At 37.2% G+C, this 144,179-nt stretch overlaps 2 protein-coding genes across 6 annotated transcripts in view; both read right to left on the bottom strand.

Annotated features, from left to right (window-relative positions):
* Nucleotides 1-68,111: 68,111 nt before the first annotated feature.
* Nucleotides 68,112-131,570, bottom strand: LOC128018817 (ski oncogene). The gene is made up of 7 exons (XM_052604604.1): nt 130,239-131,570; nt 77,019-77,138; nt 76,344-76,459; nt 75,300-75,577; nt 73,942-74,270; nt 72,724-72,954; nt 68,112-72,208 (listed from the first exon to the last, which is right to left on the bottom strand). Exons 1-7 carry the CDS (start codon nt 131,148-131,150, stop codon nt 72,014-72,016), a joined length of 2,181 nt encoding a protein of 726 aa, XP_052460564.1. The 5' UTR covers nt 131,151-131,570; the 3' UTR covers nt 68,112-72,013.
* Nucleotides 131,571-142,392: 10,822 nt separating this feature from the next.
* LOC128018815 (protein kinase C zeta type) overlaps nt 142,393-144,179 on the bottom strand; it is a 101,942-nt gene continuing 100,155 nt past the window's right edge. For all 5 annotated transcript variants that reach the window (XM_052604594.1, XM_052604598.1, XM_052604595.1 and 2 more), the window contains one exon: nt 142,393-144,179. This exon is cut by the window's right edge and continues 2,037 nt beyond it. The gene's annotated coding sequence lies outside the window, so the exon portion shown is untranslated.

Below are 144,179 nucleotides of genomic sequence, written 5' to 3'. Positions count from 1 at the left end.
ATACATAATAGCTTGGCGAATATAAACGAAAACAGCCACATGGACATAAACTGGATCCACTGGATTTGAATATTAAAGTGACCACATTTACCACTTGCTTCTGTCTTCAATTTTAATCTATATAAAAAAGGAAACTCATTCGACTTGGCTGCTTTTTTAATGTGTGCGTATTTATTTATTTACCTTTTTATACATTTTGTATAATTTCATAGTTTGTGTATTACAATTATAAAAACAAAAATAAATTTAGCCACTCACATAGAAATAGCTTAGGCCTTAACCTTTTTCTGACAGTTTTATGGATTTTTAAAAATCCTAAAAAAAACTTATTTGTGCTGCAAATAATAATTTCAAACTCATTTGATACTGACCTATGACATCCTGTGACATTATATTTATTTTAACTTACATAATCTCATGGATGTAACAGTAAATCTGTTCAGCTCACAGATCAATACTAAGCTGTAATGCAAGCAGAACTTTCACAAATGCTTATGAGTCATTTAAGGATTTGATAACACTGTAAAATAATGTCTAATTTGTTAACATTAGCAAATGCATTGATAACACTTTATAATAACTGCACTCATTAGTAAATAGTCAGTTCATGCTTTATAAAGCCTTGTCCCAATATCAATAGTCAGTAGTAAGCAGTTTATAAATACAGCTATAAATAGCTTGTCCTTGGTTTATAAGCACATTTATTAAAAAGGAGAGTAAGTTATCTTCCTATGAAAAATAAAAGATAAAAATAAACAAACAACAACACAGATTGATACAGAACTCAGAAATTTTATTGTGGATTTATGATAAAATCAGCCTGTAAATGAATTCATACTCCTCCTCATACTACTCCATACTCCTTTTTCAACATTATGCCAAAATACTGAGATGTTAAATTGTGAATGGGTTTAGGATAGCTTAAATGGTGTTGCCACAGAGATTTATTAAAGTAACATAAAAAAATACAATAGTTATTTTACTATATCTTTACAATTTTTCATTCTAACTCTTCATAATTTTTTATATAAGTAGAAGTCCTCATTTGAAGGAAGCACAGTAAGTTTCATAGCTTTATCATTTTCAAGAGCCAGCATAAAATTTAAACTATCATAACTTATACATCAAGCTTGCAATTCTTAGTACCTATAATGGCCACCTGAGGGAGCTATAGGATTACTTTTAAATAATTATTGGAGAAACGAGTATGATTTAAATAATTTATAGAAATCTTTCAAATAAAATAATATGTATTTTATGTATTTTACTGATAAAATGACCCTCACTTAATTAGAATAACAAGCTGAAGTATTGTGAACTGTATATTAAGAATAATTCTTTATAGGCTTTATGGACAGATACGTTTTGAGTGACTCTTGAAGGTTCAGCCCCACATCCTCTTTTACCACTGTTTAAAGAATGAATCTTACAGAACAGGTGTGAATGAATTTTGGATAGCTTGAAGGGTTTTGTCGTGGTGATTTTTTTAAATAATAGTAAAAAAGGAACCAGTAAATGTATTTTTATTTTTTTAAAGTGCAGCTTCTAAACACTTAAAAAAAAAATGTACACATAAAAGACAAGTCATTCTGAGGCATATTTCCTCAGAATGACTGGTCTCATGACAATAGTTTCATGACTATACAACACTATATGGATGATAGAAAATTAAAAAACTATCATACATCTGATGTCACTCAGTCCCACTGTCACTGTGGGTAATGTGTGTGTGTGTTTGTGTGTGTGTTAAGTGAATTAGGTGTGAAACTATCAGGGAGCATTTAGTCTCCAGCGCCAACATTTTACAGAACTGCCACTTTCCTGGAGTCTCCAGAATTACTCGGTGTCAGGCTCTGAGAGATCTAAGATTCCAAAAAATGATTTAATTAGAATACCATGAAGTATTGTGAAATACTATATATAAAGACTTTATATATAGGCTTTATGAACAGATTAGAGTGACTCGTGAAGGACCAGCACCACCTCCTCTTGTTCGATGGTTTGAGGAGTATATCTTCCAGAATCTGGGATTAAGATTTAGGAGCTCATTTTTATTCCACCTCCTTTCCTGAAAGTCTGTCTTGCAGAATTGACTAAAAATTAATCTTCACATTATTTCCTAATTATTTTGCAATTCTTTTTGTCAGTTCTTCTTGACCTGTTTTTCTCTTCCAGCTTTCCTGGACTATTGTATAGCACTCATAAATGATTAAATAAAAAAATAATGGTAGTTATTAAGATTGATATGGTTAGGAATTGGTAAAATGTGCTTGGAAAAAAATCACAATAAAACAATGTTTTAATGTTTAAGTTTGGAATATTAACTGACGTGAATGAATGCTATATAAATATTGTTCATGTTAACATAATGTTTATGAATGGAATCTTATTGTAAAGTGTTACTAAAGTTATACATATATATTGTTCTGTGAATGTGATTTTAAAGTCTAGATGATTCGGATTAACCCTTTAACTGCCATATCCTTTAAAACCTCACTGCCAGAGGGATATTGTGAATGCATGTGCCCGCTGGGCACAGTTTACCTGATGCCACCGGGGTGGCGATGGCATTGGTGGCTTGAGCCCGACATCGCTGCTCGCAGCTATATTTATTATTATTTTTTTTATTTTTTATTAAACCTTCCGGGAGTTTTTGGGGGCCTTAACATGCTCAAAAACTCTTGAAAATTGGCACGCACATTGGAATCTGCGGCCATCAGGACGCCACCGAGACTGGCACCCGGGTGTGGCACAGGGGCTCTACAGCGCCCCCTGGAACACAGTCAGAAATCTTGAACCATAGCTCACACACACTTGCATATATTTATATGAAACTCAGTACACTTGTAGATCTCATTGAGCTGAACAACTTTCGCGCTCTATGTCAAAGGCTCCGCCCAACAGGAAGTCTGCTATTCATGGCTGTTTAAAAAAAGCATGCTCTGGAATTTGATATACTTGTCATAGGTTTTTTACTTGTTTGCCACCAAACTCGGTGAACATGATCTCAAGACATTGGGGATGAAAAATTGCGAGGGGATTTTTGATATCTCGAACGGTTTGCTCGTGGCGAGGCATTGAAATTAGGGCAAAAAGTGAGAAACAGGAAATGCCTAATAACATCCACATACATTGCCTGAGTTTGATCAAACTTCATCGGTTTGTTCGATGTATGATACCGATCGTATATATGTGACTATTAAGAGTCAACGTTATAGCGCCACCAACTGGCAGCAGGAAGTGAGTCATTTTCAAAATGCTTTGAATTCAGCATCTTATTTTTACTCGATTTGCTTCAAACTTCATCAGAATAATGTCAAAACATGGCCGATGTAAATCTGTTGTGGGGATATTGATATCTTATATATTGTTGCCATGGCAACGTGTCAAACTTGAATATTCTGTTATGGTGATTTTGAGGCAGATAACAACCTCAGATTTACATGAAACTCAAAACACATATCAGTATTCTTGATAGCTAGACAATGGAAAAAGCTTTTAAAAGGGCGTGGAAGAGGCACTCTATAGCGCCACCTTTTGTCAAAAGTGGGGGGGTTAGTTTTAGCTACAGACACCAAACTCGGTACAAAAATTGTTCTTATCAAGACGGACAACTTTCTAATTCACAGTCATCAGCTACGATCAACAGGAAGTCAGCTATTTTGATTTGAATGTGGATTTTTTTTTACATTTAGCTGTGAATTAATGCATACTGCTCAGAGGAGAGTAACACTATACACACCAAACTTTGTCTACATGATGCCAAAACATTTTAAACAACTTAAATTGCCAATGGATTTTGGATAGCTTGAACGGTTTTGTCGTGGTGATTTTTTTAAATGACAGTAAAAATGGAATTATTAATTGTCCTGCATTTTTAAATTCCAAACACTTCAAAACCTTTTTTCATACAGAAAAAAAGTCATTCTGAGTAAATATGGATAGTTTCACGACTTTACAACACTGTATGGATAACAGAAAATCAAAAAACTGCCAGACATCTCATCTCACTCTGTCCCTCTGTTTGAGTATATGTGCTTCAGACTTCCATTGTCTGAGAGAAATAGCGCCCCTACAGGTTCAATTCCCGGACTTTTACTTTCACTTTTAAATTGGTTAAAATACAAATAAATACTTAGATTTAATTCACACTGACAAGCTAAACCAACATATCTGATTATTACCGGGTCAGGGCTCATTAATAATTGATGTGTGGTCAGTGATACGTGAGAAACACGAGAGATGAATCACCGCTCTGAGCATGAGCGTGTGGAATGACGAGCTCAGAAAAAACGAGTTTATTCTTGTTTTATAGCTTCTACAAATAAAATATTGCAGCGATATCACACAATTCACCAATTAAAACACAACAAGAGCTAAATGCAGGTGTTTGTGACCAGTTTAAGTGTGCAAGACTATTTGAAAGCGCGACTGGCAGAATAACATATCTCTTGAGCTGCAGGTTTCTGCCTTTCGTCGTACGAACGAACACATAACGGACAAGATTATTTCAAAATAGCTTGGCGAATATAAACGAAAACAGCCACGTGAACATAAACTGTTGAGAAATAAATCTGAAGTGGATCTACTGGATTTGAATATTAAAGTGACCACATTTACCACTTGCTTCTGTCTTCAATTTTAATCTATATAAAAAAGGAAACTCATTCGACTTGGCTGCTTTTTTAATGTGTGCATATTTATTTATTTACCTTTTTATACATTTTGTAAAATTTCATAGTTTGTGTATTACAATTATAAAAACAAAAATAAATTTAGCCACTCACATAGAAATAGCTTAGGCCTTATCTTTTTTCTGACAGTTTTAGGGATTTTTTAAAATCCTAAAAAACAACTTATTTGTGCTGCAAATAATAATTTCAAACTCATTTGATACTGACCTATGACATCCTCTGACATTATATTTATTTGAATTTACATAATCTCATGGATGTAACAGTAAATCTGTTCAGCTCACAGATCAATACTAAGCTGTAATGCAAGCAGAACTTTCACAAATGCTTATGAGTCATTTAAGGATTTGATAACACTGTAAAATAATGTCTAATTTGTTAACATTAGCAAATGCATTGATAACACTTAATAATAACTAAACTCATTAGTAAATAGTTAGTTCATGCTTTATAAAGCCTTGTCCCAATATTAATAGTCAGGAGTAAGCAGTTTATAAATACAGCTATAAATAGCTTGTCCTTGGTTTATAAGCACATTTATTAAAAAGGAGAGTAAAGGGTCAGTTATCTTCCTATGAAAAATAAAAGATAAAAATAAACAAACAACAACACAGATTGATACAGAACTCAGAAATTTTATTGTGGATTTATGATAAAATCAGCCTGTTAATGAATTCATACTCCTCCTCATACTACTCCATACTCCTTTTTCAACATGATGCCAATATACTGAGATGTTAAATTGTGAATGGGTTTAGGATAGCTTAAATGGTGTTGCCATAGAGATTTATTAAAGTAACATAAAAAAATACAATAGTTATTTTACTATATCTTTAAAATGTTTCATTCTAACTCTTCATAATTGTTTATATAAGTAGAAGCCATCATTTGAAGGAAGCACAGTAAGTTTCATAGCTTTATCATTTTCAAGAGCCAGCATAAAATTAAAACTATCATAACTTATAAATGAAGCTTGCAATTCTTAGTACCAATAATGGCCACCAGAGGGAGCTATAGGATTACTTTTAAATAATTATTGTAGAAACGAGTATGATTTAAATCATTTATAGAAATCTTTCAAAAAAAAAAAAATATGAATTGTATGTATTTTACTGATAAAATGACCCTCACTTAATTAGAATAACAAGCTGAAGTATTGTGAACTGTATATTAAGAATAATTATTTATAGGCTTTATGGACAGATAAGTTTTGAGTGACTCTTGAAGGATCAGCAGCACATCCTCTTTTACCACTGTTTAAAGAATTAATCTTACAGAACAGGTGTGAATGAATTTTGGATAGCTTGAATGATTTTGTCGTGGTGATTTTTTGAAATAATAGTAAAAAAGGAACCAGTAAATGTCTTTTTATTTTTTTAAAGTGCAGCTTCTAAACACTTCAAAAAAATGTACACATAGAAGACCAGTCATTCTGAGGCATATTTCCTCAGAATGACTGGTCTCATGACCATAGTTTCATGACTATACAACACTATATGGATGATAGAAAATTAAAAAACTATCATACATCTGATGTCACTCAGTCCCACTGTCACTGTGGTTAATGTGTGTGTGTGTGTTTGTGTGTGTGTTAAGTGAATTAGGTGTGAAACTATCAGGGTGCATTTAGTCTCCAGCGCCAACATTTTACAGAACTGCCACTTTCCTGGAGTCTCCAGAATTACAATGTGTCAGGTTCTGAGAGATCTATGATTACAAAAAATGATTTAATTAGAATACCATGAAGTATTGTGAAATACTATATATTAAGTCTTTATATATAGGCTTTATGAACAGATTAGAGTGACTCGTGAAGGACCAGCACCACCTCCTCTTGTCCGATGGTTTGAGGAATATATCTTCCAGAATCCAGGATTAAGATTTAGGAGCTCATTTTTATTCCACCTCCTTTCCTGAAAGTCTGTCTTGCAGAATTGACTAAAAATTTATCTTCACATTAATTATTGTATAGCACTCATAAATGATTAAATAAAAAATAATGGTAGTTATTAAGATTGATATGGTTTGGAATTGGTAAAATGTGCTTGGAAAAAAATCACAATAAAACAATGTTTTAATGTTTAAGTTTGGAATATTAACTGACATGAATGAATGCAATATAAATATTGTTCATGTTAACAATGTTTATAAATGAAATCTTATTGTACAGTGTTACTAAAGTTATATATATATATTGTTCTGTGAATGTGATTTTAAAGTCTAGATGATTCGGATTAACCCTTTAACTGCCATATCCTTTAAAACCTCACTGCCAGAGGGATATTGTGAATGCATGTGCCCGCTGGGCACAGTTTACCTGATGCCACCGGGTGGCGATGGCATTGGTGGCTTGAGCCCGCCATCGCTGCTTGCAGCTATATTTAGGGCTCAAGCCCGAAGGGGCGAAGAGCCCTATTGTTCTTCTAAGGATTATTCTTCTTCTTATTATTATTTTTTTTATTTTTTATTAAACCTTCCGGGGGTTTTTGGAGGCCTTAACATGCTCAAAAACTCTTGAAAATTGGCACACACATTGGAATCTGCGGCCATCAGGACGCCACAGAGACTGGGACCCGGGCGTGGCACAGGGGCTCTACAGCGCCCCCTGGAACACAGTCAGAAATCTTGAACCATAGCTCACACACACTTTCATGTATTTATATGAAACTCAGTACACTTATAGATCTCATTGAGCCGAACAACTTTCGCACTCTATGTCATAGGCTCCGCCCAACAGGAAGTCAGCTATTTAGGGCTGTTTATAAAAAGCATGCTCTGGAATTTGATATACTTGTCATAGGTCTTTTACTTGATTGCCACCAAACTCGGTGAACATGATCTCAAGACATTGGGGATGAAAAATTGCGAGGGGATTTTTGATATCTCGAACGGTTTGCCCGTGGCGAGGCGTTGAAATTATGGCGAGAAATGAGAAACAGGAAATGTCTAATAACATCCACATACATTTCCTGAATTTGATCAAACTTCATTGGTTTGTTCGTTGTATGATACTGATCGTATATATGTGACTATTAAGAGTCAACATTATAGCGCCACCAACTGGCAGCAGGAAGTGTGTCATTTTCCAAATGCTTGGAATTCAGCATCTTATTTTTACTCTATTTACTTAAAACTTCATCAGAATAATGACAAAACACGGCCGATGTAAATCTGTTGTGGGGATATTGATATCTGATATAGTGTTGCCATGGCAACGTGTCAAACTTGAATGTTCTGTTATGGTGAGTTTGAGGCAGACAACAAGCTCAGATTTACATGAAACTCAAAACACATATCAGTATTAGTGATAGCTAGACAATGGCAAAAGCTTTTAAAAGGGCGTGAAGGAGGCACTCTATAGCGCCACCTTTTGTCAAAAGTGGGGGGGTTAGTTTTAGCTACAGACACCAAACTTGGTACATAAATTGTTCTTTTCAAGACGGACAACTTTCTAATTCACAGTCATCAGCTACGACCAACAGGAAGTCGGCTATTTTGATTTGAATATTTAAATTGAGCTCTGATTTAATGCATACTCCTCACAGGAAATGTTCACTATACTCACCAAACTTTGTCTACATGTTGAAAAAACATTGAGGAACTTAAATTGCGAACGGATTTTGGTTAGCTTGAACGGTTTTGTCGTGGTGATTTTTTGAAATGACAGTAAAAAGGGAATCATTAATTGTCTTGTATTTTTAAATTGCAGCTTCCAAACACTTAAAAAAAAAAAACATACAGAGATCAAATCATTCTGAGGACATATGCATAGTTTCATGACTTTACAACACTGTATGACTAAAAGAAAATAAAAAAAACTGTCAGACATCTCAACTCACTCTGTCCCTCTGTTTGAGGAATGTATGTGTGCTGACTGAGTGTGTGTGTGTGTGTCTGTGAGTGGGGGATGGGCATGAGCTGAGTGGCAGACACAATGAGAGAGAGAAAGAGAGAGAGAGAGAGAGAGACTTAATCATCTCTTTAATCACCAGAAAAAAATGTATTTTAAATTGTTATTTTTTGTTGCTTTTGCTAACATTGCTGTTTTCATTACAGCTTAAGAAATCTCTTAGGCCTTATCCTTTTCTGACAGTTTCAGGAATTAAAAACAAAATTCTTAAAATACTTATTTGTGCTGCAAATAATAATTTTAATCTCATTTGATACTGACCTATTCCATCCTGTGACATGACATTTATCTTAATTTACATAATCTCATGGATGTAACAGTAAAACTGTTCAGTTCACAGATCAAGACTAAGCTGTAATGCAAGCAGAACTTTAACAAATGCTTATAAGTCATTAAAAGATTTTATAACACTGTAAAATAATGTCTAATTTGTTAACATTAGTAAATGCATTGGTAACACTTTATAATAACTGCACTCATTAGTAAATAGTCAGTTCATGCTTTATAAAGTCTTGTCCCAACTTAAATAGTCATTAATAAGCAGCTTATAAATACAGCTATAAATAGCTTGATCTTGGTTTATAAGCACATTTATTAAAAAGGAGAGTAAAGGGTCAGTTATCTTCCTATGAAAAATAAAAAAATGAAAATAAACAAACAACAACACAGATTGATACAGAACTCAGAAATTTTATTGTGGATTTATGATCAAATCAGCCTGTAAATGAATCATACTCCTCCAAGAAGACAAAAGTAGTTCACACCAAACTTTTTCAACATGATGCCAATATACTGAAGATGTTAAATTGCGAATGGGTTTAGGATACCTTAAATGGTATGGCCATACCGATTTATTAAAGTAACATAAAAAAATACAATAGTTATTTTACTATATCTTTAACATTCTTCATTCCAACTCTTCATAATTTTTTATATACGTAGAAGTCATCATTTGAAAGAAGCACAGCAAGTTTCATAGCTTTATCATTTTCAAGAGCCAGCTTAAAATTAAAACTATCATAACATATAAATCAAGCTTGCAATTCTTAGTACCAATAATGGCCACCAGATGGCGCTATATGATTACTTTTAAATAATTATTGTAGAAACAAGTATGATTTAAATCATTTATAGAAATCTTTCAAAGAAAAATAATATGTATTTTAGTGATAAAATGACCCTCACTTAATTAGAATAATATGCTGAAGTATTGTGAAATACTGTATATTAAGAATAATTCTTTATAGGCTTTATGGACAGATAAGTTTGGAGTGACTCTTGAAGGATCAGCACCACATCCTCTTTTACCACTGTTTAAAGAATTTATCTTACAGAACAGGTGCGAATTAATTTTGGATAGCTTGAATGGTTTTGTCATGGTGATTTTTTGAAATAATAGTAAAAAAGGAACCAGTAAATGTCTTTTATTTTTTTAAGTGCAAGTTCTAAACAATTCAACAAAATGTACACATAGAAGACAAGTCATGCTGACGAAATATGCATAGTTTCATGACTATACAACACTATATGGATGATAGAAAATTAAAAAACTACCATACATCTGATGTCACTCTGTCCCTCTGGGTAATGTGTATGTGTGTGTGTGTGTGTGTTTGTGTGTTAAGTGTGTGTGTGTTAAGTGTGTGTGCTGAGTTTGTGTGAATGTGTGGGATAGGGGATGGGCTTGGTGTCAGAGAGAGAGAGAGAGAGAGAGAGAGAGAGGGAGACTTAATCATCTCTTTAATCACCAGCAGAAAAAAAAGCAATTTTGTGTTGTTGTTGTTTTTTCATCATTACAGCTTAAAAAATATCTTAGGCCTCAACATCAACTGTTGCTAGCCTACTCCCAAAATTAATAGTCATTAGTAAGCATTTTATAAATACAGCTATAATTAAATTGTTCATGGTTTATATGCACATTTATTTTGAGGAGATTAAAGGCTGTAATCTTCCTAAAAATTTTTAAAAAAAATAAAAATAAAAAAATAAACAAACACAGAACTCAGAAACATTTATTTCAAGATGCAATAAAAGAAAACTGTACACTATATATATATATATATATATATATATATATATATATATATATATATATATATACAATTGCATAAGTTTATATTTAATTTTTTTTATCAAGTGTACAGCTAATAATAATAATAATAATAATAATAATGCATTTTATTTAAGGCGCCTTTCAAACCACTCAAGGTCACCGTACAACAAGTAACAACAGTAACAATATTAAAACAAAAAATAACAGCAAATAACAATGTCAGTAAAAAAAACACAATAATATTAGAATAGCACAACATATTGTGGAATACTATATTAAGACTTTATATATAGGCTTTATGAACAGATAGGTTTTGAGAGATTCTTGAAGTACTAGCATCACCTCCTCTTGTATGATGGTTTGAGGAATATATTTTCCAGATAGTACCGCCGCTCCCTATATGCAGAATACGCAGTCTTCGTAGGGCACCAACTCCCAGAGGGGGCACCATCCCAGTAGCTCAAAAAAAATAAAACATGCGCCATTCTCCCATCCACGCTCGCGACCGCTCTGACATTTGCGGATGAATGTTCGTAATTGATGGATGGACATCTATGCCCGGGTAAAAGACATCAGCAATCCGGCACAGAGAAAAGAAAAATAAAGTAAAAAAACAAAACAAAAACAGGCATAACCGGATTAACCCTTTAACTGCCATATCCCTTAAAATTTGATTGCCAGAGGGTTACTGTAAATGCTCATGCCCGCTGGGCACAGTTTTCCCGATGCCACCGGGGTGGTGTTGCACTGACGGCTTGAGCCCGCCATCGCTGCTTGCAGCTATATTTATTATTATTATTATTATTTTTTTTATTTTTTTTTAAACCTTCCGGGCATTTTTGGGGACCTTAACATGCTCAAAAACTCTTGAAAATTGGCACACACATTGGAATCTGCGGCCATCAGGACGCTGCAGAGGCTGGGACCCGGGCGTGGCACAGGGGCTCTACAGCGCCCCCTGGAACACCTTCAGAAATCTTGAACCATAGCTCACACACACTTGCATGTATTTATATGAAACTCGGTACACTTATAGATCTCATTGAGCCGAACAACTTTCACACTTTATGTCATAGGCTCCGCCCAACAGGAAGTCAGCTATTCAGGGCTGTTTAAAAAAAGCATGCTCTGGAATTTGAAATACTCCTCTGAGGTTTTCATCCCATTCGCCAAGAAACTCAGTGAACATGATCTCAAGACATTGAGTATGAAAAATTGCGAGGGGATTTTTGATATCTCGAACGGTTTGCCCGTGGCGAGGTGTGGAAATTATGGCGAGAAATGAGAAACAGGAAATGTCTAATAACATCCACATACATTTCCTGAATTTGATCAAACTTCATTTGTTTGTTTGATGTATGATACCGATCGTATATATGTGACTATTAAGAGTCAACGTTATAGCGCCACCAACTGGCAGCAGGAAGTGTGTCATTTTCCAAATGCTTTGAATTCAGCATCTTATTTTTACTCGATTTGCTTCAAACTTCATCAGAATAATGACAAAACACGGCCGATGTAAATCTGCTGTGGGGATATTGATATCTGATATAGTGTTGCCATGGCAACGTGTCAAACTTGAATGTTCTGTTATGGTGAGTTTGAGGCAGATAACAACCTCAGATTTACATGAAACTCAAAACACATATCAGTATTAGTGATAGCTAGACAATGGCAAAAGTTCATAAGAGGGCGTGGAAGAGGCACTCTATAGCGCCACCTTTTGTCAAAAGTGGGGGGGTTAGTTTTAGTTACAGACACCAAACTCAGTACAAAAATTGTTCTTATCAAGACGGACAACTTTCTAATTCACAGTCATCAGCTACGATCAACAGGAAGTCGGCTATTTTGATTTGAATGTGGATTGTTTTTTACATTTAGCTGTGAATTAATGCATACTGCTCAGAGGAGAGTAACACTATACACACCAAACTTTGTCTACATGTTGGAAAAACATTGAGGAACTTAAATTGTGAATGGGTTTTGGATAGCTTGGATGGTTTTGTCGTGGTGATTTTTTTAAATGACAGTAAAGATGGAATTATTAATTTTCCTGCATTTTTAAATTCCAAACACTTCAAAACCTTTTTTCATACAGAAAAAAAAAGTTATTCTGAATAAATATGCATAGTTTCATGACTTTACAACACTGTATGGATAACAGAAAATTAAAAAACTGTCAGACATCTCATCTCACTCTGTCCCTCTGCTTGAGTGTGTGTGCTTAGACTTCCATTGTCTGAGAGAAAATGCGCCCCTACAGGTTCAATTCCCGGACTAAAAAAGGGAGGAGACTCTCTTTTGGTTTCACTTTTAAATCGGTTAAAATACAAATAAATACTTGGATTTAATTCACACTGACAAGCTAAACCAACATATATGATTATTATCAGGTCAGGGCTCATTAATAATTGAATAATTGAATAATTGGTCAGTGATACGTGAGAAACACGAGAGATGAATCACCGCTCTGAGCAGGAGCGTGTGGAATGACAAGCTCAGAAAAAACGAGTTTATTCTTGTTTTATAGCTATTTAAAATAAAGTATTGCAGCGATATCACACAATTCACCAATTAGAGCACACCAAGAGCTAAATTAAGATGTTTTTGAACTGTTTGTGTGAAAATGAAATATTCGCGGCTGCCTATCTGAAATCACTACCTCCGATCAGCGCGCACAGTGTCACAAGTTCAAAACAAACGAATTTATTCTTAAGAGCTTTTTAAAATAAATTATTGCCATAAATGCACACAATACATCCATTATAACACACCAAGAGCTAAATGCAGGTGTTTGTGACCCGTTTATGTGCGCAAGACTATTTGAAAGCGCGACTGGCAGAATAACATATCTCTCGAGCTGCAGGATTCCGCCTTTCGTCGTACGAACGAACACATCACGGACAAGATTATTTCAAAATACATAATAGCTTGGCTAATATAAACGAAAACAGCCACGTGAACATAAACTGTTGAGAAATAAATCTGAAGTGGATCTACTGGATTTTAATATTAAGTAACCGCATATATCAGCTGCTTCGGTCTTCAATTTTAATCTATATAAAAAATTAAACTCATTCATCTTGGCTGCTTTTTTAATGTGTGTACGTATTTATTTATTATTTTGCTCTAACAAGACTTAATCTATATTTAATTAAATCAATTACATTTTATTTTACATTTGATTTGTCCATTTCTGCATCTAAACGCCTAAAAACCTAAAACATGCTCTATTATACTATTGTTAGCAATTTCTTTATCGTCCAATTTATCTGGTGTACATACTTTTATTTTCATAATAAACTTGTTTGTTAGATTATACACAGTTACAGTGGTCTATAATAAATATTGACAGGTTTTATTCAAGCTGTTTAGAATGATTGCCATAGTCTAATTTTTAAAAATGTAAATCCAAAAAAAAAAAATAAATAAATAAATAAATAAATAAATAAATAAATAAAAAACATTGGAAAAGAATAACTGTTGTACTTTTTTATACATTTTGTATAATTTCATAGTTTATGCATTATAGTTATAAAAACAAATAAATTTAGAAATCTTAGGCCTTATCCTTTTCTGACAGTTTTAGGGATTTTTAAAAATCCTAAAAAACCTTATTTGTGCTGCAAATAATAATTTCAAACTAATTTGATACTGACCTCTGACATCCTGTGACATGATATTTATTTGAATTTACATAATCTCATGGATGTAACAGTAAATCTGTTCAGCTCACAGATCAAGACTAAGCTCTAATGCAAGCAGAACTTTCACAAATGCTTGTAGGTCAATAAAATCATTACAAAACACTTACAAATCATTTAAGGGATTTGATAACACTGTAAAATAATATCTAATTTGTTAACATTAGCAAATGCATTGATAACACTTTATAATAACTGCACTCATTAGTAAATAGTCAGTTCATGCTTCATAAAGCCTTGTCCCAATATTAATAGTCAGTAGTAAGCAGTTTATAAATACAGCTATAAATAGCTTGTTCTTGGTTTATAAGCACATTTATTAAAAAGGAGAGTAAAGGGTCAGTTATCTTCCTATGAAAAATAAAAAAATAAAAATAAACAAACAACAACACAGATTGATACAGAACTCAGAAATTTTATTGTGGATTTATGATAAACTCAGCCTGTAAATGAATTCATTCTCCTCCAAGAAAACACAAGTAGTTCACACCAAACTTTTTTTAACATGAAGCCAATATACTGAAGATGTTAAATTTCGAATGGGTTTAGGATACCTTAAATGGTGTGGCCATAGCAATTTATTAAAGTAACAAAAAAAAAAAATACAATAGTTATTTTACTATATCTTTAAAATTTTTAATTCCAACTCTTAATAATTTTGTATATACGTAGAAGTCATCATTTGAAGGAAGTACACTAAGTTTCATAGCTTTATCATTTTCAAGAGCCAGCATAAAATTAAAACTATCATAACATATAAATCAAGCTTGCAATTCTTAGTACCAATTATGGCCACCAGATGGAGCTATAGGATTACTTTTAAATAATGATTGTAGAAACAAGTATGATTTAAATCATTTATAGAAATCTTTCAAAGAAAAATAATATGAATTTTATGTATTTTACTGATAAAATGACCCTCACTTAATTAGAATAACAAGCTGAAGTATTGTGAACCGTATATTAAGAATAATTCTTTATAGGCTTTATGGACAGATACGTTTTGAGTGACTTGAAGGATCAGCACCACATCCTCTTTTACCACTGTTTAAAGAATGTATCTTACAGTACAGGTGCGGATGAATTTTGAATAGCTTGAATGGTTTTGTCGTGGTGATTTTTTTAAATAACAGTAAAAAAGTAACCAGTAAATGTCTTTTATTTTTTTAAGTGCAGCTTCTAAACACTTCAAAAAAATGTACACATAGAAGACAAGTCATTCTGAGGAAATATGCATAGTTTCATGACTATACAACACTATATGGATGATAGAAAATTAAAAAAACTATCATACATCTGATGTCACTCTGTCCCTCTGTCACTGTGGGTAATGTGTCTGTGTGTGTGTGTGTGTGTGTGTGTGTGTGTGTTAAGTGAATTAGGTGTGAAACTATCAGGGAGCATTTAGTCTCCAGTGCCAACATTTTACAGAACTGCCACTTTCCTGGAGTCTCAGAATTACAATGTGTCAGGTTCTGAGAGATCTAAGATTCCAAAAAATGATTTAATTAGAATACCATGAAGTATTGTGAAATACTATATATTAAGACTTTATATATAGGCTTTATGAACAGATTAGAGTGACTTGTGAAGGACCAGCACCACCTCCTCTTGTCCGATGGTTTGAGGAATATATCTTCCAGAATCCGGGATTAAGATTTAGGAGCTCATTTTTATTCCACCTCCTTTCCTGAAAGTCTGTCTTGCAGAATTGACTAAAATATATTTCTCATGGGTATTTCATAATTTTCGACTTTGAGTTAAAACAGTTTGAGTTAAAACTCTTTTTTAGCGCATTTCATCTGTAAAAGAAAACATGCCTAATAATTCTGCACACATGAATATAAGGAGTTTTTCCTCTTCTAGCTTTCCTGGACTATTGTATAGCACTCATAAATGATTAAATAAAAAATAATGGTAGTTATAAAGATTGATATGGTTTGGAATTGGTAAAATGTGCTTGGAAAAAAATCACAATAAAACAATGTTTTAATGTTTAAGTTTGGAATATTAACTGACATGAATGAATGCTATATAAATATTGTTCATGTTAACATAATGTTTATAAATGAAATCTTATTGTAAAGTGTTACTAAATATATATATATGTATATATCATACATATATATATATATATATATACATTGTTCTGTGAATGTGATTTTAAAGTCTAGATGATTCGGATTAACCCTTTAACCGCCATATCCTTTAAAACCTCACTGCCAGAGGGATATTGTGAATGCATGTGCCCGCTGGGCACAGTTTACCTGATGCCACCGGGGTGGCGATGGCATTGGTGGCTTGAGCCCGCCATCGCTGCTTGCAGCTATATTTTTATTTGATATTACACTTAAAAGTTACAGTGTGTTTGGCAATACACTTAAACAATAGACATCATTTTGAAACCCGCACAGCTCTTACCAGCTGGCCTCCATTACACTCACCCCCCTAAACCTCACTCCCATCCGGGTCACGGATCTCCAGCAGGGGTGCTCATATTCTTCTTCCAGAGATAGTCTGATTAACCTCCCGCTCTGTGGCCTGGTGTCTGGCAGTGGCCTGGTGTTTTAGCGACACATTCTTGGAGGATATGAATTTAGATTTACTCTAAATTGATGCATGAAGGGAGACTGTGACCATATTAAACTCAATAAATCAAACAGGAAATAAGATACTGATGTTTTCACAGTTCCCTTGGAGGGATTGACTATTGGTACGATGAAATCAGTGCAGTGTCTTGTGAACCTTGAACCTGTGAGTCACACAGACACAAACATCCTGATTGCTGTATTGTAGCTTACTCTACAAGGCCAGATATGCCATTGAACAGGTGGTGTCTTTGTCAAGGGTGTGTGCGTGTGTGTGTGTGTGAAATGATTCATGCTGACTCAAAGTTTGAGTTTGAGCAGCAGACAGAGCGGCTGGCATCTTGAGGAGGTTGATCACAGAGTGTTCTGTGTACCTACTGAATTAACCCTGAGTCACAAAGCAGGCTGGGATTGAGACAGAGCCATAAAAGAGCCATCTGATAAGCTTTAATGAAATCTGGACCACATGGACTCTTGAAAATTGCACCTCAAGACAAGACAGCGTTCTCCACACATACAGCTGAGCAGTGGCGGCACTAGGGCAGGGCTTGATGGGGCTATTAGACTCGTCAGAAACTTGCTTAGACTTAAAAACTCATGTCACATGACCATTCATGGTGGTACAACATCATGCATGATGTCGTTGTTTAGACGGTCGTAAAAGATACGCAGAGCGTATGTGGTTAACCATGCCATCATTTTCAAAAGTCTCAGTTTACGTCCATTTACACTGAAACGCAACCCCATCTGCAGCGTTTTTCAGAAGTCTGTTTTCGAGGGTCAAAAAATGCGAGAGTAGTGTAAACAACAGGCATAACCATTGTAACCACATTAGTGTAAATGTAACATCAGTCTGAAGTTCAGGATGGAGAGGAGTCTGTCGTCACAGAGTAGTAAGTCATGTGGAAATAGTTTTATGAATTGTCGCCACTTTATCTAATGTAAACATTTGTAAGAATTTACAGTGTTTTCTGGCCATTTGGCATTGAGAAAGTCTGACATTTGATGGTCAAAATATTTAGTAAGTAGATAAAAAAATGACATAAGAAAAAAATTCTATGTGTGTTCATAAATTGTATGAATTTGTAATTGGCATATTTAGCAATTGGCATTAGAAGTTAGAAGAATATTACTAATAAGTGGAATATGATAAGTTTAATAGGCTACCACAAAAAACAAATGAGCTGCTGTATATAAAAAATACAAGGTGGCAGAATTTGCATGCTTAGACATTCATTATTTTCCCTCACTTTAATAATTTTTTTAGCACCACCTCTGAACTGTTAAGCCCCCCTTTAGCACCCCCAACAAAAAAATCCTGGAGCCACTACTGCAGCAGAGAGAAGAGAATGAGAACCAGCTATGAACCAGTCACACTGAGCACTGGTCACCATGCATAAACACTTGGATCAATATTCATTTTGTGGATTTTCAACATTAATAATAATAAGAACAAAGTTGCAACAGTAAAAAAAAAATATATATATTTTAGTTTCGCAAACTTTCATCAGGGTGGAACAGGATTCTGATCTGTCATGCCTCAATTCCTGGGTATTTGCAAACATTAATGTTCAGACCACAACCACCGCAGTGTTTAAAGCATGATTCACTCACTGTGAATGAACACTTACACAACAACTTCTCTTTCATTCTCTTACAGTTTTGCAATCCCAAATAATATGACTTAATATTTCCATTATGCTGAGTGAAACCCATGTTTCTTTTCAACTTTTCCAAAATTCTTCAGACCGTACAGTTTTGCGCAACATAAATAAACAATTGTTCCGTGCCAGTGATTCCGAAACAAAGCATTGGACTTAAAAGTAGAAAAGGTCTGCCAAATCCAATACCTTATCATTCACCCACTCCTTAACTATAAAAGGAGGTTTGTTTTATTGTCTGATGATGTGAATTATCATGCATTATTCCTTTTTTTTTCTAAATAACCGTTCTCTTAAGCAATTTATTCCTCGTTATTATTTCCAATGGAAAACATGAGACCAAATATGAAATGTATCAAATATGTTTCCATTTCTCTCTCTTTGTCCTATGGATCCGTTTACTGCATAGAACATACTGTATAATACCTGTATAAAGGATGGCATAACCCGATGCATAACCATTTACTAGTTTGCAAAAAAAATAAAAATAAAGTACTGGAATGAACTAACCTTCCTGTCCAGCGTGTGTATATATCCTGACAGATATATTGCACAACCACTTTATGTTATGTATATAATGATTATTTTGTATATTTGATCAAAATATAACTTTTGCCATTGCGATCAATGAAATGATCAATGATTAATGAAATCAAGAAAAAGGTAAAAAAAAAAAAAAAAAAAAAAAAAATATTTCTTGAGGTTCATTAAACATGCTGGAAATTGTGGTATACACTGTACAATGTACTCTTTTGTATACAAATTTTGGCAAATGCACTATAGGTCATCCGGTTACTCAGTGTACACACAAAATTTGCATACTGTGTAAAGTACAAATAATATTTAGTGTAGAAATGGTACCACCAGTATGACAGTATGCTATTTTCTCTCTCTCTCTCGCGCGCGCACGCTTTCTTTTTTTCTCTCGCGGTGGATCTGTTTGGAGGCAGACGGTTGCCATGGTGCGGTTGCCATGTGGCTTGTGTCTGACTCAGACAGGCCCACACACTCTCAGTAGGAGGACAAGAGGTGAATCACTACGCTGGACGTGTGTGAGTGCGTGTGTGATGGAGGCCACCATGCTGTTCACAGCTCCATCTGTACAACACTCACACTGTTTTTGATCAATTCTGCCATGTTCTTATACCTATACTGCACCGTTGTTTAATATCTGTCCCCCATCAACATAACACCAAAGGTCTTGCAAGCCTATAAGTGGATTTTGGCAGAGGATTCATTTGCTGTACATATTTCTGATCACTTATTCTGACAAGTAGTGTGAAGTTTTACTGTGTGTTGTGAATCATTGTTAAGTTTTTATGGTAAAGCCATATAGTGCTGACAGAGTTGAGTTTCAGAGGTTAAGAGCTGTAAAGTTGACAGTTTCACGCTATGTGTTGTAACAGTAGAAACATAATATTCACCTTGCTCTGTAAAATACTTCTGGAAATAAATGCTGTGTGTGTTAAACACTGTAAAGTTAACTACTGTCAAGAATGCAGTATCATATCCGTGTCATATTCCATGGATACGGTGCACTTTGTCCTTTGACTATAAAAAAAGCATTAGAAACAAAAAATCCATACTTTTCATTAATGTTAAATTACAAATATAACAATTTTTTTTACTGTTATAATTTTAAAAGTTAGTCATTGTTATTATTATTATGACAAAAAAGTGTATAGTTAATTATATAATATAATATAATATAATATATAGCCTCAAACTATAATGAAAATTTAATTATAATAATCACAATGATCACTAATCATAATTTGTATTATCAAATGTAATTTCATAATGAAAATATTACATTTTATACAATTAAAAAAATATATAAGTATAGATATATAATAATATACAAAATATAAAAATAAAGTGTTAGAATTTAGATACAGTTCCACTGTATGTACTTTGATCTGTATAAAATTAAATTTGTTCAGTGTTTATGATATTTATTATTCATTTCAATATTTATCTCAAACACTATTTATAGAAAGTGCCGTTACACAATTTCAGCTCCTCCAAATATCCAAACCATTCAGGTCTTTTAGTGGAGATACTCGCACTATGGCCGTCTGTCTCTAAAGTTTGTCTGTGTGTTCGTGAGGGTACTGTAGGAATAAGTTGGCAGTCTAAATGTATGGCATGCTAAAATGTCGGAGGAGAGGCCATCTGTCTGCTCTGTTTATTTTGATTCTCCTTCATAATGTAACATTGAGTCAGGCTCACGTAGGACGGAAAGAGCGGAATGGAGGAGTGTCACTACTGAACCCATCGTAACTCACTGTGGAGGTGCACCTGCAGGGTCTGTGTGTAAAACTGTTGACTCATGGGTAAAACATCCAGTCTATGCTGGTTATGATGCATGAGCACTTCCACACTGACATACCAAAGAAAGGCGTCAATTTTGGAAGACCATCAGCTGTTGCTTTGGAATTTCTGCTGAAACCCACCCATTTGGCCCATGAAGTGATGTATTAAGTGCTCCAAATTCTTTCTCTGGCTGATTTGTCCAAAGATGAGTTCATGTGCTCTTGGATGAACGAGCAGATAGGCACTCACTGTCTTGTGCAGCACCAAAGTAGTGTGACCAGACATTGAAACAATTGATGTGAAGTTTTATGCTTTTGAAAGCATTATTCAATCAAAATTATGGTTAAAACAGTAATATTGTGAAATATTTTTGCAATTTAAAATAACTGTATTCTATTTTAATATATTTTAAAATGTAGGGCATCCTGTGATGGCAAAGGTAATATTAATGTAACGCTTAATTATTATCAGTTATTATTGGTGCTCAATTATTGCTAAAGGTTCTTGTTATTATTATCAGTGTTGAAAAACACATTTTTTAAAATATAATAAAATATACTTTGTTTCACAGCTGTAAAAAAAAATGTCATATTTGGACAGACGTGAGAGTAAATTATGAATTTTCATTTTTGGGTGAAGGCTGATAGCTGTCTGCCAAACTCCTATGTAAACAGATGCATAGTATTGGTTGGGATATTAAGGTTAAAAGAAAAGCCTCTGTAAACTACATGCGATTGAGAGCGGATGTGCAGTGGTTTGCCTGATTGATGGTCATCTCTTTAGGTGCTCTGGGATGTTAGCTTTTAGTGTTAGAAATTACGGTAAGTTATGAAAGCAGCACTGGCCAGATGTAGAGCAGACATAACAAGGTCTGGATGGGTGAAACTGTTTACATTCTCATTCCAGAAACAGGATGCACTGGTGTCCTCTGTCTCTCTCCATCTTCCTCTGAATCCCTTCCTCTGCACACTGAAAACTGCTCAGGAATTGCTAGTAAGTTTACAAAGAAATCCCAAGTAACACACTAAATTAAATGTAAAATTCTGAAGCAGAAACAGTTATATAGTACTTGTAAAGTGCAAAAACTGTATGTCAAGACTTAGTTGGTATATTATCTATTCAACTATTTAACATAAGTACTGTACCATATATGCAGTGGATAATATCAGCATTTAGGTTTTAAAATGACTACATATATAGGTGCTATAAGTGTAAATGCTATGGAAAAGCTGCAGAGAAAGCTGAAAACTCCATTCAGTAATGTTAGCATTTTCTTGCATTTTATGGAATAATTCATTCCTAGAGTGCCAGTTGACCAAAGAAGCACACACAAAGTCAACCTAAGAGGTTAACAGACGGACAAGGCTCCTTTCTATCTTACTACTGTATGTATGGATGGATCTCGACCTTCCTCTCTGCTCTGTTTATCCTAATATACATGCTTAGATATCCTTGTAAATTTTGTAATGCACTGTAGCTTATCACCCCTGTATTTCTGTATTTCTCTATTGCCTTTTCCTCTTATCTCAATCCCCAGTGCTCTCTTTCCACACTTTACTCCATCGCTTCACTTTCCCCCCTCCCCCTCTCTGCCTATCCCATCCTTTCTATTCCATCATCCAGTGTCTTCCCATAGCTCCAGTTACATTCATCCACGGTGACGTCCGTGTTCAGCAGGAGCCCCAGATGCCTGAGAGCTGCACTTGAGCTCTAGAGCTCTTCATTGGGCTCCAGTCTCTCCTCCTCCTGCCCCCCTCAAAACACATCCGGCCACAGGACACAAATAACTACATGCAGCTCTCAGTAATGATACATAGTGGCCCTGAAGCTGGAATTACAGCATGGGGAGAAATTGTGCTCTTTGCTCCCCTGCTGGGCCTATCGCTCCAAGTGAGGAGTAGCTTGGAAATCAGAGAAAGAGAGAAACGGGAAAAAAGACAAACGAACAGATACAAATGATCATCATCCCTATTCATCGTCCCTCTACATCTCCCCTACTAGATATTTCTTGGCCCACACAGGAGGTTTTGCACTCACAACAACATTCGCATGCAGTGTTGAGCAGTCAAGGCCAACCAACAAAAAGAAAATCCTCTGTGTTTTGCTCAGCTTTGAGTTTTGATCAGAATTATGACACTTCTAACACACATGGCCATCAAATGATTCAGATTCCCACTACTGTAGATTTGCATCACTAGCTACTGTTCAGAAAAATAATAAAATAAATTTGGTAAACATAAACATAATTTATGAAAAAAGTCTTAAAGTGTGTTTTAACACACAAAGTATAAAGTTGAAATATAAATTATACATTCAGAATTGTATATAATATTAAAGGGGGGGTGAAATGCTATTTCATGCATACTGAGTTTTTTACACTGTTAAAGAGTTGGATTCCCATGCTAAACATGGACAAAGTTTCAAAAATTAAGTTGTACATTTGAAGGAGTATTTCTGTTCCAAAAATACTTCTACCGGTTTGTCACAAGTTTCGGAAAGTTTTTTTCGAGTATGGCTCTGTGTGACGTTAGATGGAGCGGAATTTCCTTATATGGGTCCTACGGGCACGTCTGCCGGAAGAGCGCACGCTCCCGTATAGCAGAGCACTGAGAGCACAACATATGTTCACTGATCAGAGCGAGAGCGTCGCGAAATGTCACAAAAGGAGTGTGTTTTTGGTTGCCAGGGCAAGACAACCCTGCACAGATTACCAAAGAAAAAACAGCATTACGGGACCAGTGGATGGAGTTTATTTTTACAGAGCATCAACGGAGTTGTGCAAGTGTTTTTGTTTGTTCCCTGCATTTCGAAGATGCTTGTTCACAAGGCCCAGTTTGACGACGGATTTGCGTATCGTTTATTTCTTAAGGATGATGCAATCCCAACGAAAAAGGGTCACGATCGTGTGTTGGAACCGCAGGCGGTGAGTAAAACTGCTTCAAATATCTCTGCCTCCTTGTTAGTGCGTCCGCCTCCCATCGGAGACCCGGGTTCGAGCCCCGCTCGGAGCGAGTCGTTGCTGCTGCTGCTCTCGTTCAGTTTCAGCCTCGGGATCTGATTCTGTATCATAAATAAATGGCTGAATCTGACTGTTAGCCATGGTTTGTTTTGGATGATGGGTTTTCCCTCACGGTAATGTCACAGCTTCCACATCCTCTCAACGCAAAAGCCTACTGGCGCTCGTGATTCTTTAGCTCCGCCCACACGTCACGCCTCCAGTCGGTCGTGTTTTTCCGGGAAAAATCGGTACAGACTATCTTTCTCTTATGAATATAATAAAACTAAAGACTTTTTGGAGTTATGAACAGAGTTGGGTATAACGCGTTACAAAGTAACGCGTTACTGTATTCTAATTACTTTTCGTGATAACGCAGTAATGTAACTCATTACATTTAAAATAAATGTAATTTGATTACAGTTACTGATGTCAATAAAATTACGTTACTTGCGTTACAAATGTATTGGTAAGAAAAAATATTAAAGTAAATAAATTAAAATGCATTTCTATCACGTTTTGGGGCGGCTGCGTCAGTTATTGAGCATGCGCTTTAATGAATTACCGGAGAACTCGTGCTGTTAAAATGGACGGAGATTTTTGTTCAAGATCGGGAGGGAAGGTAACTTCTGGACAGGTGAAGAGAGCTGTAGCAGCGTGTGTGGTGGAGGAAATGCTGCGCTTGTCGACTGTGGAATCGCAGTCATTTAGAGACTTGATTACGATGATAGTGACGGACAGCTCTGTACCCTTGCAGGACCGAAAGACATTTGCAAGGTATCTAGATAAATGCTATGCGGATGGAGGGCTGTCACTTTTGTGTAAAAAGCTTTTTCGATTTTTAAGACATAAGTGTTCACTGAATTGATTGTAAAATCGATTTTCCATGTCTAAAAAAAAAGTTAGGCCCGACAGGACCGAGCTCGACAGGTTTCGGCCCGAGCCCGAGAAGTATTACATTTTGATTGACAGCTTTTTAAAAGCCCGAACCCGTTTGCAGCCCGACATTCAGATATGCGCATACACACACAGCTCTTTTGCCTTTTGTCAACAATGAGTCATTTATACATGTTTTAACATAATTTATTCATAACTAACTAGGCCATAACATAACTAGGCCACTTGGAAGTTGGAATAAAGAAATAAAATAAGTCCTCTGTAACATCGTAACATCTCAGCATTCTAAATAGACATAGACTCATTTAGCCTATAAATAAAAAAAAAACGCACCAATAAAAACGAGTCTTTTTTAACAGATTAAATTAAGATACATTTTTAATTAAGATGGGTATTTGGCAATAACGAAATTAAGATAAAGGCTCCGCCGGGTTTGCTTCTCCACATATCAGCTGACATTTAATAATAGAATAATGCCAACATTAGCGTAAATACTCAGTCCACATTATGCATTTAAGCCTTAATGAATATATAGTTATCATTTGAAAAACCTTTACACACAGAGATTAGGCTAGGTCTACATGTTTTTGTGAAGGAAAATGATTGAATCCACTGTAGATGTCTTCAATGTGTTCCATGCGCTCACTGATGGTGCGTCATTATTCACTCATTATTCTCATTATAAACATGGTCAAAACTTTTCCACACTTCAGAACTTTGCTTTAGTTGCTGGTGCAACCAAAACGTATTTTCGCCAGAGGCAAGCCTCCGTTGCATCTACTCCGCATCCATTTCACATCTTTCTCGCGCTAATCGAAACACATCACATGACCGCTCATTTACCTCACAAACCGGAGCGCAAGCCCGAGCCAGCGTAACATGATATAAAGTAAGCCATAACACAAGTTTTTTACATCTATATTTTTTTAATTGTTTAATTATTTTTAAATAAATCGATAATTATTTCAAAATCGATTCCCTATTTTCATTTTCGAAACTTTTTTTGGTTGGTCCGATCGTTTCGATCGTTTGGAATATGTCTCCACAACCGCAGACATCTGGACTTGTAATAATAGAAGCTTCCTTGGAATGACACCCATGTAGTTAAGACCTACTGTAGATACATTTAAAAAGACTACAGTTTTCATTGTTAGGCAAGTTTATGTTAAGAATGTTAAGTTATAGAAATGCATTGCATTTTTAATTCAAGCTGCTGTTTTCATATTTCTCTAATATTTTTCAGTCAATATTAAATTAGGGAAAGAACTGAGTTTCACTTTGTTTGTAGTTTTTTTCCTTGTATGTTTAATAGGTTTTCAAAGTAACTTGAAAGTAAAGTAATTAGTAATCTGATTACTTTTTACATGCAGTAATCAGTAATGTAATCAAATTACAATTTTAGAGCAGTAATTAGTAATTTGTAGTGGATTACTTTTTTTGAGTAACTTACCCAACACTGGTTATGAATGATGCAGTACTACTCTATAGGTACTCAAGATTAACAGGATGTTGAGTGAAAACGAGCATTTCACCCCCCCTTTAATGTATAATATCCTTGCTCAATTCGATCTGTTTTCTGGTTTAAAGGTTTACAGTACTTGCTTGTCCAGGCTAGTAGACCATCTTAGAGACTGGCCAACTGGCAAACCAGTTTAGGTTACATTCATTAATTTACTGTATTTTATCAAGCCAACAAGAAACTTTAGATCCAGCTGGTCACTAAACATTCTTTTTTTTTGGTTTGTTTGAGAGACCTCAGTGTTTTTACAGTCTAGTCACACAATATGTTTTTGTTGAAGGATCTTTACAACAGCTCAGTTGCAGTCTGGGCCTGTGGAAACCCGAGGACAGTATTTAAAAAGGACTGAATGTGTGAGAATGCTGGTTTTTAGTATGCTGCTGGGATTTTAATGACCGTTTTTATGCCATGTCTCGGGGTTCTCAGGTGGAGTTTAACCAGCCTTGTGTCACAGCAGAAAGGTTTTTGGGGACGGGTGGGGAGGGATGGAGGTGTGCTATCCCTGTTTTCTCTGAGAACAGAGACACCCTGTGTTTCAGCAGCATCTGGACAAAATCAAACTAGGCCATACAGGGAGAAAAACGAGGGTCTGAGAGAGGTCTCTACTTCCTTACGAATGGCCACCAATATGCTACGGCCACTGCAGGTAAAGCAAAGTTCAACAGGAAATTGAATTATGAGAAGCATAAATGATTGCACTGTGCCTAAATGTTCCACCATGTTTTGTCTGTGGAAGTATTAGAAGGCACGCCGGAACATGTTTTTGGACAGATTCTGAGAAATATCAGACCGACATGTTAGCTTTAATCTGAGGCAGACGTCAATCGTTTAATGATTTCCCAAACATGGTCTCACATAGCAGATTAATTGCGCTGATTTTTTGGCTCTGCGCTGTACCACATAAAGAGAAGGAGTCATTTTCCCACAGTCTTGTATAACACCGGCCTATACAAGTTACATGTGACAGCTACATGTGAGAGGCCTATCATTAAGTCGAGAACTATTATCTCTAAATGTCAGCATCTGCGGATTGTCAAGGAATTTCTTTTACAATGACAGCTGTCAAGTCTTTATGAATTAGAATGTCACGTTTAGCCTCCTGTTTGTCTGCTGCTGTTGTCATGGAGACTGAAATTCCACAAAGCATCTCATTCTTGATGAGGTTTGCTGAGCACATCATGTGAAAAATATGAAACATCAACACAGTGTTATGAATCTGCATAGTATCTACTGTTGTGAAACTCATCTACATAGCTTCATTATTTGAAAGTGGAGCTCTTATGATTTGATATCTACTCATTCAGGTGTAATAGAAGCTCTTTAAAATACCGCTTACCAATATTTAAACACCTCTGTAGCATTTTTTATTAGCTAAAATATCATGGTTAATAAATTTGGCCATCATCACCCTCATGTCATACCAGTGTTTTTTCTTCTGTGGAACACTAAAAGGATATTTTGAAGAATGTTTCAAAAGCAAAGCAAATCTGATTTTGCCTATGTTGTACAGTAAAAGTAACTGGGGTCCAAAACAACACTGGACCTGGGAAATTTTTCTAAATATTTTCTTTTGCATTTCACAGAAGTAAGTTTTACAGGTTTGGACTGACATGCGAGTGAAAAACCACTGAATATGTCTGCACTGTTCATTTCAGTTTCAAAAGAGCAAGGAAAACCCTCTTTCTAAAACTTTTGGGATAACGTGATGCATCTCTTAACAGGCAGACATTAGCGATTCTGAGAGTAGAAAGGGTTGTCCTATCCTTGACATGACTGTGTGATTCCTTGTCTCCACCCTTGTCCTGAATACTAAACGAGAATGGAGGCACATTTGCTTAATCAACAGAAATTAGCCGTGTTCATCCACAGCTACTGTGTTCTGCATGCAAAAGAGACCAGACTTGGTCTGCTCGCCTTCAAATCAAAGCAATGTAAGACACTTTTGTCTTTTGTACGTCTTTCAACCCTCTGGCTGGCTCGCTTAAATCTGATAACCTGATCAAGACCAGCCTCTCACTTTAATGGAAGACTTGGATCATCTCCCAGGGCACCCTGGGATTTGTAGTCAGCACTCCTTTGACATCGCCTTTGAAAGTTGCTGTTGTCCCCAGACTTCCTCCGCAAGGTAAAAGGAGGAGGTTAATGAATAGCAAAGTGAATTAGTCCCAGTGGATAAGGATTCCCAATAGGGTGGCTTCTCTCACTCTCTCTTTCTCACACACACACAAGCATAAACACACCTTCTCTTTTGTGCAACTCTGCTGTGCAGTAGATTGAGACACATAGTGGTCCCACAGAGGCTGATTACTCTAGCTGTAACCCAGGAGATTCCTCTGTCCTCAGCCAGGAAACCAGGATGGGAGAAGTGACAGGAAGTTGGGAAGGGACTGCTAGCTAATTAATTACAAGTGAGCTTGTGGGAATACAGAACCTAAATGCAAGTCATCTCCCAAGATGAGTGTGTGTATGTGTGAGAGAAGTGTGTGTAAATAACACACAGGTCCCTGTGAAGGGACGTAGTTAACAGTCGGAGCCCAGTGTACCTTGCAAACCAATGGCCGTGAGGGTTCTGGAGCAAGCGGAGCTCTGTAAATGATGCAGATGCCAGATGTAGCACAACTCTCTTCCTGTTTAACCTTATTCTCATGATGTCCTTTATGCTTTATAATCTACTGTCAGTTGTTAACCCTCTACTGGATTCTCAAACAGTGGTCTGTGGAAATAAAGCATATGATTTAAAAGACATAATTTATATAGTACTATTTATTTTGTGGTAGTTTTGTGAATATGGTACATTTCTGATGTGTTAAGTTGGCTATAATAGAAGTTGAATTTATCATAAAATGGGAATATCCCCCGGAATATTCCTGAATGGACAGAATCTAATAAAATGGAAGCCAGCATAATTCATTTAGAATCAACTTTTTTATATAAACTGTAGGGATGTAAGGATTACCCACGAGCCAGTCGAAAATTGATTCAAATATGTGATGATTGAGATGCCAAACAAATCGCGATACAATTGGAATAGGAGTTTATATGAATGTATCTCTGAGGGCAACTGACTATGTTTAGAAAAGTGTACGTGGTACTTTCTTTTCATCTTGCTTGGCCTGGGCCCATCCACCTGTCAGTCACCCACCCAGTCAGTTGCTTCAGAATGTAGCCTAATCATTGTGAATTCTGTTGCAATAATCACAATACTTTGTCTATGAAAATAAAAATTGTGTTGTTTTTTTCTTGTTTGCCATATAATGATGAATATATGTTTGCGAACAGCCCTTTAGCTGCAGCAGAGCTGGATGCCTTTGTCTATATTAGGGTTGTCCTGGCACGTCACGCTACTTCTATGAGTCTGTTCTATGTTTCTGTGCGAGATCGCCCTCCAGCTTTGAGTATGAATGAAACGTCCCCCACAAATTCTACACTCAAGGAAATGAACAGCTCTGCTAGTGCTAACATTAATTCACCCATTTAATTCACCCGGCAGCGCTCCATTGTCTAAAGGCTACCTTGCTTACACGCCAGTGTGCAGGTACACAAAGCTGCATTTTCCTAATGTTAGTTGCCTAGTCACTGTTGTTTATTTCATGTGGTTTATGTGGCTGCTGAGCAAGCCAACTATGACCAAGCATGGGATCTACATAATGTCCATTACTACTGTCCTGCTGATTTGATGATGGTGATGTGTTGCGTCTGTCAGATGTGTGTGTGTGTGGTTTTACTCATGCTCATGCTGTTCTTATCATTATTTTCTTAACACTGCTTATGATGACATTATGCTCTGATTAAACGGTGATGTAAATTCAAGCAGGCGTAACTATTAGTTGTGTTGGCCTACTTTGATAACAGATGTATTTTAAGATAGGCCCACCCAATTTATTCTGGGCCCACCCACATTGTAATTCCTGACTACGCTAGTGTTTCATTTGTTTTATCTAGTAGTTTCACAAAACTAATGTCAGACCATTCTGTTTTTGCTTCATATTTCGAAATTATACAGTCTAATTTAGATTTAAAAACTACTCATGCTGCATGTATGCTGCATCTTTGTTTGAATCATGATTAAATCCAGTGGTTGCCTCTAATTTTAAATGGAAAGAGTACAGACAAAGCCTTAGTTTGTTAATATTAAGACATGTCTTTTATCTGTGCAACTTGCTTGTTTGATTTGGGGTTTGCTTTAGTTTAGTTGTGTTATGTTATGTTTCTGTCAGCATTTATAACAAGGGAGACATTTTATTTTTAAGAAATTGCTGTTCGAAGGGAAATGAAAATTTTGGCATTAATCACTCACCCCTATATCGTTGCAAAGTCGTAAAAGCTTTGTTCTTCTTCAGAACACAATTTAAGATATTTTGGATGAAAACCGGGAGGCTTGTGATTGTCCCATAGACTGCCAAGTAAAATACACTGTCAAGATCTATAAAAGTATGAAAAGCATCTTCAGAATAGTCTATCTGCCATCGGTGGTTCAACCGTAACATTATCAAGCATCAAGAATACTTTTTGTACAAGAAAAAAAACAAAAATAACGGCTTTATTTTAACAATTTATCTCATCTGTGTCTCTCCGCATCACTGTAACACCATTTTGGAGAATATTAGCTGACAGATTTGAAATGTTCAGTCCATTTGCAATCTGAGTCAAAAATATATTATCATTTGTAAAAATTTTTAGAAAAATCTAAAAGGTGTACTGTATAGGGTTAATATGCGTTTAGTGAATACTAAACAAATGAAATTGGCTCTTGGTTTATTAGATTAACGTCTCTTCATTCACTTCACGGCAGCTTTCTAAAGCAAAATGGAGGCCTTCCATCCCTATTTCAGAAAATTGCAAAAAGAAAGGAAGTCCTTGGCACATAGTACAAATAAATACATGGGTACATGCGCACACAGATAGATTTTATACAAACAGTGACACTAGTCCTTGGCGCACAGTTCTAATACATGCATGCCCAAAGGCTTGTCGCTCTTCTTGTTGTGGTTGGTTTCTCAGAGCGTGCTTTGATCCTCTGATTCTCACACACACACCCTCTTCAAAACACCACTATACAGACCCCTACTGTGGCACCAAACTGTGTGTGTGTGTGTGTTTATGTGGTTTTATGCAGGTGTCTGGCGTCTGTATACAGGTGTTTTGTTTGTGATTAAAACTGCTTTCAAAAGTTTTAAGCCTCAAGGAAATCATAGTGCTTTTAACAAATAAGTTTAAAATGTACACTTAAGACAAATTAGTGGTCTAAAATACAAGAATATAATACAGTAGAAAAATAAAAAAACATGTTTTGTTTCACACAGGTCACATACACTACAGTTCAGTAGTTTTGGGAGTCAGTTAAAGGACACATAAAACTGATGAAAAGTGTCAATAAAGACATTTATAATATTCAATTCAAGTTTATTTGTATAGCGCTTTTTACAAAATAAATCGTTACAAAGCAACTTTACAGAAAATTATGTTTCTACAATATTTAGTAGTAGCTAGTAGTTTGTGCACATTTGACAGGATTTTAGAAAAAATAAAAATAATAATAATAATACAAGACGTAGTCAGCTAGACGATGAACTATCAATATTATTAATTAAGTTATTATATGATTCAGTCACACATTTAGCAATAATTGTTAGTTCTGTTTGTTGATTCAAGGTAGCATCATCTGGGGTCCTCTGAGGGTCAGCATCATCTCTTCTCAGGTGTTCTGAATCCAGACTGGAGCTTGTTTAAAATCCTAGTTACCACGGGATGTAAATCCCGTGGCGAAACATAGAAACAAAATACAGACATCATTAGCATAGCTGCTGATCCAACAAAGTAAAATTAGTTTAACCCAAGCTAATGAATAAAAATGCAACTTTGAACAGATGCAACTACACTCACAATTAAAAAGATACATTATTCGAATGCTTGGCGAAAGAGATGTGTTTTTAATCTAGATTTAAACAGAGAGAGTGTGTCTGAACCCCGAACATTATCAGGAAGGCTATTCCAGAGTTTGGGAGCCAAATGTGAGAAAGCTCTACCTCCTTTAGTGGACTTTGCTATCCTAGGAACGACCAAAAGTCCAGCGTTTTGTGACCTTAGGGTGCGTGATGGGTTGTAACGTGGTAGAAGGCTAGTTAGGTACGCTGGAGCTAAACCATTTAGGGCCTTATAGGTAAGTAATGATAATTTGTAACTGATACGGAACTTAATAGGTAGCCAGTGCAGAGACTGTAAAATTGGGGTAATATGATCATATTTTCTTGACCTCATAAGGACTCTAGCTGCTGCATTTTGGACTACCTGTAGCTTGTTTATTGAAGAAGCAGGACAACCACCTAGAAGTGCATTACAATAGTCCAGTCTAGAGGTCATGAATGCATGAACTAGCTTTTCTGCATCAGAAACAGATAACATGTTTCGTAGCTTGGCAATGTTTCTAAGATGGAAGAATGCAGTTTTTGTAACATTGGAAATATGATTTTCAAAAGACAAATTGCTGTCTAATATAACACCCAGATTTCTGACTGTAGAGGAAGTAACAGTACATCCGTCTAGTTGCAGATTGTAATCTACAAGATTCTGTGTAGTGTTTTTTGGTCCAATAATTAGTATCTCTGTCTTATCCGAATTTAATTGGAGAAAATTGTGTGTCATCCAATCTTTTACATTTTTAACACACTCTGTTAGCTTAGATAATTGGGAAGTTTCATCTGGTCTCGTTGAGATATATAGCTGAGTATCATCAGCATAACAGTGGAAGCTAATTCCGTATTTTCTAATAATATTACCAAGGGGCAACATATATATTGAAAATAGAAGGGGACCTAGGACGGATCCTTGTGGCACTCCATATTTTACTGATGATAAATGAGATGACTCCCCATTTAAGTAAACAAAATGGTAGCGATCAGACAGGTAGGATCTAAGCCATCTTAGAGCCTGCCCTTGAATACCTGTATAGTTTTGTAATCGATCTATGAGTATGTCATGATCTATGGTGTCGAACGCAGCACTAAGATCAAGTAAGACTAGAAATGAGATGCAGCCTTGGTCTGACGCAAGGAGCAGGTCATTTGTAATTTTAACAATAATAGAAAAACCTCAGTTTCAAATAAATCATATCCTTTCAAACTTACTATCAAAGAATTCGGGAAAAAAATGTATCATGTTTTCCACAAATATATTAAGCAGCACAACTGTTTTCAACACTGAGAAAATTTTTTTTTCTTGTGCACCAAATTGGCATATTAAAATGATTTCTGAAAATCATGTGACACTGAAGACTGGCGTAATGGCTGCTGAAAATTGAGCTTTGCCATCAAAGGAATAAATGACATTTTAAAATGTATTAAAATAGAAAACAGTTATTTTAAATAGCCCCTGCTAGCAGATGTTATAACTATGACATCTTGTTCTGGAAAGCATCTTTTCCCATCAATTGTTATTTATAATTTATTGTGCATTTTATGCAACATACAGTATTGTTCAAAATAATAGCAGTACAATGTGACTAACCAGAATAATCAAGGTTTTTCGTATATTTTTTTATTGCTACGTGGGAAACAAGTTACCAGTAGGTTCAGTAGATTCTCAGAAAACAAATGAGACCCAGCATTCATGATATGCACGCTCTTAAGGCTGTGCAATTGGGCAATTAGTTGAATTAGTTGAAAGGGATGTGTTCAAAAAAATAGCAGTGTGGCATTCAATCACTGAGGAAATCAATTTTGTGAAGAAACAGGTGTAAATCAGGTGGCCCCTATTTAAGGATGAAGCCAACACTTGTTGAACATGCATTTGAAAGCTGAGGAAAATGGGTCGTTCAAGACATTGTTCAGAAGAACAGCGTACTTTGATTAAAAAGTTGATTAGAGAGGGGAAAACCTATAAAGAGGTGCAAAAAATGATAGGCTGTTCAGCTAAAATGATCTCCAATGCCTTAAAATGGAGAGCAAAACCAGAGAGACGTGGAAGAAAACGGAAGACAACCATCAAAATGGATAGAAGAATAACCAGAATGGCAAAGGCTCAGCCAATGATCACCTCCAGGATGATCAAAGACAGTCTGGAGTTACCTGTAAGTACTGTGACAGTTAGAAGACGTCTGTGTGAAGCTAATCTATTTTCAAGAATCCCCCGCAAAGTCCCTCTGTTAAAAAAAAGGCATATGCAGAAGAGGTTACAATTTGCCAAAGAACACATCAACTGGCCTAAAGAGAAATGGAGGAACATTTTGTGGACTGATGAGAGTAAAATTGTTCTTTTTGGGTCCAAGGGCCACAGGCAGTTTGTGAGACGACCCCCAAACTCTGAATTCAAGCCACAGTACACAGTGAAGACAGTGAAGCATGGAGGTGCAAGCATCATGATATGGGCATGTTTCTCCTACTATGGTGTTGGGCCTATTTATCGCATACCAGGGATCATGGATCAGTTTGCATATGTTAAAATACTTGAAGAGGTCATGTTGCCCTATGCTGAAGAGGACATGCCCTTGAAATGGTTGTTTCAACAAGACAATGACCCAAAACACACTAGTAAACGGGCAAAGTCTTGGTTCCAAACCAACAAAATTAATGTTATGGAGTGGCCAGCCCAATCTCCAGACCTTAATCCAATTGAGAACTTGTGGGGTGATATCAAAAATGCTGTTTCTGAAGCAAAACCAAGAAATGTGAATGAATTGTGGAATGTTGTTAAAGAATCATGGAGTGGAATAACAGCTGAGAGGTGCCACAAGTTGGTTGACTCCATGCCACACAGATATCAAGCAGTTTTAAAAAACTGTGGTCATACAACTAAATATTAGTTTAGTGATTCACAGGATTGCTAAATCCCAGAAAAAAAAAATGTTTGTACAAAATAGTTTTGAGTTTGTACAGTCAAAGGTAGACACTGCTATTTTTTTGAACACACCCCTTTCAACTAATTGCCCAATTGCACAGCCTTAAGAGCGTGCATATCATGAATGCTGGGTCTTGTTTGTTTTCTGACAATCTACTGAACCTACTGGTAACTTGTTTGCCACGTAGCAATAAAAAATATACTAAAAACCTTGATTATTCTGGTTAGTCACATTGTACTGCTATTATTTTGAACAATACTGTATATATCATGAGTAATTGTTGATGTAACACTAAATCAACACATTAAATTGATTTCCCTAGTCTGTTGGAGGTAAAGCAAAAGGCTTTGAATCAAACAATAATTTCCCCCTCTTTAACTGCAATCACCAATTCCCTTCTTTAGACAGTTTGCTTCTTTTTCTCTGATGTATCTGCAGCGTCTGGCAATCACGTTCTGCCATGTGCATGTTGTTTACCACTGCTAACAATTCTAGTCCATAATAATGGCCTCCCTCTCTTGCTTTGTGTCTGTTTCTCATGAGGGACTCTTCTTCTACAACTAAGCAGATGGAAAGAAACAGAAAGACACAGAGAGATAGATCCATTTTCAGCTCTTCTTGGTTCCCTCTTTACAATAATTCCCCATATAAGACAGAGACCATTCTGAATGGCTGCCATTTCTCAGGGCAGAGTACACTTCAGGAGTGGCTAACTAGAGGCGGATCAGAAGATCGTTTGATGTGTGACGGGTTCAAACACTGCTATGTGTATTTGGAGACCTGGCTTAGAGGCAATAGCTTCATAAAAAGCCAAAGTGGACCCTCAGGACACAGATTCACACATACCCCCTCTTTCCTTCATCATCCCAGCTCTCATCGTATGAGTAAGGTTGAAATACCTCTCCAAACCTCTTGGATTTTGGTCTGTGGTTTAAGAAGCTCCTTCACCGCAACAGCTCATTCAATAAAGGGATATTTCACCCAAAAAGAAAATTCTGTCATAATTTACTCACCTTTATGTTTTTATAAATCTATATGACTAATTTTCTTCTGCTGAACACAAAATAAGATATTTTAAAGAATGTTGGTAACCAAAAAGTTTTGGTTTACATTGTATTTTTTTATATATTTTTTTCCCCAATGGGTACAGAAACTGTTTGGTTACCAACACTCTTCAAACATCTTATTTTATTTTACAAAAAAAATAAATATATATATATATTTTGGGGTGGACTATTTTTATCTTTACTTCCTGAAGAGATAACTGTCAGTCTTGTGGAGAAAAAAAACAAGTATTCTTCTGTTCCCATTGACCTCCATTGCATTTTTTGTCCAAAAAACTGTTTGGTTACCAACACTCCAAATAAAATACATTATTTTACATTCAATCATTTTCATTTTTGCACGGAGTATCCCTTTAAATTAGAAACTCCTCAGAGAGGGATCTGTCAGTCTTTAGAAAAATGCACAGTTACCATAATTAGCATGTCAATTGATTAAGCGTTCAGCCCTTCTACACTGTCATAATTCATGACAGCCAATATCTAATCGATTTCAAGATGAATGGGCGGCTCTGTTTCATAACTGAAATTAAATGAATGCTAAAGATGCTCTGTCTGTTCTTACAGGCGATAAATGTTGCAGTTTACTTTAAGGTCCTTTTGTGCCAACTGTCAGATGGATATATCATGCAGACAGACTTCCTAAGTGCTGTCCAATGACTGTAGAGCAATCTAGGACATTTTGTGCTCATCCGATGCTATATTTGTATGATAACATAGGTGTTTCCTCTTTGTAAATTGTGTGCACTGAAACAGACTTTTTACAGTACATGATATGAATGCAAACTGTCTTTTGTCTTTTCTAAGAGCTAGTGGTATTTTTTGCCAAGATGGAAGCTCTGGTGCTGGAGATGGACTCGTCCACAGCAATCATCTCTGCACTATGGGGCACCACAGATGGCTCTCATTTTCTCCTCTCATCCATTTAGCTCTGGGGAGGTAGAAGCCTTCATTTTGAGATGGACAAATAGCAAAAAAGAAAGCGAGAGAGAGAGAGATGAGAGAGAAAATGAGAATGATGTGTCCATCGTGTTCGTTTATGTCTTTTGAAAAAGAACAATGGGAAAGGAAGGTTCAGAGCAGAGGCACAGGGGACGGATGGCTGGGGTGCCATCTCAAGGTTTCTTTCTTGTTCTTTCTGTTGAAATGTTTGAAAGCCATCTCCTGTCATTTGTATAAAATGATGCCTTTTCTATATTGGTCAGGGCTTTGAAAGACAGCTTGAATCATTTTTGCTTGATTTCTGTTTTCCTGAGGGACACTGGGTGGCTTCAATAAACTTAAAAAAAAAGCAAACAAAACAGGATAATGAAATAAAACAAGCTGTTGTCACTCATCCCTGAGTCACCCTTCTGCATTCAGTCACTAAGCAGCACTAAAAAACTTTAAAATAAAAACCGAAATGTAAATAAAATGTTGGCCTTTTATAAAACTTATAATAAACAGTATTAATATATATTCTCAGAGTTTGAACAAATTCAATCAGAAAAAAAAGTCTGGGGTGTGGCCACTGCCTCTTTCTCATGAATATTTAATTAAGTAGGACCAGTCTCAAAATAAGCTCTCCTTTCAAAGACTATAAATATTTTTTGGGTACTTAATAGGGGTTATAATTGTGTCCCTCTTAACCAATGAATTTATAACCAAGTAAAATCTAATTACCATACTTGTAAAAACAAAAAGAATGTTCTAAGATGATTTGTCATTTTCAAAGTCCAACCAAAAAGTGGCACAAGACACAGCCTGCAGTCAGTTTAAACACAGTCTGTCCGCCCTTGCCATTCTTTAAAGGATGGATCAGCTTGTCAGATCACCATTATTCTCTCTGGAGCTGACCCAGGTCCCTTGCCTGATCACAGGAGGTTTGCCTGGGGCTACAGGCGGGTCAGAAGGCTCTAACTGACACTGGGAGGGATAACAGGCGTCCCCGGGGCCCAGGACAAGTCCGGGGAGGATCAGATCATAAGAGATCCTCACAGATGCCATCTTGTTCATGGAGGGGACTTAGACTACAACCACAATCCCCCGGCATGACCATAGGCATCTTGACGGGGCACCGAGCTGCTCCATCTGTCCCAGAGAATCAAGCCCCATGTTCAGAGCAGAGAATGGAGCTTAACTAACACGCCTTTTCTGAGACGCATCAGATTGCATCCCTCCGTCTTATATGGTAGAATGCCAGTTTAGCACCAGGCCTGACAGACAGACTGTGACCGAGGGCAATGCCCTATGCTTCTTGTTCACAGGAATCTGCTAACAAGTTCACAGAGCAGTGAGGATCTGTTTGCTATTGATAGTGCTTAATACATGTTTGTTAAAAAGCAAATGGGATAATGATGAAAAGCAATGCTTTATTAAGGACTTTTCATGCAAAAATGTAAAAACTATCATATTATGTATGTCTTTATACAACAGTTCACTTCCCCTCCGTGGCAGAGAGAAGTGGTTCCTATCAAAAGAGGCTTTTTAAAGACACTCTGTTGTTGTTTCTTATGTATTTACTCGTTTAATTGAACTCTAGTATAAAAGCAATATCATGCTCATAGCCTTGCTATTGTCACGATGCTGCTACTGTGTTGGAGCGAGGAGATGAAGAAGTGAGAAGACATAGGATCCTTTACAACTAAAGTCTTTATTTATCCAAGGAACACACACACACACACATATCAGGGGATAGATGAACAATATCAGAGGCAGGATTCAGGAAACACAGAGCTTAAATACAAATAGAACGTAATGCGACACACCTGAAATCGATGAACAATCAAAGCACAGGAGAAAATGGATAATGGGGAGCACATGTGAAGCGAAAAAAGACATGGAATATTGTTTTATATATATATACACAGACCATTGGCTAAACGTCTGATGCATATGGGACACAAAAGTGAAAACACTTCAGGAGTGTTGTAGCTGTCATCAAATTGGTTGAATTGGTCTGGAAACAAAAATGCTGTGGCGCCAAACCCCCTCACGAAAGAAGAACCCCGTCGAGTTTACAACTGTAGTCACAAGCACTTATTAGGATCATCGCAATGCTGGATATTCAAAATTATGTGAAATATTTAAAGTTTGCTGCATAGAATCTTTAAATTACGTCCGAGAGTTTTACACACCGGTCTGTTATTGTGGTGACATTTCCACAACCTGAAACGTGACGCTGAACGAAATAAACTGATTTGTTGTTTGGGCCTTGGCCAATGAAAGCTGCCATATATCCAGACCTTCAGCTGTCAGTCTGAAGGTCTGGCTATGCGATACTAACAAGTGTGCAACACCGTTTACCACCCACCAGTTTCTTTTTTCTTTTTTTCTTTTTTGATGTCACTCAAAAAAATGACCTCAGTTTTTAGGTAGCTTTGAATTAATATTTCCATAATAACTATGGGAACATTTGAGTGTTTTCTAAGTGATGTGGCCTTGACAATTTCCCAAAGAACAGATGATTAACTATCTCTGTTAATATATTGGCCAACTAGAGAAGAGTAAGGAAAAAAATTATCTCAGGGTCAGTTTAAGACCTGTTTCCAATTGAAATATCAGGTGGAGTTTTTTTACACACTCCCTACTGTATGTGAATAAAGTGAGGTGTGCTGATCTGTATAATTCTCTTAGTTTTGGTGTGGTTACAATTATTATTTTTGAAAGCCTTTCACCAAGGCTGCATTTATGTGATTCAAAATATAGTAAAACTGTTATATTGTGAACAATCATTACAATTTAAAATAACTGTTTAATTTTTTTATATATTATTTTTTTCCCATTTACAATTGTGTGCATATGCATGAGAGTTAGATAGTATTTGGACTAAATCATCAGGTGTTCATAGAAAAACCAACAAAATGCAGTCATTTTAATCATCTTGCTAACACAGAATATTAGGCCTCTCAATGCATGAGAGAGAGGAAATGAAAGGTGGGCTTTTTTTCCATCTTCTTTGACTGTACAACATATATATATACATATATATATACATATATATATATATATATATATATATATATATATATATATATATATATATATATATAAATGAATCACATATTCTATAGCACTAATGTACTCTTTGTCTGCAGAGACATCTGTGTGATTGTTTAGTCATAGTTCTATATGCTGCCGCGACTCGACTGTGGGCAAATGTAGCGCAGCGTTACATATCCCCGTCATGCCTGTGGGTGTAGTGCGACCTTTGCCCTCTTTCATCGGTGCTATGGCTGGCGAGCTCCTCGGGGACTCGCATGGAGTCACATTCATTATGCCTCAGTGCTTAATTAGCTGTTTAATGCAAGCCGAGTGGAGAGCAAGCTGTTACTACTCACCACAGGAGAAGATGTCTACCCTGACACGTCCATTAACACATGCTATTCTTTTCTTTGCTTTCCTCTTTTCTTTTTTTTTTCACACTATCTAGCCAGCAGTTTTTAACCCCAAAAAGCTCAATTTTTACTAAATTGTGTACAATTATAAATAATCTACTACATGCTTTCTGTCATCTGATTGATAGTTTAGACTGTTTTAACAAGTAAATGCTTCTTAACTATAATCGTAAAAATTTCCACCTTTTTGTCATGGTACACATGTCTTTCTGCTGTGAAATCTTTGCTGATTTTTATAAAGTAAACATTTTTAATTCAATTTAATGGTAATATTTTAAAATGAACATTTACTGGACTGAAACAACTTAGGTTTACTTGATTATCCACACATCATTTAAACAACAACTACAAAGGTTTGATAATAAATCAAAGCATTTAAATATAATTTTACTAAGACATATTATTGGGAGATATAGTGATATTTATATGCATTTTATGGAAGACTGCTTACTGTCATAAAGATCTCATTGACTTACATTACAAGCATTCAGGATTTCATCTTACTTATTCATGTAAATATCAGGAACTGCACATTTTTGCGCATTAAGTGTTTTTTCCTCCTAAATTATGAGCTTCATATTCTCATATATAATATTATATGAGCCATATAAGCCTGAGGTATCAAATATGTCACTCAACAAAAACACGTATGCAGTTCTTCTCTTTCTTTCTTTTAATTAAATGTTGTCTAAAGGTTGAATAAACTCTTCCGTTAAAAAAATAAACTCACTAAACTGATAATTACATTATTACTTTTAGAATTTCTAAAATTGAAAACTGTTTCTATGGTGCAGGTGTGTGCCTGTGTAGACCTGCAGCATTAATCCTGTCAGTTTCATCTGGTTTCGACTAGACAAACAGATACACTGTGGATGATTGATTTCCAATTGACAGTCTTTGTGCCAGCTTGTCATTGTTACAGCTGCAGATCAATCGCACATTTCACATACAAATCAGTCCAGCTGATGGCCCAGTTTGACACAAACAGCATAGGTCAACACAAGCCTGATAGCTTTATGCATATTGCTCAGTTTATGTATCTCAGTGATCAAATAACCTTTAGATTGAAAGTAGCTGATAACAGTAAGAAGGCTAGACTTTTGCTGATGTAAGACATAGAAAACTTAATTAAGAAGACATCTGTTGAAACTTTTGGATAGCTTTGCAAAAGAAAAACATCCGATTGACCTATTCAAGTATTAGCTGCAGTTAAAGGACCTTTGGCAGTGATTACAACCTAAGATCATTTGAATATGATACGACAAGCTTTACGCACATAGATTCAAACACCAAATGTGGAGGGAAAAAAAGAGAAAAGGTCTGAATACATTCTGAATCCACTGTGTATAAAAGAAAAAATAATTATAGTGCATACAGTATACTGTATAATAGATTTTGGATAAAATAATCAATCATATTGTCAAATGCAAAAAGGCCTTTGGACTACTTAAACTCAATAAGTAAGCTTTTTGTTACTGTAACCAAGGCATTTGTAAGGATAGTCTTCTTCACGTTTTATTAAGAACTATTTTACTGCTTAGAACTTTTTTTATATATATAAATAAATAAATAAATGCAAATGATCTCGTATTGCCACTCAGAGAAAGTGATCTTTATTGTAGAATTTCTGCACTGTTAACCTGTCAGTTCTGTAACGCTTTGGTAATAAAACAGATCACAGAACAGCCACCAGTTTGGAACACTCTAATGAAGTGCAAAGCACCTGCCTGAAGGGAATCTCATTTCTAGAGTTTGTTTCCAGGGAAACTATAGATTACAGGATGCTGGTATCATTGTTTGTTGGTTGAATAGAGTCTACTGAGCAACTCAGCAGAGTAAAGTGAAATGAGAGACAGAAATATGCAGTAGGCGGGAACACATTATCTATAATGAGACCATACAGGAGAAACTGGACCAGTCCTTACTTTCATACAAATTACATAAAAATTGATGATTTGTTTTTTACTTGAATCTGTTTATTTAAAAGTCAATATTTTAAGCTTTCTATAGATGTATTTCTCTTGTATTTGAGGCAAGTATTCGCTAAGACTCGGGTTGTTTCATTTAGGTGTCTGTGAAGAGAGGTGACAGAGACAGAGATGGCAGATAACGGACACTGTTTATTTTCTTTATTCTACAAAAGTTTAGCGTTTTGTTTTTATCATGAGTGTATACAAAAAAAGTAGACCCTTTACAGATTTTACTCTTATCTGTACGATCAAAACTGGAAGTGCAATTTAAGTGAGTTTGGGCGGGACTATCTGTTTGAGCAACCAATGGCAGATGGGAAGAGTGTGAACCTGTCATTTTGTTGCTGCGGAAGTTACACACTTAACCTTAATCACTCGTGTGGACCATAGACAGTAAAATAAGTTTTTAACTGCAGTCATAAAAATCCATCTAAACCCTTACCTGACCTGAAAAATCTGAAAGATCTGGGGACAAAGCAAGAAAATGGTGAAAAGTTCATAATCTCATTCAAGATCTCTGAGTGTAGTTGCAGAAATGTGAGAATTGATGTGTTGACGTTAAGTGCTGTCTCTTTGATATTCAAGTATGAAGAAGTTGCATGACTTAATAATGCCCAAACCTGGAGTAACTGTTTACTTTAATGACTTGGTTTCCAGTCAATGGGGTGGCAAAAGTGAAGAAGAAAGCAGATCTGTGTTTAGAGAGCTGAAGGCCTGTATATGACGACCTTGTGAGTACAAGATCGATCTCAACTTTTGTTTGCATATTTGTGCATATGCTGGAGGGGAATGTATGTGTCCCTCTGACCAAAACACTCCAAATCAATGCATTGTTGTGTGTGTTTTAAAGAAAGAAAAAAAAGGAGGATGAGGTTTAGGCACTGGGAGACCACCTGGCTGACCAGTGAAACTACTGTAGCTTAACACAAGGAGACTAACAGCTTACTAAACTGGTTTAAGTTGTTCTGCTGTCTGTTTTTGCAAGCTTTAGTTTTTGTGTTTCAGTTCTGAAAGTTCAACATCCAAACATAAAATAGATATTTAAAGTAGAGCCTGACCGATATATCGGCCGACCGATATTATCGGCCGATATGAGCTTATTGCATGTAAATCGGCATCTGCGTTTATAACGGCCGATGAAACATGAGAAACAGAGTCTCATGCTTCACTCATGTTATAAGTGTTGCATAGTTTGCCCACCAGAGGGAGCTCTGGAGCTCCAGAGTTGACAACAGTGCCAGAAATCCACTAGCGAAGAAAGCGATCAGCCAAGCCACGGAGATTTACTGTTTTGACGGTAAGTCAGTCGTTCGTCATTTGAAATGATTTAGTTCATACACTGTATATACAAACGGTGTGGTAGTTCTAGCTAACGGTCCTATCATTATCACTTCTAAATATTCTGCAACATCACTTACAGCCGCTAATGCATTGCTATATTAGATTAGCCACAAAGCTAAAACCATTTATCAGTGGAAGAGCGCGAACCTTAATAAGAGGTCAAACTATAACGTTAGCGTTTAACATATTCTAAATATATCTGCAGTGTATCCCACATAATGACCGTGTAACTGTGGCAGGGGGGCGCGTGTAGTCAATGACTAGAAGTTATGTACAGCATGCCTCGAAAAAACAGCAACTGTTATGTTATTGAATTAATTCACTAAAAATAGGTCATTGCACTTACATCAAATCACGATATGGACGAATATCTGTAAATATGTACCTATAAATGTACCTATCACTAAAAACTTTTTTTTTTAAGTTTTAATCACACAACATTTCTTCCATGATTTTTTTTTTATAGTAAATCCCCTTTGTTTACCAAAAAGTTAAGTAAATTTTCAATAATTAAAAGATAAATTAAATTAATGTTTTATGTGTTTAATGTGCATCTCAGAAAATGCTTTTTATTTAAAACCCCAACTGAATGGCACTTAATTCATCTGTCAACTTTATTGTCATTGTTCACAGTATAAGTACAGACAGAGAAACAATGGGTAATAATTAAATGTTTATTTTTCATGTATGCATTGCATTCTATGCATTTAAAAAATAAAAATAAAAACATTTTTCTAAAAAAGGAAACTTAGTTGTTCATTTTAAGAGGCCCAGGAGTCTTATTTTCTCTTGCATAATTATTATTGCACTTTAATTAAGCAAAAACACATTTTATCCGATTAGTCGATTAATCGATGGAATTTTTGGTAGAATACTCGATTACTAAAATATTCGATAGCTACAGCCCTATGTTATTCTAACCCTAATATAGCTTCCTTTTTAGCAGGCCCCTTAAATGCTTGCTATTAACTTGTTTGAAGGTGGTTCTTCTTAAAATTGACAGCGGTGTGTTTATGACACTAACGTTAACCATTCAACTTCGAGTAGGTGCGTCAGAAATGATTAACCAGAGGGGACATGTAAATAAATGTGAACTGAACAAGCGCTTTTTTAAATATTTTTTACAGATTGTTTCAAAGCAGCTTTACAGACATAACAGGAAAATGTTGTAATATTGTTAAATATAAGTAGGTAATAGGTAATACCTATTGCTTGACAAATAAAAAATGGTGAATCTTGTAGCAGCAAAGTGTGGGACTACTTCTGCAAATACTTTAACTTTAGTATTATAATTTATTTACAGTACACACACAGACTGTTAAAACCAGCTTCAACTGGAAGAAAGTAAAAGTGTTTTTTGATCATTAAAAAATATATACTTTTGATGTGCAATTGTTTAGTCTTGAGACTGTAATCTAAGCCTTTTTTTTAACATTATCTCTTCTGGAAAATGGTTTATAAAGCCCACATACATAGAACAGGCAGATATTTTGCTATTGAATGTTGTGTAAGTGCAGTTTATAGGAAATGGGTCTAATATCCAGTTTATTTTCAAAGTCAAAATATCGGCTTATAAATCGGCTCTTTTCGAGTTAATATCGGCATCGGCCCCCAAAAATCCATATCGGTCGGGCTCTAATTTAAAGTGGTATTTTTATTTAGTTATTTAGTTTTTATTTATTTATTTATTTGTGTGTGTGTGTGTGTGTGTGTGTGTTTGCTCAATTGCAAGCAAATTTGACATTTGAAAGTTATTTCTTTATGTGGACAAATGTCCCAGCCTAGCAACATGCTAAGACATATATGAACTACACTTACTAAGGGTGCGTGTCTTGACTTTTTTAATGAGGGATAATTGTATTTACACAAGAATCACGTACCTGATTGTAACATTTTTGATGGCCGCACCTGTGAGCTTCAGGGCAAAGCAAACCCACCGCTGCTCTGCGGCAACACCTGTATTCTTTTATTTTATCTGCTACAAATAACAAGCTAAACTGGATTGCACTAAGATTGACTGATTTTTGTTTTCCAGCAGTATTTTTATGTTTTTTTTTTATTTATTTAAATCTTGAGAAATAAAATGTTATTGCGTTCTATCACAGATAATTATGACACACTCAGCATCAGCATTCATCATGCAATTGCAATTTACAATACCTACAATGTATTTGTCAGCAATAACTTAAATGCATAGAAAAGTTAAATGTTATATACTTTTAAAAAAGTATACTGTATGCTTCAAAATGAATTATTAATGTACATTAAAGATATTATTTAAGGTAATCTGATTATGTAACATGCATTTCTTGTGGATATTCATGATTATGAATAATACAGAGTCCATAAGGGGACATGGTGTGAGATTGGAGGAATTTCTTGCAAAACTACTGCACTGAGAAACTTTGCCTTCATATGCAAAATATTTACGTTCTCTTACAAAACTACTGTGTTCCTCTGAAAAATATTTGTGTTCGCTTGTGAACACACTAATTATTTCCATCACGTAATCTTTTACATTTGTTCACAAAACATGTGCATTCTTTTGCGAAACTACTGCATTTCCCCAAAAAATGCATTGACTCGCAAAAGTATTGTGCTCCCCTGAGAAACTTTGTCGTTCATTAGCATAACGTGCATTCTCTCTCAATAATACTGTGTTCCTATCAGAAACTTCTTTGCTAAACTATTGCATTTCCCAAAGATATTTTTGAGTTTGTTTGGAGTTTTTCCACACGCTGTACATTATTTCCATCAAAAAAGTTTTGCGATTGAATCCAAAGTGACTTTAAGGAATGCAAAAACTTTACAAGAGAACGCAAAATACAATTTTCCCTATTTCTTTTTTTTATTATTATTATTTATCATCAACATGTCCCTTTAGGGGCTCCACAAAATATAGTATATACACCAGATTTTTTCATGTATAAAGCAGATGGTGTAGTCTTCCTAATCCTATTTTATAAAAGATGCTTTCTTGTAGGTATTATAACGTGCTTTTATTTACAATGCTTAAGATTACAGCACTCAGTGAAAGGGCATGAATACTGACACCCACAATGTTGTGATGGGAACAGTAAATCCCTCAGTGGTGCCTCACCCGAGAATCAAACAGGCAAGATGCCAGTTTCCCAACGGCGGGCACATGGGAACACATCTGAAGCCTGAATTGTTGACAGACGACCACACCTTCATTTGTGAAGGACATGGTCCTGAGAGAGCCATTAGCCTCGAGGAGGAGAAAGACAATGGCTGTGACCGCACACTGCTGGGATCCAAGAATTCAATAGTACTCTAATATGAGTTGAATGTGATTGTACAGTGTAGTGTGACAGATAGAGGCATGAAAAGGTAAACGAAGCCGAGTTATGCTGTCTCCAGTCATCAGACTGTCAGCAGAGCAGAAGAGAAGTGCATAACTGCTATTAAATCACTTTCTGTCATGCTGTGTGTGTGTGTGTGTATGTGTGTGTGGAGACAGCAAGATAGAGTCTCTATTTCCAGGTGTGACAGACATGAAGGTACACTAGCAGCTAATGGAGTGACATGTGTATGTGTGTGTGAATGAGCGTACAGGGTGACTAGCCGTTCTGATATAATCAGGAAAGTCCTGAGCTGCCATTCCTGAAAATTTGTCTTAACTTTAGTTTAATTGCTGTGAATATATGTATTAAACGGATGCCACTGTGATTCCTGATTTTTCTCTCATAAGAAACCAGCAGCAGTGTGATGTGGAGCCTTAAATAACAAGAGTGGGTGGGTTATGTAGTATTTTGACCCATTAATAGAATGGTAAGAGAAATAAACAACTACATATCTTGCTTTTTCTTCACAATGCTGAGAGGTAAATTGATAACACCAAGTTTGCACATGAATAATTATACAAATTAAGATTTAGTTTTTCCTGTGGACACTATTTTATTTGCTGCCATTTGACAAAGTAATCACATATCTTTATAAAAACATTTTCTTTTTCTTTTTTTGCAAAACTGTGCATTACCATTAAAAGTCTTTTCTTAAAGGCTTAGTGCACCCAAAAATGAAAATTATGTCATTAATGACTCACCCTCATGTCGTTGCAAACCCGTAAGACCTCCGTTCATCTTCGGAACACAGTTTAAGTTATTTTAGATTTAGTCCGAGAGCTCTCAGTCCCTCCATTGAAGCTGTGTGTACGGTATACTTTCCATGTCCAGAAAGGTAAGAAAAACATCATCAAAGTAGTCCATGTGACATCAGAGGTTCAGTCGAATATGTTGAAGCATTGAAAATACATTTTGGTCCAAAAATTACAAAAAAATAAGACTTTATTCAGCACCGTCTTCTCTTCCGGGTCTGTTGTGAGAGAGAGTTCACAACACTGCAGTGACGCTGCTGATGTACAACGCTGCTAACGTGTTTTCTGGTGCGCCCAATGACAAAGAAAACACATTAGCAGCATTGCACATCTGCAGTCACAGCAGTCGCAGACCCAGAAGAGAAGACTATGCTGAATAAAGTCCAAATTTATGGACTAAAAACTTACCTTTCTGGACCTGGACAGTATACCGTACACACACTTTCAATGGAGGGACAAAAAGCTCTCGGACTAAATCTAAAATATCTTAAACTGTGTTCCGAAGATGAACGGAGGTCTTGCGGGTTTGGAGCGACAGGAGGGTGAGTCATTAATGACATCATTTTCATTTTTGGGTGAACTAACCCTTTAATATTCAGAATTAAGCTGTCTGCCTAGAAAGCAACATATATCACAAAAATGTGTTTTCAGTATAAAATTTACATTATATTGCTGACAGGACTTCTGAACATTCTACTTCTGGAAATAATCCATTAACATTAGAACAGCTCTGCATCTTCAATGCATCAGAAGATAAGATGTTTAATTAATTTATCAGGCTGTTTCAAATATTATTTTGGTTGGTAATGATTACCAACAAGTATTATACTGCATTTGTACAATCAAGTAAAAGTAAGAATATTTTCTTCATGATTTTTTAAGATACAATATCTTTCTTTCTTTTTTTTTTTTTTTTTTTTTAACTAAAGTTGTGTCCTTTCTATATTACACCATAAAAGACAGATCCGAACTCTGGTCAATCGAATCATATGCGTCATCCACAAGCATCACTCTCTATGTCCATGACACTAGTGTTTATTCTCAGTTTATATTTAGACTTTCTTTTTGTAATGTAATGAGTTTATTCTCTTATTCTCGAAACACAACAACTGTATTTTCTAAATTTCATTATTTAATTTTCAACATTTGATTTCAACATTTTTCTTGATATTTAACAAGTTTTATCTTGCATTCAAATGACTTTAATCATGACTTGGTTTTATTTTTGTAATAAAACTAATCCTAATCCTCTTCCATAGTAGTTGTTATTTGATAACCTACTGATTGAGTAAGTTTGCCAACTTACAAAGAAATGAAGGGTCTGCATTTTTATGGTAGGTTTATTTCAACGAATGGACCAAATTTACTAAATATTTACCAAAAAATCCAGAAAAAACATTTTATATAAAGGTAAAAAATGTATTTGCATCCGATGATTGGTTTAAAAAAAAAAAATTGGGAAGAGAGTGCCCATGAAGAAAAAATGGCAGCATCTGAGACTGCAATTGCCATTGAGATGTGAGAATGAGAATTCTAATGATTAACCAGCAAATTAATCCATGTATAAATGTACAGAGACTACACTGTAATAATTATTTTGCAAAAAAAAAAAAAAAAAACTGCAGTCTCTTGTAGTTTCTGAATTCGTTTATTCAACTTAACATTTTAAGTTTTCACTCTCTCATATTTTGTAAGTTGACTGAACTAAAATATTTAACAATGCACGTTCGCGAGCACCGTTCGTCAGCCATCTTGGTGACCTTCTCCACAAAGTTTGGAGATTTTTTTCTGTCTACAAATTTGGTAGGTAAATATTTGTATTTATTGCTTTAATATGTATAAAATTAAATGTGATGTCTAAGAGTAACTATGGTTTAAAGCATCATATTTTCTAGTTATATGTATGCCAGTGTTAGTTTCGTGGCACTATGAAGCCTTAAAATACAAACAGTTCCACAGTATCTTCCACATAAATATAAAAATGTTCCTACGTGGTACTGAGCTAGACTTATCTAGAGAATGCTACAGTTTTTACAGGTATTATTTTAGCCCAGTGCTGCATTAGAGACTGCAGAGTGTGAGACTGAGCACAACGGACAACTGTATGGATTAAGAACTTTAAACTTGACAGCATTTTATAAACCCTGAAAGATGGCCTTCATATACATGGGAAATTAGGGGAAAAACAAGATAACTACACAAACTGTCCCTTTTATGCACATTATAATCGAAACACATGACCAGTTCACTCAGAGTTCATTTGGAGCGTGTACATTTGATCAAAGTCCCTTTGATCATTTGGCGGCCATCTTTGAAACACCTCTCGGGCATGCAAGTGCAGCTCCTATGTCCTTGAATGGGGAAACATCAAATTCTCCAAAACTGGTGACGTTTTGGCTCTTTATTACAGAAGGCAGGGCTTCCTGTTTTTATAGAGCTGCTATTTTGAGCATGGCATTTTTCCTCATTCAGAACTACGAGGGACATGTCTTGTGTATCTATAATCTTTGATTTGATATTGCCGACATTACCTTGGTTCAGATGAAGTTCTGAAGGTACAAACTCTTCTTTCAGTTTTCTGAAGTAGTTACTGAAGTGCCTCACCGCAACCCATTGTAATGCTGCATGAATATATAGTAATAATCGACATACATTCAAAACTATAGGTTTTTAATAACAGTTATAATAGCATGTATCAACAGCCCTGCAAAACGGATAGACATAAATGTGTTATTTTTTGTTTGTTTTTTTGTTCTACTTTCATGTGTTATGCCATTTAAAATCCTCTTTGGTAATTGAAACTTAAACTTGTCATGACATTTGACTTGCTCAGCAAAAATGTATTTTTCATGTTTATGATATTCTGGAATGACTGAAGATAAGCGCAAAATTAATCAATTGGCCGCAGCAAGTCCTTTTGCAGTTGTGTCCATCAAAGTGCTATGCAGATATAATGGGAATGACTGTAATATTGAAGAGCTTGGGTAACCAAAGTTAGTGCCATCAGTCTGCAGTGATCTTGATAATAGAAGAAGAAATCTCTTTGTGATCTGGGGTTGTGTTATGCTGTGGAGTTGTGAACCGCGTTCGATTATCTGCGTTTTGTCACAGCACTTAAAGGACCAAATTGCTTCATTTTCATTTTTGCTGTTTTCACTCAAGCAGTTACTTTTACATTTATTTACACTTACATATATATACTGTACTTTTCAAACAGTGCAGTGTTAATATAAGAATGTTTTAATAAGTATGAATGTTTAAATTATAGTTTATTTGTGCTCTCTGTAATCAACCATGTACATTTTAAGGTACTTGTTTTAACTATATGTGATCTTTATTTCATATCCTAATTAATGGACGGAAGGAAGTGATTTTTCAAGACACGTGTCAGTAATATCTGTCAGATAACAGGGACAATAAAAAATAACACACCACCTGTAGATGATGCAATTAAAATTGTGGGACTAGTCCCAAGTATTTCAGCCAGTCAGATTGAACCTGCTAGCCTCCGCGTATCACTTAAAGGCAGCTGATAATTTAAGCATCATCGCTGCAGATGGTCGCCATGCTGCCATCCGAAAGAACGATTCAGATCTGCACCTCTGCTGCAGCTGTCTGTCACCATAGCTGAGGCATTCGTGGCCAAGGGGAAATTGATTTATGATGGAGGGTTATCAGAGAGAGACTCTCACACTCTCAGGAAGAAAGAGAGCAGGAAAAGGCAGATGTAGGGGTTGGATGTATGGTGTGTGTGTGTGTGTGTGTGTGTCTGCCCTCAGTATGAGGGGTTTTGAGAAATGTCTGGAGTCTGGTCATTATTCACAGCTGTCATTTAGAACTGACATGATGAATGAGAAATATTTCAATCGGTCATGGAGTCAGCTAAAGTTGTACTGAACTATATTGTGACCTAGAGTAAGACACTTGACCCCAAATTCCTCTTAGGGGACTGTTCATATAATAAGTGTAATCTAATATGCTTAGGATACAAATATTTGACTATTATCCCAAGTTCATGAAAAAAAAAAAGATTTTATATATGCACATTAGTGCATGTTATACTGTAGTATTGTAGCATACTGTACTGATTGACCTGTCAATACAAATAATGTGAAAAATACACCTTTTAAAAATATCTGTTAAAGTAAACAACTGTAAATATCTCTGAGTCAGCATTTGATTTAAGAGTCACATCTGAATGAACCTGTTTGTTTGAGATGCAGACATTCTCATATGATCTAGTGAGGACAACAGACAAATGCAACAGTACAACTCTATCTGATGATGACTCCCTGAAGATCCATGAGAAGAATAGAGGACCAGACACTGCCACTGATCAAATATCTGTCCCATATTCTCACAATGCCCTAGTCCATTTCTGAGGTACGTATGTAGACGGCTATTGAATGCATATTTCATTTCATATTTCATTCATTATTAATGTTATTATTAGTGTATGGCTAACAATTCAGAGAGAAAGAGAGGAACTTGGTGATTAAATATCCTCTGATTGTGTGTCTGAGGAACCTGAAGGCTTGAGACATAGCTGTTCTCACATAGTTTTTCTAGAAGTTTGATAACTATTTTCTACAGGGACTTGTGTCATCAATATATAGAGAGCACATGCTTTGTGATCCGTTGAACCACTACTGATAAACACATTTTTTATGTTATGTCTGAAAATTGGGCTGTAAGAACAAAATAGAAAAAACAGATAATGTCCTCCTAGCATGAAAATTACCAGTACTTTTTTCCATTAAGATTATGGACATTTCTTTCAAAAAACAGTACCTGTAAAAAAACAATATGGAAATTTCCTTCATATTATGATGGTATAACCAGGTCTTATTTTTACGCATTCTTAGCATTTGATAAACAACAGATATTAATTTTTTTTTAAATATTTTTAATAGCATTTTCTTAATAACTAAATAGTAAAAGTTAATATATATATAAATTCTGGCCGATACCAATAAGCTCATAATCATATTCATGTAATGGCCAATAACTATTTACTTATAAATAATAAATAAATAAATAAATAAAATCCTCTTTTTTTTCTGCTTAGCTAAGTGTGTTACTGGACAGTTGGTTATATATCATTTACTGTGTGCATATGTTATTTAATGTTGTCAGTATATGTGTGGGGAAATTTTTCACTTTTACCATGCATTTTACAGCCACTTCTCATTCTCTTTCAATGATGTCACACAAACTCATTTGCATAAAAAGAGTCAAGCTCAGTTTTTCAGAGCAGCAGGAAATTAGATGGTACATCAGACACTTCCAAACTCTCTGTGGATGTCGTGCGCAAGTCAGAGTGGCAGAAAAATCTGATAATTTAATAAGATTAGGTGTCTATGTATATGATTAGATGTTTTCATGGTTAAAAATCAGGGAATGAAAAAGACTGCCATTAATGAGGTGTGCTAATATTCTCCCTTCAACTGTACAAACACATACACACACACACACACACACACACACACACTGTGGACAGTCGACTTCCTCACCCACCACCATCTCAGAAGAGACATTAAACACTCACTGCATCTTCTGTCTGACAGTATAAACTCCCAGATGAACTAGTTTGTGTGTGACATTATTAAGGACTGTAACAACCATAGATTCTGTAGAGTAAGCGTTTCCCTTAGTTTTCCTTCAAGTAGCTTCAGAAGTATCATAATTACAGGTTACATGCATTAATGACCAAGCAAAACCATATATTTACCAGTGGGAAATCTCAATGATACTTGAGTTGCAGAGATGTGATGTTGAATTGGTGTCTGCACGATGGCAGTGTTTTTGCTAAGATATTTCAATTACATTACTACTATTATTGCTCATTACATTTTACTAATGCTGATGACTTATTCTTTGTGCAAAGTAATGAATTATTTGTAACTCAAAACTTAAGCTTGTTTTTGTTTTGTTTCCAAAGCAATTTTCATTAACCTTTCGTTAATTTAAAATAAAGCTTAAATAAAATAGGAGAGTTCACCTTCAGACTAACTCAGATAAACCACATTTTGTTGTAGTCGTGTGTTTATTAGTCATGTTGAATCAATGAAAGCAGTAAAATCATCTGTTTATTCAGCAACAACTATAGGGATTTCCTGATTTCCTCTTCCGGGACCTATTTGGAGTTTCTATGCGAGAGCACCATGGCCTTTAGATGGAGATTTACTACAGATCACAGAACTATGCTTCCCTGACAAGATGCGCATGACAATTGCAGCTTTTGCAATTGCGATTTAATTTCGATTAACCGTTCAGCCCTACTTCCATTGTATGAAAAAAAAAAAAAAAAAAAAAAGTGTTCAATGGGTAACCGCAACTAAAGGTGAAACATTCACTGATGCTCCAGAAGGAAACAAGATGCATTAAGAGCTGGGGGGTGAAAACTTTTGAACACGATGAAGATGGCCAAATTGTCTTATTAAAGAATGTCTTATTTTGTTGAAATATAATTTTTTTCCATTTAGTTCTGCCCTTCGTAAGCAACAGAAGATACTTGTATGTTTCCCGGTACACAAATTAAGTACAATTTACCTTGATCTTCAAATTCCAAAAGTTTTCACCCCCCAGCTCTTAATGCATCTTGTTTCGTTCTGGAGCATCAGTGAATGTTTGAATCTTTTTAAATGGTTGTGTTTGAGTCCCTCAAATGTCCTCAGTGTGATAAGATGTATCTCAAACATCAGAAAGTCACTGCATGAAAGGGTTCAAATATGCAAAGATGCTGGAAAACTGAAGAATCTGCAGGACCTTAAAGATTTTTCTGAAGAACGCTGCTCAGTTTAACTGTTCAGAACAAACAAGGGACTCATGCACAACCATCACAAAACAGAAAGACAGTCATGGATCATCAGGTGACCAAACACAGTATTACGAACCAAGGGTTCCCAAACTTTTGAGGGGGTTATTTTAATAATTTCAGCAATTTTTTTTCTTGTGGACTAAATGTTAATATATTTTATGTACAATATCTTACTCAGGACAGTACTACATAAAAAATAACATGCATTTAGTATGATCTCTCTTATTTTTTGAAAATTACTCATATTTTCATAGATTCTGCAAGGGGTATACGTATATATATAAACTTAAAAATTAGAATAAATGTTTCATGGTACTGTCATTCATTTCTTGTTATTTGTATTTTTTATGATTTTTATATACTTTTTCTAATCTTGGCATTTGCTAGTTTGGTTTATGGCTTAGAATTTTTATGGACAGAATATTTTGAAATCCCTATGGAGAAAGTTTCATGGGAAAAATATGTGAGTCACTTTTCAATTCTTAAGATTTAACTGTGCCGCCCCCGATCTTAAATATTTGGTAAAAATTTTTTGTGTCTGTTTATTTGAGAGGCCATTTATTCACTTATATGACCATCTCTCTCAAGCACAGAGAAGCAGTCTACCTTTTGATTCGATGCCCACATGTTCATGTAGGAGTATGACATTGTTATCTATGTGCTTAACATTACATATTCAAACATCAAGTGTTCATTGAAAGGAGCAAAGCACCACTTGTTCGTGATGGAGGGATGACTTCTATGACGTCTATCAGTCCTGCTTTCAGTAAAGCATGGAGGGCTGGGACTCGGATTTAGAACCCACTCTCCCTCTCTCACCCTTTTTGATGTCTGTCTGTCTGTCTCTCTCTCTCTGCCTCACTGTTTTATGCACATGAAGTCCCACAGTCACTTATATACACTCATATGGTGGGTGTTGTTGAATTTGGGAAATTTTGGAGTAAATCTTTAAATGCAATGAGGTGGTGACTCGCCCTTGCCCTCCTCCACGGTTCTCTGGGCATGTGTGGGATGGGGAGTGTGATGATGCTGCCATAGCTCTTGCTCCCACATGCAGGGCTGTAGTTAGGAATTCTGGGACCCCTGAATGTATTTTACGCTGTACTCCTTCCTTATTTTGCAACAAAATGTAAGCCATGTGGCCAGATGCACAGCATGTTTGCTCTTTGTACTGACACAAGATAAATAATGAATTATGAAATATAAATATTATATTACTTTTAAAGACATGTAAAACATTTTGGATTACACAAAGCACAATTTTATTTAAAAAAATGAAATGTTGAAAAAAAAAATTAAAATATGTAATAAAATAATTAAATTAAAAAAAGTTAATAAAATTAAATTTATAATTTCATTGAATTGATGTAGGATTTAATTTACATCAAAATATGTCATTAAAATGTTGTTTTTTATATTTTTCTTAAAATTAATAATGTTAATGATATAATAATTTGATATGAATAATTAATGATTTGATATAAAATATATTTAATCCTACATCAATCCCACTGGAATTGTTCTTTGCTAGATTACACACAGCTATACAACACTCTAAGCACAAAAAGGGCATATATGTCTATTGATCAAAGAAACCGATGCCAGTACATTATCTATGTTCATGAACATAATTCCCAACACTCTGCATGACCTAGTCATGGATCAAAACATTTTTTCTGACAGCTCCATGGCACCGACTGGCTTAGCCTGCATTATTTATATCCTCGAGTCATGCATAGGATGGGGTCAATTAATAGATATGTCTATTGATAACAACTCTGGGGACTGTAAGACAGTGCTTATTGGTTATCAATACCTGTCACTCACTGGCTCTAAAGCCAATTTATCTGTTTGTTATAAAGTCACCATGATCCCAATCCATTGTGATCATTGACTAACTGACTCAAGCTTTAAAACAAATGTCCTGTCACATGCTGTGAAGAGGAGTTGTAGTGGAGGAGGATTGGCTTGTTCTGTTATAATAATACTGTCACAGAATGCTTGATTGCATTTAGGAACCTTAATTTTTCATGTTCATTGTTGTAATGAGAATTACCGATGCAAATGTTTATTGTTTTATATACACAAAGCTGTCATAGTCGTTTTTTTTTTTTTTAAATAAACTGGGGCCATTCACAGGGAACACGTTGAAAAATGCAAGACACAAGCAGTGGAATGGGGAAAGACGTGTATTTTAAAAGTTGAATGTTTTTTAATGATTTTAGAATGCAGTGTCATGCACAAGATGCTGTCAAAGACTCGAGACGTGAATGCAATGGTTAAACACCTCACAGCACGTTTCCTAGAAAAACAATGGCAAAGTAGTGCAGTGAAATGGATAAACAGAGTTCTGTGTGAACCAGTCTTTAGTATCTGTTTTTTTTTTTTATTGCTTTATTGTAAAAGATACCAAGCACAATATAATGTTAGAAAGCATTTAATCTCCAAGAGCCAGACTTTTGATTTAAAGTCTGGTTTAGCCACAGTTGGACATCTGAGAACAAATCAAATTATAAAGGCATGTTCAAGCTCACAGATCTCTTGAATATCTTACTATTTCAAGTGGCATATACTTGACAAATTCTGGCAAATCCAGGGATTAGTTCTTCCTTGGACGTACTTATTTTATCAACCTAGTACCTTGTAAACACGACTTTGTTGGTGGTGGAGTGATAAAAACAGATTTGAATCTAAGAAATTGTATTTAACTCAGCCAACCAGATTAGAATGTACAACAGAGTTGGATTTCAGACAGCATTTGCCATTTTTGGGTGAGATATGCATTATATTGTCAGTGAATTATGCATTGGCAGTCTGTTTACATGCCATCTTAAGTTGATACTAGAAAGCATTCTTAAAGGGTTAGTTCACCCAAATAGCAAAATTCTATCATTAATAACTCATCCTCATGTCGTTCCAAACCCATGAGACCTCCGTTTATCTTCGGAACACAGTTTAATATATTTTAGATTTAGTCCGAGAGCTCTCTGTCCCTCCATTGAAGCTGTGTGTATGGTATACTGTCCATGTCCAGAAAGATAAGAAAAACATCATCAAAGTAGTCCATGTGACATCAGAGGGTCAGATAGAATATTTTGAAGCATCGAAAATACATTTTGGTCCAAAAATAGCAAAAACTACGACTTTAGTGTCAGGATTGTCTTCTCTTCCATGCCTGTTATGAGAGAGTTCAAAACAAAGCAGTTTGTTATATCCGGTATGCGAACGAATCATTCGATGTAACCGGATCTTTTTGAACCAGTTCACCAAATCGAACTGAATCGTTTTAAACGGTTCGCGTCTCCAATACGCATTAATCCACAAATGACTTAAGCTGTTAACTAATTCCCTCTGAGTTCAAACAAACCAATATCCCGGAGTAATTCATTTACTCAAACAGTACACTGACTGAACTGCTGTGAAGAGAGAACTGAAGATGAACACCGAGCCGAGCCAGATAACGAACAATAGACTGACTCGTTCACGAGTCTAGAACCGGTTGCATCAGTTTTCGGATCACCAGTATTTCTTTTGGACAGTTCGATTCAATAAACCGGTTGGTAGAAAACAGACTAGAGACTAAAATAGACTGACTCGTTCAGGAGTCAAGAACCTTGACTCTACCACAGTGTTTTAGACAAAAAAATAATTACTAGATTTTCAGTCAAGGATTCAAAGATTTTTTTGTGGGGCGTTAATGTATTCAGTTAAAAAAATCTGTGGTGGCATGTACAGTATGAATGAGAATGATTATTCTGATAGTTGTTGCAGACAGTAAACTTTACTGGAAACCCCTTTTCTGAATGCAAATTATATTTGAGAGATCCTGTCGGTATATCATGACTGAGTGTGTTCCTGCTACTGTGACATTAATGAGGAACTGAGCTGGTTTCTATGGTTTCTGTGGAAAGGGGTTGAGGGCACAGACTGACACCAGTAATGATTACTGACACAACTCCAACCAGGAGAAGAACTGCAGAGAGAGGGAGAGACAGACAGACAGTGGATCCTCAAGATCGGTCAAAAAGTGTACAGAAGAGAGACACAGAGACAACCTTAGAGAAAGAGAAGGCGACAGGCAGACAGCGAGACAGACCTGACAGTCAGAACTAATAAGTATACAACCTATGTGTAACTCCTGTCAGCCACTGTAGTACTGTGGCTAATGATGGGTCCTGTCAGTCCATTATCCATTAGAAACCACACTTCCTGTCTTCAAATATACCATATGCACACATGCTGACTTGGTTGCCTGGCAGGACAGCTACTGTTTTACACAGGGTTAGCCTACCACATATGTGGCATTCTGTATTTAGAGAGAGGAAAATAAACAAGACTGTACTGTGTGGAATAATGAATAGAAAGGACTGCATACCTGCTGAATGACTGACAGCTATGAGCAACCAAATGCCCTGATATGTTTGTGGCTTCCACGGCTGGATCTCAATGGTAATGTGTACTAAACACTGTAAGGTACACAGAGATATGCAATTTATTTCCATTATGTTAGTATAGCCTTATGTTATTTTTTGTGACTGTTTATGTCCCCGGATAGAGCTTAATTTATTAATGATTATCTATCGCTAGCTAGACATCAAAATTTCATCATTCATAAAAATAACTCAGCAGTTTAAGTTACATCAGATTTAGCTCACAAACAACTTACAGTCATGTAGTAACCTAAATATGGTTCTCATTTACAACATATGGTACTAAAGTTTAGCATTAATTACTTAAGCTGGGCTCACACTACAGGATTTTTGGTTGGATTTTGCTGTTTCGCGGAGAGATTTCCACAGTCTGCGACAAAACCTCTGGATCGTGACCAAATCGGTGCTCGTTGCGGTTTTCGAAACTCGTTAAGTATGAGCAGGTCAGCAACGTGATCCAAATCTGTCTCAAGCTATCACAGACACTATGATATTTTCAAAGCTGTCTGATATCATTGCCACGTGATCTCGTAATGTGAGCAACACAATGACAAGGAGGAACTAATCCAGCCAATCACAGTCCAGATGGTATAAAAACTCTTATCATGCACCTTTATGAACCGAAACGAAAAGCCAAAAATTCATCAAATCGACAAACTAGAAATTAATTTAACAAATGCATATATTTTGTGTGTATAATACCATGTTTCATTGTACTATTTAATTACCTCTCTTTCTGCAGTACAAACTAAGCACAAACTAAGAAAAGTAAAACCAAACTTTGTGGCAATAATTAAAACCAAACTGAATATGGTGTGTGTTTACGGTGCATGTCAGCAACGTTGTCTCAGTGGGTGCTGGGCGTGGTGGAGGTGGAGCTTTGGTAGACGATATTATCGGATATCGCAATATTTTTAAAGGCTCTTCTCTTCTCTTCTCTTCTCTTCTCTTCTCTTCTCTTCTCTTCTCTTCTCTTCTCTTCTCTTCTCTTCTCTTCTCTTCCCACCCCCTCTCCCTTTTTCTCCACTCTCAGAGACGGATGTTTCCAAACTTATCCTTTTCAATCAACCCACTGCCTATCCACTTGATCCTATGCCCACTCACATACTTCAGGCCATTTCTTCTTCAGTCATACCTGTGCTTACTTATATTATCAACACCTCTCTTCACACTGGTACATTTCCCATAGCATAAACCCAGCACTTTTAGAAAACTACTGACAGGATCCCTCCTTCCTGTCATGGCAAAGACACTTGAGCAATTTGTGTTCAACCAACTTTCTATGTTCCTTGCACAGAACAACCTCCTGGACAACAACCATTGTGGATTCAAAAATGGCCACTAAACTGAGACTGCCCTGCTCTCGATTAATGAAATCCTGTGATTGGCAAGAGCAGCTTCCAAATCATCAGTACTCATCTTTCTGGATATGTCTGCTGCTTTTGACACAGTTAACCACCAGATCCTCCTGTCCACCTTCATAAAGATGGGCATCTCAAGAACCGCACTCCAATGGTTCAAGTCTTACCTCTCAGGTAGGTCTTCCAGGGTGTCTTGAAGGGTTGATGTTTCTAAGTCACAATTTCTTGCTACTGGGGTTCCTCAAGGCTCAGTGCTTGGACCTCTTCTCTTCACCATCTACATGTCAACATTAGGATCTGTCATTCAGAGGCAAGGCTTTACTTATCAGTACTTTGCTGATGACACTCAACTCTACTTCTCATTCCAACCAGATGATCAGATGGCAGCAAGTCTGAGAGACATTTCTAGCTGGATGAAGGTCCATCACCTTCAGCTCAACCTTGCTTGAACAGAACTGATTGTGGTATCAGCCATCCCAGCACTTCATCACAACTTCATCCTCAACCATAACTCCTTCCAGGTGAGCCAGGAACATTGGAGTTGTGATCGGTGATCAGTTAATGGACCAGTCCCGCAGATTTGCCTAATACAACATTAGGAAGATTATACCCTTCCTATCAGAGCAAGCGGCACAGCTCCTTGTCCAAGCTCTTGTTCCCTCCAGACTGGACTATTGTAATATTGTCTTTGTGGGCATCCCGGATGTTACTATCAAGTCTCTGCAACTGATCCAGAATGCAGCAGTAAGAGTAGTCTTTAATGAGCCGAAAATAGCTCACAATAACTGGTGCTGCACCAATATACCCTAAACTTGCTAGTTCAAACTTTGGCCATTTTCAAAAAACGTCTAAAGACAAATTTTTTTCACCAGTACTTGAATTCTATTAAAAACAACAACAACAACAAAACAGCTATGTGTACTGTGCTGGACTAACTGAGACTTGTCATAACACTTGACACATAACATACTGTTGCTCTCTCATTTGTCGGATTGCTTCTGTTGCTCTCCTCATTCGTAAGTCATTTTGGATAAAAGTATCTGCTAAATGATTAAATGTAAGTGTTTGTGTGAGTGGGTTGAGATTGTGCATATGAGTGTGTTTTTAAGCTTGTGTGTATGTATGTGTTGTCAAGTAGGTGTAGGTCATGTGTGTGCATTGTGGTGTGTGGGGGGAGAACAGGTTAGTGGGTTACAGTCATGTGTGTGAGTGTGTATGTGTGTGAGTGGGTTGCTCTGTTAATGCAGTTCTACTGGCACTCCTCCAGAATACTGAAGTCTATTTGGTGATCCGTTCTGCTGTCTGAAATATTGATCACACCAGCATCCAGAGGCGATTCAGACACATTATTTAGACATAAAAAAATACAGCCACAGAGTCCATTAGCAAGATACAGTTTTATAATAATAAACCACAGTAATCATTTTGCATTTGCAAAGCACACAAACAACAGCTATGGTGATACTAAGAAGAACTATTGTGGTAATATGTTTGTTTGTATCATTATAATAATTTAGTTGTTGGGGCATGTGCCTTAGTAATACCATGTTTTTGATCACATACCTTGATTTTTTTGGACATTTGCCTGATAAAATACTTTATAAATGAATAGTTCCAATATATGATACATATTAATGGATTTTTCTACCAGTTTAAGCTTGAATTATCACCAGAAATATTTTGCCAGTTATTTTTGTGATTTTTTCTAAAATATCTTCTTTTGATTGATTGATTGATCTTCTTCTTTTTTTTTTTTTTTGATGATGATTTTTATAGAAAAAAAAATTAAGCAGCACAACTGTTTTGAATATCAATAATAAGAAGAAATCTTTCTTGAGCTCAAAATCAGCATATTAAAATGTGACAATGAACACTGGGGTAATGGCTGCTGAAAAATCAGCTTTGCCATCACAGGAATAACATACAGTTTTGAATATTCAGCAAACTTTTAAAATGGTATTCCATAAGTAATTGATTATGATTTATTGAATTATTAAATCAACATATGTTATAATTTGATTAAAAGTCAATTGAAATGTATAATTATAATGCAAAGAGAGACACAGTGACATTATTCACAAAATAAACAAATGCATTTTATCTGATGAATAATGACTGCTGAAGGATAGTGACAGATGTGAGGCAGAAATGAAAGTGTCAGTCTGTGGGTTAATTAGTGGATAACTGTGTCACTGCATGATGGGGGTTCATGACACCACTGATAACCTCTCTCATTACCTCTAATGTTTGTGTGTGAGAGAGACAGGCAGGCAGAGAAGAACCTCTCAGTTTGCATTACACACATCTAGCTCACTTTGATACATTTTTTAATAGGTCTCTGCATGAGAAACTGACTGATTCTCCCCTCAATTCTTGTCCTTTCTAATTAATCCTCTTTTATTTTTGGAGTGTTTCTCATCCCATCTTTCTGTCTCTCGCTCTTCACATTCCCTCTCGAGAGTGTGCAGCCCACGTTCACTTTTCTAACTCATAGAGTCAGTGCGTCCCACACGTGGAGAGAAAGATTGAGATGGAGGATAGATGAGCGCAGCGTGTGGTATGTCCCATGTGACACATGGAACGCCAGACATCGTGTTTCTTTTTCAAATCTGCTGGATGAATCTTTTGTATCTTCACAGGAGCTTGTATGTATTACAGATTAAAAACTGAGCAAAGAAACACCACTAACCCTGAATATGTGTGAAAATGTGCATGAATGTGGTTTAGTGTGGTGGTTTTTCATTTATTTGATAGCGTTTGAGATACATAAGAGACACTGGCCAAAGGAGTTATTTAAAGGGATAGTTCACCCAAAAATAAAAAAAGGTGTTATAAACCTGTAAGAGTATTTTTCTACCGTTGAACATAAAACAAGTTATGTTATTTAAGTAAAGGATTGAAATTCAATATAGTGGTCCATCTCATTAACCCTTGTTGAGCAGAGTCTCACTGAAGGATCATCAGGATCAGTGACTCTCATTCATGAATGAATCATTCAATCTGATTCGTGAACAGTTCAAACTATTTAAAGAATCATATCTGTTTGTTGATTCCACTCTTGAGTTTAACTCTGACTCACTGACTCACTGAATGTTCTGAGAGTTAACAGCTGAAGGGGACGATTATCAGTAAGCAAATTAATTTTATTAATGAAAAAATATTATCCTTTTTTGTCCCACAGTAAAATAAAAGGTTTGGATCAACATGAAAATTAGTAAATAATGCCAAAATGTTCATTTTTGAGTGAACTATTACTATTTTAGTTGTATTAGTATAAATCTTTTGCTTCCTTTTGCAGTGTCTGTTAAATAAAGAGAGAACCTCCCACACACACACACACACACACACATACACAAATACAGACATACAAACACGCCACCCCCATCCCAGTCCGTCTGACGCCCACATGGCCCCCCTGCTGCGCCTTCCTCCTGTGAGCTCGGCTCTTGGTTTCTGAGGCCAGTGGGAGGCTCTTTCATCTCCATCTCACCAGCGGGCACCGCAGTGCCAGCCTGGTATAATCGGCCTGGCGCTGACATTTTAGCATCTCTTTTAGCCAGTCTGTTATTCTTCTCCACCTGATGTCTCTCCGTCTCGCTCCATCTCACTCACTAAAAAGCTGGGTCACCAACCCTTCAGCAGGATAAGCAGTAGAAACCTTCTAATTCAATCAGAGCTAGACATGTTGAGGTGAGAGGGGCGAGAGGTTCGAATCTGACCTGTGTCTGTCTGTCTGTCTATCTATCTAGGTACTATAAATGCAAGTACAAACCATAAAATGTTAAAACCTTTTACACTAAAGTTCTGGCAACCACAGCTGCCATAATCATACATTTTATGGATTTTATATATACTTTTTATGTATTCTTTGATATACTTAAAAAAAAATATCACCCTATTTGTTTGAATTTATTTATATATATTTTTAAAGTGTTTTAAAGTGAATTATATATTTCATACAAAAAGAAAGCTTTAGATAGATATAGATAATATTCACTTAAAAACACCAGAATCTCAGACTTGAGTGTCATTGAGTGCAAGAGTGCAAGATTTTCAGTGAGTAGACTTGTATTTTATAAATTTTTTCATAAAAAATATAATGGCATCCTATGGAAAATGTTATTTACACCTTAGTATGTAAATAATCTTATTTTGCTATTTTAAATCACTCTTTTTTTAACTGTACTTTTTGTTATACTATCCTACAATCTCGCCAAGGTCAAACTCCAAGGTTTAACCCTGAGAAACACAAACTGCCTTGAAGCAGCTTCCACTTGTTTACATACAACTATCATTTGACTTCAGAACCCATCATGGCCACTGTTTCTTGTGTGTGGTGAAATCCAGGTCAACTTTTACACATCTCTCATTCTCAGCTTCATTTAAAAGCAACTTCCTTTTACAGTGCTTACTGGTTTGCTATCTTTATACTGTGAAAGCTCTAAGCCCAAAGTATGGCAGTATCTGTGACCCTGCTAAAGGCAGATTCTCCCAACTTACATGTTCATATGCTCAAAACCACAGTGGAAGTTTAATGGCTCATGGGATGAAACAGGAAAGAGAAATGACCAAGGAATCACCAACTGTGGGAAATTGTTTCATGTAAAGTTTTTACATTTTACCCCCCATTTGGACTAAAATATCTCTTAATTAATTTTTTCAAGATAAATTTAAGACTCACTGATCTGAATGTATATATGTAACGGAGGCCAGCGAGTAGTGCTGTGCAGGTAAACCTCACTCCCCGATCTCAAGAGACGCACTAGCGACAGACACTAGTGGCTGTAGATATTTAGCCTCCTTGTTAGTGCGTCTGCCTCCCATGCCGGAAGACCCGGAGTGGGGATGGAAAGTTTGGGCACCCGATTGCAGAATCTGTGAAAATATGAGTAATTTTCAAAAAATAAGAGAGATCATACTAAATGCATGTTATTTTTTATTTAGTACTGTCCTGAGTAAGATATTGTACATAAAATATATTAACATTTAGTCCACAAGACAAAAAAAATTGCTGAAATTATTAAAATAACCTCACTCAAAAGTTTGGGAACCCTTGGTTCTTAATACTGTGTTCTGTTACCTGATGATCCTCGACTGTCTTTCTGTTTTGTGATGGTTGTGCATGAGTCCCTTGTTTGTTCTGAACAGTTAAACTGAGCAGCGTTCTTCAGAAAAATCTTTAAGGTCCTGCAGATTCTTCAGTTTTCCAGCATCTTTGCATATTTGAACCCTTTCCAGCAGTGACTGTATGATTTTGAGATACATCTTTTCAGACTGAGGACATTTGAGGGACTCAAACACAACTATTTAAAAAGATTCAAACATTCACTGATGCTCCAGAAGGAAACAAGATGCATTAAGAGCTGGGGGGTGAAAACTTTTGAACACGATGAAGATGGCCAAATTTTTCTTATTTTGTTGAAATATAAATGTTTTCCATTTAGTTCTGCCCTTCGTAAGCAACAGAAGATACTTGTATGTTTACAGTCAAGCAGTTTATTTTATTAAATATATTAAGATATACATGAAAATGTAGACTTAGTAGCAATTCAAATTAGATTTTATATACAGTAAATGTCAAAATATATTCCTATTGATCTTTTTAACCATAACATTTACCACTTGCGATTATGAACATACCTCACAGAACTGATCAAATCAATTGTAAATACTTACAAAATGTGCTGTTGTTTTCTCAACAAAAATCATGTCACTCTGCTGAGGATGGAATTGTAAAAACAGGTAATCTCTATTTCCAAAAATAAATAAATACAACAACAATAATAACAAACATTTCACTCAGATATAGGTAAAAAATAAATAAAAAAATTAAATAAATAAACCTTGCACATGGAATAACTCATAATAAATGGTTATTTAAAAAAAAAACTGCTTTAATTTTACTTAATTGTATTTTGTGTTAATGGAAAACTGACTATAAACCAATAAACAGTTTTTTTCAATCAAATATATTAAGAAATATATAAAAATACCTACCGCATAGTAGAAATTAACCTTTTATAAATGCACTTTCATCTCTCCCAAAAAGATGGATCACAGCAGAACAGTTTTGAAGAACAGGAGCTGTTTGACAGGTTCATCCACGCATGGTGCTTGTGATGGAACCACCAGAGAACACCTGGGGTTTTGTCCCATAATTTTCCGGCTGGCTAAATTATTAAAAAGGGTTGGCGAACAACAACTATTAAAGCATCAGTCTGCCAAGCAGCCGAGAGCATTAGGCATCATTCAAAGCTCAGCTTTATCAGCATTAAACCCAATGACACCCACAACACAATGCTTTATAAATTTAGGACTGGTGAATATTTGGCAGTATAAGACCTTTTATACAGACCAGTTAAAACAATTAATAATAATAAAAAAAGGGGCATGTCATTTTAGGCTTTAATCTGAATAGACAACAGATGAGGCTAACCTGTGTGTAAAACAAATACAGCGAACTAATTGTTTTCATATGTGAGGTTATGGTAGTCATTTATCTGTCTTTTGGCATAGGAGCATCCAGAGAGACAGAAGAAATCCAACTTTATGTTTGTAGTCATTCCCCTGGGAGATTAAAAGAACTACATTTCCCGTAACATTACTCAAGTCTTCATCAAAATCGAGTCTGTCGGGCCAGACGTGCAGTCACACAGGGTCAATTTGAATTGACTGATGTCCATCTCCTTAGGTCCACTGATTCAATAATGCCATCACTGTTAAATGTCACATTCAAAACGGAGCACTTCTCCCAGCTTTCTGAGAGCATAGTTTTTCATTTCAACATGAGATATCCGTTTAGTCAATTACAATTGAAGACAAATTGTATTAGCTAATTTACATAAGCCAAATGAAATATTACTAATTTTTTATTTATTTATTTTTCAAGTGAAGTGACATGTGGCCAGATATGATGACCCATACATACTCGGAATCTGTGCTCTGCATTTAACCCATCCAAGTGCACACAAACACCAGAGCAGTGGACAGCCATATTCAGTGTTAACTTTTTTTTGTGTGTAATTCATTATCATTGTTGTTGTGATGTCAATCAAAATATATAATTTGGATTGTGATTATTTAGATGAAATGCATTTTTTATTCCTCTATTCACTTGCAGTTCCTCATCTTAAACGTAGACAATGGCCCTGCAAAGGTACTTCCTGAATAATTAATCTGCAAGCTTCATAGATCTGATTCATTGGCTCATGTGAGCCACTAATACCATCAATGAAAAGAGCTCTAAATTATACCTTCATTTCACCTGTTAAGCAGGAGCAACAAGCAAACACATTTTCTTTGAAGGATCAACAGAAAGAATATTTCTAGTGAATTTATCATATATAATTAAGATATGTCTAGAGACACTTCTAAGTGAAGGTGCAGTGAAAAGGTTGGTTATTTCCAAAGAAAAGAAGGTAAGATGATGTTCCACTGAAACTGAAATAACAAACAGAACAAAAGGTTTCTGGACAAACAACTTTATTTTTGATTATGGGTCTATACACTGTACATCCTGACACTGCAGTATATAAGCCGAACTACTTTCAACTCTAATCTCATAGAGCTCTCTATCTTACATTATAGTCCGGGGGGGGGGGGGGGGGGTTGACGTCTAAAAGGGAACAATCGGCCAGATGCAAGTGTATAAGCGGCATCAGTAGTAGAAGAAAGCATAATCTCTTACATAAAAATAGTTGCAAAGTTTATAGTATATTGTTATAGCAGCAGTGAAGGGCTAAGATGATATATCAGCATAAAAAAAAAAACAAAAAAAAAAACAGATTGTTAAAATAAGATTCTGAATGCCTGATTCAACCAAAACTGATGTTTTTGATATTTACTTGAACGTAACAAAACATTAATAAGCAAAAAAAAAAAAGGAAGGAAATAAACAGATTAAAGGACTGAATATGCTTGCACTGGGAATACAACTTTTGAAATAATTGTTTTTAAAACATTCTCTTACATTTTTGTTTTTAAAAACACGACATAAAGTATATCAACATTATGCAAGGTTTTTTTTCCTCATTCTGACAAAAAAAAAAGAAACAAATAAACAATATACATTTATGATACACTTTTTTTTGTAAAATGAAAAGAAAACGGCTATATACATGGTGAATTTGTACTTTCATCATCGGACTGGCTAATCCTGTTCATTTATCAGTGCACTCTAAAAAAATGCTGGGTTAAATACAACCCAGCGCTGGGTAATATATGGACAAACCCAGTGATTGGTTTTGTTTTTGACTCAGCGGTTGGGTTACTGCCCAGAAGTTTGGGTTAAACATTTAACCCAGCTGTTGGTTGAAAACAACCCAGCCACTAGGTTTGTCCATATTTAACCCAGCATTTTTTAGAGTGTGATGTTATGTTATTATTGCTGTATTTTAGATCTTTTTTATTAGCAAAAAAATGGCTCCTTTAGAAAAAAGTCTGCATTTTTAGTTTTATATTGGGAGCAAAGGAACCTCTGTGATCAATTTCTCCCTTTTTATAGAAAATCGCAAACAAAGTCAACTACACATATCAATTTGCGTGTAAAAACAACTACAAAACTCATCGGAAATATTATTATTTCTTTTTATTTTTTGGTCTGTAAAAACGCACAGCCCCTTGCTACTGTTAAGACACTGAGCTTCCTATAGACCCCCGTTTAGTATCTTCGCTGTAGCCTGTAATGTTCAGGTCAGAGCATATCATATAATTTCAAAGGCTCTTTTTACATTTATAGCAAAAGTAACCTCTTAAATATATGTTTGAATCCTTAAAAAAAGAAGAAAGAAAAGAGTTTATTTATTTCCGATGTACATTTAAAAGCTATCTTAGTATAAGATTTAAATTCTTCTTTAACAGTGGCAATTGGAGCATTAAACTCTGCTATGCATTTTTCCTGTATTTAATTATAGAAAACAAAAAACAAACAAAGGAATACTGAAAGACTGGCATTAAACCCTATCAAATAAGCTGTGGCTTGCTCTTAAGCAATGATAGTCAAGTTCATTCTGGCAAAATGGGGCGAGCCAAAGAGGCTCCCCCAAATGACAGTGCAAATGGGACGTCCCGCTCTCACCATCTGACCGCTGTCTGGAGCAGTTCAATGCACCTTACAGTCGGCCACCGTGGAAACGGGCTCAATAATTGTTCCTCTTCTGGAACCCCAAGGGCCCAAACACAGGCACTTGAGGGTCTCCAGCATTGCATATGCACATAAGATTTGTATTTAGCCCAAGAGTAATGCCGTTAATGTTGCGTTTATGATTGTTAGGAGCTGAAATTTATTGTTAAGAGGTTTTGTTTTCCTTTGTAGTTAAAAACAAGATTAAAATTGCTTTATATTGCATAACACAATAAAACAACTTACATATAGTTTTAATGCCCCATAATGAATATACGAATGGCAGACTTTTATCTTTTTCTTTTAAATTCCATGCATATTAAAGAAATGACATAAGCTTGCTATTAAAAGAAGGAACATAAGCAATAAAATATTCACATAATCTGAAAAAACATCCGCTATAACAACAACAACAAAATGAAAAGAGCCAAAACGTAACATACATTCTGATTGCATTGTACCCAATGTATATAAATCACTTATAAAATATATGTATTTTCAACAAAATCTTTTTCAGCTAAGTGTGTGAGCATTTAAAGATGTATTTATTAAACCATCTAGACGTTCTTTCGTTCGTCAGCCATCCTCTTCTCCTTTTGTACACTGTAATACACTCTTGCTCACAGCCGAGAGGAGCACCTGCATTGATTTTTAGACTCCCTTTTACCAATGCATGACAGTTTGTGTGCCCTTTTCATTCCAAACGGTTTTAAATCTGATTGGGAACTGTTCAAAACCTGTAGGAATTCAGGACAGTAACAGTAACACTTTAGCAACGATTATAATCATATATAGATAACTATGATAAATGTTGAATTAAAGTCCGATTGAGGGAATGGATGTTTGAGCCGTTCACACTTCAGCAAGCAAGCATGTAGAGCCTTTTTTTTTTTTCTCATTCTTGCGGTTTTATATACAATATTTTGTCTTAAACACATAATTACATTGCATTTATTAAAACGGCATATAATTAACAAAATGTTTATTTAAATTTTATATTTAGGAATACTAAAAACTCTCTGAGATAAATGTGTGGGAGCGTAATGCATTTAAACAGTATTTTGTAATGACAAAGTGCGATTCATTATTGTAAAGTAAAAAAACAAAGCGTAAAGAAAAAAGAAACATTTTTATATTTACATATTATAATTTACTTAAAAAGAACAATTTGTGGTTCTTGATCACATGCCACCTCCTGCCCTAGAAGATGCATTTTTTATGCTTTTCGTTTATTCTCAAAAACGGCCGCCCACGTTCGTGAGCCGGGCCGGTTGTCAGCATCTCAGCCCACGGAGAAGCTCTGTACGCGTGTGTGATGAGAAGAAATCCAAACCCTCGCAGACCGTAGGAGCCACAAACCCCCGATACCACACTGACCACGATCTTAAGGTTTTGACCCTCAAACGCACTCGTGGCGTTTCACACCACAGCTTGCGAGGGGAGCATTTGTTTGCCATTAAAAGAAAGTGCTCTGGCTTGATCATAACACTTACTTGAATACAAATATCTCTCCCTTTCAACAGCGCTGAACTTCTCCACCTCTAGCTCTCCAAAGCCCTTCAACGCTCTCCTGACCAGTATCTCTTTCCCATTGTTAAAGATACAAGTGTGTGTAACCATTTGTCTCCATGGCTTCTTTTAACTAGCATAACATGTATGTACAAGTAAAAGGGGGGTAAATCTGAGGCTTTGATAAGTCACTGAAGTTTTTATCTCATACACGCTCCCTAACAAGTCTCTTAAATAGCTTATTACAAAGTGATTTTTGTCTTAATTCCTTAAAACGAGATAGGAAATGACAGGAATTTCTGATGGGATGATGATGAGTCCTTGTCTCTTCAATAACAACGTGGACCGGACAGCATGCTTAAAAATTGCTGTGTAAAATTTTTCATCATTATTACCAATTGTTTTGTCGTAGAAAAGTCTTAGTTTCAAAATGTGTTCAGTTTCAGGCACAGTTAGCTGTTGTGCTATCGGCTTCTTTCCGAATGGACTTGCATTTTTTTCTCTTCCTTTTTACATCTGGTTGGAGGCGAGGTGCATTTCAGTGCTCTCAAAGTAAACCTTTTTCAAAAATGTCTCTAAATTTCATCAAAAACTGTTCAGGATACCTCCGGATTTGCGCTGGCTAAGAGGCAGGTGGGCGGGAGTTCACCCGCATGCTAGTTGACATGATTGGGCGGTTGGTGCTGTCAATCAGGACGGTGTTGATGTGTGATTGGGCAGAGTCAAGAAATAGAGGATTAGTTGGAGTCTTTGGCGGGTGGGGATGGTGCATCTGTGCCGTTCTTGCTGGGGCTTTTGGGCCACAGCTGTTCCTGTAGCTCCTTGACCACTCTCTCCAGGTGCTCCCTTGCATCCCGCTCTTGCATCAGATCGGCTCTCAGCTGCTCTCGGTCTGCCTCGGCGTGCTGCAACTTTACTTGCAGGTCTTCAATCTGGAAACGTACCATATAAAGATGATGAAAGATGAATAAAGAGGCCACAAATTAGAAGCAAATCAAATGCTACAGCGCTGCCTATAGTTGCACTGTATTCCAAATGTAGCTTACAATGCATTCTAATTTTCAATGTATGAGTCTGAAACACACAACCCTAACAGGAAGTAACCCCGTTTCCTTCTGAGAAATGAAACGTGTCTTGTCAGATTTGCGAGGCCAAACCCAGTCTGAGAGTTCATTTGAAAGTGTGTGTGGGTGGGGTGTCATGTTACATCAATCTAAGCATACCTTCGATTACTCTTCATTAAACAGACACTCGTTTATCCTGAGCCACTTCCAGTACATTTATAGCACCGGGACAGTCCCTCTGGGAACAATCTGTGGTTTAGTGTCTTGCTCAAAGCATATCAGCTCTAAATCACACCTTTGAACCCATGACCTTTCGGTTACTAGCCCAGATCTTTAAACGCTTATCTCGGTAACAGCGTGTGTATGAATGTGATTGAACTAACCTGTGCGGAGTACTTGGCTCGCAGACGGCCGGCCTCACAGCCCTTGTCACACACTCGTAGCTGTCTGGCCTGCTCCAGCTCTCTCTTTAGCCGAATGCGTGACTCGTTGGCCTCTCTCATTTTCCTCTCGCTTTCAGCACGCAGACGCTCAATTTCCTTGCGCAGGTTCCTCTTCGCCTCGGTTGCTTCGCGGAGCTTCTCCTTCTTAGCAACACGGAGAAACTCCAACTCCTGTGGAAGGCATGGGAATAAACTGATGATTACTCATTCTGAAATATGTGTGTGTGTGTGTGGGCATGTTTTTGTGACATATCAGGACACAACTCTGTATAATGACATGGGTATGACACAGGTATTACAAGGAGAGGGCGACTTATGAGGACATAACCCATGTCCCCATTTTTCAAAACGCTTATAAATCATACAGAATGAGTTTTTTTGATATTGATATTTTTTTTATATTGTCGAATATACAATTTCTACAGTATAAAAACCATTACGCCTATGGGATGTCCCCACTTTTCACAAAAACAAACGTGTGTGTGTGTGTGTGTGTGAGAGAGATATTGAGAGAAGAGAAACAATGTGACTTATGGAAACATTAATATAATGAATACAAAAACACAAGTCCTGTTTTAATAAAAACTGCTATGTTTTAGCCCATACTTGAACACAGAGTTGGTCTGGATTTTTCATGAATGAAGTTGCACTACATAGTTAAAAAAGGGGTTGCACCCTATTCAGTTTAGTTTCTGTTTAGTATACTACTGCTAAAACAATGCAGTGTTGTTATTTTCAGAAAGATGGCCATACATATATGGCAAAATATATATGCATACATAATTATAATAATTATATTAAATATAACCTTAATTATATTAATAAAATAATGGTGCTGTTGATAGATAATTATATAATATATCATATTAAAGATATTATAAATGATTATATTTAAACAGAATATTAGTGAAAATTATATATAATTAACATATATTGCTTTATGAATATAGAAAGTGAAAGTTCAAAATCACATGTATGACTCATCATTGCAAAGATGAAATAATTCCTCCAGTGTGCTGTTGTGTGAATTCATTCTTACATACATTTCTGCATTATATTCAATATTACAATTTTCATAACAATGGATTAAAAAAAAAAAAAAAACATGTTTCATGAATCAATGTCTCTGTAAATGTGTGTGTGTGTGTGTTTGTGTACCTGCTGGAGGTTCCGTTTGGCCTGTAAGGCAGATCCCAGCTTCTCTTCCTGTTTTACCCTCATCTTTACTATCTCGTGTAGAAACTTTTCCTTCGACTCTTTTGAGTCCAGGCCATTGTCAAGAGCCTGCCTCAGAGTCTCCAGCTCTGACTCCAGGTTCGTCATGGCATGTCCCTCCCCCCCAGACACCAGAGGACCTTCTGGGGGCCCGCCGGCTGGCGTCAGAACTGCTGGTAAGGTGGCTCCGGGGCCAGAGGGAGAACTCAAGTCCTTAGCAGAGCTCGAGGATGTAAAAGATGGGGAGGAGAGTGAGGAAAGCGATGAGTTGACTGAAAGAAAAAGAAAAAACGAGATCGAGAAGAGACATAATTTAGTGGTGGATCAGACTACATGGGCTTCATTGGTTCATTTTTCAAGCACCTGTCAAACACACAAGATGCGCTTTGAAATGAGCTGTAAAAGATGAGGAACGAAAGAACCCTTATCGATTTTCTGCCACATTCACACAAGAGCTGTTACTGTTCTAATCCACCTCTCTCCAGAGCGCTCAAGGTCGACTGAAAATGAACTGTGTGCAAATGAAGTGTGAACAAATTCTTAATGTATTTAAAGGAGCACTTTTGTTTCACAACGCAGTGACAAAATCAAGGGTAGCTGTTAAAACACTCTAAAACAAGATCAATTATCCTAAAATTGCTCCTTAAATACATTAACATTATGTAGCATTCCTTTATTTATTTAAAAGGAAATAATTGTGATTCGCCTCTTATTTTGTAAAAAAACTTGAGTAAGGCATTTTAGATACAAAGTAACATGTACAGCGTTAATACTTGTGGTTTTACTGTCTAAACAGTGTGTATTTTGCGCCACACATGTCCAATGTGATTGCATTCATCATTTTCCAAAGTCAAAATAATTTTGTCTGTGATATTACATATTGTTTTTAATTGTATTGTACTGTTATTTATATATGAAAACGTTTAATATAACTATTTTCAAATGTAATTTATTCATCTAATGGCAAAGGTGAATTTTCATTGGTCATTAGTTCAGTCTTTAGTGTCACATGATCCTTCAGAAATCCTTCTAATAGGCTGATTTGTTGCTTAAGAAACAATAATCTTATTATTGATTAATCTTGAAAACAGACATACGTAAAATACACTTTTGATCAGCTAAATAAAAATAGCAACTGTAGTAACTGTTACTTTTGATCAAAGGTAGGTTTCACAACAATATAATGTACAGCATAAATAATTAATTAGTTTTCTGCTGTCAGTAATGCTTAACATGCTTTGAGGCTGGAACGTTCCTTTAATGAAATGGGATGACAGTGAAAAGGTGCGTCGTGCACTCACATTCCTCACGGCTCTCCACTTCCACCTCCACATCTGAGTCTCGCTCCTCCTGGGGGGGTGGCAGGGGTTTGCTGGCAGTGGCCGAGGGGCAGGGCTGTGGGCTAGGGTGGGTCTCACATGTCAACCTTCTCTTCCTCCCCCTGCTGGCACCTTCGCTTTCCCCCCCATGTGGGTGTGAGCTGCTGGGTGCGGTAGGTGAGGCTTGCCCTCCTTTCTGGAGGGGTGTCAGAGCTACGTTGGGGGCCACGGCGCTCTCCAGGCTCTTGTAGTTGTAGAAGCTGCAGAAGAGGATTTGGAGTGAGTGAGCAGATCACATATGCAGTGATGCTATTTTTTTGGTAACAGTTCACAGATGATGCACTACAGGTTGCTGTATGCTGTGCTTGCGTAATGGCATTATCTAACATCATCTTAAAGTATGGGTTATTTAGAAGTGAATAATCCAAACCAAATGGCAGATTGACAGGAAAAAAGCATCTCTGCAACCCACAAACGAAGGGTGGGGAGAGAACAATGACTATTGCAAACAGTTTCACAGAAACCGATCTGGGCTCAAAGCAGTGACTCACCCTAACCCTCTCTAGTTTACGATGGTAAAGTCAAAACCACATATATCTAAGCAAACATTGGCCAACGGGCTTGCATCATCCACCTCTGGACAGAAGATCTGAACCTTATGCTGAACCGCAAGTGAGCATGACTAACAAGCTAGTTTACACTGGTTTCACACAAGTGAACATAAACACCCTTTCTTAATGTTCCAGTTACAAACTTTGTGTACTATATAAAATCTTACATAAAATGATTTCACTGGTTGATTTGGTGGTTAAGTGGTCATCACAAAATTAACAAATCAGTTTGGTGAATCATTTTGTTGTTGGATTGAATCACTTGCATGAACCAACTGAACAAACAAATTTTCTAAAAAGAAACCACACTTTTTTTTTTTTTCAAAAGAACTGAACTAATATGATGCAAGTATTGACCAATCAGAATTAAGATTTTTTTTTTGAGTGCCATGTAATATTTATTCTTATTGTTTACCTGTCGCGTAACATGCTAGTAGGTCTGCTGCCTCCCTCCTTATCGCCAACAGAGATGTTTGGAGACCATGGCCTGAAGGCAGACGGTCTCTGTCTGGGCTGGATGCAGTTGAGCCCCTGCAGCAAGACAGAAAGCTGTTAACAGACGTCTATTGTGTTGCATACAAGTTTTTCACAGTAGAGAACACAATCAAAATGCATTCTAACATGAACACAGAGAACAGAGACCATCTGCGCAGAGAGCATGAAAAATATTTTTTATTTGCCGAAAGTCTCTGGAATTTAACAGACAAAATGAGAGAGACAGATAAAACAAGCTTGAAGAATGACCAGCAGTACAAGTACAGTGAGGTCACTGTGTCTGCTTGAAATCGGAGAACTATGCAAGCCTATTTGCAGGCTCTCTTCATTTAGGAGAATTGATTTTTTTTTTTTTTTTTTTTTTTTCAAAAGAACATCATCAGTTATTTGGGGTTGAGATCATGTTTCAGAAGAATTTGATTCTTTGTGGCAAAAAAAAAAAAAACATTTGCTTGGCTCCAAAAATCTTAGGAATGGCCAGGTTTTGTACACAGACTCGTATAATATTAATATATAGATAAATATATAATTATCTGAACTCCGTACAACTATGTATCCTACTACAACAACAACAACAACTAAAAAGCTTTGTAACCTTATTGGCTGATGCAGAGAGGGATCGTAGCCAATCAGGTTGCTTGTCTTTGTCTCCTGAGGGCGACTGTGCTGGAAAGTCATCATGTTTAGACTTCTTGGCAGGAATGGGATCAGACGCCTAGAGAGGGAAGAAAAGAAGGCCAAAAAGAGAGAGAAACGATGAGTGTTGCTCAATATGAAGAACAATGAAGTCATCGTCGTTCTGATTTGTTACATTTCATGCATACGCTTTCGGATCAGTGCACTTTGGTACTGTCTAGTCAGGCATTCAGATGCCCTACGGCCCTCTGTAAACTAGAGAACAGTAATAGCAGGATCGATGCATGCAGTCGGTCACATTAAATGAGAGCCGCGCCAGAGGGTGCCTATCACTTCAGACGGGGCTGTGAACTGCAGGAGACAGGTGCAAAGGGAACGTTTCCGAGGAGTAAAACTGTGAATGTTAAATTTAGTACGAGTGTTGACACTATGTGAGACTGCGTGTATGTATGCCGGAAGGAAAAGGTCGGATGTATTGTTCGGATGCTTAATAGGTTGAAAGAACCATCTGCTTTCATGTTGCCACGTGAACACGCGAGTGCAAATATACGCCAAGCCAGTATTTGTTTAATTCTGTCACTAATGGTTGTGAGATGACCTCACTCCTGCTGGATTCCTCACTGACTGCAGTATAATCCTTAAAATACACTGTCCTTCCTTTTCTACACTCTCATTTACTCTAGAAAACCTGCAGTGTGTGCCACTCACACCTTTCTCACTAATTAACACATGCCGCAGACATTTAAATGCTCAAATAATGCACAACGACTGGACAAGCTGTATCAGCCTCTGGCTATAAATCTGCACCAGCTTTGTCTGGTGGACTTTGAGAGCCTGTGAGAGCTATTTTCGAGCAGGGCTTCTCGTGGGAATGTGAGAGGAACCCAGCTGACAAACTGCAGCATCCCGGCCTAGTGCCCTAACTGGCCCGGCAGCAGGGGCTTCTGGGTAAGATGCTTCCAACTGGGTTGCACGGTGTCTGGAAGGTCTCTTTTATTTCCAGTCAGAGATGCAAAATATTTAGTTTTTGAATAAACGCAGTGGGGGAGTCAATTACTGTCAGAGTGAAAAGAGGGTCATTCATGCAAAAGAACACACTTATGGGCTGGTGCTGTTTGCATAAATGAATGATTGCGTCACGTATGACCTCATTTAGCAGCAGACCGGTCTGCTTGGGCGTGGCAGATTTTCAGCAGCACAGCGGGATTATATGACCCCGAACACAGCCACTTGCCACGTGCCTGTGTTTATTCATGGATTAGACCTCTGACATAATGGCACCAAATCTGGGAGATCTTCCCTGGGCTAGAAAAGGCCAGAGGTTTCTACATCCTAGTACATCAATTAGATAGGGTGCTTACACACAAGAAAATATGGAGAATGAGATCCAAGCAGAAAAGCATAAGAGCAAATAGACCCAATTTTCATTAGTCAAAGGAAAGAATACTTAACTAATTCAGACTATAAATGTATATTAAACTATTATTAACTTTTTTGGACTATAACTTAACTTTTTTCACACACACACAGAATGGAAATTATATATTCTAAAATAATAAAATAACTTGTAGTATATTAAAACAGTTCAGTTTATTTTTTAATATATATTTTTTAATTATTTAATAATATATATATATATATATATATATATATATATATATATATATATATATATATATATATATATATATATATTTTTTTTTTTTTTTTTTTTTTTTTTTTACTTTATTTTTTTTATTATAAATAAGATTTACATTTTATATATAAAATTAAATAAAATATAGACACACACACACACACAAACTGTTTACTGTAGTGTAAAAAACTAAATTTAAAAATATAAAAACTAAAAATTAAACTGAATTGTTTTAAATGCAACTGAATGGACAAACAAGTGAATTTAGGCATCACAACATTATATAATTGTAATGAATTCAATGGCAGAATTCTAGACTCTAGTAAGCATCCTTATAAGACCATGCTAACTGCAGACAGTCAGATGACTTCAGTCGGGCCACACTGCAGGAGAGAGGAAGTGACCTATAAATAACATCCTTGTAGCTTAGTCTGGGTCTTCCAGCTGGACTCTTTGAGGTCCCCCTACAACACATCAGCCCAAACCAGAACTCTGACATTGACTGGACAGTCACTCAGATAAATATATAAGTATATACCGTACAAAAGACAAGTCAAACAGACAAAATAGAGATTTAGGATTTAATAGTGGACTACTACCTGACAGCCACTAATGTGTGCAGTTGAGACAGGGCCAGAGAAAGCCAGAGATCTTTCAATATTGCTACTGTTTCTATCTTCTACTTTGTATATTAGACTCTCTATCTACCAGACTGTCGTTTTCACAGTCATTGCTTCCTCTTTTCTTTCTTTCATCTGATGGGCAGCAAAGGGGTCTCGTTTCAATACCCCCTTTTAAACTTCTCACATCAAACAATGTGCTTACTGGTGTGAAAATGGCACCAACCCGTGCTGCATCTTAGTGTGTGTGTGTGTGTGTGTGTGTGTGTGTGTGTTTGTGTTGTATGTGACAGAGAGCATGCTGTAGACTGGCATCCAAAGCACTGTGAAACATGTAGACAGGAAATCACACCTTTTGATATGAAGCAGGACGCAGCAGCATGCGAGAGACATACTTAGATATGAGCTCAGCCCCGAAAAAAGCACTAAGCATAATCTCCCTTTTGTCTTTCTGACCTTGCTTTCATCATGTTCATTCTGTTAGAAGACAGTGCATAGATGTCTTTAAACTGACTAAATAAGATAATCGCACACTAAAAACAGGAGTTCACAGGATGGACAAGTTTCTGCAGAGCGGTTTAAAACTGCAGGTGTCTGAGGAAGGGCGGAGTGACACACACACACACACACACATTCTGCCTTGCACGTTGGTGTGAGAATGGAAAGAAATACTTTTGCTAGAAGACTTTTATGTTGCCCGCTTGAGGGATGACAGAGGAAATGTGTTTCGAAGGGCTGAACACCCACATGAACGTTCTCTTCGTGCCACATTACACACAATTAACCTACTAAACAAGCTAATGGGGTTGCTAAATCGCGTCTCCTGTCTCGACATCCTCATAATGCCACCCCTCCCAGTCTAGTCCTGTGTTTCCTGTAGCACAGATTGCAGGATTTCCCTCCTAAACAAGCAATTGCATTCCAAACAAACATGACTGACAGAAACTTCCTGATGTGACGCTAGCAATGTAAACATCTTCCTATGGTCTCGCTGTGTTGCTGCTTAAAAAAGCATTAAGCCAATAAGAATGTAAGTGATTATACTACAGGAAAGGCACAATGTGAAGCCAAACATTAAATATGAATTTTATATAATTAATTAATATTTTGTACATTACTATTTTACCTCATGCTCTGACTAAGAATGAATAAAATACTATTAGTATGATTATAAAATACCATTATTATAATTAATATTAATATTAGTATGAATATTTAAAACTCTCCAAGTAATATAGTGCATTATAAAAAAAATGAACACAATCTTAACACAAAATGTTTTAACATTGCTCTTCTAATCAGACGATTAGATTCATAAATATCTGCTTTAGAATTTTTTTGAGTTACTCAAATTCAAATCTGGTTATCGGAAAAGTTGTGACTAGCTTGACAAGCATGGCTGGTTCCCATCTGTGAAGTTCTCCACAGACAGGTTTGATTGATGAATGTTGCTATTTAACTGTGAGACAGGTTAAGACTATGAGACAGGTGTTTCTGAAACAAGCTTATATATCCACGCAAGTGTGAATGCCAAAAGAGTAAACCAGTTTTTTTGTTTTGTGTGAGCGTCAGTGTGTGTAAGCGATACTCCACCCTCTCTCTGACCTGAACATGGCCTCCCCCTTGAGCTGAACTACAGGCCTCAACCGGAAGGGAGGAACTTCCTGTAAAACTAGCAGAGCGCAGCTCTCCCTCTCTCCCTCTGTCTCTTGCAGTCTTCAAATGGGTTGTCATATTTCTCACCAGGCAGTGACCACAAAAACCTTAACCGTGCAGGTGTCAGACTAAACATGATCTATATGGTCCACAATGTTGCATTTGAAAGAGTCTTTGTCCATACGTTGAGGTGATCAAAAGTGAAATCTCTCGTTTAACTTCGATTAGAAAGACTGTCAATTCTAGGTATGAACTTTCTTTGCGTCAAGCATCTCAAAGACATACGCAAAAGCATTCGGCTTCAAAGAAAAGTCCTTTCTTCCCAAAGGAATACGGTTTGATTGGTGGTAAACATGTGTTGTTCTCTGAGAAAACTGGGTTTTGGGGAAGTAGAGGTGTAAAGTGTACGAGTGGTTTTCTCTCTCATGCGTTTGCTCTCTGGGCGAGTACCCAGCTCATTAGGAACGTGGTGTCTGTACCCAAGACTGCTAGACAAAACACCTCCCTAACTATGCCAGTGAACACATACAGATGTTTGCTGTTTTTCTCACTTCCTCAGATGTTTGCGAGACTCTTGTGACACTTTTGTGTTTAATCGCGTTTGTTTACCTGTAGATTTGATCTACAGAGCATTCACACCGAATACGGTTTCAAATAGTTTCATCATTCATCATCATTCTTTTTTTTTTTTAATTAGTTTTTGCTGCTTATAGCACATTGTTAGCAATAAACAAAAATAAAATGTGAAAGTTTAAAGGGTTACTCCACCCCAAAATGAAAATGTTGTCATTAATCACCCAGATGTCGTTCCAAACGCGTAAAAGCTTTGTTCGTCTTCAGAACACAATTGAATATATTTTGGATGAAAACCAGGAGTGTTGTGACTGTCCCATTAACTGCCAAGTAAATAAACTTTTTTCAGCAGATGATCTCCAAAATGGTGATGCGGAGAGACACAGAGGAGACGAATTGTTGAATAATGTCGTCATAACTTTGTGTACAAAAAGTATTTTCGTCACTTCATAACATTACAGTTAACCACTGATGGCAGATGGACTATTCTGAAAAAAAAAAACGTCTTTTATAATTTTCTGGACCTTGACATTGCAATTTACTTGGCAGTCTATGGGACAGTCACAAGCCTCCCGGTTTTCATCCAAAATATCTAATATTGTGTTCTGAAGACGAACAAAGCTTTTACAGGTTAGGAATGAAACATTTTCATTTTGGGGTGGATTATCCCTTTAAGCTAAATTACTAAAATGAACAAAAATAAAAATGAACTAAGAGAAAATAAAACTAATAAAAATGACAAAAATGTAATTATTAAAAATGTAATGAAAATTTGAAATGTTGGCACCTAACTGAAATAGGTTTAAGCTGAAGTACTACAATGAAAGCAATGCAGAAATGTAATAAAATAATAATATAATAATATCAAAATATCAAAACCATGAAAAATAAAATCTAATTTAAATGTTTAATAAGTATTATTATTTTTTAATACTGTTATAAAAAAATATAATAAATGAATATGTGATAAAAATAATTTTACACTTTATTCAAAATTCAAAAATTTGGCCTATTTTTAGGACTCAGATTGCATGGTGGGTAGAAATATTTTGCTGTACATTGTCGAACAAAGGTCTCGGCAGAGAACTTAAGCCTGTCATTAGTGTCTGTGGTGTGTGTGTTTTGAGGTTGGACTTCCAGGAAGAGTCCAGTGACTCCAGACATAACAAGGCCGCACAACACTCACAAGTGCACCACAATAAGGCTAAGCAACTATATAAGACCATCTCCTGCAATCGCACATGCACACACAGTCCAGCACGGACTTCATTTCCAGACTAAAAACCACAGAGCAGGACACAAACGCCGCCGCACACACAAGACCACATCTAAAGTGAGACAGTCTGTGCAGCTGCTTGCTTATATATTCAACTAGAATCACACACACACATAAGCCTGGTGTTTTCTAAACTTGGTCACACCAGAGAGGAGGGATAGGGTTCCACTTCCTCTCCAAATTTGCTTTGGCAACAGCTTGTGTGGGAACGCAGTAGATCCTGTTCCCTTTGGACACATTGGGGGCAAATCCGTACAGGAAAGACGGTACACGTCCTGCTTTTTTCACAACTGTCATCACACACCTCGGTGTAGTCAAAAACGCATTCAACGTTCCAATCTGCAAAACAAACTTTATTCAAAATTAGAAGCTGCAAAGTCAACTGACAATGTAGAGCAGTAGAAAGAGAGGGAGATGTATATAGATAAAGGACGACAGAAAGAGAGCAAGAGAGAGCCCTCGGGTGCATGCAGACGTGGGCAAGGAAGAGAGGAATCCAGAGAGAAGCATGAATCTATGACTCATTTACTCTCAAAGTTAAAAGCATCTAAGAGCAGGATAATCACATTTCAATGTTTTTCAAAAGTTGTTGAAACTGCTGAGGCTGGATCCTAATGGACGCTTATTGATCTATGAGTGTATGTTGCTTTCTTCTACCATGTCTTACCTCGTGTCTACTAATAGCCAGATCTCTAATCTCTGTTTAGAATCAGCTTTTTGATTGATAGCCGATAACCAATATAATAGCCAATATCATAAACATATATAGTCATATCATAACCATATCATAAACATATTTGTCTGTTGTTTTTTTTGAACAACCAGTTTTTTTTGTCAAAGACCATACAAATACATCTACAAATATTTTTTTAACAAGTGTCAATTATTTTTTATGATGGATAAACTAAACAAAAAACAAAGATAAATTGCTTTATCTTTGGATAATAATTTGAAATATTATATTCTATCACATTACATTACAGACTATTATTTTTGTTATCATTATTAATCATTTAAATTATATGATATATTATAATTTAAATTAGTAAATATTATACAATTAAAATATTAATTAATTTTTTTTTTTAATTGAATTAAATTAAATTGCACAAATCAATCCTATACTAATAATAATTCAAATAAAATGCATCTATTTGACAATACTGATTTTGTTACTGATTATAACATTTCCTTAGAGTGTGAGACAGTGGTGAACTTGCTTTCCAGCTTTGCAGATGGCAGTCGTTCTAGCAAAGTTCAAACGCAATGACAGTTTAAACCCCCTCGGGAGAGAAGCCTCTTTCAGCCAGGACTCGTTTTTTTTCCCTTCTGCCTTCTTTTCTCGCTCTCTTTTTAATGACTGCCTTTCGGTGCTGTCAAAGGAGCCGCCATCGTGAGCGTGCTCATAAAAATATTCAGAGAGCCTCACCGAAAAATTCCAGCATTTATGACATCATAAAGTTAACCATAGCGAGACCGAAAGAGTCGGAGAGAGAGATTTCTCCCATTCTTCATATGAAGGAGAGGAAAGACAGAATGAATGAAAGAGAGAGGGAGCAGGTTAGTCTTGGTGACAGGCTGTCCGAATTCAAGGATGTGCATGGCTACATATTTTTAAAGTGGATAAATTTAGAAGAAAAAAAAATCTAGAACTAGAAAATGACTAGTCAGTTGTTGGACAACTCATTTTTAGTTCAAGCATGGACACATTTTAATAACTGTGGATTCATGTGTGTGAATCTGTATGTGTGTGCAGGCATGTCCCGTTCCAGACAGCTGGCCCTGGGATGGGGGTCTCACACTCGCATTGGTGCCCAGTGCTACTTCGGGGCAGTGGAACACTGCGAGGTATTTCGGTAGTCTCTGCAGAGTCAAACGCACATGTCTGTACATGTGACGGATCGAGAGAAGCGCCAAAGCAAACACACACTCGCACACAATAGGAAACATGGCCTACACACACACTCAATCAGGGAGATTCAGAGGTCACAAACTCTTGAAAGAAATGGAAGGGGAAGGGAAATTAAAAAAAGTGATTGATTCAGGAGGACGAGTGTGTGTGGCACTGACTAATGCTGAACTAGCCAGTTCAGACAAGAATGTGTGTGGGTTGTCTTTTTACTTGGTAATCCAGTTATTATTGTAGCTAACCCTACTATTCTCTATCACTTTCTCTCCTCTATCACTTTTTTATTTTTATTTTTTTTTTTTGGATGAGAGGCCTTCTGAGAAGCTTTCTCAGGACACTTGTTTCATTTCTCTGGACATTTTATAAGAGGTATTTCAAAACAAACATTTAGCAACAATGCTAATGCAACGCTGATGTAACACTAATGGAAGTTTGGTGTAAGTAAGATAAACTTTTTTATTATTTTAATATTTTTTAATTGTGATCAAATTTCATATAATGACAGTTTTTACAGATTTTTGATCAAATGGTGAGCATAAGAGACTCCTTTTAAAAACATAAAATCTTACTGACTCTAAACTAATGAATACTACTGCAATCCATTTTTCAATCTTCTCCCTTCAATATTTGTTCATTTTAGACTACTCTGAGAGACAAGCAATCTTTTGTGAAACTCTCATTTGTGATTAGTCATTTCCTATATGCAGGAAGTACAAGAAATATGACAAACAGCGGCTGAGTGGCCGTCTCTCTCTTCTCTTTCCATCTGTTTCGCAATGTATCATTTTCCCTGTTGTCCGTTTTTAACTCTATAAGTCTTGCAGTCAACATGAATTGAGAAATCAATGGTCCGTTTACATCCGATTTGATTAAACACCAAATCAAATAAAACAAATAAATGGCTCCATGTTTCCCGTCTGTGGCCCGAAGGAACAATTGCGTTATTAATAAAGAAATCATTCGGAAGGAGGCCGTTAAAAATAGCAGAAATAGGGGATGACACACAACACGAACTTAAATGACCCCATCTCCCGTGGCAATTTGTTTTTTTGTGGATGCGGAGTCCTTCCCATGTGCATGTCGGTCATAACCAGCTGAGAGTCATGAAAGTATTCGGAAGTGTGATGGAAACCCGGGACTATTATGGAAAGTAGGAGACCACTGGGGAATGCTGGGGACAATGCATGGCCTCTGTTCCTGACGCTGACCCACCCGGACCTGTGCACCACACATATGGGATTCGGCTCGGGGGTATGAGCCGATTTTAATTAGCCCGAGGACTCTCCTTCCGCAGCGGCAGGAAGGAGAGACTAAAATAGATATATATATATATATATATATATATATATATATATATATAAATATAGCAGCGTTGAGCCGCCACACAACTGCCCAGCACCCAGCAGTCTCCTGAACAGGGTTGAAAAAGCAGAGCCGACTATCCTGGTGGAAAGAACAGCTGAGAGAGAGAGAGAGAGAGAGGGTGAGATGACCATTCCTGACCATTACAACCTTAACTCTCTCCCTTTAGCAGCTGCGCTTTCCACTAGAAAATCATGTCCTTATTTTTCCACTGTCTCCCATAGCAACTGCAAAGCTGTATCTAAATAACAGAACAAAGACTTCTTTCCTTTCTTTTCTCCCGCCCTTTTTCCTTCTTTCGCAGCTCTTAGTAAAGGCTAGAGATTCAGATGCAGTGAAGAACTTTATAGGAATAGGTCAACCAAGATAAATGCAATTTTTTTCTCACCCTTCTCTTGTTTCAATCCTGTATGCTTTCTTTTCTTTTTTCATGAAACAAAAGTTTTTCAAGAATCATTAGAAGGCTTTTGCTATTTACAATGACCGTTCATAGTAAACATATGATTATCTATGTATATATTTGAGGCCTTTTTTTCTTTTCTTTTTTTTCTTTTTTTTAAATTAATCATTCTAGGATGCATTAAATTGATCAGCAGAAACCGATTTCTTTTTCAAATAAATGCAGTTATTTTGAACTTTCTATTCATCAAAGAATCCTGGAAAAAAATGTATCAGGGTTTTCGCAAAAAAAAATAAAAACATTTTTTTTTTAACTGTGATAATAAAGCACCAATTCAGCAAATTAAAATAATTTCTGTAAGATCATGTGACATTGAAGACTGTAGTAATGGCTGCAGAAAATTCAGCTATGCCATCACAGGAATAAATGACATTTTAAAGTATATTAAAAAAGAACATTTTACAGTTCATTAAATGGCTAATTATATGTTTTAGCATATGTACAGTTTAATTATAATACATAAAAACAGAATGTTCATATTTGGGTGAACTGTTCCTTCAAGTACAATACCTACATATTATTAGTTTATATGCTCTATATGGATGGATGAATAAGTATCTGCACATGGAAAACAGCACGGACACCAACTTTCTGAGAAGTCAACAGGTGCCAGCACTGGATTGAGGTCGCAAGGTGATGTGAACACAGGACACTGACTGGCACGTGGGGACGGAGATGACAACCAATCAGACAGCACCACCAGGCCAGTGCAATTTAGCATGTTAATGCCATGTTCATTTACAGCCAGGCTCCAGTCTGTGGCAAATGAATGGTAGATGGCCTCAGTCTAACACAATCACAGCTGACCCAGACAGTGCTCCACTAATGCAGACCTGGCTCTCTGGCTTTGTGCCTCACACACATTCCTTGCATGCACGCACACACTCATGCACGCACGCTTTTGGTTTCTGCCTGTTAACATTTAGTTAGCAGTAATGTGTTATATCTTCATGCTAACACAAGCTTCCACACCTCTCCTCTCACCAAAATCACCATTTCAAGGAAGTAAGCGCTTAAATTACAACTCTAAATCCCTAACTAACAATCATGGCATGTTCCTCTCTCCAAAAGACAGACAAATCCTCTGTAAAAGAGCCACGCTAAAGGGATTTTTCACAGCATGGCTTCAGATCACCAAAGTCTGGTGGTGGCTGCTAGAAAGCAATCCACACACATACATAGGCGGTCCAGACAGACCGGACAAAACGCTTTCCAATCTGAGAGGAAATGGGTCATTTTCATCATAGATGGAAATGGGAAAAAGGCCTCCCATAGATGGAGAGTATAAAAGAAAGCTTATCGTTTCAATGCAAATTATCTATCTATCTATCTATCTATCTATCTATCTATCTATCTATCTATCTATCTATCTATCTATCTATCTATCTATATAAAACATATATTCATGTTTTAAAGTTTCAACTTATTTAATTCAATGAGTTAATTCAATAAAAGATCTGACTTCTATCAGACCAATTCTAACTGGTGAGTCTTTCATTAAAAGAATCAGCTCATTTGAGTCATTTGCAAACTGAACAATGTTTGTGGTACAGTTTTTTGATAAACATATCACATTTTTTGATTATATATTTAATCCAGACTGTGAAATCACAATTAACAGAATTTCTGTAACACAGTGCAGTGTGCTGTGCCTAATTCAGACAAGAGCATGGAAATTCCTAGAGACAAAAATAAAAAATAAAAAAAAAACAACAACAAAAAATCAGAGCACATGGCCTTTGGGTGGTCTTGGAGAAAATGCATTGCTTAAGCCAAAAAATAAATAAAAATAAAAGTGTTATTCCCCACTGTATTTATTATAGTATTTTGGAGAAAGTCATTCTGTGATACAAGAATGAAAACCTTCTTTCCCGCCCCCTTTCTTCCCTTCAAATGAAGCATTTTGTAGAGGTGCGCTTGCAGTTGATGAATCAATAAAGAATGTCTCTGCCCACAAACAAACCGGTTGTAATTGATCGGAGAGAAGTCATTGGCATTGATTCTATCTTTATGTTGATGTGTGGGTTAGAAGACGTGATATAAACCAGGCCAATCCAAAGATTCCCACTGATTTCCTGGATGGAAACCGACAGATGCACTGCGCTGGGTTGATTGCATGTGCATTGGTGACTCGGCTCTTAATCCGCAAGGTACGTTATCCATCGACGGGCAGATGGGATTATAATCCACTCGTATTAGTCGTCCCAACCCAAACAGACTGAGTACCTTAAAACCATAATCCAGACCCTTCCCAATACCCAAAGGACTAAAATATAATTCAAATCTTAGCATGAAAGATAGAAAAAATTGTTGTGTAGAAATATAATGACTGCTGTCATTATAGTTAACCACTTTTTAAACAAGCACGCACAAATTGCTACCAGGGCCTGTTTTGATGGAAGACTGATCGGCTTAGTCACATCTGAATTTCTGCTGTCGACCACACACACAGAAATACAAAGAACTGCTGGTGGCCCACGTGGTATTAGCATCCCAGAGCAGGAGGTTTTTCTCCTCTCAACGCAGGATTGGAAAGTGTGCCAGAAAGAGAGAAAGAGGAGGGTGACAAAAAGGGGGCATGGGAAAAAATGACTCTGTGCCCAAATGCCCTGTCCTACTTCTGTCAAGCAACTCTAATGCCTGTCTTGCATAAGTCATATGCGTTTCTATATTCTGACTGTGCTGTTTCTATAGCCCCTTTCACACTGCCATTCCGGCAAATACAGCGGTAAAGTGTTCCTGTAATTGTTCCCTGGTCGCTAGATTTGGCACTTTCACACAGCCAGTGAGGACCCGGTATATGTGCGTGCTTTCACACACAACCCCTGAAGATCCCGTAACGACACGTGACATCAGCGCGTGACGTGTAATGTACGAGTCGACAACGCTTGGCACGTTATACTTTAACTGAAGCAAGCAAACGATCTCTGCGTCAGCGCGGAAAGTGAGGAACTAACTGATCTCTGCTTCATTACAGTTTGCACATGTGTTTTCGTCGCGAATGTTGATCTTCCTTCAAAACAGCCGGTAAAAGAGTCGCGCGATAACGCGCGTCATCACTTCGATACCGAATTAGATCTGGCTTTTGTTCACACAGCGCTCGTTCCGGATCGATTACCGCAATGTTACTATGTCCCCGACCCGGGTTCGATTCGGTAATCAATTCCGGGACGTGGTTGCTTTCACACAGAAGGCGACCAGGCAATGTTACGGGAATATTGCGGGTCCGACGTGCAGTGTGAAAGGGGCTTAAGTAGATCGAACGGCCATCTTTGGCCCAGTGCAGATCGAGAGAATTAAGTTTATGTTAAAAAAAGCTTTCTTTGTTTTTCAAACCTAACAGACCAACAGAAGCTGTTGGCGGGAAAAGCAAATCTTGCACTAAACTCATAGAGTGCTGCAGGATGATGGTTAAACGCCTTAAAAAAGTATATTTTCATGTTTTATTCTACTACATATCACTACACCATATTCATCACAGTACAAGTAATCAGACATTACTGATAGTCAGAAAATGCAGTTTAGTCCATGCTGCAATGCACTTGTGTTTTATAGATTTGGTTAGTGCTGGTTAACAGCGGTCAACACATACATACTGTACATGGACTGTGACTTTAACACACTGCCCTGCACTGCTGAGTTCACACTTTGGCCCTCTTCAAACCAGCAATCAATTATCAGTCTAGCCAGAGCAAGGGCAGGACACATGAGACCTGGGTGGCGGTGTGTGTCTTGGCTGGTGTCCATTGCAGCTCAGGCAACTCTAAGCGTGTGCATATGTGTGTGTGGGTCTGCTAGAGTCATGGGGTTAAAGTCAAAACCAGCACCTGCTGCTCTTAAGATAGCACATTACAGTCCTGCAACTCGAAACTTTACATGGGCACACGTGCTCCACAGACCCATTTTCACACTTTAACTGACTGCAACAAGATATTTTGTAGGGTGCATGATGCGTGCCCTAAAAAAATTTAGGATTGACTAAGAAATTGCATTAAAAGACATTAAATTAAACATAAAATTTAGTTTTGTTGTATTTACAGCTTTGAAAATAATTTTTTACAATGTAGGTACCATTTCAACTATCAACCAATTAGTGATTTTTATCATTCATAATATTGGATGATATATGATATTTTATTTTTCTCTTTTTTTAGGTCAAATTATTATGAAATTAAATTACATTTTATCAAATTATATTGATAGATTAACATTACAATGTAAGTAGTATTTATATCAACAAAAAAGGCACAAATGTGTGCAAAAGGCATCCTTCTGACACGTGTAAATAGAAAAACAATAAAAAACATTCAGATAATGTAACGCTCTTTTTATGATGGTGCCTTTAGAGCATTCATGGGAAACAGACCATTTACTGATGGCATCTCTTTAAAAACACAGTGACCACAGCGCTGATGGAAGGACCAGGTGTTAAACTGATAAACAGTGAAAACTGAAATAATGTGGTAAAAGGAGAGGGAGAAGAACAACTGAGGGGTGTGAGGGATGAGTGCAAAGGCCCTAAGAGGGCTGTAAAAAAAAAAGAGGGGGGGGGGGGGGGGGGCTGTAAAAAACTGGGGGTGAAGTTGGGTTCGAGCGCTCACTCTGTGTTTAGGTGGGTTCATTCAGAGGTGAGTGACCAGTCCTGAGTCGTAAACAGTCTGAAGTTTACAGCCATCATTCCGGTTGTTGTTCCCCCACCCCTTATCAGGCTGAAGAAACCAAGGCTGTTATAAACTTCACGCGGAGAGGGGGACAACTGCTCGCCAAAGCCAGGTCAGGGCAAGCGAGAGGGGGCATGTGGAGTTCAACTGTCCACCCTGGATTTTTAGAATATCTTTTATGATTTGATGCCCTGTTCAAAAAAAAAAAGCAAATAAATGGGAATATTTTGAATGAAAAGAAAGGTAAAAATAAATACAATACATTAAAATAAAATAAAATGTAAATTGTCAGTCACAACTGTGATCACTAGAAATACTGGCAGATATATTTAAGGATTGCTTTAACTTTGGTGGTGAAAACATTCATACTCAAAATCTACACTCATGGTTTGATGACTTAGAGAAGAAGGGCAAAAAAGGAAGAGATGTAAAGAAAAAGAAAGTGTCGAGTGGTCGGGGGGTCATAGCGGATCTTGATTCCATCTGGTTTGTATCAAAACAAACATGAAGAGTGAGAGACAGACACTAATGTTCTCCTCCTGGATGAAGGGAGGTGTCAAAGAAATAACAGCAATGAAAAAAGAAGACGTGGGAGAAGGAGGAGGAGAAAAAGAGAGGGGTAAAAAGACAGGATGTTGTGGTTGAAAAAAAAGAAAAAAAATAGGAAAGGGAAAAAAGTTTGGCACTTTTCTCACTGGAGTTTATCTTAATTAAAAAGGATTGGTTTTATGTGACTGCCGGAGGGGAGAGACAATTTACTGCAAACATGTTCAGACAGACTGAAAGACAGAGAGAGAAAATATCTTGGTTTGGGTGGTTCTGTTTAACCTTATGTTACATGCGGGTTATAGACACTGAATGTACTTGTTTTATGTAGGCAAACGTAAGGCAAGCCACAAAGTGTGGCCAAAAATCCCTTTTCAGCAGTTATCATTATATTTCAGGTTTGACAGGATTGGGGTTTTATAACTAGCACTAGTCTTAGACTAGTATGACACCAACAATCAAGTGCCGCGTACACAATGACAATAAGTCATCATGAATAAGGGTGACATTATTGGATTGGTAACGATTACTCACGTCTAATCATTTCACACCCAAGTCTAACCTGGTTAAATGATGTCTAGGACAAACTCTGAACGGGTCAATCAAACCTGCCACTGGACTGTCATTCTAAACACACAAGTTTCTCACTAACTGTTTAGCACGCAGACAGGAAGATGACTATTTCCTAAGGGAGAACAAGCTCGATTTCCTCATTGTGCGTATGTGAGTGTATTTGGGTGTGTGTGTGTGCCAACAGCGGTGGCAGAAAGAGCAATTTAGTCGAAGAATGTGTCAGTGCAGGAAAAGTCTGTCTGACACTATAATGGCACAGAATAGGAAAGCACTGACCTCGTTCTCACCCCTATCAGAAAACACATTTCAGTTATTCATTCACTCCATCCATACTCACATTCCTCAAACATAGAACGAGTCCACTTAAAAAGCGCAGTAATCTTTTATCGCTTCATTTGTTTGAAGCTGCAGAAATTGTTATTCACACATGAAAAATTCTACAGTTGAAATAAGGAAGATCTGCACAAAAGAATGAGCTGAAAGGTATGAAACACTTTAATATCCACTGGCTGTATTCAAATGTACTGTATGTGATGCATATTACACTGCGTCCTGATTAGAAGAGACAGTAAAAAGGCAAAAAAAATTGTACTAACAAACTGTGACTTCAACAAGCAATAGAATGTTTTGTCGGACATGTTCTGCAAATTAGCCCCGCCCACAGCAAAATCTAATTGGTCCAGTCTACCGCTCTGCATAACTATATATGTTCTGAATAGCTGTGATTGTGTTACATTTGCATTTTAGCATTTAGTGTGCACAGACGAACTACTGGAAATGCATTTGTCGATAAATGTTAAAGAGAGCAGTTTTACTAAAAAAGGTAACCTAGATTTCAGGGATGTTATTTTAAAAAAGCAGAACAAAGGCTCCTCGTTGATCTTAAGAAGATATTTTTCATTCCTCTTTTGCAGACTAAACTATCATGCACACACAAACATGCACTAGTCAAAACTTTCAAGCAGAGCCAAAATTGGCAATGTTATGCCAGATGTGATCTTAATCCACTGACCGAAATATAAGGGTCCAGATGAGAGCGATTCTCCGATGCATCCGAGCAAACAAAATCTTGCCAGCTCTACTGTGCCACTGACATTCTTATAGGACACAGTGCCAAGCAAGGAGCATTTACCCTATTTGCTAGGGAGTGCCAGCCACATAAATGTGTGTGAGCTTGTCTGGTTTGTGTGTGTGTGTTTGTGTGCACCTCTAAAGGTGGGCATGACCGTGTTGGCATTGCTCAAGTCCTAAGCAGGGCCGCTGCATACCTGAGCACACCTGAACTCTGAGACGATAATCTGATAGCGGACGTGCACGTACAGACACGAAGCTGGAAATTCCTATCCCTCATTCACAACCCCGAGCTGAGAAAAAAAAAACAGACAGGCCTTTCTTTCTCAGTCTCTCTCTGAAGAAGCGAGGCGTGTCCAACTGTACATCTGCGTGTCTGCGTATTTGTTTAATGTAAATCTGCCTTTCGAAAGTCTTCAGTGAGGCAGAACGAAAGCTTAGACTGTGACTGAGAAAGAAAAAAGACACCCTTACAAAATCACTAATCCACACCCACCCTGCACGAAAATAAATAAATAAAAAATGGATATTGATATTCACTGCTCTCAAATTCATTTTCAGTCCTAAAAACCTAAATGCAATTTGTAGTTTTTTAATCTAAATGTAATGAACTGTAATATTAACCTAAATTTGTTCTCTAATAAAATATTTAATACATGAAAAAATGCCATGAACTATTTAAGTGAAAACACAATCAAAGTTCCAAAACGATTAACTAAAATGGATGATTTGAATTGATTCATTTCAGTGATTCGAATTCCATTGTTCACTGGTTACGAATCAATTCACTGAACAATTTGAATTGATTTATGGAATCTGTTCAAACTGTCTTTTTTAATGGACTGATTCAGAACTAGGATTCAACGATTCATTTGCGCCACTACTAAAATGTTCCCCGGAGTCCCTAAACTCAGAGACACCATTAAAACATCTATTTCCAACTCTTTTGAACTCAACAGTTATTAGAACAGCCTGTAAGAATGCGTAATAAATATGCATTAAAATATCCACTGCTTGATTTTAGATCGCAAGGGAAACATATATAGCATGAATATTTGACATATAACAAAGCTCTTCCATCCAGACTTCACAACCACCCTCCCAGATCCCCCTTAAATTAAAAAACCTACACTAAAACTAATTTCCTACACTAGGAGACGAGTGACTCTCTCTCACACACACACACACACACATACTGACACTAAAACACACAGTCATTATGAAAGTGCCTTGGGTTCTAGAGCCGGGCTCTCTTTAAAAGTTGACCTTTGCCTCAGTTCAATCTGTCGAATAAACCTCAAAGCATCAATCATCCCTCTCAGAGCTCTATCTCTTCTTTTCTCTCTCTTTTTCCCTCTGCTAATGGGTCTCATCCCTCATTCATGAAGACAGACAGGAGCGAGTTGTAACCCAGCTCATAAAAGAGACAGATAGCGTGTCGTACGTAGAGCATATGCATCATGAAAGAGGGGCAGAAGAGAAAAGGAAGAAAATAAGTTTTCCTATCCTTTTATCTTGTTTCATTATCATTTCATGTTAGAATATTTTTGGGGCGTCATAAAAAAAAAAAAGAAAAAAAAGAAAAGAATGTGTGTGAGACCATGCGTCTGTACATTATTCAACATTCAGTACTGCGAGATACGCTGTCCGTCTCCACACCCTAGAAATTCTTGGATAAGCTTTCGTCTTTTTTTCCGACTTACGTTTTTCTTTCGCTCCCCTTCTCTCTCGGTTTCCTTCTTTCGTTCTTGTACTCTTCAGTGTCTGGCAGAGCAAGTGTTTTTCTCCATGGAAACCGACATAACAGTCTGCCTAAGCCAAACTCCAGCTCTACAAACAGAACCAAATCAAATCTATCATCCAGTCCTGTTATTCCGTGCACTCTCTCTCTCTCTCGCTCTCTCGCTCTCTCTCTCCCACTCTCTGTTTTTCACTCTCGTTCAGCTCAGCCAGCTCTGAAGGATGCAGTTCCGAACACAGACGTCATTCCCAAACTCCTGGGGATCGTTAATATTTGTATGATGAGGTTGCGCATGGAATGAGAGCGTGCGCAAGAAATATAAGGAATATAAAAGATGAAATCATTGAAGCCACGCGAGGGTGTAAATTCAGTTCGAACAGTGCGGTTAACCTTCCTGAATGCTAACACAATTTTAAGCATGCATTCAACCAGAAAACTGGCCTTTCTGTTTCAAAACCACATTAATGACAAAAAAAAACATCCCCAAAATGGATATCTGTCTTGGTTACATAAGCGTTTAGCCCATAGATGGAAAAGATGACGGATGTCAAGAGGTGCTAAGTTTCCAAAGGCTTTCCCAGTGAAACACATTGTTCTTTCTGGATTTGACAGATGTATTTTGTAGTTGAAGGGGAAAAAAACTTAAGACTTTGCCTATATCAGGGTAGAGTGAATTTATCCATGCTTAACAGAATACGTCAACTAGTGTTTGTGGCTAAATTAAATCCATAGACTACAAGGTGAAAGGTCACACACCGTTAAGACGCTTAAAAATACCAATACAGCCACTTGACTCACTGGCTTCTTCAAATTAACTACCGCATGCAAAGAGATTTGCAGGCGTGTGTTTGAGATTTCTAACCTTAGTATTACTGGTCCAAGTCTACAGCTACATTATAAACCATTTTGTAAATGGTATTACTTTTCCTACCACAAATTAAACTCTGTGCCATCTTGTTTTGTCTGTGGCGATACTACTATGTGTTTATAGATGCAGAAGAGAGAGGAACATATTTAGTTCATTTCCTAATTCTTTTCCATTTCAACAGGAAATGTATGGAAATGATAGACAAGGCGGTATCAGTAAAGTTGCCACTCGTTCTGATTCAGAAGTGCTTCTCAAAACAACACAATCACAACCTTTCAATGACAGAAAGGCTTACTGCAATAAAAACTGGCATTCACAATCATGCATAAGGAAAGCATTTGGGCGGGTGGGGGGTTGGGGGGGATTAGAAGCTTCGCATAATTTTCCACATTGACTCAAGAGTGTGTTCCTTGGCTTGGCTGCTGAGGCTTCCTCTTTTATATTTCCCCAGTCAGCCTGTGATGCAGTTTGTCCTCAGTAAAATCCTGAGCGAGAAAATAGCGGAAGAAGGCAGCTGCTTCTCAGAGAAGAAAAAGAGCGAGAGAAGGGGAAGTTACAGTCTTTGTGGGTGTGTGTGGATGAGCAGTAGGATGTACCAACATTGTTGAGTTGGCAAGACCAAGGATTTTCCACTGACATGCCTCCCCTAAAGTTCCCCCATCACTTCCACTCTCGGACTCCCTCACTTTCTCCCTTCCTCTGCGTGGGACGGTGTTCACGGTCTCCGAGCAAGGGAGAGGGGCGTGTTTCCTGCTGTTCTCATCGCCTGTATCATGCCTCGCCAATGCAGGAGTGTGTTTTGCACGCCAAAAAAAGAGATGGTGGAAAGGAACAGAAGAGGTTGGGAGGTTTAAGAAAAGACCATACTAACCAGAAACTAACCAGATCCTGCCGAATTGAAAATTTTCAGATTCAAACATGGTTGAATTTTCTTTCAATAAAAGTTAGTATAGCCACAATGTCAATGGCATTTTTCAGAGTAGAAAACACCACCTTATTTTCTTCCTTCATCAGACACAGTGATTTTGCTATTTCAAGCATTCAAATGTGTGCATTATCACCTGCAGGGTTGCATTCTAATAACCTTGTTCGACAGGATGTTTTGGTCTCTGTGGTGTGTGTCTTGGTAACACAGAGTATGCACAGGCTCATCCAGTTACCACAACACCTTTGTCTTCACACAGGCATGGACTAGTATGTTTAGGCTTTGCTCAAAGTTTTTGACTCAAATCTGTTTTGTTGTTTGACATCTGAACTGCAACAAAACAGGGTTATAATTAACCGTGACTAAAACTATTTCTTTTTTTTTCAGTATTAATATAAACATGAAGTAAGATAAAACTTAAAAATCTTAAGCAAAAATTAAGAGATTTGGCAACCAAATGTTTCGCTAAAATGTTTAAACAAAAACAAATAAAAATGGCCAAAGAAATTCAAACTGAATTCTCTCTCTTGCTCTATACATAAAATTGTGTGTGTGTGTGTGTGTGTGTGTGTGTCTGTGTGTGTGTATATGTATATATATATATATATATATATATATATATATATATATATATATATATATATATATATATATATATATATATATATTTAAACAAAACAAACTAGTTGAGAAATCACATTCATATGTAGTTTGAAACCTGCTTTAAGAGCGACCAGTGTAGATATATATTGAGCACACAGAAAAAAAACTTATCCGATTTTTTCCCTTCCAATATAAGCGAACAGTCAGCGCTAAAGATCGCATTTGAAACCCAACTCTGATTTATGTGCAGTGTGAACAAAGCTCTAGAGTCTAACCCAACAAAAGCAAACACATGAGCACATCGCTGCTGAAGTCAACCAGCCAAAGCTGTGCCCTACATGAACACATGCTATAGCGCAGGAGATTGCTTGTGCCCTGATGGCATTCATCTTAATCTCTCGGGGCATTGGCTGGAGCGTTCTCGTGCCAGCACTCCTCTAAACAGCAGTTGGGCAGCTGTGAGTGTTTTAGGGGGAAGATTTGCACCAGGTTTCAACCATAAACAATGAGCTCATTCTTTTGCATCTGCTCCCAAAGACGGTACTCATTCAGCCTGAACTCGTGCTAGAGCTCTACGAAACAAGGCCATTCTCAATTGAACACCTTTCAATCATACGTAAGCATTGGAATAATGATTTGATGTGTGTAAAATTGCCCTGCAATGTAACAGCTTTTTTTTTTTTTTGTGCACTCGGCCCTGTTTCTATTTTTCCATCCATTCATGTACAGCACATCACATTAAGCCTTCTTCTGGGAAAACATATAGAAAAAGGGAAACATATATCAACACCCAATATGGCAGCGTAAGAAACATCAAGCCATTTTGTTTGAGCCATTTCCTGACTGAAGCAGGATAAAAGCCTGTAAAGCTTTCCTGATGGGTTCTTTACTCTTTAACAGTGGATTTTTTTTTTTTTTTTACAAGTTTTCTCTCAGTAAACACCATATCAATTAACTAGGCCTTCATTTTAAAGGGATGTTTTCTGACTTTGCTACTTTAATACTGGAAACAAACGAGTTATGTAGCAATGGAAAATGGGCCACAGTTAAAGCCCAATTTATACTTCTGCGTCGAACCTACGCCATAGCTATGTGTAGCACGGCGTAGCCTGATGTGCACCTCTCCAAAAATAACAAAAAATGTAACAATTTATTAAATTTTCTTAAATATTTTCAGTTGTAGTCTTAGTTCATTCCCATTTGGGCTGTCTAGACATGTTTGTACTTTTATAACTTACTCACAATTTCTAAAATATAAATGTGGGTGTTCCATTAAGGCATGGGCTTCATGCTAAGGAAAATGTCCAATCTGACTTTAATCTTATATAAAGTTACATTGAATAAATAATGACTGACTGTTCATCTGGCTTTCATTTTAGTTAATTTGTGTCAGAGACAGCAAAGGTTGAATATGTGCTTTTCTCACTTCGTCAGTGTATGAGTGTATGTGTGTGTGTGTCCATGCCAAGGGAAGTGCAGGGGGTCACAATGTGTTGTGACTGCAGAGGAGGAGGAAAGTGCATTTGTGTGTGTGGGAGAGAGCAAATGCCAGCCATGCAGCGGGGGGTCTCTGCGCATTTTGACTGCAGTGCAAGGACAGACAGATGAGCAGGTGGTGCTCAGGTGGGGGTGTGGGGGATTGTGGGTAATGCCAGACTTATCTGCCCTTTACGCTCCACATGCCTTCATACTGCTCATGCTTCAAACAAGCAAATCCCTTCGCCAGTTACTGTGTTTTTGTGAGCTTACAGCACATGTAATGTGTGTTTTCGAAAAGCACATAGTCTTTTTAATATACATTCTATAGTTTGAGTTGGGTTGAGCAATAATAAGCAGTAATAATGCACCATTGATGCTTTGTGCAAATGTACAGGCTCAGCTGGTGTATGAATGGCCCCTCACATGCTATTAGATCTGTTTAGCAGTCAGCAGGGTGAGTATGACTTAATCGTTGTGTATGTGTGTACACATGCATGGCAAAACAACTCCTGACAACATAGTCATTCTCTCTGTGGAGTCCCTGAATAAACACTGAGCAATCAGGTCTAATTATCTCACTGGACACATGCTCAAGACAACAACTCACGGCAGTCAATGCACACTTGAGAGTGATGAGAGCGCTGATCAGACAACGAGTTACTTAATTGAGGTTGTTTATTCAGTGAAGGATGCCATAGTGGATTAATCCAAAGATAACAAAGATGTGTAAGAAATCACAATGATGCAATATTTTTAAACGAGGCCTAAAGTCCTGACACTGTTTACAAGGGTGGATGTAAGTTTATGCATTTGTGTTTACAAAAATGTCTTCAGACATGTTGAGAATGCCATCTAAGGTAAAACATTTTTTAGAATTAATAATAAACAAATAATAATTATTATTAATAATAAAATTTTTTAGAAAATAAAATAAAATAAAATGATATAAAATTTAAATTTAAATAAAATGAAAATTGAATAATTAAATGATTAAACAAAATAAAAAGGTCAAAACAGTAATATATATATATATATATATATATATATATATATATATATATATATATATATATATATATATATATATATATACTGTATATTGGATATTGTATAACAGGGAAATAATTAATTTTAATATAAAGATTAATTAAATGTACATAAGCTAGTGTGTATGAGTTTGCAAAAATATCCTCAATATCAATATCAAAATAAAATAAAAAATACTAATAAATAAATAAATAATAGACAAGGTAAAGATAGGGGTAAGACAAGTTAAGAAATTCTGCATGTAATATCAGCAACACTGGCTTGACGCAGATGTGAACACAACTCAATGTGCAGCAACAATAAATGTGTAGTAGTATATTAAAATAAAGTGTTTCTAACAATGTACAATTGTCTCTTTCCTGTCAAATGTTCACTTCGAAGGTCTCTATGCAATTTGCAAGCAAGGTCATTGAAAAAAAAAGGGCATGGAATTAAGCCAACATTACCTTACTGTCTCTCTCTCTTACAGGAAGTCAATAAGTTTCAGCAGTCTAGCCAGAAGGCTACAGGCCCAGACTACAGATGTTCCATCTTCTCTTTCTCTCTCTGCAGAGTTACTGCAGGCTAGCCTGTTTTGGCTCTTAAAGTGACAGGCACAGTTTTTCTGGTCTCAGTTCACTACAGTTATAATCGCCGCTAACCAGGAACACAGAGCACCATTCTTCTCTCCCTCTTTTTCTCCTCGGTTTCCCCTCATTCCTCTCTCTCTTTAAACAGAATGACTGGCCAGACAGGATATAAGGCTGCCGAGAGCCGGGCAGAAAAACTGTGGGTTTTTCAGGTGACGCTATCACAGAAGCCAAGACGGCTTGTAAAGTTTGGTGTTCTTTATGAGAAAAAAAGGACAGTGTCTTCTTTTCTTAAAGGTGAAGTGTAATTTTTCCCCAACATTTACTTACTTACTTTCTTCAATACTAAATATGATCCAATATGAATATAAAATTAAATTAATATCACTTACCAAAAAACTAAATAAAATAAATTATAAGTAAATAATATTAAAACATTTATTTATATATTATAGAATTATTTATAGACTAGTATAGTATTTATTAATGTTATTAATTAGCTTTTATTTTTATATTTCCAGTTTTCATTTTTATTAATTTTGTTATGTGGTTTTTATTTCGGTTTGTGGTCAAGAAATAATTGATAACTTTTTAAGTTTAAGATTTTATAGTTATGGTTAAAATAACAACACTGGTCTGATCAACCAACTAGACCAAAACAGCAATAATGGATCAACAAATAGTGTGATTTTGGGGGCGGTGACTGTTTGTTTGTCTGACCAATAGGGTGAGTGTTCATAAACCTGTCTGAAAACAGTCACTATTTTTGTAATTTTATTAAGTGTCGCTGATGATTGCATACCTATTTCAAGATGACCTCTAGTTCTGAAATGATCAACTTGGTTTAAAGCATTTACACGAACCAGAGCAGACTTGAATGAGATCTATGAATTGAGCATAGCTGCATACATCCCTGCTGAAAGTGCAAAACTATATGAGGTGTCTGCTGAAAACTGTCACCACAGCTGAACTGGCGGTGTCTCGCTCTGCAGAAGCAGACGCTGCTCTCTGCAGCCAGACGCTAGCATGCATCTCGCTGAGCTTTGCTGAGACTGTCAGCATTAGTTCTTCCTGTCCTTCGCTCTGATCTACCTGCTCAGTATGCACACTCTCACTCGCTCGCTCTTTCAGCCTTTTTTCCTGCTCACTGAGTGAAAAGTGGAGCCTCGTGCCAGCCAGGAGAGGAAGCCATTAAAGTTTAATGAGAGCTGAGAGATACAGAAACCCGCAAGGGTGTGCCTACCTCCTTCACACAGACACATGCACACACACACAAACTCACACACACACAAACACTTCAGCTCTTTTTTTATTCCTTGAGATACCTCACATCACCATCACAACAGAAGTCAGCTCGTCTGTACACTTGCTGAATGGTGATGAAGGAGAAGAAGTCAAGGATAGAGAGTAAGTGGCTGTGTGATGTTGTAGTAAGAAAGTTGTGTGCCTGGCTCTTCCTGACCTACATACGATGATGATGATTCAGCCCTAAACATTAAGCCCAGCAGCTTTCAAGGGGAAACAGATTTACCAAAGGAAGAATGGCCTTATCAGATGACCACTTAGTACTGGTCGCGCTCCCCTCTTTCTCTCTCTCTCTCTCTCTCTTTTTCCATCATTCATGTTTTAGCCCTGCTTTTCTATGAAAATGCTCAGCGGGATGATTTCTGAAAGCAATAAAGCTATAGTGTGATACTGCAACTGAACATGCTCACTTCCCTTTCTGTTACATCTTTTTTGAACCTTAGAATTGTGAACCTTAGCAATTTGACCTTTAAAATAATGTTCAGTGGCCTTTTATTAAAAGTTGTCAAAAACAGGCTTTTTTGATGCCACAGACCTCCAAATATAGTGATTTCTTTGCAAGAGATCCCCTTTATAATATATATATATTATTTCCTTTAATTGCTATATTTAGATTATTTAATAATAGTATAGCATTTAATATTTAAATAATATAAGTTATTGCATTCATTTTAATAATATTCATAATCGTAATTAATTATTATCTATTTATTTATTGCATTTACCAATGCAATTCTTATGCGTTTAGCACATCTTTTTACATTTCGCAATTAATTAATTGTTGGTGGAATAACAAAGTTGAAGGACTATGCATATAATATTCAGTCAAGGTGAGTAAGCACAAGTCAGTTTCTGTGGTAATTTTGCATTAAGATGCTTTTATTACTACTTATATTACTATATTACTTTAACTCAGAACAGTCACCAAATTAATTTGCCAAAAAAAAAAACGTTATTTGGTTTGGTTTCCCCCACAGAGACTTCAAAAACCAAACCATAGAGAGGTGTACTGCTGTGTATGTTTCCAATAAGAAGTGTATTGTGTTGCTAGAGTTGAGTGGTAAACCGTCTCGGCCGCTTTAGCAATCAGTGTGGTATGTGTCTGAGTCTATTTAAAAGCCACGCTGGCCTATGCTGCAGTTTCACAATGTTTCCTAAGTTCATATGTGTGTTCATGTGTGCACGTGTATGTGCACTGCAAAAGCCGCTACCGCAAAACCATTTTACCCAAATCCTCCATTGCCTGGGTCTAACAAACACCCACATGCATCTCCATATTCACAACTTACCAGATGTATATCAGTGTATATCAGGGGGGAAAAAAACGAGTGACACTTACCTAGAAATGGTAGAAAGAAGGTCCAGAAACATGAAAAAGAAAAAAAAAACAGAAAGTTAGTAAGTTCAAGAAAGCACAACCCACTAAAATTGAAAACACATACATTTTCACTTATTTGGTCCATGTTTTATGGAGAGAAAAAAACAGTATCTCTGAAGTTCAAGGGAAGGAAGACAGCCTAAAGCCTGACTCTGTTAAGCATGTACATTTTAGTTTGCAACAAAAAAAGAAAATAAATTCCACCCACACAAAACCACAAGGCTGTGTACCGCCACATAAACACACACAGAGCTTGTGAAAAGGAAGACCTCTGCAAGTCTTTTCTGCACCTATTTGCTGATCTCGCTCGATCTTTCTTTCTGTCTCTCTCTTTGTTGCGCTCTCCCGTTTTCTCTAACCTCAATACAAGTGGCGGAGAGCGATGCAGTGGAGCTCATTAGAAGTAGTTATAGCTGAGAGAATTTCAGCCCATAAAACCCGCCGTCTGTTCCCCCCTCTGCCTCAGAAAACCGCCAATTACACACAGACACAAACGTTTATTTGAAGACTCGTTGCACACAAAGACACAAAGCGGCACAGTTTGTCTTCTAGAGATTTTTTTTGAAAGACATCCCCATTTTTTATTAGGAATTTTCTGTCTCAGTATCTAATTTGGAGTTTTATAAATCCACAGAAGACCACAATTGAATAGTTCTAAAAGGCTAAGCTAGTTAGACACATTTTTGATATGTATTAAGTGTGGTCAGATAAGAGCCAAAAATAGTACTGATAGCAAAACCGCTTTACTAATCTTCGAAGTGCAAAACCAAACCTTGCCTAACTAAGCTGTTCTTTGAGTGACTGTGCACGTTTTATCTGTGCTTAAGGCAAACACTGCGTTAACACTAACGCTAAGCTAACGAGAACCTCGTAGCTTGAGTGGAACTCAAGTGTAACCTTTTGCTTTACAAACAGACACACTTGCGAGCTCACATAAGAAATGCATGCACACACACACTTGTTCAACTAATGAGGTGAAGACTAAGCAAATCTGTTTGCTTTTCTCACCCCCTCATTACGTCCTACTTCAGACACCCACAAATGATCATCATTCACCGTTATTCAACAGAAAGAGAAAAAGGAGAAATGGGAAAAGGGAGAGAGAGAAAAGTGGGTTAGTTCCTAAATCCTGAAAGAGTTTCTTTTGTATGACTTTCTGCAAAAAAAAGAAATGTATGAAAAAAAAAAACATTCTTTCAGAGACAGTTTGTGTCACGCGAGCAATTATTATGTTATTATATTATAAAATTGTATTTCACTCACTGGATGGAAAATAAATCCCTAAAAATTTAATTTGTGTCATGAAATAATTCTAGTTTATCCGTTTTTATTACACATCCTCACTTGACAGAGATGTTTGCTTCGATAGCCAGAAAAGAAAAGCTTTACCCTCTTTGAGGGATAAACAGCGAATATCTGCAGATGGATGAGTAGCAGACAGATCAGCTGAAATTTTAAGGTGGATGACTCTCTTCAAAGACGCCATTTTTCACATGGAGATTAATCACTTAAGAAGATTGTCTTCCCCCCCTTTTTAATACTGACGCTGTTAACAGGATTGCTTTGGCTAATGTTCCTTATTTAACATATCCCAGACTGACTGAAAAGTGGCAGGTTTTCATCTAAAAAGGGATCAACCCAAGAGACAAAGAGTGAGAGATGTTAGTTCTTGACTTCTTTCTCTTTTACTTTCTCTCCCCCTCTTTTTCCTGTGTTCTTCTTTCTGTTTCTCAGCAGGCTAAGTCGCCGCCAAGAGGTCTTGTTGCTAGCAGGGGCTACACGTGCTTTCTTTATGTGTAAACTTCCCAAGTTTATTCCCCCCTCATAGCTCCAATACCTTGTCACTGTATAAAATCAAGTCTCACTATGCGTGGTGGAACACGTTGCCCACATAAATGAGTGGTGTTAGGGGGCTCTATTGTGTTTATCTTTCGGTAACCTCTAAACCCAGTCGCTAACTGTGAACACCCGGCTAAGATAGAGCCTGTCTGTGAAAGTGAGCACATTTCCTTTCTCACTACCTTATCGGCCGGGCCGGGCCGCATCTGAAAGCCTGATCTGACTCTAGTTCTGTTCAAGCATGATGTTCAGGGGAGAAAAAGTAAAAAAAAAAAAAAAAAATTGAGACGATTAAGAACTGAGAATTTAAAGAGGAAGATGCGAGTGCCAAAAAATAATACTGTTTTTGTGAAGCATCTGTTGAACGCGTCAACCAATAAAAGTCTCACTAGAACTGAGAACATTCACCCTCCCTCTGAAGCATTCAAGGCCTTTGGAGGAAGTGTTTTATTTGTGATTAACAATTTTTGCTGTCATTTTTCACACTTTTATCAAAAACAGCCTATGGCAAGGTTTCAAAAAGATAAATAAATAACTATTCATTAATATTTTTATCCCCTATATGAGACAAATCATCTTCAAGTTCTAATTCTCTTAATTTCTATTTAGTTTTCAGTTAATTATTTTTTTACTTCTGATTTTCACTCAAATTTTCTTTGGGTTCCCTTGTGACCTCTGCCTTTGACAACCCCTTGCATATCTAAACTCAGATATAAATACCACAATGTTGAATTGTATTGCACACAATGGACATGTGACCTTGAGATGACGGACATACATGTAGAAGGACCCCCCTCACCCCTATTAAGAGGACCAAAGGTTAGGTGGCCATGCCACTTTATGGTTGCCAGATGTTATGGAAGCCACATTATGCCTGTGAACTAGCCTAAGCCTCTGTTAAGAGTGACCGCTTGACCCTGGTCGCATAAACCTGGCGTTCAAGACCTCAAGGCACCGGTAGATAAAAGACCAGTGGCACAGTATTATGAAAGAGTGTTAACGTAAAAACTGAGGATGTTTTTGGTTGCATTTCCATTTGATTGAATTCTTGCACTTGGAGCTTAGTCTTCGGGAGAGTTGAAGTACTCATGAACTAAAGGTGACGTAAGTTCTTCATTTCTTCATTAAAGAAGCTATCATCCAACCAGTGCAGCTGAGACAGACCTGTGCTTGTTTTGGTGAGGTCGTGAACCCACGACCGCTCCACGTAATGGCTCACACCCATTTGGGTTTACAACCCTTCACACTGTAAAGTTTAGGAGGGGCAGTCTGGAGCCCTTTTAAGAATAACAGCCAGGCACTTTAAGTGCTATCTTGAAAAGTGATCAGCAAAGACAAATCAGCTTAATGACACCAAATGTGGCCTAATGAGTGCAGGCTTGCTAACGGCTCTGAGCCCAGGTCAGTCTCAGGTCAGGTTGAAACACAGTTAGAGCTTTTTGACAACAGGAACTACAAAGGAAAAATGGAAATAGTGCATGGATGATTTGAAAGAAGAATGAAGGAGAACCAGAAAATAAGAGTGTCTTCTTTAGAGGTTTTCTAGACCATCACAGGGCAAAGGTTGTTTGAAGAACACAAAAAAAATTATACTTATTTTTAGATGAGATGTGCTAAAGATTCCAATTTAACATCGTATTATACTTTAAGTGAATGGTAGATAATAAAATGCTAAAATCTATAATACTGGACAAATATCCAATATGATATTACAAAAGCCAAGACATAAAGATAAGTCTGCTAAGCTTCCATATGTATAAAATATCAAAATAAAATATGGAAAGATGTGGTAAAAATTGCGGTAAGCTGTTTGAAATCTCGTAATTCATCATGACAAAAGCAGGGCATTCAGAGAAATTGCAACCGTAAGCATTTTCACACTCCTGATAAGGAGGCCTCTCCTCCGATAAAGAGAAAAGGGGAATTTGAGATTGTTAAGAACGGGAAAGGAAAGAGGCGTCCGTTTTGTTTAACAAGGTCCTTTTTACTGCATGGTTTTATTCCCCTCTCTAGTTCTATTACACATCTGGAGAACAGGGAAGCCACCCCCTCCATCTCTGTTTCTCTCACTCTCGACTGACGTCACCTTCGTTCTCTGGGCTGATTCATAGCACATGAGGGTTCAGTTGATGGACCACAAAGCACACTACAGCCGACAACTTTTCTGCAGGTCTCAGTCCTTATAATTTCAGTTAAAAGTTCAAATGTAATACTAAATATATTGCTCTAAATATATTGACATTTAAATAAATAAAACAAAACATTTGAATATTTAAAAAAGCTATAAAATATACTCTTAAACTGAATCACTTATAGCCTACATAACCCTTGATATCTTTATAAAACAAAATGACATTTGACTAGAATGTCTGGAAAGAACTGCAGTTTCCAGCTCTAGTTTCTGCAGCGTGTGAAAGGGTCAGATGCACACAGGCAATAAAGGCTGCTTTGTCCCCAAGCGAGAATCACTCTCTCTACCTCAGCCATTATCACCAATTACAGTGTCTGTCCTCATTTTTGTGGGATAGCTCTTCTCCTCTCCTTCCCTCCCTTTGCACACAGACCCATGCACACACCTGCCTGAGGAAAACTTCTTTACCACCGTGTCCTTATGCCGTTCATCACAAAGGAATATGAGTCAGGATTTCATGTTTAAAGTAAGTTGAGAAAAGGAGAAAGAAAGAGATACAGTGTTGGGGGGCATTTTAGGGCATACATAATTAAGAGAACTTCTGAGAGTGAGCTGATGGTTTTGTTATGAGGAAAAACAAACTCAGCCTTGAGGTTTAGCCATTGTGGGCTAAAGATGCTCCTCCGTCTTACCTTTAACTTTCAATGTGACTCCAAGTTAACTTATATGTAGTTTGTACATTTACACAAACTTTTTAAAAACAAACTATATAGCTACATTATGTTTTCTTCTACAAACTGAAATACCCTATTACAGCTTAATCAGTTGTTTTTGTTTCAAAAGAGTTTTTAGTTATATTATCTGCCTTTTGTACACTTAATACAATCATTTATTAATTATTTATTGATAAAATATGTACATGTACATTAATATGTTTTAATCCATTTTAATTTTTAAAGAAGATTATTCATATTATTAAACCATTATATTACTAATAAAAAAAAAAAATTCACTGACCTTTCGGACAATATCACCATTGAGAGGTTTGCATGACATATTGGACTATAACAGATGTAGCAAACATAAACTGAAGGCTTAGTAAAAGCAAGAATAAATAAAGCATCAACTAAATGGCTATAAAATGTTTCATTTTACCAATGAAAACATGACACAGGAATCTACAATATTTATATTATATTACATGACAACTGCAAAGCAAAATTGTCTCTTAACTGTGTTCCTACCATCCATACCCAAAACTATAATCTCAGCTTTACATTGTTATAGTTCAGCGTGCATGGTTATATTACAGTCAACTCAGACGGTGGGATCTCTTTCTCTCAAATCAATGATTGTGGATGTTCTAAATGGACAAGCAATCCATATTTTTTGTAGCAAAAGTATTCGCTGTGTATTGTCTGAGGACCCTTCTCAATCTCTTTGTCGGATCCTTAGATGCATGTAACAGCTGGCTAATACTATTAGTTTAGGATATTAAGGTGGGGGCATGAAATCATTACACGCTAGTCAGATAAGCCTGCATAATGAAACACAAAAACATCCCTGTGGTCTGCAAACCCCAGCCAGCGTGTTTAACCCATCAAATGCAGACTGAGTCGCCGAAACAAAATCTTGATGTCATTTGTATGAGATAAGAGAAATAAAACAATAATGCTATAAGGAGCCTCAGGGGGCTGTGGTTGGATGTTAAGACGGACGCTCTTTCAGTGCATGAGAGATTAACGTTTCTATAGAGCAGGTAGTTAAAGTGAATAGTGTGCACTTTGCAGTTGATAAGCCTTTCGTGCCAAGACGAGGTGCTGATTACCTGTTGTTGACGATAATCTGAAAATCGGCTTTATGGGGGTTTAGAGATGCGGAGAACCAGCTGCTGCCATGACCTGGAGAAAGGTCTCTCTGTCTGGAGGTAATATCACGGGTAGGCCACAACTGAGATGGATTAGACAGGAGGATTGATTAAACCTATTGATTATCTAATGCTATTCTGAATGTAATTTTAACTCTCGTCCTCCGAAAACAAACTCCCTCTATGTGACGATCATGGTGTTTTGCAGAGCCTGGCTACACATCGATTTGCATACTATCCGTCCTAAAATGTATGCAAATTAGGACTGGTGTTCCCAAAGCACACTAGGTTAAAATCACTAGCCTCTACTAAAGGTCCCCAGATTGTGTGTTATTTAGAGTGGGTTTCAAAAGCCCCTCTCACACTGCACGTTGGTCCTGGAAAATTGCTGAAATGCCTTCTGTGTGAACGCAAACACGTCCTGGGATTGATTCCGGGATCGATCCCGGATTGGGGATAACAGTAACATTGCCGGGTTCAGATCCGGAATGAGCTCTGTGTGAACAAAAGCCAGAACCAATGCCGTAAAAGGGTGTGTCGTGCAATGAAAAAATATGTGCAAACTGCAATGAAGCAGAGATCAGGTAGTTCCTCACTACCTGCGCTGAAGCTGAGATCGTTCACAAGCTTAAGTGAAACAGAAGTATGTCACATAGTAATGTCACGTGTCTTTACTGGATCTTTACGGGATTTGTGTGAACGCACACACAGATTCTGGAAAATCACTGGCAGTGTAAATGAACCAAAATCTAACAATCCCAGGACCAATCCCGGGACACATTTTGCATGTAATTTCTGTGTGAAAGAGGCTAAAGAGTGAATGCATGCATTAGGTTGATATTACCCAAAACCCTTTTGTGCTGTGGAAGAGAAGTGGTTTGTGAGTGTTCAACTTATCTGTGGTTAAAAAAAATGGCAAGGAATGTGAAGCGGAAGCTGCCACAGCAGTTTTAAACACATCTTGACTTTAGTTAGGTGCTAACGCATCAAATACAAATGGGTTGGTGAGGTTAAGACTAAATTTGATGCTGCTGTTGTGCATCTTGTTCTACTTAATTAAATTAGCTTTTCTTAAACATTTAAACAGAGCTGGTAGCTTGCTAACAGAAGGCTTATATAAGCAAAAACACAAAGACAATGAAATGTTTAAGCTCTGGTAACAAAGTGATATGTAATTTCCCTTATAAAAATTATCCATGTTTTAAATACAAATAATAAAAAAAAACATGGTTATTGTAAATAAACCATGGTAACCACAAAGTAACCATAATTTTGTTACACTAACCATAGTTTAACCATGGTAATTGTGGTAAAACTATGGTTATACAAATGGTAATCAATCCACCAAAAAACAAAAAAAAACTACTCTTTTACTATAATAAAACCATTTTTAATTTTCACAAGGGTTAAACAACCCAGACTTACTGAAAGTGTGTGTCTGTGGCAACATTGTTCACCATAGTAATGATAAAGAACTGTGCAATGAACTGAGTGAGAATACATCTTTATTAATCAGCAATCTGCCCTTGTAATCTTAATGTGAAAAGGAATAAATGTTTTTGGTGCTTTACCACCACTTGAGTTGATTACAGCTAGAAACTTCAATGTTTTGAAAGTAGATTTTGATGCGTTTTTGCTAAATGTTTGTTTCAAAAATGTTTTCCAGTGAGTTTAGGTTTAATTTAAAATATCTATTTGCATGATTAAATACAACAATTTTCTATTATTCCAAATCAGGGATTGAAAAGCATAAAGTGGCAGCTTTAAAAATAGTGCCAGACTTCCTTAACTACCACTCCCACGACACCAGCAGCCACACAGGCACAAACAGCACCAAAGAGGCCAAAGGTGCTTTGCTAGTGGAGCGATAAGCTAAGACTAGCAGCCAGGGCCTCTTTTTGAAGCTGAGGAAAACAGTTTTGGCCCTATCTCAATGACCACAGAGGCCTCTCCTCTTCCCCCTCCCAGCCCTCCACCTCTCATGTCATCCTCTTCCCAGAAGAGATCGCTGATACGACGAGGCACACTGAACGATTCAGGCTAATGTCACACTAGTGGAGGTACTTGAAAGCTTAGAAACGAGTCATGCCAGTTTTGAAGAGCAAAGGAACTAGGGCTATATCTTTGGGCAGAGAAAAAGAGACTAAAAGGCTAAAAGAGCAAGAGGGAGAGAGAGAAAAAAAATGAGAGAGACAAAGAATGGAGGGATTAAAAGAAAGAGGGTTGAGTAATTGGGAGTGACAAGCCTGTGGTGGTGTGTCAGGCCTTCAAACAACAGGGTTGAGTGAGTAATAGATGGAAAGAAATAAGATAGAGAAAGAGACAAAAGAAAGGGGGTTGAGCTTTACTTTTCAAATCTACGATATTCAGTAAAAAAAGGGGGGGAAACATCGTCTTGGGTTGCCAAGAGAGGTGACCTGTGATCAAAGCCACCAGTGCATTGTGGATCCCTCCTGTTGGGCATGACCTACCTCTCTTTTTTGCTCCTCCTTGGATCCATTGTAATTTTACCACAACTGCCTGTAAATATCACAGATTATATCAGTTTTTTAAAAGGTCCACGATCTGCCCTCTATGGGGCCACCCTTCCGGGAGGAGGGAAAAGTAAAGCAGCCATGCGTAAAAGCATCACGCTAAACTAGGCACAGCTACTCTGCATGGCACTGCAGAGCCTGTCAGGCGCACCGTAATGCAGTCTGATCCACAGTAGAGCGAGAGAGAGTTCGCCACACTCAGCTGAATCAGGTCATACACTAGCAAACACACAGATGCAGACTCAAAACTCCACCTACGCAAAAACACACACATTCATTAATTAATGACACTTTCACTTGCTTTAAACTCTAACTAACCTTAAAAAAATCTGAATATTCAAACTTCAAACCCTTGGAGAATATGTCAGATGTTATGTTTGGTTGTGTGTTCTTCTTCTCAAATATGATGCCATAACTGAATAAAACAAAATACTTTTTAAAAAGAAAAGAAACATGGGTGAATCTGTCTGAGTAATATTTCACTCAAGACACACACACACACACATGGTCATTAAAATTATTCAAAAACATTTATTGGTTTTCATTTTTATTTAAAAAAATTTTTGGTTAGGGTTGAAAAATGATAAAAAAAATCTATTAGAACAAAATATAAAAAAGAAGATCAAGTATCAACGACATGTCCATTGCAATAAATAAATAAAATAAGACTAAATTATGATTTTAATACTAGCTAGCTCAGATCAGCTGATAAAATGCTAATACCCTGCAGCATACTACACCCTGATCTTTGGTCTGGCTCCACTGCTTCACTTCTGTAATTAAAGCTGGATGCTATGAAATCTCACTCCAGCAGGATGGACAGTTGAACCATGTGATCAGGATTGGCTTTCACGGAACGACTGGCTAGCCGACTTGAGTGTTTGAGACTGTTACACACATGTGGTTTACATGTCTGCATGGCTGCACGGTAGAACTGTAATGTTACCTTACAGGGTTACACATGACTACGTAATCCCATGCTGTAATGGCTAGTGTCATTTTTAGCATTGGCTAGAGTAGTACAACGCTCAAAGGATCCAAATTTATATATAAATCTATCAGAACAGAAGTGAATTGACATACAACCCCATCTTATATCATTAAAGTGATCATTTAATGGGCAAAATGCTAATTTCCTGTCGAATGGACACAGCGTGAAAACAATGCGTTGGGCAACCCCCCTCAGTAATGCAATAATTCTCTACATGGGCACACTAGCAAAGCCCCAGTTACTGCTCCATGTCTGCAGGAAGCTAGGAGTGTGTGTGTTTGAGTGTCTGTTTCCAGCCCACCAGCCAGGAAGCAGTCAGTGGAACTCTTTTTTAACACAGGAAGTACAGACTTGCTTAGCAACCACATTAACTCTCCTGTCACTAAGGTATTTGGAATTAAACCTATTTAGTGACAGCCAGGCATGCACAGACAGGCACATACACACGTACATTTTCCTGATATTTGAGCTCACAGAGGAAATACCACTCCTGAGATGCTCAGCAGGAAAAAGTCTGAGCGCTTCAGTAAATTCCTCTATGTGCCATTCAAGACTGTATTTTTATTTACATATACACAAATGGCCAATAAAAGCTCAGACTGAACCCATTTTGAAGGCACTCAGCCATGAGAACATTGCTCTGTAGCTCCCACAACCAATCTTTGGGGTCTTTGACTGCGATCGACTGATAGCTTGACTGTGATAAATTGTTTCTATCATGGGCCAGAGGAGACTAACGAAAGAGAGACAGGAAGTCGAGCCAGTTCCACTCAACAGAAGCTGAAGAGGCCGGCCGATATGTTATCGAAAACTAAATAAACATTTATCAGCATGCATGCTCTGCTCGGCCCAATCACTTCCCCGTCTCCGCGTCTGGGGCCCCAACTCAGGTTTCAAAGTTCAGCCGCACAATTTACTCACCAAACAAATCCTGAACTCGGTTGCTATTAAATAAGAGTGCGAGTGAATGGCCGTGATCGTCCTCGGTCAATGCGCCTGTACCCGGTGGGGTTTGGTCGCTATCATTTGTCAATTTTCACACAATGACTTCACAAGGGCAACGAACTTTGGCTGAGAGGATCGCTTGTTTACACAAGCGTCAAAGTGAAATAAAACACTTTTCATGCGGGCTTTTTCTTCGCCGGGGCTTTTGAAACGAAAATGGAGAAGAAAAACACAAGTTCACGCCTTTTACTGAATGAGTTTGCTTTACAATCTGCTCTTTTGATTCCTTTCAAGTTGGTTAACAGTGTCGAAATGTTCCAACAACTGGCTCCTGAGCAAATTCAACAGTTCCTGCTTGGTGAGGGCTTTTGTGGATGGCGAACTGTTGTGCTTGTTGGTGCTGCTGATGTTGTTTGGCAGCCCTTGTCTTTGGGAGAGGACAGTACAAAGGAGCTTTGATTGGAGTGTGTGTTTGTTCGAGTTGTGCTGACATCTGTGTATCTGTGTGTGTATGTGTGAGCCCATGAGTCTCAGAGTGGTGTTGGCCTTCGCTGAACGCTCAGCAGGTTGACTAGAACATGCTGGCGCTTTCCCTCGAAGCCGCCAGCATTCTGTTCCAAATGAGTTCAGCTCGGGGAGAAGCCTTCGCTCTGGGGCACAATCACAAGGCTTACTGTTACAGGCATAAAAGAGGGGCAAGGGGGATGGGACCTGTAAATGAGGACAGGAGAGATCCATCCAGAATGAGAATTAGGAAATGAGAGGCAAAGAGGAAGCGAGTGATGATATTTTGTAACATTTAACATCACTGCATCTGTTCTGAGGTTTTGCTTGAGAAGGCAATATGGGACTATGTGAAGCAAAATGTAAGAATGGACTCCCTTTAAATTCATGAGTGTGAATATGAATTGAACTGTCAAAAGGATTAAAAATGTCAAGAAGGAATTGACTCAACTGTAATTCAACACAGGTGATACATTCTGGGAAATATATTATATATTCTTACCTATCTATCCATCTATCTACCTATCGACCATACTACCTTACCATCTATAGACCCACTCATCTATCCATTTTTTACCTACTCACCAATCTATCTATTTACGTACCAACTCACCCAGTCATCAATATACCTACTTACCTAAATTACCAACCTATCCATATACCAACCTACCTACCCACCTCTCTACCTATCTGCCCACCTAACTACCTAACTACTCACCTAGTCATTTATCTAACCAGCCACAAACCAACCTACCATCCATCTATCTACCATCTGGCTACCCATTTTCCAATATACCAACCCACCCAGGTTTTTAACACCTATAAACCTTTAAATTTGAAGGCGTTTTAAATAGTTTTCAAAGCTTTAAAACAATAATTTGTATGAGTGCAACTCTGTAATCAAATTTTAGACCACTAGAAACATCACATTGCTGTAAAAACCATTGGCTTGAGCTAGAGCCAAATTAGCTTGCAATGACAACATTCAAGATCCCTGTTTCAGGTGACTGTGCAGTTCATCTAGAGCAGGTCTGACAAACTGAATAGACCTTAGGTAAACGGAGAGCCCCAGGAAGTGGAAGAACTGGCTGAGGCCCAGAGAGAGTGACTACACCCAGGCAGAGGAGTGATCTGGGCCTCCTCAAGAGACAGTTTGAGCAGCAGAAAAGATACGGGTCCGATTTCATCTGATAAGCAGGCAGAGTTGGAATAAGGTCCCTGCACAGGGGACATAAAGAGTGTGTGTTCTTTTGTCATTGCTGCCAAAAACTACACACTCAAGAAAAGAACCTGCTGGCTTAGAATATCTTCTTTACTTTCCTTCTCCCTGTTTCTTTCTATCTATTTATCTATCTAGTCAGACTTTTTATTGACAGACTTTTCTATTCTATAAAAAAATAGCTTATATGAATTTGTTTGATTTTAATTTACTTTAATTCTACTTTCTAACATCCAGAATTGAATTATAGTTCTGCATCCTCCATTTGTTGCCTCAGTTCAATGAAAATTCAGGAATTAAATTGAAATGTTTACATTTTCTCAATTCATTTTTGAATGGTGCACTGCCTGCTTTGAAAACAAAAGTCCAAGATGTGGAAAACCAGTTTTATAAGAAGGAGAATGTGGCAGCTTTGTGGCTGTTATTCAGAAAAACATCAAGCTGTAGGCTATCATTGTGGGCAGACAAGACAGAAGTCTATCATTGGAGAGCTGTTGTATCTTTAAGGATGGACAGAGGTTGAGCTGTTTGGTCTGTGTGTCTGAGGGGAGGTAAGAATACATGCTCACACACACACACACACACTGTCAAAATGCCTTAATACGATGTCTAAGGAGATGGCATCAAATTCAGGAAGCCCAGTGTAACATCAGAATGTGCTTCCTGCAGCAATCAATAGATCCCAGGGCCATACTCCCCCACACATGCAAAGACTTTAACAAGGGCGTGAGGAGATAAACAAATTGCCCTTGCACTTTAATCAGACTACGAGGGAAACAACAATCCTTTTGCTAAATTTATGTTAACATTGCTTGATGAACAGCTTCGCTATTTCATTCTAGTTTTGCTTTAAAAGCCACTCTGCAATCGAACTGAACCACTTAAACTAAGCCCAAGCCAAATTGCAGTCAAACTGAAATATTACCAGCTCTAATAGACACCTCATCTATATATCTTTGATAGCCATCATATTCATGGTCATTATAAATATAAAGTGTTTAAATATGCCCGTACATTGAATATGAATACTTTTGAAGTGTTGGCATGGTCTGTGAGAAATCGTTCAGGAGATCCATTGAGTCGTAGATCGATGAAGCTCCTTGCGGCCGAAGAGAGGCAGTGTGAAGTTGATGCTAATTTAGACAGAAGTAAATTGATAAGGCCTGGGCTGCATAATAAGCTTGCTTGAAGCTAACACAAGCTAATGTTTCCATTTGCGTCCGCGAAGAGATATATGGAGCAATGGTTGATGATATGGAAAGGCGAATGAGCAAGATGTATGAGACCAGGAGACACCATTTACCGTATCCAGCAGTTCTGGACAGTTTTGTATGGAATAAATATTTAAAAAGAGCATGTGCTAACTTTTAGACTATGGTGTGGTTAAGTTATTTGTTTTTAGCTTTAGCTGATTCATCTGATTTCAAATTTCCAGTTATATATCTAGAATATTTTAATGTCATTCTAATTAGACTACGATTTATTCAATTCAAATCTGAATTCAACTCCTGAATTTCGGAGTTCTGTGACAATTAAAAAAAAAAACATAATGGCTCAACAACGGAGTGACAACAGTTAAAAGACAAGGGAAACTTACACAATGTCAGCATTTTCTTAAAACTAAAGCTCTTTGAGGTCATGTTACTACTTGTGGAAAAAGCATGTATATTTGGGTCCTTCTATGCAAATACGTCCAATTAATTCAGTGTGAGTGCAGATTAATAGTATATAGTTTTGACCTCAGCACTTAAAAGCACAATGTTTTTGGTACAGAGCTGCAGAAAACAGGGAAAACCTTGACCTACTGATAGGACAAATTGTTAGAAGCCAAGGTAAAGAGATAAAACAGACTGATTTACCTTTATCTCACTATTAGACTTAAGTGAAGAGAGAAAGAGAAAGAGAGGGAGAAAAAGAGAGGGGGATGATCCATCAGACTTGCACTACAAAAAGTCTGCGCAAATGTAAATAGTAGTAACCTGTAATTAAAAATCCCTCTACTGGTGTGATTTATGTCAGATGTTGTACTTCACTGAGACATCCTTATAGAGGGCAAACAATGAAGTATTGTCAGATATAAGAAGCCCCTTTAAAACCGGGCAGGCTAGATGGAGGGTACAATTATCTTCAATTTCCTCTTGGAGAAAAAAAAAAGAGATGGGAGAGATTGTGTTCGGCTTTCTCTCCGATTCCATGTCTGTGTGTGCTTGTGTTTGCATGTGAGCGTGTGTGACAGTCTTTTTCAGTGCGAGATTACATGCGTGGGCAGGCGAGGAGTGGTTTCAGACAGTAAATCAATGGATTCCACTGTAGTGGTGGTGTAGGACGTCTACAGGTTAGCGCCGAGTGCAGGGGGAGTCGTGCAGCTTTAACCTGAGCCTTTACCTCCTGTCTCGGGCACGCACACACACACACAGCTCTGGTTTCAAACACATTGTTTTATTTAGCATGTCCGCTGTCAGCTCATTTGGAGGAGTGGTACCAGGTTGGAATAGTATTAACTGCGAGGGATCTATGACCTACGATCGCTAACCTGAGGCGCCACACTAGCCCGGATGCTAATGGTATTAAATGCCATTGTTTCCAACACTTTTAATTCACTTGAGTAAGCCGAGAACACACACACATTCGCCTATACACATACACCCATAAACCTCATGGCCTTTCTGAACTACTTCTGATTGGTTAAAAGGTGTGACCAGACCTGCATTCATCCTGTCTTTTATCAGGGATTCCTCTAATAAAACTAAAATAAAATTACAGTTAAACTTCTTTTATATCTGTAATATGACTCAATGATGTAATATGATATTCTATAATAAATAGATATTTTGATGAAATAGACATTTCATCAAATACGTATTATTTAAGATTTTTATTTTACACATACAAACAGTTGTTCGCAAAAAGGCAGCAACGTACATTATAAAGGTTATAAAATTTTACATCATGCTGCCTTAAAAGTCTGTAAATTTAAATAACCGGCAATATTCTGTCAAATTAACCCGCCCAACCAAACAAATAAAAATAAACTGACACTCAATGTGTTGGACTGACACAGTTGCATCCAAAAACTGACACATTTAAGTAACACATTTGCTAAACTAAAGTCTAAAATAGCTTAAATATTAGCATGAATGTGTTTCTAATAACATAAGCAAGATTGTGCTCCTGTACTTTAATGCTAATTTAATTTACATCGCATCGGATTGGTCCTGCATCCCACACGCATCCATCTCACAAATCAATTCAGCCAATTATGAATTTGAAAATGAGAAGTAATTTGCTAACCACAATGTGAAATGATTTGAGAACCACAACATGATTCATGTGGGCCACCGACTAGCAGGCCATTGTTAGCATTTGACAGCAGAGGCTCTAGTGACAGAAAGCACGGGGGAAGGGTGCTGTTGTACAGAGACAGACATTCTTTTGTTACCTGTTCAGCAAAACCAAAATAGCCCGTGGGTTTTAAGGCTGGAACTGATACACTGCATCCCTTAATCAAAGAACAAAATGACAAGCTTTTTGTGTCACACCTATTGCTGCCACTCCACTTCAGCCGCAGGGCTTTAACTGACAGCCATCTTTATCAACAGCAAACCAGGAAGTGATGAAGTGATTAAATTGTTTTGTCTGGTGAAACCGCAAAGGGCTCAATTTTTAAAACAAAAGTATAACTGGAAAATCTGTACAGATGAATAAAAAAATAAATGTTTGCATTAGCCAAAGTACTGAACTACACCTGATATTCTCCTGACAGCACACATAAGTCCACAAGACATATGAATGAAGTCAATTTTCGAGCGAAAACCTTCCTGTGGAGATGTTACGTGAATGTTTACGCAACATTGATATGATTCAAAATATAAATACAGCTGCTCTTTTTATGTTTTTATGTAAATATGATGCTTAAAACACTGTGCAATATTGTCTAAATGAATAATTTCACAGACATCTTGCCGACGTATGCGTGTCTACTGGTTCTTTACATTGCGTTTCTCTCCCTACACTAGATGCTACATCTTAACACATTAAATAATTCTAGCCTTACGGTTTGTTCTAGTATTGACACCAGCACACGATAAGCACACACTGCAGTTACATCATCTGCCACTAGGGCTGCATAATTAATCAAATTTCTAATCAAGATTACTATTATGGATGCCACAATTGCGTAATTGTTTGAAACGACAGTTAATTGTTAAAAGTCCACTTATGTTATTCTTCACGGTTAAGATGGTTTTTTTTTTCTACGTTATCTTAAATGTTTTTCCATAGTTTTAGTTTTAGTATAACATTATAACACCATAAATTCATATTTTTACTTTTTTATAATTTAAAGAAGAAACCAATCAGATGTTTATTTGACATTTGAGGCTTAATACTATAGAAAAGGCACTAAAGGCTTTTCATTTAGAGTGTTTTCAGCTTGTTTATTTTCATATAAAAATATGGCATGCAGTTGCATCAAACAATGGTATAAACATCATTCAATGTAAATTGTGATAATCATAATTAATAATCGCAATTACAATTTCAATGGATTATTAAAACATTACAGTTATCGTTATAGTTATCAATCTTAATGTGAATCTTCCTTCAGGTTGGAGAAAATCGGAAAATGAAGCATGGCTTGTGAAGACCACATCCAAGACAATAGTCTCAGGCCTGGGCTCTGTGTTCTAGTCTTAGTCCTGTTCCTGAGCCCTGGCTGATTCTTTTTAAATGTTTGCAGGACAAAAGGAGCCCAGTCGAACCTCGGGATGAAAGGTGGCTCTCCATCACCCCAAACACAAAACCCCTCTTGTGACAACGAGTGTCCCTTGACATTCTGCACCTTCCCTTTATTTAACATTCACCATGACACACTCACACATGCACAAAATGAGACAAAAAGGTCCTGATTTTCCTCCTGATGAAATTCAAACACGCAGGAGACATCAATGGTGGTGCCGTGCTGTGTTTCAGACCGCAGCTCTGTGGTTGTTCATTTAGATGAGGTGTGAGCGCAGACCTTTGTGTGGTTAGACTGACACACCAGCAACGCACACATAAGCACACACTTGCCCTCTGCCCCAGTTGTATGGCCTTTAATCTTTTATTTCTTGGCCTGTGGCCTGTAAAAGGTCAACTTTGCAACATGATTACTGTGTGTTCTGTGGTCAGGGTTCCACCTGAGTGATGTCTTAGTGGAACCTACACGTTTGCTAACTTGGATGCTACACACCGTGTTTCCACCAAAGAAAATGTGGATTGGGGTTTAAAAAATGCACTTTATCACAAAGTTTTCCAAACAAGAACAACTCGATCAAAAAAAAAGTGAAGTGAAACAAAGCAAGATGGTACAAAACTGTGCAATAATTGCAAAACAAGGCTGCCAATGCCAGACCTCTCTGATATGTTTCTAACAAAGGAAAAAGTGGTTTTGGGCTGACGTGAAATTAAATGAGGAGGTACCAAATTGTGAAACGTTCCTTGTATTACAACCAACAAAGCTACATTTGAAACACTCAATGTTTTCAATGCGTTATTTTCATGTTATCTACAAATATAGTGTGTTAATTGATTGCCAAATTATATTTCTTATCACTTCTTATTCATGGTTATATAAAGACGCTTGAATATAAAAATGTGCCATGTTTATGCAGGCAGGTTATGTAGGCTAGTGATTTATGTCATTGTTCTGCTTGCAAGTCAATGGAAACACTGGCTGTGCCACCATCACCATTTAGATAGAAAAGGGTGAATGTGTAAAAGTTCTGATTCAATGATGAAGCATTTGGTGGGTGTCAGACAGATGGAGTTATGAATGTATTTACCTCTTTACGCACATTGATGCAGAACTGTACGGTTGATGTAATCCATACCCTGCTGCTGGTCTGGAACAGACATCAGAACAGCAGTCACGATAGCAAACCCATCATCTGTCTCTCCTTCTCTCTACTCTGTAGATGTAGCCAAGAGCCCAGACAGCAGCGTTTCATGCTACCCTGCGATTTCATTTTCAGCAAGCATAACTAGAGGGTTTGAGTTGCATTTTTTCTAGCCGTGTTCTGTAATAGTATGTCTGTCTACTCATTTCAATGTCAAAATGACACATTATGAAGTAGGTTCCTTCTGTGAGGGGCACACTTCAAAGAACGGCAGTTATACAAGTCTGACTAACCAAACCAAATTATGGTGCATCTCATACCAGTGCCACTGGGTCCAGACAAGTGCTTCATTTAGAACGTGGTGAGGAAGGATGCCGTATGTCTATTTCTTTCTTTCAGATGCTGAGCCTACAAGGCTTTACATGCCTGTAAAAAGTCTTTGAGAAATTGCATGGTACACGTGCATATGCTAAATGAAAGACAGTCAAAGTAAAGAATGAATATTAAAAAAAATTATAATAAATGAATGAATAAAATTCTATACACACCACATAATACCATGTTACAAAATACTACCAAATAATACATGCTACAGCTGTATTTTACAAAAGTACTTTAGCTATTGGATGCAGAATTTTAGATAGCTGCTATGGGGCAGTGTGACTCCAAAAATATCTTATTTTTTTCATAGTCATTCAGTTTGAGGAAGTGTCGCTGTCTCTCAGTGTGCGCGTGTTAAGTCATGCTGCCTCTGTCAGACAGCCATCTGTCCGATGGGAGCTAAATGGAGGCATCCGATTGGTCAGTGTGTATGAATAGAGAGGGGTTTGATGGGAAGGGTCATGAATCGGACTGCTCTTAGACACACAAACACACACTGCCAGCTAAAGGCTGACTCACTCTTTCCCATAAAGACAATAGGGCTCAGCTGACATAGCAGAAAATCCCCATGCACACGCCAAAAAACACCTGTTTTGCTCAGCGATTTTCAATCACAGTGGCAGTCAAAAGAACTGTGCTGCAAATTTCGGACAGAAATTTCATATAGGATGCATTATGTGTGAAAAGAAGTAGCCAATCAGAATAGAGTATTCCAACTATACAGCTGGAAATCCCACATAAATTTGAGTTGAGTTATTATTGGTTAATATCATTTGTCCCCACCCACACGGGATTGGCTACATCAGCAGAAAACTAAAATAATTTCAGACTCATAAAGAATAAAATCAAGATAAATGTCAAATTTGATGTCATGTTGACTTTAAAAAAATATTGTGCTTAAAAAATTGTAATGTTAAATTACAAATGGAAGGTGATCCATTGCGGCGATTAATTTTTCAAAGCTAAACTCATTCAGGAAAATGTGTTTTGTTCTATTCGTGCTTAACTGTCATTAATAATGAATATCTACAGCTCCATGAATGAATGAATGCAAAAAAATGTAAGTGGGAATGAAAGAGGTTTTATTTATTTAAAACAGAGTGCATGACGCAGAAATAAACTGCCAGAGAGAACACTGGATCCAGTTCCTTTTCTTTCCTACTTGTTTAGTTAATTCCATGACTTGGACTTGTTATTCTGGTGTGACTAGGACACAGGAGCAGCTCATAACAGTCTGCCTGACATTAAATGTTCACAATGTCTTTCAATAAATCAACCATTTACCTCACACCTTACGCACTAGCACATCCAATCTCGCATTATTGACAATCACAGTATCCGAGGAAACCCCCGAAACGCATCTATTTTCCCACCCCTCCTCCTCGTTAATGCCAGACACAGAAAAAGCTCCCTCCTCCATCCCACACTCATCCGTCTGCCAAACCCCCATCACATCTCCCTCCACCTCCCCCGACTGCCCCTATCAGGCAGGTATAAGAATGCTTTCCTAAAAGGCCAGCCAAATACAAACACACGGAGAGAAAGACAGGACTGACTGATGTGCGGGGGCTGGGTGGAAGGAGTGTGAAAAGAGAGGATGCCCCGTGATGAACCTCTCTCTTTTATCTGTGTTTATCTCCATCTGACATTAATGAGATTTTAGCTACTGCATCCCGGGGGGAGGGGGAGGGGGGACAGCCTAGGAGGCTTATGGCATATGTGTGAGAGAGAGAGAGTGTGATATAATGTCACAACACAGCTTAAGCTATGACGAGGGGAAATTATGTAAGAGGAAACAATTATCCAATATGTACAGTCTTGTTTTTGATTGCTATATAACTGAAATCCAAACATTTCTACATTCACTAAGAAGCTCTGTAACTGTGTGGGCAGTAAAGGCAGTGAGGTTGGCTCTCTTCAGTTACAACATACTAACTACATTAATACTTCATAACTGACTAATTTGGAATGTTATAGACTTGGAAGGCTATATATAATATGAAACACAGATGTTGTACTGAAATTTTGATATATATATATATATATATATATATATATATATATATATATATATATATATATATATATAAACATATTTTTACGTTTTCTTTAAAGCTGGATTTTACTAAAATGAGTTAATAATGAAAGGAATCTAAATTATTAGACTATATTAGGGTATTTATTAAAAATTATTATTATTATTATTATTATTATTATGCTATTTACAAAGACAGCTGCGTTCTGGAACAAAGTGAAAGAGTATAGCAGAACATATTTAATATTTAATTTGATGTGAATTAAAATGAGGCTTTTTGGGATCGAAGTACAGACTGTTCACAGTGTTCAACTACTAAGTACAGGGACGTCAATGAATCAAATGACAAAACATTGGAGCTTGCCTATATAAAACATTTCCAGTGGAAAAGAATGGGTTGTGAAATGTGAAAACATTCTGAACGAAGTGTACCTACCGTCCCTTTACAGCCTCAATCTGATTCGTTTGCAACAGAGCACCTAGTGTGAATGAAGTCTATTACATAAGTACATTTGATCTCTCAGGCATATTTTGGAGTCATTGATGGAAAAACAGTGAAAGTCATACTTCCAGCTGAGGTTGCTAAATAGCATTGAATGGCAAAGCTGAATAAGAGCCATTGTGATTTGAAAATCCGGCTCGGGAGGTGGAAAACTGATAAAATTAGCAATGTGGCAAATAAGCAAAGTGTAAATTTTTAAACATGAACTGAACTGTTAATGTTAAAATATATATATATAATGAATTGACTTGAATTTGCATTCTGTTAGAGCCACAAAAGCAATTAAGGTTTGAATTGTTCCAGGGAGATTTTTGTGTCTTATCTCTAAAACAAAGTCACATATTTTCTCTCTTTGCTTGGCTAATCACAGTTATGATCCATCAGTTCTGGGCTTGTCAGTGACGGACTATTTGAAAAATCTTAATTAGCACCTAAAGCAGTCTCTTTAGAACACTCAGCTGCTGCTCACTCCTGAAAAAAAAAATCCTGTCGAATTTAATAACCACCCAGGACTACACATGAGAGGTTGCAGGATCAGTGGGAAGAATAAGTTTTGTTATGAAAGCAACAGATTACTGTCTTTTTTTCGCCGAGTTTCATACTGAGTAAAACTGTTCGGGTTTCTCGCCTGGCACTCTTGCGCAACAATAAAAATGACCCTTGCAGATATCCAAACAAAAGCCTGTTCATATCAGTAACCGGCTGAACAACACAGGGTCCGTTTCTCTGCCTCGCAGGTCTTTGACCTCACCAGTCCAAGTTCTGGAACATACTTATGAAGACTTTAACCTGTGAGGTCTCAGAACAGCCGTTTGGCTCAGTTCTCAGACGGATCCTCTGGTTTATATTGTCGGCAGCTGCAGGACTATCCATGCCTGTGGAGCTCCTCGAATTCTGAAGGGGAGGCAGAGAAATGCGCAAATGCAGCTTTTTGTGCTGCGCCCATTGATATGCATACCAGGGGCCAGCTGCTGCTGAGCTGTGTCCAGTTGAGCCATCCTGTGTGTATGTGTGTGTGGTTTAAGAGCGATATGCCTGGCGAATGAGACGGGACATACCTAATATCCCCTTAGGGAACTGACTTCCTCTCCCAAAGCTCTTGCACCCTCTCAGTTCTCCATCAGATATCCCAGAATTCTTAGAGGCACTTGGAGGTGGGGGGGGGGGGGTGCAGTTGGAAGGATGCCACGCGTTCTCTCTCCGAAATAAAAATCACAAGTCAGCCGAACCGAATGTGGAGGACGGAAGAAAGAGAATGAACACGCAAGGTGTTCATCAAAAGCGCTTTCAAGGGCGTGATTAAGACTAAATTACTTAGCTATGTTTCTAAAGAACGAACAATTAACTGAGAAAACTAAATCAAAGGCTGAGTGCGGTTAAATTCGGCTTTAATGACTGCATGATTAGAGAGGTTTACTACCCACTTCCAGCACCTGGGGGGAATTAAAGATCGAGAGAGAGCGAGAGAGAGAAAAAACACTTGATTGTGGAAGAGACGATAAGTCAGCAGGGAAGGAGTTCTGATACAGAGTGGGTGTGCCGACAGACACGCAGCGAAAGCGAAAGAGAGAGTGAGAGGGCATGCTTCATTCATGCCCATTCATACTCCCATTTGCATAATCAGTCTCTCACCGCACTTTGGGAGTGGTGGTCCTGGAATGTGGCTGTCGCAACTCTCCCTTCCCGTCACTGAGCTGCGGTTTTCCTGCACTGGCGGCAAGAACGCCCCGTTTGCCAAAACTCTCTGAATAACCCCTGATAAAACGCCTCCACATTTAACAGGAAACTCAGAGGGGGAAATCAAATGCATGACTAAGTGGGAAATGCTCATGATATGGGCTTTCTCGTGCTTACGGTCCTGAAAAATGAAAATGCGAACTTTTCTGTCAAGCAAATCTTTCACTGTGAAAACACAATTATTATAGGGTTATACATTTGAAATTAATTTAGAACCAATAATTAAAATATCTAGCACATATTTACATTGACCAGCAATTTAAAAATAGCGGAGACGAAATGCAAAAACGCATTCTTTGTGAAGTCTATTTTAGGAAGATAGAAAAGGTTGATTGTAAAATAGATTTTTGTGGTTTATGTCAACAATAGGCTTATGTTCAATATAATGGAAATAAAACAAACAACATATTGAATTCTAAAGCCCTTTTGTGCATTTAATGTTTCAATCTGCTGTATCTTAGTGTATAAAAGTGACCTTAATTTTGGCGTTTTCTCATCAAATATTGATTATTTGTGATTAATTTGGGCTATACTTTTTTTTTTTTACCAGTATGTGTATTCTCTGGAAATTAAACAGACAACTTTTTGCGCTGCTAATGCAATGCTCTACCACTGAGCCACAGGAATACCTTTATTCATCAGTGTATCATGTAAAAAATCATTTTTAATCTGTTGAAGACTCAAAATGTTGAGTCTAGTTAAAGGAATTTACTCACTTTCTACACTTCTTTACAATTTCTTACGTTATTTCGTCTTTATTCCACTCAATCATTCAGCTCCACCCCTGACAATTACGTCCAGACATTTTTATCAGTATATAAGTAATCATGATGAAGCCAACTCAACACCTAAGCTTACACTTTGAACCCGTACACTACAGTTCAGCGAACTCGAGTCTTGTTTACCAAGCGGCGAAACTCTTTTGAACACTCTGAACGAGACACTATTTTTTTCCCCCACAGAATATTAAAAGACCTGAGACAGCTTGACAGAACATAATGGCTAGGTACATTTTACGCTTAATTATGTGTGCGTGTCTGAGCGAGGGACACAGAACATCCTGTATTTCTGTGTCTTCCGGCTGCTGACTGAAAGCACCAGACAGACACACACTTACAAACACTTACACACACACACACGTCGAGGGAGGTTGAGCAACTACACAGTCTGTGACCTTCCCTCAGCAAGCAGCAGAGAAAGAGGAAGTTCCTTCACCCCACCCAAAGACAGAGAGAGTGAGAGAGAGACTGCCAGACTACTTTTCACTGATGAGGAACAATAAGATCTGTAAATAACTCAGCAAAAAATAAAACAGCGTCGTCACAATCACACAGAATATGCCTCCCAGACAGCAACACAGCATATATAGGCAAAACATTCTGTCAAGATTCAAGATTTTTATTCGTCACATACAAAATTATATATAGCATATATAACCAGCAGTGAAATGTGAGTAAACTGTCACTGTCACATCAAATGCAAATTAAAAAAAAATTATCACGGTTTCCAAAAAAAGGTTAAGCTGCACAATAATATCTTTTAAATGTATAATAATAAGAAATATTTCTAATGCACCTAATCAGCATTTAAAATAATTTCTGAATGATTATGTGACACTGCAGACTGGAGTAATGGCTGCTAAATATTTAACAATGCCATCACAGGAATAAATAGCATTTTACAATATATTAAAATAGAAAAAAGTTATTTGAAATTGTAAAAATATTTCACTATATTACCTGATTAAAAATAATAATAATAATAATTAGCATGAGAGAAATTTAAAAAATAAAAATTTCTCACCCCACTGATAATTTCAGGCAAATTAAATTGTGTGGAAGCCATTATGCAGTCATTAATATCAAATCGCCAACTCTTCCTGGCGAAGGAGTGACCAGGCGGGCGAATGTAAAAATACACAGTATCTCCCTCTCTCTAGATGGATGTACAGATGTATACCACTTCCGTTTCCAGACGGTTTGAGAGTGTTCCCTCTTGTGTCTGGTGAGAGGCAGGAAAGCTCTTGAGAGGAATAAAAGCCTCCCTTTGGGGGGTCTGATAATGTGATAATGCAGAGAGCTCCGGGACATTTTGGTCTCACTTGAGACAGAGGGAAACAGCTCGATGTTAACGAGGCGACGTCATTCACCATAAGGGCCCATTCAGTCGACAAACCACTTATGACACACATCATCGGTGCAAAAGAGACGGAAAACTGCAAATGTGTGTAAACACACTGAAGCGCACGACTAAGTTTACATTCTCTCGATCTATTCATACAAGGAAAGTAAGTGGGTGAGAGCTGATGTTTGGAGGAGGTGGTGGAGGGCTGATCACAGAGAGATGGGAGGGAGGAGATGTTGGTGAATGCACCTCTTTGTTGGTTCATATTCCGTTTCCACCACAATACTCCAATCCCTGCATCATCAGCTCCATTCAGGGAAAACAGTTAATGCAAATGACCAGGCCTGCTCTTCACTGAATGTTTATGTGTGTGTGTATTGGAGGGGGGCACACTACTAAAAAACTTTTCCTCTAATCCTCTACCTCACAAACAGGACCCTGTCTGGAGCAAGAGTCAATCATTAGCGCCCCAAGGGTAAGAAGAGCCGCCACACATGTGAGTAACCCGAGACTGGAGACAACCCAAAGCAGATAAACATATAAAACAATCAGCCTGAGACTGCTTTATCGGATTATCCCTTCTAAAAATATCCCGAAATGAACTTTATGATGCATATTTAAGCAGTAAACTTGGTTGGAGTGCAGCTCGGAGAACTCGTTTTTCCCTCAGCAGTATTGTGATTAAACCCTGAGTGGCCCGATCATTAAAAACACATCCACTGTCAAGTACCTGTGATAGCTAAATGACCCATTTTGGAATTACCATAACACGACACCATTGCCGTGGGACATGTGGAAGTCATTGCTGGGCTTGAGAGAGACAGATGGAGGAAAGAGATGATAAAAAAACAAGAACTAGACAGACAGAGAGATAGACAGAGAGAGAGAGCAAGATAGAGATGAGGACTAAGTGCCCTGGCCTTTAATGGCTCTAAATGATTGTTTGTTTACACACTAAGCACTGTATCTACAGTAAAGGCCAATAGGACAGAGATCATGGCACTGAGGGTTAGTTAATGGTCAATTAAATGCAGCATGTGCACAAGCAAAAGTCACCTAGAAATGCTATCTGTGATTTTTTGCATGGGTCTACTAGTCTCGAATTAAATATTTCATGGCATTAAATTTAGGCCACTGTGATGGCTACTCTATCTCAACGTCCGCCCACAGATTCTACAACTCACCCCTCTCCCGGATATCAGGTTGTAACATTTGGACTGGGAAACCAATATCATGATGGCTTCTGGAGTCTGAAGACTGGGTCACCCAAGAACTGACACTCTTGGCCCTTTTCCAAGCACTCATCTAAAGAGGGAAGCTGATGCTACTTGGAATATGCCAGCGCAAAACCTAAGACATACAAATGTCACCCTGGTGGTGTGGCTTTAAACATCTCGTCTGCCAACTTTAAGACTGTTGCTTCAATACCAGTAGAGGTGATTCATGGACATCGCCACAGTGCCCCAGAGCACTTAACCTCAGGTTGTGCCAAGGGGACTGTCTCTATAAGACGTGCACTGTACGTCTGCCAAATACCTACTTACTGTTTAGTCTGAAGTTTGTGTCACCAAAGAACTGACACCCCTTGGCCTATCTCCAAGCATTGATCTGAACTCCAGATTCTGAAGACAACTTTAACGATATCTATTTTTATGCTTCTGATACTTATATTTGGATTACTTTAAGTGAGTGGAATATTTTCAATTTCACTAGTTCCTTACATCACTAGTTTCAGTTGCTTTTTTACTTGCAAGATGCAATTAGTCAGAATGTCTACAACACACTCGTGTAGGCTAAAATAGGATGTTACAACTAATTCTATGAAAACAGTCACAGATAGCTAACTATTTCTAGAAAGCCAAAATTGATATGCATACATCATGAATAGTTAGTAAATCTGAAATTGGTGCCAGTAATGGGAAAACATCAGTTGGTATCTGAAGGAAAGATGCAAAATTGTTTGCCACTACCTAGAAGTACTATATTGCAATTATACTTAATACTTGGGATTAACATAGCCTAATTACAGAATATTTTTGTAATGAAAAGTTATTCATGAAATTGAAAAACATGGTTATTGGCTATACTAGGCAGCAACTAGCAACACCGAAACTAATTAGTGCTAAGAGATTAAACGACTTGTCATGGACATATAACACTTAACATACACTAGAACAAAACTTAAACCGTTTATCCTGATGCAGCGCAAAATGCGTTAAAAAAATAACTAGCTTACCCGTGATGCTTTCCGCTTGTATTTATTGGCGAAGTCAAATTTCTCCTTCATGTCATCCAGGAGCTGCTCCAGACGCGCTTTCTCCTCTTTCCCCGTGTAATCCGGACTCAGGAGGACATACGCCCTCCAGTTGGCCGAGTCAAAGCCCCAGTGGCAAGTCCTGTTCTCCAGCGATTTGTGACTGTGAACCACGAATTTCTGGGTCGGGTACATAAGTCTGCAGTCCATGCACTGGATGCAGGGAGCGTTGGGACTCGTGTAGAGCTCCGGGACCAGCAGCCCCTTACACTTCCCGAAGCACTCGTGATAGATCTTGAAGCTCTTCTCGGTGAGTTCCAGCTCGATGGAGCCGTACAGCTCCTTCTTGGAGTGCGGCGGGTACGTCCCCCCGTAGATGAGCGCGTTGCACAGGCGCTCCGAGTCTGTCTTGGTGATGAGTCCGCAGGAGGGCGCGGAGAACGGCAGGATGCCCATCACCTTCAGGATCTCCAGCTGGTCGGCGGTGCAGCGCGAGCAGTAGATGTGCAGGTCATCGCACACCGAGTTGATCTGCTGGAGCGAGAAATCCCGCAGCACCGTGTTAAGGATCTGCGGCAGGCACAGGCGCTTCTCGCCGCCCACTACGAAGCACGAGATAGTCTCGCCCTCCAGGACCGTCTCGCACCTCTCGGTGGAGCGGTCGGACGGGATGAAGAGCGGCCCGGGCATCACGGGAGGAGGCTGCATGGGGGGAAGGTGCAGCACAGGCTCCGGGACGTCTTTGCCGTCTTTTTTGAAGAGCAGGTCGTGTTGCCATCTGGCCGAGAAAGCGGCCGGTCCTCCGAGAGAGCTCATGGAGCTCAGGTGAAACTGTTTGAGAGTTTGTTGCAGTCCCGGGTGAGGCTGGAAACTCTGTCGCGCTACTGTTTCCATGTTTCAAGAATCGCGTTGTCGTTGAAACCGAGCGTCTGGAGAGAAATACGACTCAAAGGGTTCCGCGTCTCTAAATCCAAGTATGTGAAAAAACAAGCACAAGAAGGCAGATAGGGCTTCATCAAATCCCCACTCAGACGAAGGTTTCCACCGGCGTGTCTTCTTCCCCTGCAGCGGGCTTTCTCCTGTCCATATCCACGGACAGACGCGTACAGAAAAAAACTCTAGTTTAACACAAGCAAAAGCCAGCAATATGCAGTAAAACTATCCCACGGGGGAGCCGAACTTGTCCCACGTCAAATTCAGGAATCAAATAGACAACCCGCCAACTTTAAATCCGTATTTTCCCTTTGAGTAGAGATCGCTGCAGCCGGACGGCGCGTCTCCTCCGCTCCTCTGCCCCTGCAGTTCAGTATGACTGAGTCTCTCTCTCTCTCTCTCTCTCTCCCTCTCTCTCTCTCTCTCAGTGTTTGTGTGTGTCTGGCTCAGTCACTGAATCCCAGCCAAGAATGTGACTGACTCCGCAGGCTGTGGCTCTTCCAAGAAACAGCCTTCACCCCCCGATGCTGTATTTAAAATATCACTATTTATATTTGCTTAAACATTTTTATTATTATTATTACTTTTTGTTTAATGATGTCTTATTTTTAAACTTCATTCATAGAAATGTATCACATTACTCTATTGATTTTAATTTATTAACTGATTTATTAAATGTTACTGATTTAAATTAAATAACAGCATGATTGCCATCATTTAGAATACTGTCTCAAAATGTAAAAAAAAGGTAATAATATTGAATAAAACATTATATATTTATATATATATATATATATATATATATATATATATATATATATATATATATATATATATATATATATATATGTAATGCATACATATTAGTTTTGCCATAGGTAGCCTATATTAAATTATCCATCATTATGGTATATATCAGCATCCTTGTTTCCATCCATTTTGTATTTCAATTCTTGCATTTCTGGGGGTTCAGCTCATTTTTCTTCATCATAAATAAATATAAAACACATGGCAGGTTTTCACTGTGGCACCTCTTTTATTTTACCTAAAAAAGAAAGCTCCTGCAATTAAACCTTAAATAGCTTATAAAACTGTACATTTGTGCAATGAACATTTTAAATGAAAGTCACAGGGGGAGGAAGTAAGAACATTTTGTAGGCAGGCTGGGCAGTATGTTGAATCAGTGGGTTGATGGGTGGAGTCTGAAACAGACGCTCTAATTGAGACTGACTGCGGTCTGAGTTTGTAAGCTTTGGTTTTCCTGAGAGTTTTACACTGAAATGAGTACAGCAGAACTTGCAAAATACTGGGACTACATGACTAATAAACACAAATATGTTGTTTCACAATATTTGTATGATATGATAAACCAACTGTGATGTTTTGTCCTTAATATCAAACAACTGGGTCAAGCACATCAAGCAATAATAATATTACTCACAACATCACCATTCTCCTCATAATTATCATGTTTTTATAGTAAATGGATGTTAATTATATACAATAATATTCAATGCCACTATTACAACATTTTGGGTTTATGTCACACAGACATTCAAAAATATTAATCCACTTCCTGTCTGTGAATAATAGCCTACTGTGACCTATATATTCACCTCTTATTTTAATGTATGTATATCTATGGATGTTATGTCTGTATATGGTAATGGGAATATTTCATTCACATTTCCTGTCACACTACAGTACCGTACATATGCCAATGATTTATTACTAATTCTATATCGAGTCCAACGGCAAGCATGAGGTCAATGTAATCTGTTGCAGTAGCACCCTCTAGCTCCAAGAGGATGTTACTGCAGGTAGACCACAATAGGACAATTGTATAAACTGTATAACGTGCATAAATTATGTTTTATCTGCATTTACTTTGAACTAAATGTGTTACCAGTTCTTAATTCAGATACACTGAAAAAAATTGCATTGAAACAATTTTCTCTCAGAAAGTAAGAAAATTCACAATTAATTACAAAAACAGCACTCAGATAGTATTTTCTTGTAAAACACACTCCAGTAATCTTTTATGTTAATGTTAGATGTTTTATTTACAACTTCAAAAGATATATATTTTTTTTCTTTTTACACTAGCTATAGTTTTTCCACAGAAGACTATATCTGATCTTACATCTTCATGATAATGTGATGAGAGAAGGGAATTTCTTTTTAACAGTGCCTTATATTCCTTCTAAAACGTTCTCTTTTTTTGCGTCATGGATTTAGCAAAAGCCCTGCAAGATGGACCAAAATATGATCATTAAGTCTCGGCTGTCTCTCACATTTTTGCACACATATGGAAATATATTCAAATGGGTGGTGTGAACACGAACTGCTGACCTAAACTCTTTTTGGATGAGTTTTTTTTTTAATGGCAAATATTACTCATCCATCATAATGGATGCACAATCAAAAAAATGAATAACATCATAGAGTTTTTTTTCATCCCATTAAGGCTACTCACTTTAGAAATTTCAGTATTTGAATAATATTCCTTTTTTGTTGGCTACCAACATTAGTTAGAGTCAGAGCAGCACATACAAGCTTTATTTAGACAGCCGTAAATAACAGATGAGTAGAAAACAACAACAACAACCAACTATTTATGATCCTGAGAGAGAAATCCATTTTGTTACTATAGAGACAGGTTTGTATAAGCCAGACCCCTAAAATACAAATGCATTGGGATTGGTTGTCTTTTGTGTAGGCGTCATGACATGTCTGCAGTAATTACATTGCAGAAGAGTCAATTACCTATTAAAATTTATGCAGTGACAAATTAAATGGCAGACACATTACGAATGTTTGCTTTCATGCACTGGTAACAGTGTGGGAATCAGTGAGTCAGACTTGCTAATTCATTTATTTTATATAGAAACAAAACAGCCAACACACTTATTTACTCTGAAAGAGTTGGACAAAAATGGAACAAAAAGGTGTGAATAATAATATTTGATTTGGTAGGTTGCAATAAAAAGGTTATGAACTGCACTGAGAGCGGTTTAAGACAGATTTGGTGTGTGGTTGTTGTTGCTGACAGCCAGTTTTCTCTGCCCAAGCTACACACCACCACCCTCTTAACAAACAGGATCGAAATATATCTGCTAGGCTCAGATAAGAAGAAACCAAAGACATGTGCTGCATTACTGCAGTTTATTCAGCATTTAAGAAGCAGAATTATATGCAGTGAAACATGCTGATGATTTGTAAACACACACATTAGTGGTGGCGGGCATATATCTCTCTTCCTCGCTTCTGTCAACATGTGCCAGCTGTCTGACAAGTCAAAGAGCCGTCAGAGCTGTGACCTTTTTGAGAAAGGGCAGACCTGTGCCTCAATAATTCTAGTGAGAGGTAGTGCCCACATTTCTCCTTGTAGGCGACACAATTCCTCCAGTTACATGCTGGAAACTTGGCAGGGGCAGAGGTTTGGTAACAGATACTGGCTGAGAAGATCCCTGTCAGACTCATTTTGTGAACAGTGTCTTAAGGGTTTCTTTTTTGTCAAATGTAGATAATGCTTCCTACTAGCTCAGCTTAATATGCGACTTTAGGTAAGCAAATTATGTGGCTTTGTGGTGCTTTCAAAACATTGCTGAAATTGCTAATGGCACCAATGCTGAGTTTGGTGTGAAAAATCACGTAATGACGTCACCATCAGTGATGACGTACAAAGAACCAATGAGAATGATTCACTGAAACAAATCAGTCAAAACAGCCAATTCATGTCAATGATTCAGATTTCTCATTGCTATTTGGAGCCATCTGCGTGCCCCAGCAACATGGCGCAAACAATGGCGGAGCTATCGATAGATGACATATTGAATATAACATAGATGAAAATGAGGCTGAGAGTTATAGACTGTATCCACTGTATAAATGTCATAGATCACATACTTTGGACAACACAACTTTCAAAACTGTGTTTAGACAAGTTCCTTATATGTGTAAACACACTTGCCAATAAATGTAATACTTATTCTGACATCTTCTCAAGCACATTAGCCATTCTTTAATCTCCTCAATCTCTTTCCTATTCTCCTTTTGCCACCTCACACTTCTTCCACGGTGCATTAAGAAAGCTTGCTTTTGGAAGGACTTGGGTAGCGCCCGCTATTTTTACATTTTTCGTCATTCATCAAGAAACCATGGCGACGGCTCACAACATTGCCTCACACAAGTCCTAATGACATAAGCGCTCTTTCCTGGATGCCGTCTCCCCGGCTCCATCCCTGAACAGACTTACTCGAAACTCATCTGCTATTGTACTCTCTCACTGTGTGGCTATGGAACCATCAGTGTCAGCATTAGAACCTTCTGGAATTCTCATCCAGAGGAGAGAGATGGTTCCAAACCTTGCCTCAGCCTCTCCAGAGCGCAGAGCTGCGGCACCTTATATGGATCATTTATTTTGGTGATGGCCACCAGAAAGCATCTCTCAGTACCCTAGAGCAAACAATTAAAAACAAAAACAAAAAGAAAACCCAAAGTTAGTATAACTGTTGAGTAAGTGCCACCGTTTTGCAAGCACACTAGTTGATTTTTATCAGTTTATTGGCATGAGTGTTTAATATATTAAATTGTAACAAATAACAATTCACATGTAATAGGCCTGCTAATCATTTATATTTTTACGTTTGTATGCAACTGACTAGCAACAATGCATTTAGGTATTAATTTTTAAATAAAATAAAAAATGTATTTATGAATGTGGATTGTTGCTTTAAAAATGTTATCAACAATAATAGTGAATAATAGTGAAGTAATTAATTATGATTTTGAATTGAACTGATTTTTGCACATTTTATTTTGAAATCAAATAAACAATATAAACTCAAATCCATACATTTCAACAACGAACATTCATTCGAACTGCTCAATCAGTGTGCAGTTTAAAAAAACTGTAAACTTTTGTGACCGTACAGGCAGGTAGGAAGTCTAATGGCACTGCATTTGATACACAAGCAAGCGAATATCTATTTATAATAACTATAATATAATATAATCATCTGTAATATTTTTCAATGAAATTTTACTTAATACTATTTTATATTTAATGCTACTGGGAGAAATGGTGGCAGAGTTCTGAATAAAGTGATGTGGAGAGACTCTGGGCTCTTAGCATGAGAGCATTTTGCTCTTAGATCAAGGAAAATGTCTTCCACAGCTCCCCACACCTTCATCCACAGTAATACATCAGTGGTTATCATGGAAGAGGGAGGGGCTCTGTGTTTGTAGATCTGTCTGGAGTAGGTTGGAGAATAATAAATGGTTCAACATGCAATATTTATTCAATATACCTTGTAGTGTTTATTTACTCTCATACTATTGTATGACCCTATTTCATATAGTATGAATAATTCCTACATTTTGTTCTGAATTAATGTAAGATACAAATCGACACTGTAAGGTCTAAGTGACGTGACGTGGCCAAGTATGGTGACCCATACTCATAATTAGTGCTCTGCATTTATCCCATCTAAAGTGCACACACATCAGTGAACAGACACCCAGAGGCGCAAATCCCAAACAGATATAACAGATAAAAGATATATATAGTGTGTCAGCATGTGACGCACCAACTGCTCAGCAGCACCACCTAGAAAACAAAGTCAATTGGTCGTTAATTGTCAGACAAACAGAGTGACAAATTTGGCCAAGTAGGGAAAGCCTCAAGAATGCAAGAAGTTACAGGAAGATCTAGAACTTTGGATGTGGAATCTGGAGCAGCGAAGCCAGCAAAAACAGGTGCAGGAGGATCTGGATCATGGTCAAGAACAATATCTGAAGCAGATGGATCAGTATCAGACATGGGAATAAAACAAAGGGCAGGTGGATCTGGATCAGGGCAGATAACAAAATCTGGAGCAGGAGGGTCTGGAGTAGGTCAGCAGGCAAAATCAGGATCAAGAGGATTTGGATTGGCCCTGGGAGCAAAATCTGGGATGAAAGAAGTAAAAACAGGTGCAGGAGGATCTAGTTCATGGCTAAGAACAATATCTGAAGCATCAGGCCTGGGGACAAAACATGGAGCAGGTGGATCCTGATCACGGCAGAGAGCAAAATCAGGGAAAGGAGAATTTGAATAAGGGATGGGTACAAATTCAAGAGCAAGTGGATCTGGATTGGGGCAGAGAACAAAATCAAGGTCAGAAGGATCTGGATTGGACTTTAGAATTAAATCTGTAGCAGATGGATCTGTAGCAGCATCTGGATCAGGACTGGGAAGAAAATCTGTAGCAGAAGGATCTAGAGCAGCATCTGGATCAGGACTGGAGTGCTGCCCGATGTGTCTGATGCCATTTCCTGCAGGTGAGTGAGTTTCAAAAATTCCACAAAATTGATTAATTTCACAATGCAGAACATAAGATGACAATTGCATGTAATCTTACTACACCCACTGGGTGACTGCCACAAAATATGCAATGCATAAATCCTACCCCAACACATCCCAACATTCCCCAGTTTGCCATTTTTGGCAGCTGAATGGCAGAGAAGTTTTAGCAACTAATCTTAATCATAATCAGAATGCAAAACCTGAAGTTCAATGTTCTTCTACGCTAGAGTTCTCATTTCTCAGATGGCCCATTAAAAAGTCTCAGAATTCGGGTGTTTTGCAGAACAGCTACTCTAGAGGATGCAAGGAATGAGATTTGCTCTCACTGTAGAGTAGTTGCATGTTCTGGAACACCAGAGACTAGAAGACTGAGATCAGCTTTGGCACTAGAGATGTTAAGCTGGCTCTTTAGGTGAAGCCAGAACATACACGCGCTCACTCTCATGAACATCTTGGCAAAACAGTTTCACTAAGCTGTGAGATGAAGTGTTGGTGGACAGTATCATGCATTCTATCACCTCTTTCAAATGTCCAAAATCAAAATAGTCATTTGATGGAGAAATACATTTTGTTTTCCTTAAATGAAATGGATTTGAGTGTTTGCGCCTTGGGTGTTGGTGGAGCGCTGCGAGATGGATATCACAGCCACGGTTATATAACATTCACTCCTGGATGTGATGTCATCCCAGCAGATGTAGAGCAGAGGATCCAGTTCAGACGGGATTTATATTTATGTGATGCTTTATGAACACTTGATTCTTCATTTTGATTGATGAACATAGCAACGTTTAGCAGCTGTTATTGTTGTTGTACTGTAGTCTGAAGTATGCAAAGTATTACACAACACACATAACACTGAATTCTGGGACTTGAGCAATAAGTGGTAGTACAAGTGATTGCTTCTGATGGAAATTCCCTGATACTTTGACAAACCAGTCTTTGGATGTACAGACGTTATCTACAGATGAATCTGTGTTTTGAGAATTACGAGTTTTTTTAAGAATATTCCCATTATAAGTGGAATTACTTTTGATCCAAATCAGGCAAAGTTGACGTCTTGCAATGTGACATGCATAACACATGCTGTATAGCTCTTTTTAATTGAGAGACTACATGGAATATTTGTATTGTTGATTTATTCATATAATCCGAATATAATGTACACAGAAATCATTGTTCACACTCTGCAGATAATCTCCATTCACAGTATAATCTAGTATCATGTTATTTTATAAATGTACAAATTCCAGTAAAATTTTTTTGAATGTTCATTGTTAATTCATGTTTATTCATAATACATTAACCTGTTAAATGTCACCCCGTCCCGTTGTTAGAAATTATGTAGGAAAAGTAATAGATTAATTTATGACGAGAGTGCACCCTCAGAAATCTACATTACAAAAGGAGTTTTGACCTTTGTTTAAAAAAAAATACTTCCTCGTTGCCTTTTTCTCTATCACATTTTAGAAATCATCAGAAGTTATATATCACTTGAAAACATAAAATCTCAAAATTCATCCTTTAAAACCCATTTTAAAATCAGACATTGCATTACCATGTAAATGGCACATCAAAATCATGTTACAAAATGTTTTCAGTCATGAATTATAAAAATGTAGGTTTGTATCATGCACATTCAAGTCTATCTTCAAAAATGTGAGTGACAGTTAACAGGTTAATGTTAATTTGGTAACATGAAATAACAGTCAGCAATATTTTTAAACATTTAATAGTCTTTGTCAGTGTTCATTAAATACAAATGTTCATTTTTTTTAGTTCATGTTAGTAGTGCATAAACTAATGTTAAAAAAATACATATTTTTATTTTAAAGCTGAAAACTTATTGTCGAGTGTTAATTTATACAACCCGAATTAAAAAAAATGTATTAGTTAGTATATGCAGAAGTAAACATTTATTAATAATATATGGACCTATATTAATAATTGCTGTAAAAATTAAATGAATACATTTTAAGTTTGTAAATTTAATTGTACTTGATTGTGAAGTGTTTGCTTGTAGATTAAAATAATTTTTAAGCAAGAATTGTTATCTTAAAGTCAATGTAACTGTTATATATTCACATAGCACTGCTTTACAGGCTTTTATAGGTGTCATTTTGACCTTGCTGTCACCTTTAACCAATGCCAGCTCTCCAAAAAGGCTGTTTATGAACTTTTCTGCCTGTGGACTTTGGAGCACTTCTCAGAAAGAGGAAACACTATGTTAAAACATGGCATACTGTGAGTATACTTAAAGAGTAGGAAGAGAAACACTAAGAAGGACAGTTATTCATCAGAACGGGTCAAAAAGTCACCAGATTCCTGCGAGGCCTGAGAGCAGCACTCCTTCGGCGTGGTGGGCAGCACTGAACCTCGCAGAACAAGGCAGCACTTTGTTGCGAGTGACGGGCTGGCGTGCGCCGCTGCCCGCTCTCTGCCCGCCGTGTGTACATTGGCCAGACTGCAGAGCACAGCAGAACACAGACGGCCTCGTGAGAGAGACACAATGAACACTCTTGTCTAGGATAGGACAGATAGAGAAAGAGGCAGATATAGAGAACGGGTTTCTGAGGGCGTCGATATGAGCCGAGGGCGAGACTGGTGATGAAGCGATGGAAATCTTGATGAAGGGGATCGGGGTGGGTTGGCACGCAGAGATTCGCGGAATGGTTTTGAGGTTTGCTGCTGGGAAGCATCAAGCCGCCTGGGTTGGAAAAAGGATTAAAGAGGAAAGGGAATACAAACAAAAGAATGCGACTGGAAATGAGTGGCGTTTGCTGAGGAGGAAGGATCTGTCATGTGGAGTCGTACTGTAAACGGTCACTGGAATGTCAAATTCGAGACATGGTGACCTCGCAGTTTATGTGTGCTTGTTAGCCAGCAGCTTTTTACAACAAACTGTTCCTCAGTGGGGTTTTTTTTTTTTTGTCTGCATACATAAGTCAATTACTAAAATGGAGTTATTCATTAGTAGTTTGCTTTATACGCGACTACAAAACACTACAAAAAAGCAATCAACTATTCATTAGTGACATTAGTGAAAAGATCTTCAGTCTTAGGAAAAAAAGCGCATGAATCCTAACAGTGATGTTTTTAGGCAATACATGGGAAGAATTGTTGGATACCGAGAGAAAATCTGATAGGAGAAGCATAAATTATTAAAGTGTTTCTTTTTGAATGATATCAGGGGATCAGCTACATTGTAAACAGCTTCTCTACAGTCCAAAACTTACATCAACATCCATTATTCCCAAATTGTTTTTTGAGAGACGGTGAGGGATCAATTATCATGACTCAAAAATCTGATTTTGTTTCCAAAACTGCTCATTGTGCAAGAGAGAAATGGCCTTGCTGTAGCACCCTTGTGTTTGCATGTACAAACCACATATTACTGGAGCCAGCGATGATTTTTCTTCTGTTATTGTGTGTTGGATTATGTGTGTGTGTTTGTACTGTTCGCTATTGTTAAAAACATTTATGAGTTTGGTTGTTTTTTCAGGTTTACCCAAATGGATTGCGATGGACATCTTGCACAATGTTAATCAGAGATTCATAAGGATATTATTTGGTGATTAGAGGGAAATTCTGTTAGGTACCTGTGTTTTCCTGTGCTTGCAAAGTATTACCTTAGCGTTTTGATTACTGCAACCAGAAAACCTGCTAAAGGAATAGTTTCCCCAAAATCAACAATTTGCTGAAATTTTACTCCCTCCAAGTTTTTTTCTTCATCAGAACAGATTTGGAGAAATTTAGCATTACATCTCTTGCTCACCAATGGATCCTCTACAGTGAATGGGTGCCGTCAGAATGAGAGTCCAAACAGCTGATTAAAACATCACAATAAACCACATGTAATCCACAAAACTCCAGTCCATCAATTTATGTCTTGTAAAGTGAAAAGCTGTGTGTTTGTAAGGAACAAAACCATGATTACAGTGTTGAAAATTATGACTAAATATCTAACCTTCTAAATATCTAATCTAACCTGACGAAAACGGGACAAGGTGTGTACTTCTAACATGTTTGGTTGGTAAAATAAATGTTGTAAATTCAAATCAGAGCATCTTTTGTGTCTGGAATGGATGTTTTCTTGAGTCTATAAGGTAACAATAATATAAAAAAATAAGCTTATTTGAAATGGGTTTGGCGAATATTATTATTTTTTTAATCTATACTACTAGGTACTTATACTATATTGACTGTGTTAAATAAAATTGCATTACTAAAAAGAGACTAAAATTCTATTTTCATTGACTAAATGTAATCAGTTTTCGTCGACTAAAACAACGACTTTTAGTTGAAAAACTTGACTAGACTATTAACGTGACTAAAACCTATAAAAGCTAAAATGACAGCATCACACAAAGACTAGACTAAAACTAAAATTAAAACAGGCCACCAAAATCAACACCAATTTTAACTTTAAACCATCATTTCTGGCCAAAATACCAGTCCATAATCCACAATAACACTTCCTCCAGTGAAAAGAAGCAGCCGTTTTAAATTAAACAATTTTTTTTATTACAAACACAATTTATGGATTACTCCCATTACTTGTGGATTATTATGATGTTTTTATCAGCTGTTTGGACTCTAATCCTGACGGCACCCATTCACTCCATTGGTAAGCAAGTGATGTAATGCTAAATTTCTCCAAACCTGTTGAGATGAAGAAACAAACTCATCTGCATCTTTGGATGGTTCATTTTTGGGTGAACTATTCTTTAAGTATTTCTTATTAAATGTAATAGATAAATATACATTGTGCAATAAAGACAGCATTGGACATGCTCTCTCACAGACCAGTGTTTTTTTTTTTTTTTTTTTCATTGCCAGAAATCATGAGACAGGAAATGTGGAGTCATTACAATGAACATTTACTGATTTACAGCTGTTATCTAAGATGCTTAAGACTTAACTTCGTAAAACCAAAGACATGTTCACATCTCTCTCTCCCACCCTCAGTCGACAGGAACTCTACTAGAGCTTTCATTTACAGTAATTTATAAAACAAACACTTCAAATATAAAAGTATTCCCCTGTAGCGCATTGATAAGAGCCTCATTTGCTTAAGGAAAGAACCGGAGAAGAAAAAAAGCAGAAAAAAAACTTGTGACAGATTTTGTATTTGGCAAGTTGATAAATCATGGAAATGTCTTGCTTAAAATGTTTTCAGGGACAGGAACTTGTATTTTATTGCAGTTTTGGCCTCTAAGGTTGGGACACCGGATTTAGATATCTCTTTTAATGATGCAGAAACAGATTTATTTCTTTTTTGTGTGTATTTGTGTGTGAGAGAGAACATTTTAAGGGTTAAATTATATCATATATAATTGCAATTATGCCAAACTCATTTCAGTTAAAATATAAACATGAATAAAACCCAAACAAAGGACAACAATAAATCGGACACCGTTTCGTGTGGATTCTGTACATTAGGTCAAGCTGGTGGAAGATTAAGTTGTTGGTCGGATGAAGATGGTTTATTACTTTGTCACTTGTAATATACCATAGTACCTGTTTTTGTAAAAATAATCATTGGTTTACGGTAATAAAAAAAAATTATGCAAATTTAGAGCTAAATAATATCATGTAGGACCATATTTATGTTAAAAACCTGAAAATTTGCACAAGCAATGGTCTTGTCAAACTATACTGGAATGCCACTTGTTGGGAGTTTGCATTCAAATAAAGTTCCCATTACAAACAATCCAATATCATGTAGTGTTCAAACAAATTGTGTGCCTGTTTTTTGCACCATCTTTTCATTAGAGAGCTGAAAACATGGTGGGGAAATCTGGCTTTACTCTCTGCCTCGGTATCATTAGTTTGTCATGCTTGTTATCTCCCAGGCCATTCTTTGTTCTTAGCCTGTCTGCTAATCTCACTACAGTCTGACACAAAAGCAGCTAATTAATCCTGTTAACATGGCAGCAATTCTTCATACAGGTCTGATTGCATCAAAGCGTTCCCGAGTGTGTCGTCTTCACGCTGCAGGAAGGGAGGGTTATAATAAAAATCATAAAAATAAAAAAAACCTGGGAGATTAAATGCAATGGAAGATAAACAACATATCTAGTTGCTCAATAACACAATACCTTATCACTGTGGGGGATTAATCAGTCAAGCTAGCCTGTGATTGGCTGTTTTTATTCTTTAATGGCAATTGAAATTCATTTTTAAGAGCTTTTTTGTGTGGCCTGGAATCTAAATGGACATAATTGTCTAGTTGTGTTTTAAAGTGTGTAGGAGTGTACGGCTATGTTTGTAATAGAATACTAACAAGCTTCTCTCACGATCTCTGGAGAATGTATTCTGTGCACAGTATGCATGGGATACCCAGATGACTTACTACATTTGCCAAGACACACACAGTGCAGAATAACATATCCCATAATGCATTACACACAATCTGACCTTTCATTTCCATCTTTTTTTTTTTGGCTCATTATCTTGCCTGACTGATTGATTTTAAAATGCAAAATAGTCATTATTATCAGTTGCTTGTATGCAACATCACAAGTTAACGTGACAGTGCAGCTTATTAATGTCTGAAAAGTGTTTCTTGTGGAATATTGATTATCATTTCTCCTCCTATTAATAAAATAGTAGATAGAATACAGTATATACTACTACTATAG

Source organism: Carassius gibelio, chromosome A8 (genome assembly GCF_023724105.1).
Source record: "Carassius gibelio isolate Cgi1373 ecotype wild population from Czech Republic chromosome A8, carGib1.2-hapl.c, whole genome shotgun sequence".
In the NCBI taxonomy this organism is placed as follows: Eukaryota; Metazoa; Chordata; class Actinopteri; order Cypriniformes; family Cyprinidae; genus Carassius; species Carassius gibelio.
Note: the sequence above shows the minus strand (reverse complement) of the source record. Positions and strands in the feature narration are given on the sequence as shown.

What these genes read in the sequence shown, in the direction of transcription:
- LOC128018817 (XM_052604604.1), bottom strand. Translation starts at nt 131,150, where the DNA reads ATGGAAACAGTAGCGCGACAGAGTTTCCAGCCTCACCCGGGACTGCAA. An exon ending in TCTCTGCATCAGCCAATAAG is followed by an intron (nt 76,460 to 77,018) that starts GTTACAAAGCTT and finishes GTCTTGCTGCAG; the next exon opens with GGGCTCAACTGCATCCAGCC. An exon ending in ACTAGCATGTTACGCGACAG is followed by an intron (nt 75,578 to 76,343) that starts GTAAACAATAAG and finishes CCTCTTCTGCAG; the next exon opens with CTTCTACAACTACAAGAGCC.